The 114,043-nt window shown below is 40.3% G+C and overlaps 8 protein-coding genes across 19 annotated transcripts in view; 4 read left to right on the top strand and 4 right to left on the bottom strand.

Moving 5' to 3' along the window:
• Positions 1 to 16,364: 16,364 nt before the first annotated feature.
• Positions 16,365 to 29,270, bottom strand: knl1 (kinetochore scaffold 1). The gene is made up of 32 exons (XM_086167613.1): positions 29,124 to 29,270; positions 28,580 to 28,614; positions 28,382 to 28,418; positions 28,212 to 28,271; positions 27,941 to 28,023; positions 27,813 to 27,859; positions 27,713 to 27,734; positions 27,556 to 27,599; positions 27,429 to 27,478; positions 26,226 to 26,958; positions 26,065 to 26,083; positions 25,932 to 25,975; positions 25,795 to 25,838; positions 24,569 to 25,199; positions 24,187 to 24,239; positions 22,071 to 23,849; positions 21,839 to 21,968; positions 21,667 to 21,725; positions 21,475 to 21,573; positions 21,254 to 21,369; positions 21,066 to 21,156; positions 20,551 to 20,667; positions 20,359 to 20,446; positions 20,182 to 20,244; positions 20,071 to 20,110; positions 19,861 to 19,965; positions 19,648 to 19,745; positions 19,164 to 19,226; positions 18,915 to 19,024; positions 18,711 to 18,832; positions 18,222 to 18,347; positions 16,365 to 16,824 (listed from the first exon to the last, which is right to left on the bottom strand). Exons 2-32 carry the CDS (start codon positions 28,606 to 28,608, stop codon positions 16,728 to 16,730), a joined length of 5,199 nt encoding a protein of 1,732 aa, XP_086023739.1. The 5' UTR covers positions 28,609 to 28,614; positions 29,124 to 29,270; the 3' UTR covers positions 16,365 to 16,727.
• Positions 29,271 to 29,537: 267 nt separating this feature from the next.
• knstrn (kinetochore localized astrin (SPAG5) binding protein) lies at positions 29,538 to 32,112 on the top strand. 3 transcript variants are annotated; one of them, XM_086167340.1, is made up of 9 exons: positions 29,538 to 29,661; positions 29,760 to 29,815; positions 29,908 to 30,034; positions 30,402 to 30,431; positions 30,518 to 30,614; positions 31,306 to 31,420; positions 31,503 to 31,564; positions 31,755 to 31,829; positions 31,959 to 32,112. In XM_086167340.1, exons 2-9 carry the CDS (start codon positions 29,794 to 29,796, stop codon positions 32,085 to 32,087), a joined length of 657 nt encoding a protein of 218 aa, XP_086023466.1. In that variant the 5' UTR covers positions 29,538 to 29,661; positions 29,760 to 29,793; the 3' UTR covers positions 32,088 to 32,112. The 3 variants fall into 3 exon arrangements, with proteins under 3 accessions (XP_086023466.1, XP_086023467.1, XP_086023468.1); XM_086167341.1 differs by having other exon boundaries at positions 29,539 to 29,582; XM_086167342.1 differs by having other exon boundaries at positions 29,549 to 29,687; positions 29,764 to 29,815.
• A 703-nt stretch (positions 32,113 to 32,815) lies between these two features.
• On the top strand, positions 32,816 to 35,810 carry mtif3 (mitochondrial translational initiation factor 3). 2 transcript variants are annotated; one of them, XM_086166949.1, is made up of 4 exons: positions 32,816 to 32,887; positions 33,705 to 34,164; positions 35,051 to 35,202; positions 35,387 to 35,810. In XM_086166949.1, the coding sequence occupies exons 2-4, from the start codon at positions 33,708 to 33,710 to the stop codon at positions 35,618 to 35,620; spliced, it is 843 nt and encodes a 280-aa protein (XP_086023075.1). In that variant the 5' UTR covers positions 32,816 to 32,887; positions 33,705 to 33,707; the 3' UTR covers positions 35,621 to 35,810. The 2 variants fall into 2 exon arrangements, with proteins under 2 accessions (XP_086023075.1, XP_086023076.1); XM_086166950.1 differs by having other exon boundaries at positions 35,051 to 35,231; positions 35,387 to 35,522.
• A 5,617-nt stretch (positions 35,811 to 41,427) lies between these two features.
• heca (HECA ribonucleoprotein granule regulator) lies at positions 41,428 to 52,960 on the bottom strand. 2 transcript variants are annotated; one of them, XM_086167093.1, is made up of 5 exons: positions 52,723 to 52,960; positions 49,550 to 50,555; positions 45,439 to 45,605; positions 43,710 to 43,864; positions 41,428 to 41,968 (listed from the first exon to the last, which is right to left on the bottom strand). In XM_086167093.1, exons 1-5 carry the CDS (start codon positions 52,862 to 52,864, stop codon positions 41,804 to 41,806), a joined length of 1,635 nt encoding a protein of 544 aa, XP_086023219.1. In that variant the 5' UTR covers positions 52,865 to 52,960; the 3' UTR covers positions 41,428 to 41,803. The 2 variants fall into 2 exon arrangements, with proteins under 2 accessions (XP_086023219.1, XP_086023220.1); XM_086167094.1 differs by lacking the exon at positions 45,439 to 45,605.
• Positions 52,961 to 56,349: 3,389 nt separating this feature from the next.
• On the bottom strand, positions 56,350 to 59,984 carry abracl (ABRA C-terminal like). Its single transcript, XM_086167457.1, has 3 exons — positions 59,898 to 59,984; positions 59,110 to 59,175; positions 56,350 to 58,203 (listed from the first exon to the last, which is right to left on the bottom strand). Exons 2-3 carry the CDS (start codon positions 59,168 to 59,170, stop codon positions 58,025 to 58,027), a joined length of 240 nt encoding a protein of 79 aa, XP_086023583.1. The 5' UTR covers positions 59,171 to 59,175; positions 59,898 to 59,984; the 3' UTR covers positions 56,350 to 58,024.
• Positions 59,985 to 62,070: 2,086 nt separating this feature from the next.
• reps1 (RALBP1 associated Eps domain containing 1) lies at positions 62,071 to 75,190 on the top strand. 4 transcript variants are annotated; one of them, XM_086167334.1, is made up of 20 exons: positions 62,723 to 62,806; positions 64,533 to 64,567; positions 64,696 to 64,819; positions 66,809 to 67,038; positions 67,656 to 67,821; positions 68,178 to 68,308; positions 68,487 to 68,649; positions 68,741 to 68,804; positions 69,651 to 69,805; positions 70,406 to 70,527; positions 70,933 to 71,013; positions 72,107 to 72,194; positions 72,545 to 72,646; positions 72,924 to 72,984; positions 73,144 to 73,342; positions 73,430 to 73,624; positions 74,202 to 74,291; positions 74,482 to 74,636; positions 74,796 to 74,901; positions 74,980 to 75,190. In XM_086167334.1, the coding sequence occupies exons 2-20, from the start codon at positions 64,556 to 64,558 to the stop codon at positions 75,046 to 75,048; spliced, it is 2,313 nt and encodes a 770-aa protein (XP_086023460.1). In that variant the 5' UTR covers positions 62,723 to 62,806; positions 64,533 to 64,555; the 3' UTR covers positions 75,049 to 75,190. The 4 variants fall into 4 exon arrangements, with proteins under 4 accessions (XP_086023457.1, XP_086023459.1, XP_086023460.1 ...); XM_086167332.1 differs by lacking the exon at positions 62,723 to 62,806 and adding an exon at positions 63,374 to 63,506; XM_086167331.1 differs by lacking the exon at positions 64,533 to 64,567 and having other exon boundaries at positions 62,071 to 62,806.
• A 4,406-nt stretch (positions 75,191 to 79,596) lies between these two features.
• On the bottom strand, positions 79,597 to 88,863 carry clu (clusterin). Of its 2 annotated transcripts, XM_086167455.1 has the most exons (10): positions 88,730 to 88,863; positions 85,954 to 86,114; positions 85,657 to 85,805; positions 84,514 to 84,684; positions 84,251 to 84,421; positions 83,171 to 83,384; positions 82,627 to 82,767; positions 81,402 to 81,625; positions 80,590 to 80,774; positions 79,597 to 80,198 (listed from the first exon to the last, which is right to left on the bottom strand). In XM_086167455.1, exons 2-10 carry the CDS (start codon positions 86,066 to 86,068, stop codon positions 80,186 to 80,188), a joined length of 1,383 nt encoding a protein of 460 aa, XP_086023581.1. In that variant the 5' UTR covers positions 86,069 to 86,114; positions 88,730 to 88,863; the 3' UTR covers positions 79,597 to 80,185. The 2 variants fall into 2 exon arrangements, with proteins under 2 accessions (XP_086023581.1, XP_086023582.1); XM_086167456.1 differs by lacking the exon at positions 79,597 to 80,198 and having other exon boundaries at positions 80,586 to 80,774; positions 88,730 to 88,859.
• Positions 88,864 to 98,367: 9,504 nt separating this feature from the next.
• scara3 (scavenger receptor class A, member 3) overlaps positions 98,368 to 114,043 on the top strand; it is a 22,949-nt gene continuing 7,273 nt past the window's right edge. Inside the window, exons 1-5 of one of the 4 annotated variants that reach the window (XM_086167453.1) lie at positions 98,368 to 98,524; positions 98,738 to 98,810; positions 111,457 to 111,492; positions 112,374 to 112,418; positions 112,845 to 112,964. In XM_086167453.1, the coding sequence (XP_086023579.1) occupies positions 98,804 to 98,810; positions 111,457 to 111,492; positions 112,374 to 112,418; positions 112,845 to 112,964 (208 nt within the window). In that variant the 5' untranslated portion in view covers positions 98,368 to 98,524; positions 98,738 to 98,803. Of the gene's footprint in view, positions 98,811 to 111,456; positions 111,493 to 112,373; positions 112,419 to 112,844; positions 112,965 to 114,043 lie in introns of all 4 variants that reach the window. The other 3 variants (XM_086167452.1, XM_086167454.1, XM_086167450.1) reach the window with 3 other exon arrangements.

Raw genomic sequence — 114,043 nt, 5'->3', positions numbered from 1 at the left:
TAAAACTTGTGCCAAAATCAAATATGCGAATCAAACCTAAGAACAAAGATGAAGATGTTGAAGTTCTCTTTGAGAGTGACCAGGATTGATAGGATCAGGAATGAGTCCATCAGAGGGACGGCACGTTAGATGTTTTGGAGAAGGTCAGAGAAGCCAGACTGAGATGATTGGGTCATGTACAGAGGAGGAATAGTGAATATATTTGTTAACGGAAGCTGGAATTGGAGCTGCCAGGCAGAGGTTTCGAGGAAAACCAAGGAGAAGATTTATGGATGTAGTAAGAGAGGATATGAAGGTAGTTGGTGTGAGAGAGGAGGATACCGAGAATAGGGTTAGATGGAGAAGGTTGATTCACGGTGGTGACCCCTGAAGGGAAAGGCCAAAAGGAAAAGAAGAAGTCTGTAGATGAATCATTTTAATGATTGCTATCTACGGCTGGTATATAGACAAAATTTGCTTTATTTAATTCATTTACATTAGTTTATGTGTGTCCGTTTTATTTCCATGTTGTGCCTCTCAAACCTTTCTGATATATTATTTGCACAACCTGCACAAAAAAATTTAAATTTGAAAGGCTTTCTAGTTTGTATCCTGACTGCATTTCATCATCTCTGAACCTATATTATGATATTATTTTATATAATGTATACAAAAAATTACAATATAATGTGTAGAGTGGAAAAATTGCCAAGATGTGCAAATGAGGGAGAGAATGGTGGTATCTATATGTGGCCTCCTCTGTACGTGCACCCGTCTCTTAGTGGTAGATAACTAATGAATGAATAAATTAATAATGCGTAAAGCTTAAATTTAAATGTTGTTATGTTTGTACCTCTTCAACAAAGATAGCATAAATGAATAGATAAATAAATAAATAAATAAATAAATAAGAGTACTATGTTTATATAAATTGAGCTTTTGTACTTTGCATCCACTTTTACAAACCTTTTGCATATCATTTATCAAAGTAAATCAAGGATTAGAAAGTGATACAACATGGAAAAAAATCAGTGACTGCAGAAGTCTGAGACTGAATAAAAGATAAAAACATCATTATCTTGTTATTTGAGGAGATTTTATGTGGTCAGGTAATGATGAGGATAACTGTTGTTAATTCAATTAATCGTGGTATTTTTTGATCAGTGGTATTAGTCATTTTAGTAGTTGTTTTAGTGGTTGTATTGGTTGCGTCTGCAGTGTCATCTTATGCAGTTGTAACATGGTGCAGTGCAGTTGAAAAAGGCACATTTTTATGGCATTTTTTCGGTAAAATTTCATTTTAGGTGTCAAAAAATATTTTTCAAGAAATAGCTCAAGAATCTCTGGTATCTAATGACTCTATACATCATTACATAATAAAAGATCAACACTGCAGCAATAGTCAGGCATTTGCTTCTTTCTTTCTTTCTTTCTTTCTTTCTTTCTTTCTTTCTTTCTTTCTTATTTACTCAGGAAGTATTTTGCTGACCAGGATGGACTTGGTCTTTTTTCGTCTCTCACATCCCTCAGTTTTCCTGCTCAACTTAGCAAAACAGCTAAACCTGATACCACATCCTTTTAATCAAGCTCAACACTTTACCAAGTTTATTTTATAAAAAAAAAAAAAGTTTGTGATTGGGTATTTGGGACTGAAAAGTTATAATCCAACCTGAATGAAGAAAAATGTGTTTCATTCCACTTACTTGCACTTGGAAGTTTTGAATGGCATGACGTATGAGATGTGTGCACCCTAGACAAACACTATTAACTCCAGCAGCACCATTTGAAAAAAAGCAGCTAGATAGAAAGTTGTGTATGGCTGATTCATTGAGACACAATCAATATAGAACAGTTATCAACTTTATTCACAGGATATCCATAAGGATTGTGAAATGGATAACATTCCTTTTTCCAGGATGCCACGTGGACGGGACTTTCATGACATCTTCAACGCGGCACAACACGTGATTTCTGTCCATTATACAAAGTGTCAAAGAAACGTTGGGAAAATGGCAGCATCCTCACGGTGCTGAGTAATGAGTAAGAGACGGGTGTGGAAGTGTTTTCCCACTGACCCTGGATGATGTCACTTTCTCATATCAATAATAGCCTTATAATGGAAAAACATATGCAGAGCTCCAATCTTGATGGAGCTAACTTCCTTCAACAAATGAGCCCCAATCCGCTGCCCACCACACAAGGACAGGACGTAACACTTTTGCTAGCTGATTTACATCTAAATAAATACAGGCCAAGACGAAACAATGTGTGGGCCCAAAAAAGGAACTGGCGTCTCTCCTCTGGGCAAGTCCAATTTATATTGCCTGATCCGGCCAAGCTGCAGAACGTGATAAGATGAGAGAGACTGCCGAGTTAAAGCATTGTACTGGAGTCGCACTGCACGGCGACGCTCAGGGAAGTAAGCGTAAAAAAAAACAATGACAAAAATATGATAGGAATACTAAGATAAAAGTGCAAGGAAATAAAAAAAAGGGGAAAACCAACTAGAACACTCCTCCTTACAGTGCATTTTGCAAAGATGAGTAGTTTACTTATATTTAACAAATTTTGCCCGAAATGTCAATTGCCTTTGTCAACCCAGGTTTTACTAAACCAAAAGTCATGGAAATATGGCTTGTAGTTCAGTCTTTCTGAAAGACAAACAGACATACAAATACGTACATACAGACTGGCTAAAAGTGATCCAGGTTTGTAAAGGTTGACCTGTTGCAATGAAATTTTGGCACAAAACACCATTGGATTAATGGACCAACAAAATACATCTCTAAAGACCAAACATGATGCTCTATTTGCAGCTTAGAGAGGATTCTGATGCCATTTGACCAGAGCTTGAGTTGTTGCCATTTGTTTATTTGCACGACACCATGTGGTCAACGAAAAAAAACTCAGATTGACCTTTTGTGGCTTCTGTGTGACAAATCCGAGATCGGCCCCTGTCACCTTAGCAAAACAAAACTTTTTGCAAACATCTGCTGGAGACATCACAAAAACCATTTGTTTTAATTGACCGATCCAGTTTAGTTGTGACCTTGGGGATCAATCACTCAGTGATGCATAACAGTGAACTAATCTGTTAACCAGACAATAATGAGATAGAAACTAAGTATGTCTTTCTCCTCAAATGACAGTAAACATTATTTAGAAAGCCTAAGGAACAGGAGAACAAAGTTATTTTCCATTGTTGTCTTTTTTTTGTTCGTTTTATTTCCCCAAGCACCCTCCCCAAATGAAACTGGAAATACAAGACATGCAGGAAGTGACTGAAAAGTGACATCAGATAAATAAAACGTTTGCTTGAACATCAGACAGAGTCAATGGAACAATAATCAGAGTAAATTTGCTGTAAAGTGGATTTATATACAAAGGGCCACTGTTTTTCCTATTGAAGTGCAGCAGTTTATCTCACTCAGAAGTGGAAATCAATCTATATTTCTTTCAGACCAAAACAAATCTTTTTTCCGGTCGACTTTCATGCCTCAGCTATTCTCCTCCACCGGGCCTCACTGGAAAATCACCCACAAAAAAAAAAAAATAACCTCAAGAAATCTTATCAGTGTCTCAGCCGGGTCCTGGGGCACCCATACCATGTTAATCCTATCCCTCCAAGAACATGTGGGTGCTGGGTCCTCACAGTCATGAGCAATTACCTCGTGCAGGCGGATGATGCAGGCCAGACCTTTGTGGGCTTAAGATGATGCACAACCTGGAGCCTCCCAAAGTCACAAAGTCTTCATGACTGTCTCCTATTTTTGTCCTCTGTAACTCCCTTTTGCTTGTCGGGCTCATGTTGGGATGTGTATACTTGGGGATTTTTTTTTTTTTTTCATATTCATATAGAACTATACTGCTCAAAAAAATAAAGGGAACACTTGAACAACACAATGTAACTCCAAGTCAATCACACTTCTGGGAAATCATAGTGTCCACTCAGGAAGCAACACAGATTCATTTTGACTTGTTTTAAGGACATTACATCAAAGTTGGATCAGTCTGGAGTTTGTTTTTACACTTTAATTTTGAGTGTGATTCCTAATCCAGACCTCCATGGGTTGATACAATTGATTTCCATTGATCATTTTTGTGTGATTTTGTTGTCAGCACATTCAACTGTGTAAAGAGCAAAGTATTTCATAAGAATATTTCATTCATTTAGATCTAGGATGTGTTTTTTTAAGTGTTCCCTTAATTTTTTTGAGCAGTGTATATGAAAAATAAACACTTAAATAAACGCTTGTAGCAAAAATTACAGAAAATAATCGAACATGATCAACACTAGAAACAACATAAAAAAAGAGAGACTAGAAAAATCAAGAATAAAAAAAAAAAGAATAATGCTGACGTGTTAAATCATAAACAAACAAAAGTGACCAAAAAAATCGTGGCTGTAAAAAAACAGAAAAGGGAGAAGAGCACGTAACAAGTATTGATGTCTAAATATGATCGAATATTGACCAATAACTACTGAAAAGAAATAGAAGTAGACAGCGAAGGCCAAACAAGTCTCCGAGTACTGTTTACATTGAACAAAGCTGATTATTGATTTTAAATGACCTTTAATACTTCCACACCTCTCCTCAGGCTTTGCCGTAGCATCTGCAGCTTCAACAATGCCAGAGCAAAGACTTTTACTCTATAATAAAACACAGTGATTGACGTTCCACTTGTTTCCATGGATACTACAAATGTACAGTATGGTGGTACTGTTTTCCCACAAAATCCAGGAAACAGAATCCCAGCTATTCCTATATTTGGTTAATTACCAGGCCCTCGCTGTCCCTGTTTTTCAATAATATAATGTTGGATTTTTGGTCAGCTGTCTCAAGTTTGGCCCTCAACACTCATTTGTCATCTGGTCATAATGTTTAAATGCTCCAGATTTGGCATACTCAGCAGATTGTGACCCATGTTATAAGGTTTTTACACACACACACACACACATGTGCCTGTAAATGCACACAGAAAATTCATATTGCTCATTGCATGAACTACAACAAACCAAAGAAACCATTGGTTACCAAGAAACTTTGAGCTTGCCCTTGTCTTAGAGCAGCAGGCTATCCATAGCATAGTTTATCAGTCAAGGTCAAGCAGGGATTTGGACCAGGCCTCAGGGAATGCACTTAGCCAAGGTGGCTCCTGTACCTCTGTTAGCACGCTCAGGGTGTGGGTCAAGATGGCCGCTATCCGCCCGACCGCCAGTCTGGACGTTCAGCCGCCTCTCGCCATGTCTGGGAGATGCTCCAAGACTGTCCCACACAGGCTTACATTTCAAAATAGTGCCGCTTGTCAAAGGGGCAGGTGATAACACGGCACAGAAGCTGTAGGCTGCGTGGGGAGATGACGGAGACTCAGCGGTGGAGACGGTGGTGAGAAACAATAGCAGGAATGAGGTGGTGACAAGCAGGGGTGCGGTGAGAGACTTTAAGCCCCTTGAAAATCCAGAACCATTTATTTGTTGTTACATGTTGTCAGTTCATGGCCATTAGAATCACTTGACTGGATTTGAGATTGAAGACTTGTGAACTGAAATAGGGCGATATGAGAACTTGGCCTGCTTGTGATCTCTGGAAGGATTCGAGTCCGGATCTTTGCGTTATTTCTCGACCCTTTGGTCTGAAGTAAATCACAATCGGGTCGAAATGTATTGTCATATTCATGTTTAGAACCTCACGAGAATTATACACATGTTTTTTAAAAGGTCTGGGTATCAACAGATATCAGCTTTTCATTACTATTCGGATCCTCCAGAAATCAATTTGACTTAATTTTCATTTGACAACATTTGGCATGGGATGCAATGGAGCTCACATGCAAGAAGGTTCCTGGTTTTAATCTGACAGTTAGCCTCTGTGTTGAGACTCCATGAAATGAATAAATGAATAACATTTGATGTTTGAAATTCACTGGATATAATACTCACTTTGATTTTAATTTTTTCCTCCTTTTGTTAAATCAAATTTGGATTTATTTATATTTAAAATGTATGTATGCTGCTTTTCTGTTAGTATTTACAGACCATCCAGTGGTCCAATTTCACTGATGTTGTGCTGTGTGTATATTCAGTAGTAGATATCTGTTGAAATTTGATTTTCCCCTAAATGTTAGTTGTCTGGTCAAAAAAGGGCCTTTTTTTTCAATGGCACAAATCTAGCCATTTCTTGTAATGAATAATGTCAGGACTTACAAATAGATCCAATTGCATTATTCATACTTTGACTCCTCTGTGTGTTAGTCAACCGGACTGTCAATTTAATCAACAAATCTGATCCATGTTAAACTCATGTGTGTATAGGTAAAAAAAAAAAAAAACTCTTGTCCCCTGAAAGACTCGACCATCAGCTGTAATAGAAACCCTCCCCTTATATTTTTGGAAAAAGCTATTATTGTTCTGCTCCCTTGTTGCTTTCGCACCCCAGGATGTGCTCCCAGCGCAAGGTCAGAATTCCTGTTTTGTCATCATTATTCTGCCACAGAATAGGCACGTCACCCACAATGCTCTCTGTTCGCTGCGGTTCCTGGTACTTGTTTGTCTTCCATGGATACAAATAGACACGAAATGGCATTCAGCCGGAGCTAAGTGAAGCCATTGTGGCGGAGAATAGTTGGTGTCTATCGAACTCCGCTGGAAGTGACACTGAAGTCATTTGCTAAAGATAAACCTCGAACCAAAAAAAAAAAAAAAGAAAGATACGACTTTACTATTCTCAGATTTTGTCAAGGCCAATTGGTGGTGTTTACTGTAAATCCACTTGATCCATTTCCTCTTTGCCAAAACACAACATTAAAATGCCTTGCATCGACTAGAGGCGGTGTGACTCAGGGGGATTAGATCGGCCGTCCTTGAACCAGCCATTCCCAATTTGATTCCTGCACTCTTCCTTGCTTGTTGAAGTATTGTTGAGCAAAACACTGACTAACTGCTCCTCTGGCGCTCATGGTTCATCCATGATGGGTTAAATGTAGTGGTTGCATTTCATTAATTTTGTGTTGTATGTATAACTGAATGCGGTGACTTTTTAGCTATACAAATACATGAAATAATTATCGGAGGCAGACTGAACGACAACGTATACAAACGTTTATTATATCTGACTTTAAAATTTTCAATTCAGGTTATTTCCTACTCACTGACAGATTGAGTATTTATTATGTTGATTTAAGTGAAAGCCTTACAGATGTTTGGCCTTCTATGTTGTTGTTGATTCAGAATAAAATGAGTTTATTTTGTACCCGCCTGAGGAATTTTGGTAAAATTCAGCAGTAACCCGGTTGGTTTGCTCTCCTCAGTAGGAAATGTGTCGCTCTTCAGCTGCTGACGCTTGCCTGTGCTCACCAGCTGCCCGCTAACTTGGGTAGTCGGTTGTTTGGCTGCAGGGCAGTTAGCATATTATGAGTTTATTAGAACTTAAAAAAAAAACAGCTGTCCTACGACATCTGAGCTAGTGAGAGTGAACAGACCAGAAATAATGGGCAAGCATTAATTTTTTTTTAATCTTCACTTCACACAAAATCTGTTTGTTGAACCTCCGACTGCTAATAATATCAAGCGATCCTTGTTGTTTTTGCTATTTCTATGCATTTTTGTCAAAGTTATACATAAACAGCATATAAATATATTTATATGAAATATGCACTGTTTATGTATATATACAGGACTGTCTCAAAAAATTAGAATATTATGATAAAGTTCTATATCTTCTGCAATGCCATTACAAAAACAAAAATGTCATACATTCTGGATTCATTACAAATCAACTGAAATATTGCAAGCCTTTTATTATTTTAATATTGCTGATTATGGCTTACATCTTAAGAAAACTCAAAATATTAGAATATCATGAACAAGTTGTTTTTGTTTTTTTAATTGCATTACTGAAGAAAAATAACTTTATCACAAAATTCTAAATTTCTGAGACAGTCCTGTACATATAAACTGCACCTAAAGTGTGACTTTGGGTGCTGCCTCTACATTTTTTATCCCTAGGGCGGGGCTTTCTGTTGAAGGTGTATCACTAGTGGTTATATTAATGGATGTTTATGAAGAACCTTATGTCCAATTTAGCAACAAAAAAGGGGAGAAAGAACAAATATTTTAAATCTGGTGCGGTAAATAACATAAATACTTTCAAGTATATCAGTCATAAACTTAGTGCTATGTAAATATATTGATAATAGGTAGCTCGAAGTGGATTTCTGTTATAAAATTCTTAGCCATAGAGGACCAGATGAGTTCACGTTCAAGGATTTCTTCGTGATTGTGCCCTCTCAAGGTAAAATAGATGAAATAAAATAAACCTCTGGAGTGATAGTTTGACCATTGACCATTGAAGCTTGATCCTATGGGACAGCTGCCGCCTCCCCCCCACCCCCCCGCGGAGGGGGAGCCTATTTTAACAAGCCAGACCTATTGTCTTTTCTCAAGAATGACCACAGAATGTGGCGACTACCGGGGTCACGGAGTGAATAGGGGGTGAGGGGCGGGATGTGTTCCTGTCATTCGCATCTCTATGGGAGCACATGCCACCAGAACTAATTACCTGCCTGCAAGGACCAATTACGTTGCCCTATAATGTCCGTTAACAAGATAAGTCCAGCTCCGCGGGAGGCTTACAGTAACATTGGACGGTGGTGGAGGAGACAGCTGACGGATGGCGACCTGACAGCAACACATGCGGCCTCTGTTCCTGGATCACAAACACTAAAGTTTGTTTGGGAGGTGGGTGGTGGTGGTGGCGAGGCGGGGGTGGGGGGGTGACAGCACGCACTTCATTAAGAAAAACTTCTGCATCTTTTTTTTGGTCCCGTACTCGACGCTTGTGTCCAATCTATATCATCAATGTCAGGTGTTTTTTTTGTTTTTTTTTTTTGTGGTTCATTTGTAGTTCATTTCTGTGACAAAACATTTTATCTGCACGGTCTCATCACATTGGTTTTTTCTTTGGAATCAAATATATTTATCCAAATACAAGCTTATCATTGTGATATTATCGTTCACTGACCCCCCCCCCCCCCCTGTTCTTTTATTTTATGTCTCTGTTAGTGAGCGGGTGTCTGTGTTGTGCCAAAATTGTATCCAACAATGAGTGAAAATTGTGCGAGTAGCAGAAAAACAACGGTTCACTGCCCAAGGTCGAGGGCGACGGGCTCAGGAAGCTATAAATGTAAAACTGTTTTTTTTTTTTTGCCGTTTTTCCAGCCCCATGTGGGATTCACAGGAAAAATCCAGCTCCGGTGAAAAGAAAGAATGGTAACTTTACAGGCTTATCATTAGTAAAAATCAAGAAAGTGATTTCTTTTTAATGGAATCACGCACTTTTAAGTATTAACAGCTAATTTAAAAACACAATATAAAGGATTTCGACAACTGCCTGCGGTGGGACCAAGGATGACTTCTTATGCAAACAAAACATATGCGGGCAGAAATAACCCCATAATGGCCACCTGTTGTGGGTCTTTGAATGTACTGACAGAATTATGTGAATGTTACACTGTGAAAATGAATGCATTGTATTTGGACTGCAAGTGGAAAGAATATAGGCCTTTTCCTCTGGACCTGCTCTATGTTAAAGTGTGCTGCTTTTCTTTTTCTTTTCTTTTTTTATAACAGTAGGGGTGAAGTTCTCCATTCTGTGTACAAACATGGACTCTAAGTCAAAGGCATTTGGAATGCAGGTTCCAGTATTCGTAAACAATCCCTCTTAGAACTCTCGACTTCGCCTGAAAAACTTCCTCCGAGGAACATTTCAGGATGGCAGAACAAATGCTCTGATCACAGCGCGAAGGTGGGGTCGGGGTCGAAACCCCCCTTATGCATCTGGGTTATTCTTTTAAGGGATGTGATCGATAGATCCAGTATAAAGCAGGTAAAGCAACTGTAACCCCAATGATGACGGACTGGTATTTTCCAGCCACATTTTGTGAAATTACTGATTCAAATAAAAACACTGATTTTATTTTGGTAATAAATGGTGTTATTTGAAACAAGACTCTGCAGGCCTGTTGGGCAGCAGCCTCCTGTCAGCTGATGTGTGTATTTGCTTTGTGTTTATTCAGCGCTTGGTTGTTTGTGAAGTAAACAGGTTTGATATGTTGGGGGGGGGCCTTCAAAAGAAAAACCCAAGTAGAACCAACCAGGAGAGCAGACGCGGCAGGCGACTGAACGGCCATCTAATCCAGCACAAACTAATTTGTATCTTTCAGTTCATTCACTATGATTCAGTTGCCGGTTGTATACATCTCCTACCTCTTCAGTTTAAGACACTCAAGCCTCTGAGAGCACTCTAACCCTGCTCTTGACAGTTTTTCACCTCGGGAGGGCCAAGAATCTCCATGAATAACTTCCAACTTTGAACTATGACAAAAATTTCAAGAAATTTAGAGCAACTCTTTCTTTGTTTCAGGAATACGGCAGCGCTCCACAGTCTATTATTGTATTTCCATTTCACTGGAAATGATCTCCCGTCTCCGCTGAACAGTCACTGCAAATGAAGTGTTTGCTTTTAAATGTCTCATGTCTCTTGGCCAAATCTGGTGTAAATATTTAGCCACGGACTAAAAGCCATCTTTGGTAAATGAAACGCTGACAAACATAATCAACTGTAGTTCTGTACGTTTAAAAATAGTTTCTGTTTGTTTGTTGCACATATATATATATATATATATATATATATATATATATATATATATATATATATACACATATGTTTGTTGCACACACACACACATATGTATATATATATATATATATATATATATATATGTATACACACACATACAAACACACACTCATATACATATATATATATATATACTGCTCAAAAAAATAAAGGGAACACTTGAACAACACAATGTAACTCCAAGTCAATCACACTTCTGTGAAATCATAGTGTCCACTCAGGAAGCAACACAGATTCATTTTGACTTGTTTTAAGGACATTATATCAAAGTTGGATCAGCCTGGAGTTTGTTTTTACACTTTAATTTTGAGTGTGATTCCTAATCCAGACCTCCATGGGTTGATACAATTGATTTCCATTGATCATTTTTGTGTGATTTTGTTGTCAGCACATTCAACTGTGTAAAGAGCAAAGTATTTCATAAGAATATTTCATTCATTTAGATCTAGGATGTGTTTTTTAAGTGTTCCCTTTATTTTTTTGAGCAGTATATATATATATATATATACACACACACACACACACATATATACATATATATATATATATATACACACACAAACACACACTCGTATACATATATATACATATATACAGAATGTGTGTGTGTATAGATACGTGTATATATATACGTGTGTGTGTGTGAGATCAACCAACTGTCATTCTTCAATTAAACTGCTATGTTTGTGATTTTCAGAACTGCTTTTCAATTTTTTTTGATGTCGCCCCACCTTTCGTGAGTGTCCACCAGCATCAAACCATAAACTCACATCTTCTCGAGCAGCTCAAAAAGAACAGGGGCTACCGAGGCGTTTTGGGCCAGCAAGCTCAAAAATAACACAACAGCGCCTTGAGCTGTTTGTGAGTCTCCAGCCTTTATAACCACACATCGTACCCTGATATGAAACCGAGCTCCTCAGTTATGATTCATTGTGGATGAAACAACGCATTCATCCTCTGATTTTTTTTATTTTTTCTATCTGCCAAAACAGACATGGGCACTGTCCGGATGGTTTGTGTGAGCAGGACACTGACGAGGTTATAGCAATGAAATACAGCTTCAGGTGTGAGGATAAATACATTTGAACAGGTTGCCTCGGAGCCAAATGTGCTACGTAACAGAATTAGATCCTTAGGGGGTGGTTGGTGGGGGATTCGTTGAAATCATGATGAAAGTGTTGTTGAGAATGTGGAGCAGTGCGTGGTCGCTTTGACAACTGATCTGCAATTCTCATTTGAGTCCCTATTTTGTTTACTTGAGGTGGCAATATAAAACCTTCTTCTATTCCTTTCGGCTTTTCCCTTCAGGGGGAGCGAATCAACCTTCACCATTTAACTCTATTCTCTGTATCCTCCTCTCTCACTCCAACTACCTTCATATCTTCTCTCACTCCGTCCATAAATCTTCTCTTTGGTCTTCCTCCTGCCTGGCAGCTCCAATATCAGCATCCGTCAACCAATATATTCACTATCCCTCCTCTGTATATGAAGGAACCATCTCAGTCTGGCTTCTCTGACCTTCTCTTCCAAAACATCTAACATGTGCTGTTCCTCTGATAGACCCATTCCTGATCCTATCCATCCTTGTCACTCCCAAAGAGAAACACAACATCTTCATCTCTGCAACCTCTAACTGCCTCCTTTCTTTTTGTCGTTGTCAGTTTCTAGACCGTACAACGTCGTTAGTTTCACCACTGTCTTTTACACCTTTCCTTTCATTCTGGCTGATAGTCTTCTATTGCATAGTACCCCTGACAATTTTCTCCATACATTCCAACCTGCTTGGACCCATTTCTTCACCTCTTTTCCATACTCTCCGTTGCTCTGGACTGTCGGCCTAAGTACTTAAAATCCTCCAACTTTGATCTCTACTTCCTGTAGCCTTGACGTTCCACTTGGGTTCCTCTCATTCACATATAAATTCTGTCTTGCTGCAACTAACTTTCATTCCTCTTCTTTCCAGAGTATACCTCTGGCTCTCAAGATTTTCCTCCACTTGTTCTCTGTTCTCACCACAGATAGCAATGTTGTCTAGAAACATCATGGTTCATGGATATTCCTGTCTAACCTCATCTGTCACCCCGTGCACCACCACTGCAAACAAGAAGGGGCTCAGAGCTGATCCCTGATGAGGTCCTACCTCCATCTTGAACTTCTCTGTAACACCTACAGCACACCTCACCACAGCTAGCATACATGTCCTGCACCAGACTAACATACTTCTCTGCTAGTCCAGACTTCCTCATACAATACAGGGTATTATTGTATGCCTTTTCTTAGCATCTTCATCTCTGCAACCTCTAGCTCTGCCTCCTGTCTTTTCGTCATTGGAGCTGTTACTAGGCCATACAGTATCGCTGGTCTCATCACTGAAAGGAAAGGGGTACAAGACAGTGGGTTCTCTTTGGGAGTGACCAGGATGGATAGGATCAGGAATGAGCCTATCAGAGGAACAGCACATGTTAGATGTTTCGGAGAGAAGGTCATAGAAGCCAGACAGTTCGGTCAGGTACAGAGGAGGGATAGTGAATGTATTAGTAGACGTATGCTGGCACCTCGGGCAGGAGGTCTCGAGGAAGACCAAAGAGAAGATTTACGGATGTAGCGAGAGAGAATATGAAGGTAGTTGGTGTGAGAGAGGAGGATACAGAGAATAGGGTAAGATGGAGAAGGTTTATTCGCTGTGGCGACCCCTAAAGGGAAAAGCCGAAAGGAGAAGAAGATTGTATGCTTTATCTAAGTCTACAAAAGTGCAATAGGACTCCCTCTGACCTCAGGCCATACTGCTGTTCACAAATGCATAACTTCGGCTCTAAGTCCAGTTTCCACTACTCTTTCCCATAACTTCATTGTATGGCACATCAACTTCATCCCTCTATAGTTCACCTCTTCTATCCTTCTCTCCCTATCATTTTCCTCATTCATCAGCTCTTCAAAGTACTCTTTCCATCACTCTTCTAGCATCTGTCAATACATTTCCCTCTCTATCCTAAATCATACGGAACTGCTGTACATCCTTTCCATCTCCATCTCTGTTTTGCCAACCTGTATAAGTCATTCTTTCCCTCCTTCCTGTCACACCAAGCATATAAGTCACCGTACGCCCTTTGTTTGCCTTTGCCACCTCTATCTTTACCTTACGCTATCCTCTTGTACTCTTGCCTGTTCTCTTCAGTTCCCCTCAGTGTCACACTTCCTAAGCTAACGTAAGAAGTGTATGCTAACCGCTTTCTCTGTACATACTCCTGCGCTTTCTCATTCCACCACCAAGTCTCCTTATCTACTTTCCTTCCAGATGATACACCAAGTACTCTCCTACCTGTCTCCCTGATAACACTAGCTGTAGTTGTCCAATCATCTGGAAGCTCACCCTGACCACCCAGAGCCTTTCTCAACCCCTCCCTGAAAACCATACAACACTCCTCCCTTTTCAGCTTCCACCACTTTGTCCTCTGCTCTGCCTTTGTCCTCTTGATCTTCTTTTTCACCTGAGCCATCCTAAAAACCAGCATGCTATGTTTGGCTATACTCTCACCTACCACTACTTTGCAGTCACTGATGTCTTTCAGATTACCTTATCTATACGGGATGTAGTCTACCTGTGTGCTCCTACCACCGCTCTTATAAGTTACCCTATGTTCCTGTCTTTTCTGGAAATAACTGTTCACTACAGCCATTTCCATCCTTTTTGCAAAGTCTACCACCATCTGCCCCTCTGCATTCCTATCCTGGATACCAAATCACTTCTTCATCACTTCTATTGCATTCACCAACATGCCCATTAAAGTCCGCGAAATTACCACTCATCTCTATATTATGCATCACTCCAGAATCAGAATCATCATTCCAGAACCTCTTCTTCTCCTCGCCACTAACAACATTGAGCATCACACCTTCAATTTCCAATTTCAGACTCATAAGCCCGACTGGCATTCTTTTCACCTCCAGAACGTTCCTCACAAACTCCTCATTCAAGATAAGTCCTACTCCATTTCTCTTCCTGCCAGTACCATGACAATACAACTTCAGACCTGCTCCTGAGCTTCTAGCCTTACTACCTTTCCACCTGGTCTCCTGGACACACAGTATATCCACCTTCCTTCTTTGCATCATGTAAACCAACTCTCTAGCTTTTCCTGTCATCGTCCCAACATTCAAAGTCCCTTCTCTCAGTCAACCCAGGCCTCGACCAATCCGGTATAAGATTCTTCCGTTCAATTCAAGTTTGGTTTTACAGCAGATGCTGTTCCTGACGTAACCCTCTGCATTTATTTGGGCTTGTGACTGGCTCAGAAAGACACTGGCCTGTGCCCCACTCGAGGCTGACTCAGGGAGACTGGCCCATGACCCCCCCGAGGCCGCATATATTTCTGCATAAATACTGGTGGGAAAAAAAGGACAAAATATTATTGCATTTTGTCGGAAAACAAAGAATATCATATCCCTTTGTAGTAGATGATATGTTAAATTTAGCTTGATTTCATAATTAAAAGGAAATTTTATTTGAACTGTTTTATGAATTAAAGGAATAAGGAATTACTTTGTTCAATGTCATAATGAAGCAAAAACCTGGGAAATGTAATATTGTTTTTACAAACAATGGGGGAATTTTATAATAATGTAATGACATATATAAATATATATCATCATTGATGATTAATGTATATAGTTTGCTGATTATTTTAAATGAGATTTGGAATATCCATTTTAAAAGGAAATACTATGTTACTTATATATAGAATTCATTTCACACTCTATTTGCACATGCAAACACTCGAGAAACACCTTCATGGTCAGAAACAACTGTGGTGTCATGTGAGACAGACGCAGTTTTATATAATCTTCTTCAAGATGGCAACAAAAATGAATGTAGGGAATGCCAAAAAATTCTAAAATGGAAAATAAGCTTCACTGTTATTGAACCACTTGGAAGAAAGACGAAAGAGACAGAATCACATATGGAAAATCCAATCGGCGCCAAGGGGGGAAAAAAAAAAAACGACAAAAAAGAAAAAAAAAACCCTAATTCCTGTTTTATTATCTAATGAATTATTCGGCTTTACACATGGAAATAGCTGAGACTCCCTCAATGGATCGATTGAAATGACACTGAGTTGACCACCCGTTCCACCAGCAGTGGTCAGGAGATCCAAATCCTGCCCCAGCCACACTTAACCTCTGCCTGGAAGCCATGTGTGTTCTCGATCTGCTTTGACAGGAGCTGTTGTTCCTACGGGGGTGGGTGAGGGAGGGAGGACCTCATCTCCCCTGATGGCTCACTCGAGGGTGACGGTTTGGAAAGCCTACTCTGACCCTCTATGTTGCGGCTTCAGGAGTGGACAGTCATCCCTTACCACTCCCACCCGCTCAGAAAGCTGTCTCCAGCAGTTTGACCTCTTGGCTGACCTCTGGACACTGTCAGTGTCAGTCATGTGTCAACCGGTGGGCTGTGGACAACGGCCAGATCATGCTAATGTCCACCATTTCCATGTTAGTGCACCTAAATAATACAAACATCCCTTTTGTCTGGCAAGTCATTGCTGCTGAAGGAAAGAATCACCTTTATTCTGATAAAATATTTACATTTAGAGCCTCTGAGTGTCGCTGTCAATGTGGAAGGAGAAACCTATTGACAAATGAAACATTTGATCAAACCCACATCATTTTATTAAAAAAAAAAAATTGAGCTTTCTTTAGGAATGTTTTTTTTTTTTTTTATTTAAAATGCTTTTGATGAAATAATCTGATAATAGACCAGAATATAATGTATAATTCTCTGCTTACTTTAACTATTTGAGTCAAGCCATGAAAATAAAAATCCACCAATGAAATGAAAGCTAGAATTGAATATGACAGACGACTGTGTACAGGTTCTTTAATTTCCTTGTGTTCAGAATTAACATTACTTAATTTTATCAACAGCTCTTTCCTACACATTCACAAGCTAGCTACAATAAGAGGAAAGCAGGGAAGGTTGTCGGCAATGAATGTTATGTGCCCACAGCGCTATCCCGTGGTCAAATAAAGAACAGCAAAACTTTAGCTCTGGTCTCAGCAAAGTAGGTCATTGTGAATCTTCTTGACGATCTTTGTCAAGAGTCTCTTGGCCGGCCTGGATGACAAAACGATCTCCTCAATCTGTTGGCTCCTGTAGGCCAAAGACATGACAGGAAGTTTGTTAAAAGCACAAGTACTCTGAGCTTGATACTAATTTGATAAGAGTAAATCCATGCTTCTGCACGAAACATCTATGTACACGCTTGAAGGGAAGAATAAAGCAAGTGGGGATTAAACTGCTAACCTTCTAATTGAACAGAACTTCAGCCACCCAACAAAAATATGAATGTATGTAATATCATGTACATTTAAGATTTAATATTTTAAGAGAGAATACAGTGTCCCAAAAAGTGTGAGAAATAGGTTTCATAATTTATATTATTCAAGATTCAAGGCGTTTATTGCTTCAATGACGATCCAATTCCATATTATACCTACAGGTTATTTACACCTCGACCACAACCGCATAACTGTGGACTTGATTACTTGGAGGCAGCCTTATGCAGCCATTTAACTTAGTTAATTTTTTTTTCCAATTTAAAACTATGTACAGTTTTCAGTATTTTGTCAACCTCCAAACATCAGTTCCTGTGGTTAATTGAAAAATTGCTGGGCTAGAAACACCTACTTCTTCCTGATGATAAAAAGTGGCTTGAAGGTCTCATCACAGAAATTTAGATGGTTGCGATAAGGCACTGGTTGTTGTGGCGGAAGAGACAGAAATATGAAAATAACGCAGCCAGTGGAATGCGAGCCATATGACAGGCATAGCAAACTGTCATTGAGATTGCGGGATAGCAAGTAAAGTGTCTGTAAACGCTGGGAATTTCCCAGCAGACCCACTAGATTCTAGAGGATGCATAACGTAACCCCAGCCACTACAGTAGTTTCTATTCTATGCGCCTTATAATGCGGTGCACCCTATATATGAAAACAGTTTTAAAACAGGGCATTCATTGAAGGTACGCCTTATAATCCGATGCGCCTTATAGTGCAGAAAATACGGTAAACAAATGAAAATGACAACTTGGTGGAAACAAACATGGATGGCAAACAAACTGTATTTCAATGCATCATAAATGATAGGAGCCATGTTAAAATGCACTTTTCTCCAGTCGATTTCATGATTCTGTATGAATTCTCCAAAAACATGCTACGCGTACAACTTTGACTTGGTATATCTTAATATATGCATCATCATCTATATAACACACCGCTTCTCCTCAGCTGCTTCGTAGCTTTCTGAATACCATCCATACTGACCAGATCATTTAAACTAAAGGCGTGTGTTGTAACAAGTGATTTTGAGTCTCACTGACAAAATCTGCTGGACACACAGTGTTATAATGCGGTACTCTGAAATTTCAAATAAATTAATAATAATTTCTTTGAATGACTGTCCTGTATTTTTCTATCTTTTTATCAGAGGCAGTTGATGCTTGGCAAAAGTCTGTAATGCTGATGGTATCTGGGACTGTTCACACTCACCTGGTGTTCCCAATGATGTTTTTGAAGCTCTGCAGTTCAAGGACACAGTTGCGGTTGGCCATGCTGACTGACAAAATAATCTCAAACTTGGCAACTTTCTTGAGACTACTGAAGACAATATGTATTCTGAGAGGAAGAAGAAACAAATTTTGTCACAATAAGTGATTTATTGAAGGTTTGAAAGTTATTATAGTTTTCTTAGTATTAGTGTAAAGAGCACATTTTGCAATTTCCCTCTGATGCAAATGTAGAATATTCCAACAATTTTCAAAGGGCGTCATTGAATTTCCAAAAGATGGTTATTTTTTTGACGGAGAGCCCAACTGAACATTGTCAAGGCTAGTAGTGAAGCAGTTTCTACAGTACGTACGCCATTGTATCACATTGTTTGTGAGACTTTCTTTTAAAAAACAGCGAGTAAACTACTTATTGATATGGCAATACTGTTCAGTTAGCTATATTTGGGTTCAGCAATGGGGGAATTCTTACTGAGTGTCCAGACAGCTGATGTCCAAGATGTCCAGGCGTAGACCACCCCACATTTTCAGCAGGCGCACCTCCTCTCCTAGCAGGCGACAGCGGCTCACCACCAGGCTGATGTCATGGAGGAGCTGCGCACAAGGATTCAAAGCATGTAACCTCTTCACTGAGTGTAAATCAAATATACATAATGCGCTGTCCATCTATTCTGACCTTTGAAGTATGACTTCTTTTTGGGTATCTTTCAACCCAGGATGTTTCCGCATTGATGTACGAAGAAAGCAGTTTGTGAACAAGATGGGCGTGGCACTGCGAGTTTTTATCTGGATTAATGAACAAATACACAAAGACATGAACATGTGTGACTAGATTCAAATCAATGCGAGCAGACTGACATGTCGAGTGTGCATGGACAGATTTAGAAAAAAAGAGATAGTTGTTTCAGCACAAAATGTCTCTTACCGTCGAGTTGGAATTGAAAAGTGATGTCGGAGATTTTTTGGTCAGGCTTATTATCAGCGTTGTCTAAAAAAAAGAGAAAGAAAAAATAAAAAGGTGCGAATGACAAATCATGCTTTTTCCAAAATCACAAAATCAAAAACCAGAATTGTGGGGTAGGAGGATTAGACCAGAGGAATGAAGGGGAGTGACTGGACATTATTTACTTCAGTCATTCAAGTTGATGCATAATTCAGTTAGGAAAATATCATGTACTTTTACAGAAACTCCTTGGCCAAGTCAGTTTCATGTTACACATGAAAATTACGTATATTCTCAGACGAATGGAGCGCTAAAGACCCCAGTGTACAACAAACCCATAGTGCTACAGAAACCCAGATGGAAACATTTAGAGGAGGTCCTAGGCTCCCATCTGAGGGTTTCGTTTAGATAGGTTTACTTCCTTTTGGGTGCTCCATTGTTTAATGGGAAAAAAAATAAATCTTACCTGTGGTGTTTTCATGCACAAGCAGCAACAGAGTTTCATGCAGAAAAGTGAAAGCAGTGTAGTTGGCCTTCTTTTCAAGGAACTTCCACTCATTCACCCTGAGAGAAACAGAAAAAAACAACAAATTCACATTACTCCGCAAATGGTGACTAACCAAATCAATATTTGAGGAAGGTCAGAGAACAAGCAAAAAGAAAAAAATCAGAAACTGACATATTCAGTGTGTTGAGCTGCCTCACAAGGTTCTTCGTCTCAGTTTTCAACCCCTTGAGTTTACTGGAATTGTGCTTTCCTTGAATGTCGAGTTCACTTATTTGTCTGCACCAGAGAAAAGAACATTAAAAGATGCTCATTGTACATTAACAACTCATCAGTATTGCGGAGACTCTGCCACAGAAACATTTATCAACATTCACAACTGACCTGTTGTTTTCAGCCACGGTCTCAGTGACCACCATCAGGTCTGTTGAAGAACAGCACAGTGACTTAATCCATTGAGGGACGCAAAAATCACCCTGAGGTTTTCTTACCAACCTTCCTCCAATGATTTCAGGCTTGGTTTGTCATCCGACTCCCTGCATTCAAATGCTTCGAGTTCTAAGGAAGAGGAAAATGATAAGATATTTCAAAACTGCTACTTTGGTTTTATAATAGTCTTCTGTAGCTACATTTTCAGTCAACTTGTACCAAATGTTCATTTCCAGGAATTACCTGTCTCCAGCTTAGAAATACAGTCATCTAAGCCTCTTATCGCATCGTCAGCTTCTTCAATGGCTCCCCTCAACTTCTGCTGCTCCTCCTGAAATCACCAAAAAAATGACACTTGTTTTCCCAAATCACAATGAGTTAAGCTATCAAAAATTGCAAAAGAATTAAAACAACTATTTTGTTTGGCTTTCTTACCAAATTAGCCTGTAACAGGTTTATGTACAGGGCTTCCTTCATTTCATGAGACTGAGCTTTGCTCATCTTTCTGTAGACATGATTTCTCTCTTTCAATTTTGCACCCAAAGATTTGAGCTGTGGATGGAAAAACAAACTTGCTTTCAAATTTAATGCTTTGACCTATTTTTGTTACGTGACATTATTTAATTTCTCAAAACAAGATCAGTCTATCAGTCATAGAGCTGAAATATATCGATAACTGGAGAGTGACAACATTAAAGAGCATTGACTAAAGAGAGGAAATAATGCTGCACTGTTGTGGCATTGAAATAGTCAGTGAATCTCATTGAGCACAAACACCACTCACATTTATGCAGAGGGAAAACTGTTCCCACTACCACTGGAAAACATTCCCCCAACCCCCAGTTCAGAATGGAATTGATGAGCAAATTGATTTCTTTACAGCAATAACCATCATGTTAGGAAATACAAAAGTAAACAGTGAAAATAAAGAAGAAAGCTGACTGGGATACCTCTTTCTCTGATGATTTTTTTAGCTCTTCCCACAAAACTCGATTAAAGAGCTTCAGAGGTTTGTCTAGGTCCTGAATTTGGATCTTTAATCTGAGGAGAACGCAAAGCAAAATTGAATGAAGATCCTTTTGCAATATCACAGAATATGACAGTCTGCCTTAGTCCCAACTTCATCATGGATACATACCCCTCCACCTTCTGTGTGAGGTTCGCAACATCTGCTTCGTAGACCTGTATTCTTGGAAGAGTGATATGTCTATCTTTTAACGTATCCTCCGAAGAGCAGTCCGTGTCTGACAGAGGCTTAGAAAATAGAATAAAAACATCATATCAATATACTCTACTGATGAGCATTCGTCTTGTGGATAAACTTAAAATGCATAGTAGAAGTTACTAGAAGTAACTTACTTTGCCAGGGAGGACACTTTGGCGAGGATTATGGATGACAAAATCTATGTTGAAGACTTTAAAGAACTCCAGCACAGTGAGCCCACCATCTTCCAATCTCTGCAACCGAAATTAAACCCAACTAAAGAATTGATGTGGCCAATAGATTTAAAACACACGCACGCGCACACACACGAATAAAAACTGTGAAACCTTTTGTACGTCACTGATATGATCTTCAAGCTGGGACTCAAGAAAGCTTTGTTTATAAGCTGTGGGAAAAGAAGGGGAAAAAAGGAAAATGAAACCAAAACAGGCAGTCTCAAAGGGAAAAAAAACATTTTGTAGGAAGAGGTACGAAGAAGATATCTGAAACGGAACTCACAGGATTCCAATGTAGTTTCACATCTGCTGCTGACATAGTGAGCACTGCTGGAAGAATCCAGGGGAGTTGTCATCATGTTTGGTGTTATATTCATGGTACATTTAAGTTCCATGCCATCAGAAAGTATTTCCTGGTGGGGGTGAAGATGGGTTATAAGATAAGATAACATTTTATCAATATTGTAAATACTTAAATAAACAGTATTTTAATAATATGGACTAATCATACTAACCTTTTCAACAATGTCAGTGGTGGTCTCATGGGATGCCTTCATTCTCTTCACATCCCCCATATCTTGATCTTCTACAGAGGATCGTTTTCCTTGCAAAGCACTAAAAGAGTCCTCTTCACTCCCACTTTCTTCTGAGGATTTATCCAAATTGATTTCTAAACGAGGGCAGACATTTTCTGTGATTTTCTGGGGGTTCTTTGCATCAATGGTTTGGGAGAGATCTTCATAGCTACCGAGCTCTTCATCGTTGATATCACTGACATTGTGGTCCAAGTTGCACAGCTGGCCGGTAACATTGATGGGTGTCCCCACATCTTTTCCTGCTGAATTAACCCAACCAGAGCCTGACTCCTTGGGGAGACAAATTCTGCTTCTTTGTGGGAGTTTTGGTTTAAAGCGTCCAGTTGAGAGTGTCAACATGAGGTCTTGAGTCTTCGGTTTGAAAGGTGTGGTTGAATTTGAGGGTTGTGGTCCATCCTGAAGACACTCAGCTTGTGCTTCATCTTCAAGTTCAGGCTCCACCACTGGTGGAGATCTGGGTTTGTCGAGAGTTTGTCCTGTGTTTTTCTCTACATCCTGGTCTAAGTGGGCCAAAGGTACTGTATAACCATCCATGGCATTCGTATCAGGAGCTGCTTTGATCATGTGGCTCAAGCGCCTTACTTTTGACTGGAGATCGGCTAAACTTATTCGTCTGGACTTGCATGAAGAGGGTGAATCCTTATCATCCAAAGCACATGATGAATTTAACTTCTGGGACAAAGGACTAGTTACATTCCTTAGTTCAGGTTCTCTCTCAGCCTGAGTTTCATTTGACTCAAAAGAATTTGACATTTCAACGGCGTCAAGGTTGGATAGTGCCTGTACCTCATTGTTTTGGTGTGAGCTGTCTGTTTTCCTCACATGGTCAGGGCTGCGATGTGGGTTGTGAGGGGATGAAACACATTTTGTGACATCCATGGATGCTTCATTTGAAGAGAATTTCATATTTTTTTCTCCACCAGCAGGTAACAAATCCACATTTTGTTGTTGCTGTGGTTCAAAGTGAGTGGAAATGTTAACTGAATGGCTTTGTGCCACATCCATGGCTGCATCATCTGTTGTAAATCTCACGGTCTTCTCTCCACCATTAGGGAAATTAAAACTCTGACGATACTGTGGTTCAACATGAGTGTAAATAGTAACTGTAGGGCTTCGTGCCACATCCATGGATGCATCATTTGTAGAGAACCTCACTGTTTTCTCACCGCCAGTAGGTAAAAGTTCCTCCTTCTGGTTTGCCTGCAGTTTGAAATGAGCAGCAGCGTTTACAGTGTGGCTTTGTGTCACATCCATACATGCATCATCAGCAGAGAATCTCACAGTTTTATCTTCATAAGACAATACGCCCTCCGCATTTTGGTGTTCAGGTTGTATGAAATTAGTAAGGATGTTTTCTGTATGACCTCTGGTCACATCCATGGCTGCATCGTCTGCAGAGAACCTTACAATTTTCTTTTCATCGGTAGGTAAAAAATCCACATCTGTGTGTAGCTGTGGTTCAAAACAAGTGGAAATACTCGCTGTGTGACTTCTTTTCACATCCATGGCTGCATCATTTTGAGAGAACCTCACATTTTTCTCTCCTCCAGTCGTGAAAACATCCACATTCTTGTGTGCCTTAGGTTCAAAATGCGAAGCAATGTTTACAGTGCGGCTTTGTGTCACATCCATACATGCATCATCAGCAAGGAATCTCACAGTTTTGTCTCTGAGGTCATTGTCATGATGAAAGCTGACCTATGGTTGACCAAAGAAAGTTGATTAACTTAACAATTCAACCATTTTTGTGTAGGTATCCTGCTGAATAAAACTGTTCCTCTTCCACCTTAAACAGCTGGGGCACAACAACTTAGAGCAATTACAAAAATGCAGCTTTAATCTAAACAGACCATTTATAGGGCAAAATTAAGCAGGTAGAAGAGAAAAGTGAATATCTTATCTTGACTAGCATCTTGATGACAATTCAACAAAAATACATTGATTCCCAGAATTCAAAGCATCCAATCTTAATGGAGCTTGTTTCAGTAAACCAAACAAGGTATCGGTATTAACATACTAAAATGTATGAAATCACCTGATTTGCGTCCATTTTTTTCTTTAATGAATCCCTTGTTGGGATTTGCAGACCTAAAAAAGAGGGATGCAAAATAATCTTAAGTCTTTGTTAAATAAACGGAAAAAAAAATGTTTTGACTTAAATCCCACAATTTATAAATTAAAGAATACAAATCCGAAAATTATTCAGTCAGTCAACAGATTTTTACTCCACTGCCTTGTTAAGAGGGATAAAAGGATTTGATTCCTCCATATCGAAATAATGAATATAGAAGGGAATTTAACATTTCAAATGCTACAGAAAAAGCTATCTTGACGATGTTTTTGCCTTGTAACATTAACCTGAGAATCAGTTAAAACATTTCTGTTCATTTGATTAATAAAAAAGGTTTGAAGTTTACCTTTATCATTTGAAAATCCCAGTCTCACATTGGCTAGCTCATGTGATGCTGCCGTTTCTATCTTCAAATTTCCTCTTGCTGAATGCATTTCTCCAGATGGAAAAAGACTTTGTGCTGAATTATCTGTGCCTGTAAGCCTGATGCAGCCAGTATGAGCTACTGTCATATCCATATTGAAGTCATCCTGGGAAAAGACTGGATCTTGGTTCGATAGGGCCACAGTGACACCAGCTTTATTAGGCAATTGATTCATGTCGATTTCAGCCCCCTGTTTTTTAAGCTGGACCATGGAACTTTTTGCTGCAAGAGGGGGAGTTGGAACCACTCCTGGATTCACAGAGGGGCCAACTGGTTTTGACAGACTTGCAAGGAAGCTTTTGAAGCCTTGATCCAGACACTTTTCAGCTGAACTAGGACTTTCCAAAGCCTGACTACTTTGTTTCTGTTTTTTCAAAGATGAGGCGAAGAAATCCTGTCCGCCATCGCAAAAAAAGGCCACTTTCCGATCGCTGGCGGCCAGCGAAGCACTTGCAATATTTACAGTGTGACTCTGAGTCATGTCCAGGAATGCATCATCTGCTGCGAACCTCACTGTTCTCTCAGGGAGATCATCTTTAGTATCGAAGTTACTCTGATGACACAAACAATAAATAATTATGTAATCACAATAATGTGATGAAAATTGAATATTTTGAACAATGTGGCATAGAAAATGCTACTGTACTGGTATCAAATACAACATCGAATTTAAAGCTAACAAGACATCAGCTTTACTCAGTATGGAATTATCTTTATATAACTGGAATATTCTAGATGCTGGTTAGTTAGAAGCTCAAGTCAAAAAATGAAAGATGTCAGTTTGAGATACTTTCAAGACTCTCAAATCAAATGACTGCATTAGAGGTTGTGACACTGACTACACAAGCTACATTTGACCAAAATTCAACCTCTATCGGTGTTTGTTCTGACATTCAAACACCAGGAATGGGGATATAACAGTTAGCATATGAAATGTTGATCTTTATGTTTCCCACACACTCCATACAGTACATGCTGACATAGAGATACCAGTAAAAGACCTTCATTTCTGATTAAGCTCTACATAATATCACAATTTTTAAATTGAAATCACAAACTAGTATGACTTACGGAGGTATTACTTTCTATGCACTTAGACTAAGATAATGTTATTATGTTATTAAAGAAAGTATTGATTAAAAACTTGCCTCAAGAGACACATGTTGAGAAGGAACTTTCACAGATGTCTGATCTAAAATTGAAAATATGTAGAAAAATAACAAACATTAAATCGTAAATTAAATTGTTGCACATAAAAAAAAAAAAATCTAATTTGTCCACAAACCAGTAAACTGTAGACAACGTTCTCCACTGACCACCTTCTGGACCCTAATGAAAGCAAAAATGAATAAAATTTACATTGATTCAACTGAATTCTGCTTAATGGACGTACCAAGTGACAGTCTTTATTCACTTACCTATTTCTGGATGCTTTTGCTGTAAAAAGTTTAGACAATTATTAGACATCAGCAAAGCACAAAATGTAAACATGATAGCTACCGTAATATGTAATACAACATAATCATTCTTAATCATTTTTGGGGAGGTCTGATGTGGTGATAGATGAAGAGACCAGTACCTTTTGAGTCAGAAGATCCTAGCCTTGGTAGAGTCTTTAATGCCGTTTGCTGTGTTTTGTTAGATCGGGTGTACAATTCTTGTGATGGAAAAAGACACTGAAATGGATTGTCATTGTCATCAGTGAATTCCATGATCCGCCCTGTCTGGACTTCAGTCATATCCATGTTTACATCTTCATCCAGACACTGTCCATTTCCATAGGCTAATTCTCCAATATTCCTGGCTTTATTAAGTGATTTCTCCTTTGTAGAGGGCACAAACATAGGTGCCTTATTTTCTTTATCCACATTATGACTTGGTTTTTTCATTTGAGAGCCGCTTGTCTCCACTGTGGCTTCAGGAAAAGCTCCAGCAGTCGCTGTCAGTCTCAGAACAGTAGGATTGATGCCAGGCCCATTTTTTTCTTTAAGACTTGAAAGGAAGTTTGCAAATCCTGCATCAAAACCAGTTACGGATTGTGAAATGCCGCAATCCCGGTTTCTGCCTCTTGACAGCAATTCAGACCCACTTGTCATATTCACAGTTTGGTTAAGGGTCATATCCATGGATTCACCATCAGCAAAATATCTTGTATTATCTCCAATTGTATTTAAAATGTTTCCGGTCTGGTGTGGAAACCCTACATCATTAGCAATGTCTAAAGTGTGGCTGAAGGTCATATCCATGGATGCAGCATCCATGGGAAACATCACTGTTTTCTCCCCAAAGACATTCTCTGTGTCGAGGGTGACCTGATGAAAATAAGTAACAATTTCAATCATGGAAACAAATTAATAAATAAAACAGTTTTCTGGCCATTAAGTTGAAACAAGTTACTACTTTTTGCAGATTTTCAGCTAATTTACAGATCATTTCTTAGAGCTTTAGATAAAATTGCTCTATCTCATAGCCCCTACTATAATAATAGTAATTTAAAAAAATTATATACAAAGGGAAAAAAAAAAAAAACTTTTCAAGAAGTTTACCTTTGCTAGGAAGGTGGATAGCAAAATTAAAGACATCACAATACGTGAATAAGAATAAGAATAATGAACAATTAATGAATAAATGAACAATTTTGAATTCTATCCAAGATTACCTACAAGTATACACTGTCCCCCCTTACAGATATTATACAATAAAAACAATTATCACAAAGCAATCTAGCACACCAGTAAACCAAGGGGTGACTGCAAATAGAAGTGAGTGTATGTAAACTCACCTCATCTCCTTGTGATGATTGTAGAGGGGCATTCAGTAGGGTTTCCATTCCTATAATAGGTAACTTAGTTTAATGAACTGACACAACAACAAATAATATCAGCCAATTGAAAAAAATATATTCTAACCCTTTATTTGTTGAATCCCATCTTCACTGCCTTTCAACTGGACCCTGTTATAAGAAAACATTCAGTACTCGTTAAAATGAGTGAGGAGTTTCATGAATATAGAAGTCTAAAGATCATGACCAAAATGGAGGACTAGGCAGATATTCAATGACTTTACCTGTTTTGTGTGGTTACAGGTGCTGAGGAAAAAAAACAAGATAAGGATCAAAAAGTTGTTTAACACTCAAAATGAAGATATTCGTACATACATTACATACTTGTTAACTCTTGTAATGCACTTTGGACAGGAGTGTTTTTTGCATCCCTTCATAAAAAGAAAATAATCATTAGAATATATAATCAGTGTGCCACATAGAAAGTTACATGAGGGTTTTCACTTTCTCACTTTGAAAAAAGAAGGACATCATCAGCAGGGGCAAAACTAACTCTTCTTGAATTCTTCTTTTCCCCTGGTTTGACACATTCCACCTTGATGGGAAAAAACAACAAAAAAAAAAAACACACAAAAAAATAATCTTTACATTTGATTCCCATATTCTTCAGTGAGAATACACTACAGGTGGTGTAACAATATAATTAGGATGTTAAATCTTCACTAGTTTATGTAATAACGGTCAACTAAATCTCTAAAGTTATTATTAACAGATATTCATTACCATATTTTCCTGTTCTTCTGGCTCATAGAACCTGCTGGATTTACGTGGTGCTTTCAAAATCTAAAAGTGGCATAAAGGGGGAATCCATAAGATAATATTAATGCCACTGGTTTATCAACAAATAAGGGATGTGAGGATTTTGCCAAAAAACAAACTGGTATGTCACTGACCGAGGAAATACGCCGCTTCGACAGCCCACCACTTTCACTGTAACACAGAAAGATCAAATCACAGCACATTATTGTGAAGCTGAGCTTCACATATATAATCTCTATATAGTTTATATCCACACACACACACACACACACACACACACACACACACACACACACACACACACACACACACACACACACACGTTCACTTACTCATTCTTAGCTGGATCCAAAAGCTCCATTTTTGTCTGAAAAAACATAAGAACAGTTTATGTCAATACAACAGCTGATGTCATGTCACTACCAAGCAGTATGAATATTGGAGTAACAGAAAACAAAAAAATATTTTGAGCGAGCTATCAGTGCAAAGCATCGAGGGTTGGTGCTGACAGACTGATGATTAGCTTAGCTTTCATGTCATATTATCTTCATGAATATTTACTTACAGCGATCATTGTGCACTGCGAAAATCAATCCTACGATGAATGCAAGTCGAGTGTAATATGGCAATACAAATTTATGTAACGTAAAATATATCGGTGTGATTCACTTTTGCCAACACAAACGCCATAAAACAAGCATGTATTATGTATTACCATACATATCATCCCGACCATTTTACCTTTATGACATACATAACTTATTAGAAATGACTTCCAGTTCTTTTTCACTCTTTGTTGTTAGCGGTAGCTAGCCATTTGTAAAGCGAACGATTAAATAAAAAGGACTGAATTTAATGTGAATAAATAAAGCATACCTTCTTTTGGTTTAACCGTGACCCAGATATCTTGATAATTATGGTTGCTATAATCTAGTAGCTCTTGTCATGTCGCTCACGCTAAGCGGCTAAGACACAAAAACACTATAGTAGAGCTAAAGTCAATCGGCCTCAACGCTCACGTCTGAGTTTTGAATTTAACCGCCGTAGCGCATGCGCAATGTAATACTGTCTGACCCGGTTACCTTTTCCGACTTTATCATGTTTTCTACTTTGTTGTAATGCTACGGTAATTTAACATGAAAAATATTAGTCACAGAAAGAAAGTTATTTTGAAGTTAAAGTAACAAAGAGAGAAAAACACACCACCGACTTCGAGTTGCCATCATATATCGGAAATGACGTTTTAACGGGAACTGGCTGTGAGGGCGGGACGTTTTTTGAAAGCGTACGCGGCACTATATCGACTGTTGGCGATTCCGTACCCTGTCAGAAAGGGTAGGATTAGAGATAATTGTCAAGTTTAAATGTATCTATATCAACGGATTACATTTCAGTAATGTGAAGTATTGCCAGTGTGCGTAAAACAGCCTTCACAGGGAGGTTACTTTCTGTTTTTTTTTTGCAGATTTGCAAATAACCGAAGTCATTTATCATCTGTTTTTTTCTATACAGGGAGCTTTGCATTCGTTGGCATTTCAAGGAGAAAATGTCTTCAAAAATTCCCAGAGGTGAGTTCACCAGGCAACTTTTTCACGTATTTATGCCATCAAATGACTGCAGATTCCTCTTCTGAACCCCCCGTAACTACTGTCTTTTCCAGGCCTGCAGTTGCCTGCAGAGACGAAGAAAACCAGGCATAAGATGGAACTGAGAGACACAGCAGCTGTATCTGCGAATGCTGTTCACAAAGATGGAGCTCTTAAACAAAGTAGAGACAACATACAGCGGTAAGAAATTACACATCAACTTTACTACTTCTAAAAGGAGGTAGATGCCTTTGGCAGTGCTGGTCTGTAACTTCTTACAGGAGTAAATGGCACTAGGTTGGCTGTTGAAAATTAGATCTCAACGTGTACCTTAAGTAGATAAAGTTATCGGAAACTCACCAACTTTCATCTTACAGTTTTCTTTTAGCCTTTAGTGTCTCAATGCACAGGGATGAAGGTGCTGTAGGCATTGCCTCATAATATACACTTGGGTCTTAACATTGTTTCATCAGAAGCCAAGAAGGACATGTGTCAAATGTTGTCTTGACGAGTTAAATCTCTTGCCAATGCATACCACAGGAAATAATTCTCTTATTTTCTCCTCCAGAAATAATGTTGCTTCCAAAGTTCACAAAGGGTAAGTCTTCAAATTACTGCTTTTTTACAGATTGCACACAATGTCTAATCAAGTTCTTCAGTAGTGCCTTTTCTACCTGTCCATAGAGTCTCCAGGTATGACCTACAGGCAGAGCTCAAGGAGCAAAACCAGAATTTGATGGCTGCCAATGCAGAACTGCAGGAAAACCTCACAGAGAAACAGGTGCAAAGACTACTTATGATTAACTGGAAACTTAACTTCATGCTTGTATCTGGAGAACCTAATGATTCATAATTTTACTGCTACTTTTGTAAATATATTATTTTCAAAGCCATCGAAAAGTTTGACTTGTCAACATAACCTAAAGCTTATCAAGAAATCCCATTTTAAATAAACACAGCAATCAAGTGAAAAAACGTCAAGATTTTATAGTTTAAAAAAATCACAAAATAGTATTCTCTACAAAATGACCAAGAAATTATTAGCTTTTAAGTTATGTTTTTTCATGATCAGAACTGTGATTCTGTCAGATCAATGCTGAACCAGTAAAGTTTCATTTTCAGCAAATTTTCCTCAAGAAAGTTACTGAGGAAGTTATCAAAAAGGTTCAAAAGTATTTATGTAACTCTCTAGGGTGTACTGTATCAGCAATTTTGTAAACATGCCCTTCGTATATACTGTATCATGATATCAAACCCCTTTTTCTTACAGCAGTAGTGTTCCTGTTCTCTCTAATATCTTATTCACAAATACAATAAAAAAAAAAACCACCGAGGAACCATGACGCTCAGAAAGAACTGCAGTGGAAACACATGTGATATCAGTATATTGTATAGCAGTATTAGGTTTTAGATTTTTTTAAGACAGCAATTTGTTTACATCCAGTAAAAAAAAATTGTAACTTATTTTGCAGAAAAAAGTAGCTGAGCTGGAGCTACAATTCAGTGGTCTTGAAAAGGAGAATGCAGAGATCCAGAGAAACCTGAAGAACTTTCATTTAGTCCTTGCTGCTGCAAAAATAGACCCAGGTAAACATGTTCTCTAAACATCCTCTGCAGGCTGCTTGTTTTTATTTGATAGAAATAAATGCAGTGTCTCGTTGATGCTCAGTTTCAGGAGAACAACTTGGAGAATCTGCACAGCAGAATGAAGAGCATAGAAAAGAAGTATTGGTACATGTTTTTTTTTCTACCTCTCAATAATATACATTTACAATAACTTTAGTACAAACAAGGTGAACACATTTATAAAGAATTTTACACTCATTTGTTCCATGCCACAAGACTACAACTTTACATAAGTCACACATTCATTTCTTTCAAGTAATGACAATGACAAGTAACCCACTTATATTATTTTCAGAGCCTCTCTACAGACCTGATGAATGAACTGAAGACTTTCAGTGACGTTGCATCGCAGCAGCATTCTCGTCTGCAGGTGAGCCCCCCCTGCTCCTGACGTTCATCAGTACCTTTGTTTACCAGACTAACCTCAATTTTACTTGTTTGGGGCTACAGTATCTGTGTTCACTGAAACCTTTGGCTTCCTGTCTCAAACAATGTTCAGGAAATACAGAAAACAATGGAAGATCTCCGTGAAAGTCGGGAGCACATGATGCAGGAGAGAAATAACTTTGCACTGGAAGCTGCCGACATGGAAAAGGCTGTAGCAGCAGCAGAAGTACTCTTGTCCTAACAATGTACAAAACTCAGCATGTATATGATGCTTAATATGTGTTTTTCTTTTTTAATGTGAACTTAATAAATAATGAATAATAATGTTTTGTTGTGTTTATTTGTTTAGTAATTTCTCCACAATAGAAAGTGGAAACTCTTTTTTTTTTTTTTTTCCTCAATCCAGTATCACTTCCATCATGTTTATGCAAATGTTGAATCTCTGAGAATATTGATAAATAACTGATATACTTTATGATTAATGTTAAGCGGCTAGATTTGATCAACCTCTTATTGTTCTTCACAAACCGTGGGCCTCGGGCTGATTATTACAGCAGTCAACCTTCAGTATAAAGGACTGTCTCAGAAAATTAGAATATTGTGATAAAGTGCTTTATCTTCTGTAATGCAATTACAAAAACAAAAAACCCATGCACTCTGGATTTATTACAAATCAACTGAAATATTGCAAGCCTTTTATTAATTTAAGATTGCTGATTATGACTTACATCTTAAGAAAACTAAAAAATCCTATCTCAAAATATTAGAATATCATTACAAAGTAATTTCTGTTTTTTTAATTGCATTATATAAGAAAAAGAACTAGATCACAATATTCTAATTTTCTGAGACAGTCTTGTAATTTGTAATGCAATTCCACATCGCCAACCTGTATATTTTTGTCATTCCCTCCCCGTCCAGAAGAGGGCAGCATTATGATTTGTCACAACCATTCCAATGCAAATAAAACGAAGAAGTCCATAGCGGAAGTAAGCTAACAGTCGCCCTTCACACAGCATGGTAACTCGACTTTGATTTACAGTGAGTAAATTTAAATCCTGAGGAGTTTACGAGTGGAGAAATTTACATGTGTCTTAGTATTGTTGCCCCAAATTAGTTTGTGTTCTGGTGTAGACGGTATTACTACTTCAAGAACAGTTTGGTCAAACTGTCAACCAAACAACAAGCTAGCATTTGCGCCAGATTGTTGAAGTAACTTAATCCGTATGTTTGTATGTATGTATGTATATACTTGCATGCATGTATACATACATGCATGCACACATACAAGTAGTGTAGATTTGTGTTTTGGTTTAAAAAATTATGAGGTCCTTTTTGTCAATTTGCCTTTTAAAATGAACGGAATGAATTTTGTTGTATTCAGTGGTATTCTAACAGATATTTAAAAAATCGCAACTATAAAAAAAATGAAACATTATTTCACAATAACAAAAATACAATCAAATCAGTCAGGAATTAATGTAGAATCTGTCAGTAAAATAAAAAAAATCACATGAAAAAATGGCACATAATGGCCAATAAGCCAAATCACCTTAAAATTCATCCAGAAAATGGCATGCAATTTATAAGCAAAATGCTATTTTTTGGAAGATTTACATATATACACCTACAGTTATTAAAAATCTCCCTCTTCCTCCATCAACTGTAACTATTATTCTAAGTGAATTGACAGAGAAAAACGGACATTGTTTTCCACAGAGCCCGACCTGAGGACACTGAAGTTAAATGTTGCTCTCTTTTTTTGTATTTGTCAAGTATAATCGTAATGTGTATGTTGGTTTTCCAAGAATGACTTTTACCTGAAGTGCAACATCTGATCGCTCTGCTTTGTTTTCAGGACATGTCTGCCGCATGTGTGAGGGGGCTGTTTTACCATGCTGTGAGAACCACGTGCCGCAACAGTTCCTGCTCTAGGACACCTGCAGCCAGGTTCCCCTTGTTCAGCGAGGGATGGGACATCTCAGCCTCCTCTAGGAAATGGTCTCCGTTCTCCACAGCAATAGATGACACACAAGAAACTCCCGCACCAACAAAGAAAAAGCAGGACCCCCGTTCACGTGTCACGATCTCCAGTGTTGGTCGGAAGATCCCTCATCGGCAACTGCAGGTGATCAGCGAGGCAGGAGAGAACCTGGGTGTCATGCACCGTGCTGATGTGATCAGAATCATGGACGAGCGGGGTCTTAAACTGGTCGTGCTCAGTGAACACAAGGACCCTCCTGTCTATCGGATGATGAGCGGCAGACAGATCCACGAAGAACAGATGAAGATGTGGGAGAAACAGAAATCCAAAGCAGGTGCTTGGAGTCATCTCATTTAGTTTTATAGTTGTATATCATAAATGTGAACAGATAGATTCATGTTTGAAAACCAGCTTCAGCCATTTCATTCATTCATTATTTATACTTCTTATCCTGCACTTAGTGTCACAGGGGTGTGTGGAGGTTATCCAAGCTGTTATTTGGCAAGAGGCAGGGTTTTACCCAGGGCCAGTCTCCAGTAGATCACTGGGGCCGCATACTGAGACATACAGCCATTTACTCTGTCATTTACACGTCTAGGCAATTCAGGGCCTCCAGTGAACCTACTGCATGATTTCGGACTGTTGGAGGAAACTGGGGAATCTGGATAAAACTCACGCAGACACAGGAAGAACATGATAACCCCACACAGGTCCTCCCCCTTTGAAATCAAACCAGTGATCTTCACTTAACCTATTTCACAACAGTAAATTAAAGTTAGCTGCAGGCTGTAGACAGTGTCTTTTTCTATACCAGCCCCAAGCTATCAAAGTTACTAACTAGCCCTTCCTAGTAATTTCCCAATGATAGTAACCAAGTTTATAATTCTTTTTGGTTTTTGTGATTTCATATGACACAGTTCATAATAGCATTTTTTTTTTATCCTTGGTAAGTTCACTGCATGGCTTTGCCAATCATGGGAAGATGCCATTGGCAAACTGGCAATTACCGAAATGTAAAAGGTAGTTGTTTGTCTACGTTACATTTTATTATCAGAAAATCGGATGTATTTAAATAAATAAGGAACTTCTATATTCAGTGATCTATGGTCTGATGGGTGGTGTTCAAATGCTCACAGAGGGTAGCAGAACATCACATCCACACCTCTTCAACTAATGTGATCTGCCTTTTAGTAACCTGGTTGTCAATATTCTATCCACAGCTCCCGTACAGGTGAAAGAGCTCACCTTCTCATCGGGCATTGCTGCTCATGACCTCACAAACAAATTGAAACAAGTAGAGAACTGGTTAGAGAAGAAGCATCATGTCAGGATCACGCTGCGGTCCTCACGTAGGGAACCCACAGAAAACCTGGTGAGGGGATCCACCTTCACCTTTTTTTGGTACAGTTTTTCAGTCGACTGATTAATCTTGCTGATTTATCAGAGAGGTTGAAGCACCAGTTTCCCAGATTCTGCTCAATTCCGTAGTCCGTCTGAAGCACTCTCCGCAAAAATGTCCATTAATGCGCACAAACTTTTTTTCTCCCCTCCGTCAGGACACAAACTTGGAGCAGATGGTGCAACAAATGGAGGTAACGGTCGGATTTGTCTCAAAACCAAGAGTCATACGGGACGGTCAAGCTGCCATGTGCATCCTCCGGCCTCCTTCAGCCAAAGAGCTGTCGAAAAAAGAGAAAAGTCCAACCAGCCTGCCCGGTTTACAACCAACAGAGGACGGTACTCCCCCTGCTGGGAACACAGAGACAACCCAGGGAAATCTGCAGCCATGAGCTCAAACACAACAAACCGGAAAATGTCCTTCATGCTGTTGGACTCCATGTTTAAATGTAATCGACCAATGCTGTGTGTATTGAAAGAGGGTAACACAATATATTGATGGATTTCGATTATTGTCCAAGTGACATAGAAAATGAGATTATTAATTCTTTTAAGAATTAAAAAAAAAAGCTGAACAACTAAGGATGTATTGTTTCTGATTTGACAATTTGTCCATTAGCTGTTACACTGTGAGGGCGGGTGTCAAGTGAACCTACTGGACTGCAGTAGGAGTCCTACGCAGACATGGAGAGCATGCAAACTCTAAACAGAAAGGCTGTGTTGGAAAAGAACCAGGGGACCTTTTTGCTTTGAAATGGAAGTGCTAACCCATGTGCCCATTATCTTTTTATTCATACACTACTCACAAAAATGGGATGACATGGGTCCCTCTTCCTCTAGGCTCACCACCCCGAGGAAGAGCCAAGGGGGTCGGGTGCAGTGTGAGCTGTCCGGTGGCCGGAGCAGGGGACCTTGACACAACCCTCGCCTGCAGAAACTGGCTCGAGGGACGTGGAATGTCACCTTTCTGGAGGGGAAGGAGTCTGAGCTGGTGCATGACAGATTCCAACTAGATATAGTCAGACTCACCTCCGTTCACAGAGTGAGTCCTGGAACCAGACCTCTGGAGAGGGGCTGGACTCTTTTTTTTTTTTTTTTTTTTTGTGTGGGCAAATTGATTGGCTACTGACTCGGCGCCTGCACGTTGGGGTTCAACCCCGTGGACGAGAGGGTAGCCTCTCTCCGCCTTCAGTTGAGGGTTCTGACTGTTGCTTGCAGCTATGCACCCAACAGCAGTTCAGTTTACCCTCCCCTCTTGGGGTCCCTTGAGGGCTGCGAGACAGCGCTCCTACTGGGGGCTCCTTCGTTCTACTGGGAAACTTCAACGCTCTCGTGGGCAACAACAGTTTGACTTGGAAGGGTGTGATTGGAAGGAACGGACCCCAGATCTGTACCCGAGTAGTGTTTTGTCGTTGGACTTTTGTGGTCATTACGGATTGTCCATAACAAACACCATGTTCAGGTGTGCATATGTGCACTTGGTACCAACACATTTTAGGCCGCAGTTCTTTGATCGATCTTTGATCCTGCGTGCAATCCTGTGGGGGATGCTCTGGGAACATGTGGTACTGAACCCCATTATACGGGCTGTTCGGTCCCTGTACTACCAGTTTCAGAGCTTGGTCCCCATTGCCGGTTGTAAGTCGGACTCATTTCCAGTGAGAGTTGGACTCCACCAGGGCTGTCCTTTGTCACTGATTCTGTTCATAACTTATGGAAAGAATTTCTAGGCGCAGCCGGGGCTTCGAGTCTCTGCTTTTTGCAGATGATGTGGTTTTGTTGGCTTCATCAGTCCATGATCTTCAGCTCTCACTGGAGCAGTTTGCAGCCGAATGTGAAGTGGCTGGGATGAGGATCAGCACCTCCAAATCCGAGACCATGGTGTGGAGTTCAAGTGTCTCCGGGTCTTGTTCACAAGTGAGGGAAGAATGGAGCGGGAGATCGACAGGCGGATCGGTGCAGTATCTCTGCACAGACTCTGTACAGGTCTGTCATGGTGAAGAAGGAGCTGAGCCAGAAGACGAATCTCTCAATTTACCAGTTCATCTACATTCCTGCCTTCACCTATGGTCACGAGATGTGGGTATTGACCAAATGAACAAGATCACAGATACAACCGGCCGAAATGAGTTTTCCCCGCAGGGTGGCCGAACTCTCCCTCCGAGATGGGGTGAGAAGCTCCGCCATCTGAGAGTAGCCCGGAGTTGAGTCGCTGCTCCTCCGCATAGACAGGAGTCAGATGAGGTAGCTCAGGTATCTGGTTAGCATGACCCCTGGACACTTCCTGGGGGGAGTTATTCCATCTGGGAGGAGGTCTTGAGGGAGACGGAGGACATGCTGGAGAGGCGATGTCTCTAGGCTGGCCTGGGAACACCTTGGGATCCCCCCTGAAGAGCTGGACCATGTGGCTGGGGAGAGAGAAGTCTGGCCTCTCTGCTCTGGCTGCTGCCCCCGCGACCACACTTCGGATAAGCGGCAGAAGTTTGATAGAGGGATGGATAGATACTCACAAAAATTTGGGAATATTTGGCCTTCGTGTGAAATTTCAGGATGAACCTAAAATGCACTATAACCTTTAGAAGCGAAGCCTCTAAACTTTTGAATACACATGTCCAACTGTTCAGTGTTTTAGTACTTTTTCCTTGCTGTTTTCTATCACGGAGCTTGATGGCAAAATTAACGACAGATTTTTGATCGACCAATAAATTTCCTTGTTTAGTCAGAATTGGTATTTAAACAGTCCTCATCATGCACTTCACATTTTGACATCATGAGACCCAAACGACACCTGACATTTGACCATCAGTACCTCACCATTGCAAGGCTCCAAAAAATTTTTTCTATCTATAAGGCATTGAAGTTAACGTCCTTTGGCCACATCCCACACTGATGACTGCTTCATTGTGGACAATGGCCTGCGTAACCGGACAATAAATGCCACTCAACTCCAGGCACATTTAAGGGAGGTGAGAGGCACCGAAGTATCAGACCATTCAAACTGTTTACATCAGCATGGTCTGTGTGCCGGACCACATCGCCGAGCACAGGCGTCATTGCAAGGGACCATTTATCCTGGATGAGGCACCAATGGGCTTCGGTGCTGCTCTCTGATGAAAGTTGAATCAGCTGTGGCAGAAACTATGGCAACGATGTTGGAGAAGTCAAGGACAGCGCTATGCATCAGCTACTATTCTCAACAAAGGAGCCTTTGGCGGTAGTGGTGTTATAGTGTGGGCATGTGTGTCTAGTCCAGTGGTTCTTAACCTGGGTTCGATCGAACCCCAGGGGTTCGGTGGGTCAGTCTCAGGGGTTCGGCGGAGGTCAAGACACACATTGGTGATGACATCACTGGCCGCAGGTGATCACGCTACATAGCTTGGCCTATCCGTGGTGCAGGGATTTTGGCGCGCTCAGTTGTAGTAACTTGTGACTGTCGTGATGGTACGTCATGTGATTTCTTTCTTAATATTTTAATCCCTTGTCGGGCAAAAAAAGAAAGCGGTCGGAAGAATACGTACAATACGGATTCACATGTATGACGGAACGTGATTGGAATCGATGTCCTAACTGCATGATTTGGAATGACAAGATGAGCAATTCTAGTCCAGCACCGGCAAAACTAAGGGAAGGCTGCATGGAGATGGGAACTACAAGAACATAGCGCTTGCTGAATTCAAGGTGAAGGGAGCCAGATTCGATGAAAAGGCTACTCTGCCTGTTCTTTGTACCCATCAACGAAACGATCCTCGATCCATTAAAGAAGGGTTCGGTGAATGCGCATGTAAAACAGGTGGGGTTCAGTACCTCCAACAAGGTTAAGAACCACTGGTCTAGTCAATACAAAACCGCATAGTATCGTGAGTGACAAGGACGTATCTGTTGAGGACGGTCTTGAGGCGAGGTAGAGGTGGTGACCCCCAGGAACCAAAGCGGGCCCTCCACATCCTCTCGGTCCAAGGCCAGGGTCCAGATCTCCAAACCGATGGTGGATGAGCCCTATTGTAGTTACAGAGAGCGTTGAGAAACAGACAGAAAGTATGTCTGCTTTTCATCCAGCAGGATTCACTTTTATACAAAGGAGTAAACAATACAGGCATTGAGATGTGTAATATTGCACACAGAACTGGTGGCAAAACAGATAGAAATGGAATGTGAAACGCTAACTATCTTCAAGGCCGTTGCAGGACCTTGAGAGCGTCAATGGTACTGTGTCTCACAAGAGAAAAATAGAAAAGTACAGAAATGGGGAGTATGTCTCAGAGAGAGAGGTAGAAAAGTACAGGGAATCTCAGAAAATAGAATGGTAACAGAAAATTATCCGGCAATACTACCCGAATAGCATAATTATTGTAACATCATAATTTCAGTTCCCCTTCATAAACAACGCAGGTTTCATTTTATCTTCATGTATGACAATGCAATCCAGCTCATTGAAGTTCCATCATTTGGGAAAGGTTTCTGGAGACTGTGGGACCTAGAATGGTGTGACCTGCACTTTCTCCAGACCCGAATCTAATAGAAAACCTATGGGATCAGCTGAGTCACCGCGTAGCGCCTCATAATTCTGTATGAAGGAACCTCAATGACCTGACAGCCGCCCTTCATGCCTAAGCAGACCATCGGCTGATTTGTGAACAACACGATCATCGAACTGTGATTGATGCTCAAGGGCGCATCCCAGTTGTCGAGACCGTGACATTTTTTGATGTGGTATACCCAGCCAGGGGCGATTTGTTTTTAAGGGTGATCTGGGCGACGCATCACCAAAGTGCGAAAAGGAGGGAATTCTAGAAATGACATTTTACCGCCTTTACAGAAGTTCTGACCATCGTAGCTGCCTCTGAATGTAATGTCTAGTCAACAGTAACGCTCCATGGGGAACTGGCCTTTTCTGGGTGATTTTCAGTCAGGTTGAAATCACCCTGAGATCTCTCATACACACCTATTTTTAATCTTCATATTCAAGAGATATCTTAAGGTGAACTGACAATTTCTTCTTTAAATGAATGCTCAATCCACAATGGTCAATGTAAATAATTTTCCTCATGAACAATTTTAGATGTACCTTCCTTATAGCCTCTGTAACTAGAGTGAACCTTGTGTTTATCTTGCCGACTATTGGTTACAAGGGGTATTGCTATGTAATTTTGACAAACCAAAATTGTGCTACTTGTCAAGGCATCTGTTTATTTACCTCTTTAATGGGTCAACTTAGTCATCATCGCAAAAGCTGCCCCCCTTGATAATGTCATGAGCTGCCACGGCCCACCACTGTTGTTGGTTTTTGTTTCAATTAATTGCTTGGGATGAGGAACTCACCTCTACATGCTTCTATTTAAATGCTTTACTTTCATGATATAAAATCACTGTAGCATGAGCTTTTTACAATTTGCATACATTTGTTTCAAAAGCAATATAGCCCTCGCTTTTTGTGAGTAGTATATACATATATATATATATATATATACATATAGTGTGCAAAAAAATAAAGGGAACACTTAAAAAACACAATGTAACTCTAAGTGTTCCCTTTATTTTTATATACAAACTACTACAACATATATCCAAACTACATCCGAAATGCCACTACTTTTCAATATTTCTTCTCAAATGAAATAAATTTCTCTAAAATATTTTTACTGGCAGTTGATCCGTCAAATCAAAAGCATTCTCTACCAGGGCTGATAAAGTCAAGGAAACGTGCACAAGGCTGGCACAATGTGGGCTGAAAAATTGGAGGAGATAATAGGAAAATTATGAACGACCTCAATTTAGATTTAGATCGTTTAAAAACTGCACTCACAAGGTTTTCCCAAAAAGAGGAATAACATATCACAGAAACATCAGTGATATGGACAGGACCATGAATTTTGGTACAGATTAGCTCACCCTTTATCCTTTAACACTTTATATCAGAATCTTTGTAATAATAGGTTTCAAATATGACTAGCTGTAACTCCTTTATCATTTTAAATGTGGATTTATGTGTTAAATAAAATCGAATGTATCAATCAACTAAGCCTCATGTTCACTTCATTTAGGTGATGAAGTCAATAAACGTTGATGATTACGTTGATGAATAACTTTGTCGTTATTCAGTAGGTTAAAGGGTGTCAAAGTGATGTCACCGACTGTTTCCTACGGTGTGCGCTTCCTGAATGAAGAAATTAGGCGCACGTGAGAAAAAACATTAGAGCGATGCTGTTGCATGTCCTCTGCTTTATTCGAGACTCATCATGTTTTTGGTAAAAAAAAAAAAAAAAACAAGAAATTTGGTGTACAGATACATTCACTTGTCACAGATACGTGTTTTCTTGACAAACATGTCAGTTCCACACCGTTCTACTTTCAATATACCCTTCAATAACAGATACTGTCTCAGATTCTTTTTGTTTTGTTTTTTAACTAATCATATCTGAGCTATATATATATTTTGGAAAAACAAAAAAATTGGAGTGAGATCTTTAAAAGACGTAAAATCAACTTAAGACCCTCCCCCCCCCCCCAAAAAAAAAAACTTTCCTATATTGTATTAAAAGAAATGAAAGCCAACTAGCATGCATGAACAACATTTGTCAATAAGCCTCGAGTACTTTGTAGGAGGAGAAGGGTTTAACAAAGTGATAGTCCAGGTTGCCGCAGTGAGGGCACTGCTGGACGTTGCTGTACTCGGAGAAATACTGCATCCCGACCCGAACGTCCACCACCGGTTTCCCGCAGTGCTTACAGTTGAGCCGGGCCTGAGGACACACAAAAATGAGATGGATCCGGGTCAGGGTGGTGAGCAGAGGTCACGATTTGACAAATTAAAACAGGAAAGACCCTCACATGGTTTAACAAACACTACCGAGCTACCATATAGAACTTCTCTCACTCCTCCTCCTATTCTGTCTGCACTTATTTCCCTTCATCAGTGCATGATAGCAACCTCCTACCTTCTCCTGAGTCCGTAGGCTCTCTCATTTCGCAGGTTTCCAGGGGACATGGCTTGATCTACAGCAGGAATCTTGCCAGGTGTCCGACATTGTTAATTCTTTCATGAATATTAAAGCTCTCTGTCAACTATAACTACTGTTATTATTACTATATCAGTGTGAGATCATTTGTGCCTGTCCCTCCCAACCCTCACACCCTCCTCTGTCTTTAACTCTTTGCTTTTTATCCCTCTCTTTCGCTCGCATTCTTTCTACCCCAAGTCGAGACAGAAGGCCGCCCACATTGAGCTTGGCTCCGTCCAAGGTTTCTTCCCAGTAATAAGCAGTATTTCCTTGCCGCTGCGGCAAAGTGCTTGCTCATGGAAGAATGTTGGGTTTCTGTGAATTTTTTAGAGACCTGCTCTATGTGGAAAGTGTCATGTGACAACCGTGTTGTGATTTACCACTATATGAACAAAATCTGACTTGGCTCGACCAAAATTTGGTCAAAACCTGACTATTCCTCTGGGTTTCGGCTGTCGGGGACAGACAAAGCCTCCGACCCACGACTGCCTCTTCTGTCTGTGTGACAGAAAATTTCAGGTTAAACAGGGCTCTTTTAAGACATAATTTAACCAAGAAAAAGAAAACGAAAGAAGAAAAATCGCCCCTTTATTTGATTCGGTAATACTCCATGCCTCTGGCCTCGTGAAGGCTGTGGTTGTAAAATAATTTTGTGCTTTCTTGAATGTGAAATGTATTAAGACATCTGTGTACTTTGGTTTCACGGATAATTCATGGATGAAAATGAACGTGCCAAAGGGGAAAAGTCATTTTTTCTACCTCTCTCTGAGATACATGTTCTTATTGACAAAAGAAACATTGTTACTTATGATGCTTTCAATAAATATTTTTCCAAAAAGGGTCCAGGTTCACCAGTTCTTTATAAAACTGAATTTAAAAATAAACTAGCCCGGGTTACACTGTCTGTTGCACTATATTCCAATTGAATGCAAGCAATGATATAATTTAACATTTACACCCAATTTGTAATTTCCAGGCTACATGTGCAGCCAGTTCACCCTAACCCCCATGCCTTTCACCGATTAAAAATATGATCTTTTCTGATCTGATATCCCAGGGTCTTGTTGATCATGTCTTGATGTAAGGAGCTAAACAGGACATTTCTGCTATGAAACAAGCCTTAGATCAAATCTTTTCTGGTCAGGCTTACACATCAGGTCTTCTGGAGACCGAGAGGAGGCGTTCTAACCTCGGTTCGATTGTTTTTCGATGCCAAAGGAATTAAAAAAAGAAACGAAAATTTCACACTTGGGAGTTGGACGAATGTCGAGCTGGATGATTCTTAGCAAACTTCACGGAATCACACCGATGAAAGGCTCTCGGGCTAATCTTAGCCCTCGCCATGTTATCTTTTTTGAGTTCTTCCAATTGCATGTGATTGGTATGATGGCAGATGGTCCTTTCCTGCAGCTTATCAATTACAACATTTATAACATTTATAATACGGCTGTATCCGCCGGAATGTGTTTTCCAGCGTTTATACCTGGCAACACGGTGAAGCAGCCAGTATGTCGTAGGTATACATGGTGCCCAGCTGGTGCCAGCTCCCGTCCCAGCGCGACTTGCACTTGATGCACACGATCTTGTGCACGCCTTCTAGACAGTCCACACAGATGGCATAGAGGTGCATCAACCTCCCTGTCGAGACGGGGAGAAATGCGATCAGCAACCGAATGAGTCGTCCGACGTTCTTGGATAAGCGATTGACTCTCGATGACGTTTGTAGTTTATTGTCATGCTGTCGGTGTTTCTGAGTCCGTCACGGACCGGCGCGGCCCGGCCGACCGTGGCTGATTGCCTTGATGCTGCATTTCCTCACTGATTTTGTGATTTACGGAGGTAAATGAGGGAATACAAAGCAGCTCAGTGTCCGAATCGATGCTCAGATTAATGCAATCAGAGCAGCCCGCCGTAACCTCATCCTCCAGGACAGAACCATGGATGCTGTGTCCCTAATACACATTGCAGAATAACACTAAACACGGACACTAACTACCCACAAGTACCATGTCTCATTACACACACACTTTTTGAAATTACATCCTAATTAAAGCTTTCTATTTTTTTTTTTTATTCAACCAGGCACAAAGGGTAAAAAGATGAATTAATAACTGTCATGTTGATGCAGTTCAGGGATTATACATATCAAAGCTGGAGGGGCAACATATAAAAGAAGCTCCAGGCAGCCCCCACACTCATTTATAGTGACGCAGGACCATGCAGAAGCTTTCAAGTCTAGACAAAAAAAAAAAACCAAGAATGATGGATTAAACAATCATGGATTATCTAGTTATCCTATTCTCTCCTAAGCCCCCCCCAATTATTTTTTCTTGCTTGACTGTTTTGAAATAATGAGAAAACAACGGAGTAAACTGAGTCATCCATAAAAAAAAAAAAAAAAAAAAAAGGAATAACCTGTGAATAATCTGAAAATTAAAAATCAGCTATCAATTCATTAGTAAATATAAGTAAATGAGGGGGTAAATTATAATAAGAAGAGCCCATATCTTTCCTTATTTAAAAAAAAAATGAATTATTTACATATTAAGAATGTGAAGGTGCGATGCTGTCTGTGCTGTCAAACATTTCTGTCAAACAACCTCAATAAATTCGGTGACACACTGCACACTGGACTCTTTCAACAATGTTGAAAGAAAAGTGAAATTAAAATGCGGGAAAATCCTTCAAATGATCCACAGATGAAAAGGATGGGATCCGCTAATGAGGCTAGCACGTAATGAAGATCTATAATCAGATAATCATTTGTGCAGATGATTTCTCATCGCCAATTACTCTCTTTGATCATTTTTTTAAAATAGTGTTTTCATATTTTTTTAATATTTGAATATTGTTTTAACATTTCTTAAATATTAAAAAAATTACATTTAAAAAAATGTCAGTTCAGATCTGACCTGAAGAATGGAGGGGTGAAACGTCTACAAGTGAAAAAATTCAATTCCAGTTGTCAAGACAAGAAGATTTTAACAAGAATTCACCACGACCCGGATGACTGAGAACCTCCACAGATAATATGGAGTTTTCTTCATAAAAAGGATTTAACACCAACAAATGGACTTGATGAAAACTTTCAACTGTCGTTCTAGATTGTACTTATATTTCCATTTCATTCGATATCGGTGAGTCATTAACAACCCGAAAACAGGTATAGGAGGATCTCAGGTTTGCGTGACGAACGACAAACCGGGTCTGACCTTGCAGGTGACACGGAACGTCGTACTCGATCTCATCGTGGCGCGATGGGCTGAGAAACAGTGTCCCGTCCACCAGGGGAAACTGCTCGAACACCGGCAGCGTCCGGTGGCACAGCGCGCAGTTAACCACGTTCCTCTGGCTGGCGCTGAGGGCCGACAGGATGAACCTGCATCGGGACAGTGAACGCATGAAAGTGTGCCTTTCCCTCCCAAACCCTCACGCCCTCCCTCTTTCTTTTTCCCTTTCTGCCCCGAGTGGTCAAGGCGGAAGGCCGCCCTGCATTAAGCTGGGACCTGGTCAAGGATTCTGCCCGGTGCAATGCAGTCTTGCATGCTCCTGGAGGAATATTGTATTTCTGTGAATCATTTTAAAGACTGTGATCCAGAAAAGCTCTACATGCTGAGTGTCATGAGACAAATAAAATAAATATAAATAAAATATAAATAAAAATCCGATATAAATATAAATAAAATATAAATAAATATAAATATATATATAAAATATAAATATATAAATAAAATCCGACTTGATGTCATCGCCGCGGGTGTCTTCCACACACCCCTGTTTCTTTTCTCCTCAAAACTCTTATAACGCCATGGTGTATCATTTGTTCTCTACGTATTTGGCCGAGGAAAAAACAGATGCCCACAAAACAAAATACAATTTGTATTTTTATTTCTCCGGTTCTAGAAAATACAGGACTGTCTCTTAAAACTACAATATTGTGATAAAGTTCTTTATCTTCTGTAATGCAATTAAAAAAACAAAAATTGCTATTTCATGATATTCTAATATTTTGAGATAGGATTTATGAGTTTTCTGAAGATGTAAGCCATAATTAGCAATATTAAAATAATTAAAGGCTTGCAATATTTCAGTTGATTTATGATGAATCCAGCATGTATGACATTTTTTTTTTTGTAATTGCATTACAGAAGTTAAAGAACTTTATCACAATATTCAAATTTTCTGAGACAGTCCTGTAAATAAATGAATAAAAATTGCTTTCCGACTTTAAGATCGGATGGCAAATTCCGAAAAAAACGAGGAAATGAAAAACTGAGCCGGGGGCTAAACTCGATTTTGAATGTTGGTGTATTTCTTGTTTGTTTATTCTGCAATGTGACCCGGAACCGACAGGATTGGCCAGGCTTTCGGTGTTTGTCAGGATGAAGATGCATTCTCAAACCAAAACCCAGGGCCAACAGAATTGACAAATATTTTGCTCCTCAACAGCTTGCCTAACAATGACTCACTGTTAGTCTTACTTATCCAGTGGTTACTGAGTTTTGACACATACTTTCTCTTTGTTTCTCCTGACCCAAGGGATCAAAGAAACCCCATTGTTCCGTGAGTTGAAACTCATAACAAACTCAGGAGTGTCATGACTGATTTGCAAAAAAAGTAATAAAAAAAGAAAAAAACTTGAATTTGATGGAAAAAATTAATTTATTTTTAGCGCCACTGAAAAAGATCAAACTCTCAAAGATGTTATGTAGGACAGAAACATCTAGAACAACACAAAAGGAACGAATTATCATATATTATTTTTTAATTTCCCTTTTTTTGATGTGACCATAAGTAAATGTTGAAAAAAAAGTAAGAATAACCCCCCCCACCACTACGATTTTTTTTTTTTTTTTTTTTTTTTTTATTGAATGGACAACTTTTGAAATAGAAGATTCTTTTTTTTGTGAACGTGAAAGTCTTAATAAAATATCAAAGGCAAAGGACAACGGTTCTCAGGACCCATCACTGGGGGTTTAATATCAATATGCAAAAACTTCGAGTTCACGATTATTATGAAATCTGGAATTGTGTGACGACTGATACATATTTGGAACAGCCAAATTATCAATGTACACTGTATTTGTCTATGTACTTCGACATTAGATGTTTTAATCTCGAAAGCTATGATGTGCAATTTTAAAATCCAGACACAGACCACAGACTGACCCGAATCTTGTGTCATTCTAAATGACATTTTTGAGCTCTTTTACAAAAGTGTAAAGGACGGCTCATGTGCTCTTACTTCTTTTTTGAAAACAGGGGAAAAGTGTAAACTCATGTATCTTATCTCTCATTTCATGTATGCAAAAGTAATATAGCTACATACAGACAGATAGGATAGAAAGATAGGTAGATAAATGGATTGGTGGATAGATATCGATTTATGTACATACTTATATCTATGTATATATGCATGCATGCATGCATGATTGGATTTAGCAGAAAGTCTCCAAAAGCAAAAAGGTGTATCTATAATTCTTTGCATCTCAGTTGGAAAACAGTACGTTGAAATTACTCATATTTTCCACGGTTAAAACAGTTGGGAGCCTGGTGACTCATTGTCCAGTTGTAGATCTAAAAATGTCTGCGGGCATCACATGGGAGATGGGCACTTGCAAGCATACTCTCACTTTACAGTTTATTACTACAAATAGAATGAACTACTGCAGTACAATAATGCACTTCTCTCCTATTTATACTGTTAGCGATATAACGTTCAGTTATGATGGACTCTGTTCAGTGGGTATCTTGAGGCTACAGCTTGTACTGTGCTGTATGGCAATGAGTAGTGTGTGTTACTTGCAGGTTAAGAAAATATTTAAATTAATATATTAATATTTGTATGGAAAAAAAAAATATAAGCCTCTTTAAGTATGAGTTCAACCACATCACACGCTGCTGCCTTCAAAATAACATTTAAACTAAGCCAACGGTTCAACTAAACCAACACCTGTTAAACTTCCAAATAAGGCGCTTTAGGGTATAAACTGGTAATAAACTAGAAAAGGAGAACAGATAGAAAAAATAAAGTGCCAAAACCTTTTTGGGCTCAGGATGATATATTATCATGCTGATTTTGCCAAAATGCAGGGTGCAGGACGGAAACGCAGGAAGAAGCCTAATCTGCATGCAGAATGGAAAGAGCACAAATGCAAGTCATGTTATTCCTCTAAGAATGAAGACAGCTAACAGGGAACAACCCTGCGCAAGTTTGTTTCATGACCAAATGGGCAGCTATTTTTCAGTTATATCATACGGATAACAGCGGTTATACATTACATCGGCTATTAGTGTCCTGAAAGAGTGAACCTGTGTATAACAGAAACAGAAAGGAATAACAGGGCAAACTTGTTGACAATCGTGGTATACGGAGTTTGATAGTGTTGTGGTTCTGGTTTGATGACATGCAGAAACATGTCGATAAAGGAACTGTGCATGAATTAATTAACTTTAAATGTCACGTAATTAAGTTAATCTGTTGTTTGTAGCTGTTCCTGGTGTTACAGTGACTATTCTTTATTTGTGTGTCTAACAGGTTTATGTAATTTTCAACACTATTTGCATTTTAAACAACAGAAAGATGAATTACAGTGGTAAGGGGGGGGATGTTGGGTATGGGTAGGCTTAATCAGGTCGGCTTAAGCGGGAAAGATCAGCGCTGACATCTCACTCAACAGCAGCGGCTATGGTTTGTTGCCTGCCAGCGAAACACCTGTGAGGGATCTCGGCTTGACCGTCTTTTGCGCACGCCACGCCAGAAGAGCCGGAGAACCTGGTTGTTCCACTGAGCAAAACACCTGAGCAATGGAATGGAGGGTTGTCCCCTGGGTTGAGGAAGCTAGTCGTAGCCTGAGGGTGAATTACCCTTCCCAACCCCTAAATATCAAATATGCAACCCCTAAAAAAAAGAAACACAAAATTTTGATGTGATAACCACTGTTCCTTCTAAGCCACGTGTTTGCGCAAACGCGCACAGCTCCAGCGTTCTCTGCGCACAACGAAGCCAAACTGTAAATAAATTAAACACATTTATTTTATTTACAGTTTAGCTTGGATTTTATGTTGTGCGCAGCATAGATTTGCCGTGCGCGGACAACGCTGGAGCAGTGCACGATAGAGGGAACAGTGGTGACAACACGCCAGGTTGTGACTGGATATCATGACACATAACAACATAAAAAAAGGCCTCATTAGGTTATAATAATCATATTCTCCGTAATTCCCAACCTTTAAATAACAGGTTATCATATGGCTATTTTGAGGTGAAAATACCTGTTTTTGTAAAACCACCCCAGCCACAGAACTGCTCGACAGGCCTACCTGCGCAGTTCTTCTCCCTGGCCTGCCTGGGCGTCGTCCTCCATGCGAACGTGGTAGGTGTTGAGTTTATGGCGGGGGATGTGGGTGAGGAGCTCCGAGAGGTCCAGCCTCCTCAGGAACTGCACCGGTTGAGGATGGGTGCCGTCACCCACACCGCCTGAGGTGAGTCTGTGATGAAGGGGGAGGGTGAAGGACAGCGGCAGGGGAAGAACGGCTGCGGGGTCGAGGTGGGGGCCCCCGCCAGCGCCCCGGCCGAGGACTCCCCCGACTAAAAGTTGCTTCCTCTGCGTGTCCATATGGACCGCCGATTTGAGGAACTCTCCCAGCTGACGGGAGCCACGGAAACCCGGCCCCCCGCCTCCCGATCCGAGGATGGCCGTCGGCGAGAAGGAGAAACCGATGGGAGGGGACTGTCCTGGAGAGTCACACGGAGACTTTGGATGAGCGACCGACCCAAGAAAGGGTCCCGCGGTTGCCGCCCCTCTCTCTATAGAGTTCTGACGATCCACCGATTGTCTTCGAGGTAGCTCCTGACTGGAGGCCCTGTGAGGGAGTTTAGCTCCCCCTCCCATCAGCTTGCTTTTCCTGGGCTCCTCAAACAACCCGTCCCCAGACCCCGTGGCCCCCCCGCTGGCCCCGGTCCTCCCCATGCTCCTCTCAGATGGCTTCTTTTTCCGCTCGTCCTGCATCCGCTTCACCTGATACCAGTCGGTGTCTTTCTTCAGATGACCCTGACCGCATCGGCAGGAGCAGAACCTGAAGGCGAGGTCGTAACCTTTCTTGGTCCACATGTTCTGCCTGCACTGTTTCTCATTCCAGGACCGTGCACGGCCGATGCAATTGAACTGCACCAGGATGGAGCTCTCCCACTCATAGAAACATTGCAGATGCATCCAGTTACCATAGGGGCAGAGCTCATTGTTGCAGAGCACGCGTTGGTAATCGTCCTTCTCCAGGTCAATGGCCCGGCCCAGACTGCAGCCGAGAGGGGTGGCACACTGGACCTCTGTGTGATGGACGACAGAAGGGGAAGGAAAGATTGGCTTGTCTCATTAAAAACTCCACAACTGTTTCAGAAATAATATTAGTGTGTATATCTGATGACAGAGGCTGACTGGTTACTGGTGATCTCTGGAAAAAGTAAATCATATGTTAAGATTGTGGCAAAAAAAAAAAAAAGAGTGACCAATATCCTATGTGTGCTACCTGTTTCAACAAAATATCCAAATGAATGAGGTAGTGATAAACTTAAATGTTTAACAATCCATTACACAATGACAATAATAATAATAATAATGAATTTTACTTGAAGGTGAGTACACACCATGGAAAAGAATACACAATAGAAGTGACAAAGCAAATTGGCATCAATTGGAGCAGATCACTCCAATACTAGTGATAGTCTGGAACAACCAGTGATACTGGTTGACGATACTGGTTTTGCTTTGATTCCAGAAAAGGATGGTATCAGCTGAGTGGCAGGTTGTAATTTTATATTTAATTCAGATTGCTAGTAATGGGGGAAAATAGCTTTGAAAAAAAGCACAATATGTTAATGTGTCACCAGAAAAGTATCCAAAACCAAAGTGGTTCAATCTGCTAGGATTTAAAGGGCTGGCAAACCAGTAAAAAGCAGCCTCTCAATTAGAGATTCACACATAATAAAAATCAAATACACAACCTGGGACGCAAACGCAAAGGCTCTCTAAAGATTACAAAGGATTTCTTCTGGGGCCCTCGCCACCTCATTGACAGTGATTTACGAAATGAACTAGGCCATCCGAGCCTGCGAACCGCACTATTCACGTTCTGCCAACTGTCAAGTCTGGATGGGAATCAAGCAAATGTGGGCACGGTGTCGCTACAAGGAGTCAGCTCATGATATTTTACTGTGGATGCGTGCGCACGAGGCCTGGGGGTCCCCGAACTTCGATTCTGGGGGTAGCGTGGAGAAGGGGGCTCGAGCAGCCAAACAGTACCGGTTTAGTCCCGGCACTCATCCTAGCCTGACAAAGTGTTGTTGAGTAAGACATTGAACCCCTAACTGTGACCCTGGAGCTGCTCAGCAGCCACCGACTGCTCATGGTACGTCCACGGTGGGTTAAATGCACCGATCACTCAATTTCCTCTAGGATCAATGAGGTATTCGAAATGTAAATCTAAAAAAAAAAAAAAGAAAACAGTCATCCCTGGCCAGAGTAAAAAAGTAACAGAAAAATCATAATGTTTACCTTCATGCAAGAATCCAGTTGTGACAGATTTAGACAGTTAAGGATCTTAAAAACAACGTGTAACAGTGATTTGTTGCACAGACTTGTAAATGAAAAGTTCTTCCTGAACACGCCATAATCGTACAAAGGTGGTGGTGGAGGGAATTCTTTGACATTCTGTTCCCTTGTAAGTCAGACTGAAGTTGAACTTGGAGACACGGAGAGGCTGAAGTGCCAGAATTTACCCCGCCGGAAGGCCGCGGTCTCTGCGTAAACAAAGTCAATCAGACGCGGAAAAAGCGCACGGTCTTTATGAACTTATGAGGACCTCATTTCGCTTCATTTTCATTGGCCATTTTCTTTTCCTCCCGTGAGGTGCGAAGGGGGGGAACGCGCCGGATCTCCGTTTGTAAATCTGACACTTTACACACTACTCTCTCCGGATGCGTCACCGAGACCTCTCAGATCGCGATTTAAAGAAGCACACGGACAAGCAACACCTGCTCTTCCTTTCGGCTTACACCAAGCAGAGACTGCTTCAACAAGCACCAACTTTTACCCTCCACCACGATCTCCTGACACCGAGTGGCAGCAGTTCCACGGAATTGGGTGTAAAAGCAATCGCGTGTGTTGAGATGCGGGTGATCAGAAGCGCCCGTCGCTTTACTGCTTCTTAAAAATAGCGACGAATGGAATAAACGACCGGTTTCGTTACGGGCCTCCGCTCAATACCGAGCACCACCGCCTCTCCTTTGCAGATTATCCGCGAGGCATTAAAACCACCGGGATTCTGATTCGAAGTTTCGCACGGCGCACGGCTGCAGATGAACGCGGTGGGAAGTGGAGCAAGGGGGGGGAAACGGTTGCATCGTCGCAGTGCAAGTATGTCTTAGTCGCTGCGACAAACAAAAAGAAAAAAAAAAAAAAAAGAAGTTCTCCATCTGCGTCTGTTTCCTATCTTACCGCTCGAACGGTCGCTCCTGGGCGCAGCCGCCGCCGCGGCCGCGCCTCCCGTCGTGGCCGCGCAGGCTCCATTTTCCTGCTCGTCGCCGCTACTGTTGGTGCGCTTGCTTTTCTTGCCCTTGCTGTTCTTCTGGTTTGGCATTTTACGGGAATCTCGGGTGTCAGGCGTCGGGTACCCCTACAGCCGCACCCCCGTCACCCCCTCCTCCTCCCTCCCTCCCTCCCCTCCCCTCCCCTCCCCTCCGCCCACCCGAGCTCTAGGTGCCCGACGTGTCCGCGGGCTCCATTAGTGCGGCGTGGGGTCTTTGTGGAATCTTCGTGTTGTTGTTATTGGCCTCCTCGTGGAAGAAGGGCCCGACGCCGCGCTGTCAGCGGCCGCCCTCGGAGCTGCTATAACCTTTAAGAGGGAAGGCGTGTCCGTCTCTTGTTTTCGTTCCTGTTTTCTTCCACGCCCCACGCATGACATCACAACCCGATCCCCCCACCCCCACGCCACCCCGCCCGCATAGGCTGTATAAGGGTTTTGCTACTTTCAGGGTTCTGGTGGGAAACCTGGTGCTTTTCAGCTTCCGGCACACAGCTCGGTTTGACAGTTCTATGTATTTGTTTTTTTTTTTTTTTTTTTCGTATTTAATCAGAACAGTTTACCCGTGGGGATATAGGTACAACTACATACGTGTAATGCCCTACTTCAAAGTTTTTTTTTAAAAACAGATTTTTTTTTTGGAATGTATTTCTTGCGCCATGTTTAATTGTGAATATAGCATTTGCACATGTATAAAAACCCTCTAACTGCTTCCAAATAGTTGAAACGAGTGTGTGAAAAAACCTGTTACTTTGCAGTGATTTGGTCCTGAAAGCCAGTACATTATTATTATTATTATTATTATTATTATTATTATTATTATTATTATTATTATTATATTATTGACATTATTATTGTTGTTGTTGTTTTTGTTGTTATTATTATTATTGTTATATTATTGCCATTATTATTATCATTATTATTGCTAGTATTATTATTGTTGTTGTTGCTGTTTTCCCATTTTGATATTTGGTTTCACTGCTGTTTGGATCTTTTTCTCTGCCAGTAAAGACAGTATGTGAGAATAGTGACATACAACACAGTGTATACTGAAACTAAAGCAAAACTCAATTCAATCATTTTTTGTGTTACCACGATGAATACACTTTCCTTTTCATTGTACACATTGCAAAGTCATGTACAGCAAAACTTTTCTGTAATATTATTTATGTTTTTGTACTTTTGCACCGTGGGCCTTACAGAAACGCTATTTCAATCCCCTGTATGTGTGAAGCATATGGCAGAGTTGACTTTGACTAAATGGTTACAATGTGATTCAGTTTGCAATTTCAACTAGATTAATGAATGAATATAAACTTACCTGAGTAAAATGAAACGGGGGGATTGAAGTTTTTTTTAATCCCATGAAAATGAGAATAGATCATGTCATTTAAAAAGAAAGGAAAATTAAATACAGCATCACAACACTGGTCTGGGCCGCTTCACATTGTTTTGGTGGATGTTTTCCCACAGTACCTGAAGGCATCAGGGAATGCGGCGTTCAATGTAGGGAGGAAATCTTGCATCACATTTCAATGAGAGAGACCGTTTTTTATTTTTATTTGAAATATTCTAAATGCTCGGTGAGGAAGATGGTGCACTGCCGCAGACAGATTATAATTGGGCTTATGCTCTTGGGAAAATATAATTTTTCATGTTAAGTCAGTTTAAGAAATAAGAATGTGACGGTTACTTACACCTTTTTTGCTGTTGGGGTTAAATTTCCATAATCAAACCCCTTTTGGAAAACACAGGATCCCGAAATCATGTCATGTTTCAATAATTCAATTTTGACATAGTTTTTCCAAAAGATCAACGATTACAACTCGAATTTAAAGGAAAAAAGGAAATAAAAAAGGGACATTCCACAAAGTCCGACAACTGCATTATTAGGAGCAACCACCATGGGTATAGACAGAAAGGATGAAAAATACCTCCTAAACATATTGCTCACGGCAGCATTAAAAGCCATAATTATCAGGCTGTTAAAACCGGATCCCCCCACATATAATAAATGGATCCAAAAAGTATGGGGCATTTACCAGATGGAGCAAATTATATATTTATTAAGACTTCAGAAGCCTATCTTTACTAAACGATGGGTTCCTGCCACGTCTCTAATACGATAAGGTTTGACTCAAACAGTTTTTGACTGGCACTGGACATAAGCATCATATCCTTTAAGATTATGTGGAGTGGATTTTTTTGTTTGTTTTTTCTTTATAATTTTTCGCCCCCCCCCCTTTTTTTTTTTTTACTTACCCCAATATTTTTGTTATTTCACATCATGATTTCACATCATGACATGATGGTGTCATCTAATTATATGCGGTATATGCACCTGTCATTGATGTAGGGAAAAACTTAAAAAATGAGGTAAAAGAAAACAAACCCAAAGCATTATAAGTATCATTGTGTAAATTTAATTGTTTTATAAAGTTAATTTTTCTTTTTATCTTGCAGAAGTAGTTTCTGGCTATTTTCAGTTTTTCTGGCAAACCCTCCCGAATTAAACGAATATATTAAAAAATGTGAAATGATCATAAACTCAATTGAAAATCTTGATCTCTTGACAGTTTTCATAAAAAAAATCTCCTAAAACTGTTGGTTCCATGTTTTTTAGTCAACGTAAACAAAAAATAAAGCAGGCTCAGTGATCCCAATGAAAATGTTTTATTTCTCAGAGTGCAGGAATGTGTTCCTGACGATGAAGACCTCAACACCAAGCGCAGAGGTTTCATTTCTCCCAGGAGCTGACAATCACTGTCTCCTCCTGTTGGAGGCGGACGTGAACTATCCATTTGTTTACAGAAAAAAAAAAAAACAACTCAGACTGGAGAAAAATGACAGCCATGCAAGAAACACGTGTCTGCAGATCTTTAAAACATATCCACACTTCCTTTTTTTGGGCGGTGTGTGTCCTCCTGAGACACACAGTCTTGCTTACTCCATATCATGTGACTTTTCCAGGCTATGCTTTTATGCTTTCAGATTTGCAATGGTCTTAAGGTCATCAACGTTTTAGCTTCAGTTTCGTGCCATCTTGAAAACAGATCCGCTGTTCAATTCATTGGTACCATCCATTGGTCAGATATGTCAGTAAAGCATTATTAATGGCTAGATATTTGAAATAAGAAGAGAACAGTCATATTCTTACATAGAGCTGATGGATTCTCTTGTGGCACTGAGGTTGATCCTCTCACTGACATGATTTTACAACCTTATGGAAACTTTGAATTCAATTTTCAAAATTTCAAAATTTTCTATTGAGGTTTTGAGTTCACATTTTTTGATTCATGTTATGTTAATGCATATATTTTCTACCAGTCATGATGATGTGTTGTTTCTTTTGTATTACACATTTGTGTTCATGTATCTACAGTTATTGACGAATGTCTCATTTGCTTCACTGATTATGACCACTTGGGGTCTCCAAGATTATTGAGAATGCAAACAGTAAGATACCTGCAAAACTGGGCTTTGACAGACAGAAAGCAAAAGAAGAATAAAAAAGAACGCCAGGTTATCCCAACTCAACCATCTAATTTAAGCCGCAGAACATTTATTAAATTTGGATTGAAATGATTTGGTCCTGAGAGACATTACATATGACACCAATCACCCTGTTTACAATAGACAAACACAAAAAAATTGCACATGATATCCATTTGTCATTCTCTTTACAAATCTTTCTTCTGGGTTATTACACAGACAGGTTTTGGAGTAAATTTAGCAAAGACAGTTCAGGTCAGAGCTGATTGAAGAAAAGATAGCATAAAAACAAATAAAAACAAACAAAAAAAACGCTTGCACCGAGATGGCTGGAAAAATGTGCAACGTCCAGATATGATTACTTTTTGATTCTGAAAGGAATGTTAGTATAGTCCTATTACATCATCTATGTCATTACAGTACATAGGCTCTAAAAATGGTGAATAGTTAAAGGTCAGAGGTGGAAAAAAAGCATAATTAACTGCACATCACGCAGAGTTTCTTGTTGAAAACTTAGGCGAAGTTTTAATCCATTCATGAAGGCTGCAACTGACATATCAATAGATGCCAATAACACTTTAAAACAGAATTTGGCACATTTATACTAGGATCTCAACACATCAGTGTGGTTGTCGGGTAAACCCATGTTAAATTTATCATTAGCTGTTTAATGCTGCAGGCTAACATATTAGTTACGCTGTGTTCTCTACTGTTGCTCATGATGTTTGAAGAAAAAAAAAAAACTAAAAAAAAAAAGTTTGTCAACCAAGCACAAAGTTTTCAGGCTTAATTTCTGCAGTAAATGAATACAGAGCCTATATCCAGTCAAAATCCAAAGATATGTTTGTGAGGCCCAGATTAATGGTTGACATTGTTAAGTGAAATAACTGAAAGACTCGACGTCCTGGCCATAACAGAATTTCATTTGCACAGATCGAGGAAATGGGTCTGCATTCCTGACAAACACCGGCTGGTTACGGGACACATGCTTGCGCTGGTCAGTCGTGATGGTTCTTAACTTCTCTGTAATGATGTAATGACTTATCCAAAAATGATGTATGCAAAACTGCATATTGTATCATTACATAATGATTGGGGTGACCTGAAACAAAAAAGAGCTTGCAAACTGTCAGCAAACCAGTTTGTTGTTTGGAATGCTCAAAGTTAAAGTTTGAGCATTGCTGACACAAGTTGCACAGCTATCTGGAACTCCTCCACCCCTTGCCTTAAGGTTTTCTTTTATTTATTTTTAACAGAGAAGTTAACTGACACTTGTCCTTGATGTTACATCTCCTCAAGAAGTCAGGATCATTGAGACAGACTTGCACGGCAAAGTTCACCATAAACTGATCTTGTCATCGTTTGCAGACGCAACCTGGTCTTAAGAGGCATTTGATTGCGTAACTCCATACTGTGCTTTTAATGAAATTGAAAGCCTATTGAATCTATGAAACTAAACTGAATTTTGGTCTTTTTTTTTGTGTATGTATGGTCTTAAAAAATCGTATCAAAAGAGTTTTGACAGCACCTGAGAGAGTGTGGACATGTCTTAGTCAGAAATTAGGAGAAGTGGCCGTGGTCCTTGAAAATGCTCCCACATGCTGCATTTGGTTTTGCATGGCACAGTGAAATTGAATGAAGGTGAGGGTGGCGACAGCAGCTGGGACCTTGGCATCCGATAGGATACAGCCAGACCTACAGTCGGTCCGAGCAGCTGCCTCGCTCTCAGAGTAGGACGATATCCACGTTGTCGTGGACTCCCTGCAGCAGCAACTCGCCCTGAAAATGAATCACATTCCTCTTTTTGGCGGCCCTCAGGGTACCCACCAGGGCCTCAAAGATATTGGCGCAGCGGTCGTCATCAAACAGCACCTTGAACTTTACGCTCATTTTACCGTCAGCATCTGCCAAGTAAAGAGCGAGCATGCAGTGAGGGAGGCAGGAACAAACAAATAAGTAACTTTCAAAATAAAATGCACAAACTCAAATTGTTGTTATGGAAATCTTAACATCTACTAATACCTCCTGAAATGTTTAAACAGGTTTTGCCCGAAAATATATATATGAAGGTATAAAAAAATCCTAGGTGTTGCGGAGACACAACACAAACAGAACATTTAAGTGTCTCCAGGGCCTTTGTTAGAATAGAATATTCCTTTAAATCATCCCACAGTAGTAAAATTTTAATTTAGAGGTGCATTGTTGCAATCCAGCTTTGATTTATAGGGAGGAAATCCCACACTGATGCAACCTTTTGAGCAATATTAACATACAATTTTCTCTCCTGGATGCTCATTTTGTTTAATTTGTTGATAGGATAGCAGTATTTTTAAAAGGCAATTTATCACTAATGTCCAATCCAAACCAATGAATTTGCTTATACTCTTTTTGGTGTTTGGTGTCAAGCTTTTTTGTTTTGATGTCTTGCTATTTTGAAGACCATTCTCAATGAGTTTGAGGATGAAGTTTTCAAGGTGACTTACTGCCAATTTAGTTGTTGCATTTTCACAATCGTTAAAATGTAGAGGAGTGAGGGGTTCATTTTTTAATCCGCTTTGATGCCTGACTTCGGTCTGGAGAAAGGCTGGACACATACACTATATATCTGCGGCAGGGAAGCGTTGACTAAGATATTTGCAAGCTTGCGAGTGGCAGCGTTTCGAATATTTAAGGCGTGACCTTGAAATACTGATCAACATCACATGCTCTCAAGTTTATGCTTCGGTTGAACCGAAGGAATGAGCTGGCCTCCATACAGCCGATGGATCAATGGTACAATTCTCCAAGACAGAATTAGGGCCTGCACTCACTTTTGCTGCCAAGTCGTTCGATCTCCTCCACCAGCAAATCTATTTCGTGATCAACGTTCATAGTTGCTAGGGATAGTAAAAAAAAAAAACACACAACACAATTAACATTCCCTCAACCTCACCACCATTGATATATCTGACTTTTTCATATGCTGATATGGGTCCTTGAACATATGGGGGAAATTTAAGCACCTCTCCATCACAGAAAGGGGATGCAGAACTGATGTCAGAACTAACTGGTGTAGTGTATAATGCAGTTTGAATATTCTTTCGAGTTCTAAATGGTATTCAGCACTCAACTAGTTAGTGTTGCGGAGTAGGCAGGTGTTAAATTAAAAAAAATCCAAGCGTTGACAAGGCACCTTTGTCCCTCAGGTGAATTATTGCGACAGGATCGACCGACACACGTCAAAGTGACGAGATACGGAAACAAGCCGCGGCACGACGGGGCTCTGACTGCCCTCTCAATGCGGAAGCGGGTTGGTTAGCACTACCTGCTAGCCTATAACGCTTATAGCGATATTGCTTATATGAAATTATCCGTTAATATTGATAAGGTCATTCGCTCGTAGGGTTTCAAATTTCGAAATTAGGCCGCGTTTACTACGACTTTCCAGAAGAAAAGCATACATACGGCGGACAACGGGAGGCTCGCCCGGCAAAACTCGAAAGACTGGGTATGCTCGGGTTCCTCTCGGACGAACTAAACGGAAGCAACTTACGCCGGGTTTATAGTTAAATACATATCTAGTTCAAATATTTTATTTTTCAATTCATGATATTCTTACCGTTTGCCCCAAATTCTTGCCAGAAGCCGACGTGAAGGAAAGCTCTGTGATATCCGGCACCGGTAGCGATGAGTGCTACGTTCAATGTCAGCTCAGATATTACCGCTACACTGATGTAGACGTAGTTCTCCCATGTTGCAATGGCTTGTAAATAAGTGGTATATAGAAGGGAATAGACAATTGATTATTTATTTAACTTTCTCAAGTATTTTCTCTCAAATCATTATTGATTGTTTAGCAGTTAACTCAAATTTCCAGATTTTTTTGAAGGCATCACTAAGCTCATCTGACTTTATTATTCAATTCGACGCTTTCACGTCACTACCATATATGGGATTCTGGCGGTGGAAGATGTCTCATGTCTCTTGTCAGGATCTCCGAACAAATACTCCCTTCTACTGCTCTTACAATGAGCAAAACACATGCATTAAGCTACAGCCCGAAGGATTTCTGTACCGGAACAACATTAGTGTCATATAGAATGCACTCAACCTATTTTATACAGTTCCCCGCATCGCTGTGATTGTAGATATACCATAGTAGAAGACTACAGGCCCACTTTTTATTATTAACAATTTTCATCAAAGCTCAACAATATTATCAACAATAACAACAGTCATCAATATCGTATTTCATCTGCCCTCATTGCTTTCCTGCTGACCTCTTATTTTCCTGTCATTTCCCTTCGCCCTCTCTTCCTCCATCAGCCAATGCAACTTCATGATTTTCCTACTGTCATTTCAACAGTCTTCCCTGAACTGTTTGCTTACAAAAATAAATGCAGTCATCATCATAATATTTGAAAGATGTGTTTCAAAAATGTCCTTTTAATCATGTGGATATTATATGTTTGATTAAAAAAATATGGGAGCACTGCATTTGTTTGGTTAAAATTATGGTGACATTGCTGTTACGAGTCAGAAGATATTGCATCGTTGAAAAGCAAGAAAAAACTTTTAGGGACTTAGAATCACCTATTATCATGACGCCAAGACAAATTTGCATAAGACTAACCTGTAAAATATCAACCAAAACTTATTTTGGTCTAGTTTGTCAATATATGGATCTAAATAATTGAAATTTAACAATATGATTGATATTATTTGACTGGCTTTGCCATTCTCTGGTATTAAAACACATTCAGGGGGAAATATTATGTAGTCATATGAAAATAAAACTGAGTCAGCAAATCCTGTAAGATGTGAGATCGAGATTCACAGCCACTAAGAATATGTGAAATGCCCAAAATGCTGTATATTGTCTGAGATAAGTCCCCCGCCCCCTTCTACCAGTCGCCTGAGCATCTTTTATTTTGAAATCAATTATCCGGGTCCCGACAGACCAACTAAGCTCCCATCGACTCGGACTGAACACTAGTGACATCACGAGACGTGAAATCCTCCCAAATTACCCGCGATGAGACCGGATATTAATGGAGCTTCAATTCAAAACAAAAGCAGGACTTTTAAACCACATTTTTTTTAAAAAAAAGAAACAATAACAAAGATAAAAAAAATAATGAAAAATCAAATTTTGGCATGAGGCAAAGTACCTCTGTGAAAGTCTTTACTACACCATTTTTAAATTAATTCACTTTAGGCCTGCACGATAAGTTCGGCCAGTTCAAAAAAACTATAATCGTAAAGGATGTCTTGGGAGACCGTGTTACTGCATGTGTACTTTTGTTACCAAATTTTTGAGACAAGTAGACTTTGATGTCATCATTTATCCTCCCCTGGTCTTACTTTTATTTTAATCACAGACCAGATGTTCAGTTGTAAATCCACACCTGTAAACTGTCTTCCACAATCTGTAACGGTGCACATTCTGTATGTGTGCATTCTTATTAATCATTCCCGACACATATAAAATTGTTCATCGGTTTAAACGTCTTATCGCTTTAATATTTGTATTGTTCATGCTGTTATTTCCTACTTGTTGGTACTGCTGAATTTCACATTTGGCCTTTACCTCAGGTAGTTAATTGTAATGCTTCTTTTTCCACAGTTGCGACTTACTTATCGCGTCAAAATGGGAGGTTAATAATGGTCTGTTGATTGATACTTAGACAAATTCAACAGTTGATACACATGAGACAGCAAAACTGTGAAGTGGTTGTTGGTTGTTTTACGTTGAAGGGTCGACCGGATGTCTTATGTCCACTGAGGGGCTTGACAGCGCTTGTGGGAATGGCGGCTATGATCACCAAAGGAAGGAACTCAAAGACCCTGAAACTTTACTTCTAACGGCCCCGTATCGGAATTTATCTCGGGCGAAACGCAGAAAGGCATTCCCATAGCGGATTAAATTGAGGAGATCTATGAAATCTTTGAGATATACGTGGTCGATTTGTTAAGTTAGCGAATCACTCGTGCCGGTGACTTTGATTCAAGGTAGCTGTTAGCACGCTGTACTATTAACGTTAGCCAGCTGTTGGCTTCTATGCTTGGCTGGCCCAACAAGTTAACTCAGTGTTTAATTGTATTGTCATTCTTCACTTATCTCGAAACCGCGACAAGCAGTCTCTGCCAGCAGATACTATTTGGTACTTTTACTGCGCGCTGAGTTGAGCGACACCCGTTCGACACAGCGACTCGTGAACATTATTGCTGCTAACCTTAACGTTAGCTCTAACGTTAGCTAAGTTGGGATTCTGAAGTATCGCCCATTTTCGGAGCCTGCCCCAGCCTCCGACTCAGGGCTACAACAACCAACTCACTAGTCTGGTTTTAACGCACGACTAGCCGCCACGTACAATGGAAAGTCTAACGTTGAGTGATGTCGAGCAGAAATATTACTCGGATTTGTTTGTTTACTGCGACACGGACAACACCAAAAAAGTGGCTTCATATGGAAGAGTTCTTGACCTTTTCCGGGCGGCCCAGCTACCCAGTGAAGTTGTCCTGCAGGTAAGCTAGCGATACTGTTTCCCACTTTGAAAGTTTTGCCCGTATTTTAAGGCCGGTCACCGCAACTGGATGTGTTTCGGCTTATTTTGCAAACTTGCCGGGCTGCTAGAGCTCACCTGTCAGCCACTGAAGCCACGGTTAGCATGAGTGGTTAGCAATGCTGCGCACAGACACACCTTCTTCTGGCTAATGTTAGCTTGTCTAGCCAAAGCCAGTAAGTCACTTGTTTTCTCTAAAGAAAATCTCTCTGTGACATTCCGCGCAGCATATATTATTAGCTGATATTTTGGCACCATTATTTATTGATGTTGAGCAGCACCGACTAGAGACAAGGTAGTAAATTATGTCCCCATGAATCCCTTGCTTACTGCCCTCTGCTTCCCTTCCCTCTTGATAGCATCAACAGCTGCCGTCTCCAAAGGTAACATGCTTCAAAAGCAGGTCTTGTCATCCCCTCTGCAGAGAGCCTGCTTTATTTTCTTTACATAAATTTAATATATAAAACATGTGATCTGGTGAGATCCAAAGCTGTGTGTTTCTCACTCAGCCTTCCCTCAAGTTAATTGTTTCTTTTCAAACAATAACCACTGAGACACGATGCCATCCACCCCTCCATGGGTTTGTCTTTTTGCAGTCTGCTTCTACCAACAGCCCATTTCTTGTGATTTCTGGGTTCCCAGCAGGTCAGCGTTTGCTGTTTGTGAGTCAGCATCCTTTTCAAGGTCAATCATGGGAGCCGTGTGCATGAATAATGACGGGGTTGTACTTTCACAACGTGCACTGAACAGCGTGTCTGACAGTGACAGGCACAAAGCTGATGTGTTGCTACCAGTGCAGTAAAGTGACTGGTGCTTTGTGTCCCCACATGCTCAGATTAAATCCTTTGTCAGCAACATGGGGATCAGTCAGCTCTATCATGCTGTGACTCTTAAGACTGAAGGATTCACCCTTATGTTGTAAAGTCTTGATTATGAACAGGTTTCGTCTAGATATATTATTGTTTATGGATGAACCAGATGTATAGGTGCACTGTCTTGTCTTTTATCATGCGTCTGAAAGATTTTTTTGTTTTTAATTTTCTGTTGCACTGCCCCATTAGCCCAAAGCTTATTTGGCAAAATGGGACATAGAGCAAAATATCTGTTAGTCAGGTTTAGCACTGGCAATAAGGACCTAGGAATGCCCGTTAGTATAATCTTCTTTGTCTCCACAAATTCACAGCTGCAGTGCAATATACAGACATTTAAGACTAAGAAAACATGAGCTGTGATGCTGAAAAAGAGATTGCTCACCAAATATATTGTGATCAGATCAGGAAGTTTCTCTGTGTTGCTGCCAGACCTGTTGCTGACCGTAAGCTTAACTTGCCCGCATTCAACAGAAAAAACTTTTTAGATTTTCTACTTAGCACTGGAAATGTAAGAGCATGCCTTCCTACTTTTAGTCCTCCAGTAAAGAGGAGATTCACAGGTAACATGACAGATCTTGTTCTTCGAAGGCTCACTTCAGTTTTAGAAACTAAACATACTTCAGATGAAGCTTGCAGCTTGAATGTTGCATCATACTACAGAAAGTATAAAGGAAACAAACTTACACAGGCATTTTTTAAATTTCTTTAGGACTTGTTGCACTATCGCAGTGTGTCTTGATATACAGTGTGACTAACTAATGTGGTAACTGTTGTGTCATCATGTGCATTGTATTATCTGGTTCCTGCCAAGCTCAGATAAATCATCGAAGAACTGTTACATGCACAAATTGGTACGTAGCAAAACATCTAGGTCTGGGTTTATCATTATCTCCATGTTTATTATCCATCAAACTGAATTATGAGTACTATATTAGTGGACTATAATGCTGCAACCCCTTTGTCCCTGTCCTGCGTTCAGATCACAGAGCTGTGTGGAGCCACCCGGTTAGGCCACTTTGGGCGAAGCCAGTTCTACATTGCTCTGAAGCTCATCGCCATTGCCCAGTCTGGTCTGCCCCTGAGAGTAGAGAGCCTCAACTCGGGTGAGTTGGCAGTGGATCTCCGTTTCACCTTCCCTTTCTCACAATCCAACTTCAGAACCTTTTCATGGTCCAACAAAAAGACAAGCTAGATAGAAGTGTCTGCTCGGTGCCGGTTATGCCAAGAGATTTGAGTGTATCCAAGATGATCGTTGAGTTGTAAAAATTCAAGCCCTTAGGGCTTTGTTGTCATGGAGTGACCTGCCACACTGCTGGAATATGCTTTTTACCACAAGTTAATGCCTCACACTCACAAAGGTATTGATGAATTTGTGTGGGGAAAAAAACGCAGTACTATTTTTGATCCCTTTAGTGTTACATTTTGAGCTTCGAAAATCAGTGTAACAGAAATTATGAATTGTAGGTGTGTGTCTGTCACATGTCTTAAGCAATATCCAATACTTTTTATCATCATGGAAATGAGCAGATTGAAGAAGTTGCATTTTTCATCTGACAGAATACCTGATTGATACTTTACAAAGTTAAATACCAAATTGAAAGGATCTTCACAGTTTTTGGCAGTGTTTACTGGCACGCCGGACTGATCGTGTTCAACTACAGCACCGCAAATCCACTGCGTCAGCTTAATACCGGTGTTGTGGTAACAAATGTCAACCCCACTGACCGGCCCACTTGTTATTATTAAATAATCAAGTTTCAGGGTCAAAACAGAGGCAGTAACTTAATGATAAATAAACCTCCCAGGTTGTTTGTTACAAATCATAATGGGAGCACGGTGGCATAAACATCACTGTAATGAAGACATGAGGGTCTAAATGAAAGGCTCCTTCCTCAGCAGTAGCATAGGTGATAGGTAGACAGATGAGAAAACTGGTTTATTATCCCTTAGCCCTGACTAACAGGACTGCCATAATAAAGTTTTTCCACCAAAAGCCTCCACGGAGTGCTGGTTGCGGGATGAAATGTGATGGAGGCAGTCTGTTGTAATTCTCCATCCAGGATAAACCCCACGTGAGCCTCTGCTCCCTGTTGATAGAGGTTGCAGCTCTGCTGCTGCCTGACTCAACTGTCAAGAGCCACTTCAACTGGCTTTCTGTTTAACATTGCTAAATACAGCCTTAGCCCTGGAGGGTCTGACTGCAAGGCTGTGTTTTTTTCTTTGTTTGCCTTTGGTGGGATGAGTGTGATAAAAAAGGAGATGGAGTAAGAGATAGATGCTTTCCATTTAATGCACAGCCTTGTTTGACTGGAAATATTGCAACATGAGGTTTTCTGAAACTTCTTTATTATTTGTCAGAAAATTAAGGAAGCCTAGCAATGACTTCCTTGTTGCACAACCTGCATGAGGCACAATGATGGGATTAGATGCAAAGTTCTGAAGCTCTTTCAAGTTTCTCTTCGCGTTGATCGGCGGTTCGGTGCAGCTACTTGAGTTAGGTTTGTTACATGTGACCCTGTCGCCCAAACAAAACCAGTCAAAACTCTACTGCCTGCCGGAAATCTTTACGTTACTTTCAGCCCTGCAAAGATGTGGAATAGAATGCATTTCACTCAGAAATCATGCCTGGCGAGACAGCATTCAAGCTGGCTGGTGATGAGAAAAACAACTATGCAACCTCTAATACTGTTCTGATGCATGAATTAGGTGACAGGTCCTTGAATAAATTGTTCACAATTGCTGGATTGATTTATTTCAAAATTCATTTATCTGTAGATGATGTATATGTTATGTAAGAATCCAAATGTGCTGTATAAGAGGTGAGCATAAGAGGCTGAACCATAGTACCTTGAAAGAGCCCACTCGAAGTTCATGCCTCTCCTCTGAGCATTCTGCATATAAGGAGTGAATTACTGAAGTAAAAGCATATGAGGGAGGGTAAAGGAGAACTTGCTTCAAGAAGTTCCAGTGTGTGTGTGTCATTTTTGACCTTTGAGCAAATTTCATACCCAAAAAGTATACATGAAAGCAGCTGTTATGAGAGGTAAAGCTTTCTGCCTTCCAATGCCATCGACGGATTCCTGTCTCGACAGTCAAGGACCTGCCGCTGCCACGGTTCGTGGTGGGGAAGAACGAGGCTGAGGCAAGGCACGCGGCGCTCTACCAGGATGCAGACAGCCAGGGATTGTACCCAGCCTCGGCCACCTCGGTCATACCCAGGCCGCCTGGCAGGGGGCACCAGAACAAGAAAGGGCCCACCACGGCCACAACCCACCCTGTCCACGAGGTCATTCAGCCCTTGACCACCACCATAGAATCACAGGTATGTTTTTTAGTTGTCTTTTTGAATACTGAGGAGATGCTTTTCATCACAACATATTTACACAATTAAAAAAAAAAAAAGTATTATTAGGGAATCCACAAAACTGGTCGGAAACTTCTGTGGGAGATTAACATTTCATAGTATTTATTGGGGAATGCTCTGCTCATGATGCAAGCTTAAGCCTTATACTTATTCTTAGGAGCAATATCTCCCTTGAGGATCAGTAAAGTATTCTGATTTTGATACTCGTCCTGAGGAGAAGATAAGTTACAGTGTTTAAGATCACATAGATCTGCAGCAATAAACCTGAAGGTACCTTATCTCATTTAGCGGATAATAATTCAAAACATCCATCCATCGTCCATTGACCGGTGGATTGGCTGATTAGCGACTTTTTCTCAGCTTGGATACTCGTTCAAAATGATTTTTACATTTTTTTATTAATTATCCATGACATAAAACCGAGAGCCGTACTGGCTGCCATCCCATTCCTCCCTGTGTCAAATTTCAGTTTCAAAGCTTTCCAAACTATTTATTACTGTTTAAATTTCTAGTTGCAACATTTTTTCTTATTCTTTATTTACCATAATTGCCGTCTGCTTTGAATAATTTTTCAGCAGCCGGAACCGACGTCCCCGGTGGTCTCCCCTCACCAGTCACCCCCTACCTCCCCTCATTCCTGGAGGAAGCACAAGCGGCAGCACAGTGGAGGAAATGCAGACAGACAGCCAGTGGTGGCGGCAAGCGGCGCTGTCTGGACACAGTTCAGAGAACCCCAGACAGGTAACGTCTTCCAACCTGCTGCAGAAACAATGGTCACCTAACATCAGGCCTCTTTAATCTTAATCAAAACTATTGAAGAAGAAATGAAACCAGCTCATTTTTTAAGGAAGTGTTTTGCAATCTTGAAAAAAATGTTAATGTGCATTGCATTGTAAATACAGGCGATTTCATTCTCTAATTCATTGACAAATTCACTTAGATACAACAGACTTGCTCACAAAGTCTGAATGCAGCATCCCAGCAATGTCGGGAAGATCAAATGTTGGATTGTGAGCATTTCAAATAAAACTCACAATCTTATAATGTTATGCTTCTTTTTGATGCTGAATGTTACCTGACACCCCATCGGCCTTCAGCTCCAGTTTCCGGCGAGGGAATGTGGCCGTCTCACTCCCCCCCGCTTCCAAGTCAGGAGAGCTGGGTCAGCTTCACAGCAGACACACCGCCATCCAGCACGGTCTCGGCTGTGCATCCCTCCTCAGTCCAGGTAGGACGGCGTTCTACAAGCAAAACCATTTGCTCCGCTGCAGCTGTGCAAAATGTACATGTTTCATAAACAAAGCCTCTGAAACAAGCTATGGTTTTTCCAGGCTACATCTAGAATAATTTTATTTATTTCAGTGGTCTAACTTTTATAAATACTTACCTGGATTTGTCCTCTGTAGGAAAGCACGACGATACGAACAGTGACCTCAGCAACAACAACCAATGAGATCCAGCGACAGTCCAGTGGCTACGATGACCCGTGGAAGATCACGGACGAGCAGAGACAGTATTATATCAACCAGTTCAAAACCATCCAGCCAGACCTAACTGGCTTCATACCGGGTAAAGATAGAAAATAAGACACAAGAGGGAGGGGATTCCTTCAAAAACAAGAAGCAAAGTCTTGAATCCTTGAATCTGTTTCGGTGTGCAGGTTCAGCAGCAAAGGAGTTCTTCACCAAATCAAAGCTACCCATTTTAGAGCTGTCGCATATTTGGTGAGTCCAATGATCACACCCCCATCTGTGTTTGAGTGTTCAGTTTCATCGAAGCGCCACCATCTCAAACGGTCCTGCTTAATCATTGTTTGCGTGAGATGTTATTCAGCATCTCTGCTTATGTTACATTATGAACCACTTAGGTAATAGAGCTCAAGCTATGAATATAAGGGAGATGACTTCATCAGCCATCTTTATGTTATCACGTGTGTTTTCCAAGATGAAAATCTGACGGATCGGTTGTTTATATATGAGATCTGCTTAGTTTTCATGTATCGACTCCCATCAGGCCCCCTTTGTAGACACAGATACACTTTCCTCTAGAACTGCGTCCAAAGAAACTGAGCCTTGTTTTGACTTTGAGGCCGAATGACGTGCTGCTGAAGTTGGAGCCCGTCGTACCGTCTCCACATGTTACGGCGCACAGACAGAGGCTTACAACCCAGAGGCTGCAGCAGCCAAATGTGTTGGATGTTATGATTGCCTCAGGGACATTTCAGTCCATATCTGTTTTGTTTTTCAATTGTTAGCAATTTGTGACCCTTAGTTTGAAGGCAAAAACGTTTTTGCTTGTTAGCAAACCGTAACTTGTTTATCTCAACTTTTATCATCAGCTCACAAATAAAACCTTTCAGAAGTAACCAACATATTTGCCTTTTATTGTGAAAGTACATGCCATACTTCCTGAAACAAATGTACCTTTAGATGATTAAATTTTACTTTTCTGATTGTTTTTGATCTTTTATATGATAAGAATCGTAATAATTTTTTTTGGCAATACTCGCCAATGTCAGTGCCGCGTGTCATTGCTGACCACAGACTCACTGTCCTGTGCACATTCCTCAGGGAGCTTTCAGATTTCGACAAAGATGGGGCACTCACTCTGGACGAATTCTGCGCCGCCTTTCACCTGGTGGTAGCAAGGAAGAACGGCTATGACCTCCCGGAGAAGCTGCCTGAGAGCTTGATGCCAAAGCTTATTGACCTGGATGACTCAGCAGGTAACACAGGTTCACTGACTCTTTGCTTCTTGATGTCAGGTCTCATAAAACCTGTATGGTGACAAGCGTGCCAGACCTGTGCATTAGTACTGATAATAAAAATAATAATAATAACAGCAACATCAATGATTTTTTTTTTATATCAAGCCAGTTATTCAGGTTTTGTTTTGTATCACAGATGTTACAGTGGTGCAATATTTACAGTTTTCTTTGAAATATTCTGGCTTTGCTCCCTGGCTGAGGATTTAAACAGCAGAAGCTTTTTACTGTGTCTCACATTGTCCTTTTTCAGAATGCTAATTTTCTGATATTTGCTGATTCTGTGATAGATCAACTTGGCCAATGGTCAGCTTGGCCAACGGGCCAATTGTCCTCTATGTTTTAGATTCTAGCCTCACTCATCCCTTAAAATCAAGCCATTCTGGTAGTCTCTTGTCACGCGCAGTATATTTTAAGGAGATACTGCAGATTTTTGGACAACGGACAGTGGATATTGACTTAAATGTATCTAATTTACCTCCCAAAAATCAAGCCCTGATTGGAATTAGTTCCTCCCATCATTTTGCCTTTGTTTACTTACATCTTTTCTTTAATATGCAGAAGTCCCTGAACCAGCAGCCGATGTTGGCTTCTCTGCCTCCCCGGTCGAAGTCACCCCCAACAAGTCTCCCTCCATGCCCTCCCTCAACCAGGCCTGGCCAGAGATGAACCAGAGCAACGAGGTTCCAGCACACACACACATGCACACACAAACAGTTGCTCCGATAATCCCACACATATCGCAATCCCCGTGTGTGTGCTTCTGCTGCATTTTCACCTGATGATTTAATTTTCTTTGAGCTATTAAGTTTTTTTTTCATCCATCACGATTTGATTGCCCACCTTCCACCCTCTTCCATTACCAAACATAATCACAATGATTCAGCACCTCCTCTCTGCTGCTCTGTATGATAGTCAGTGACAGTTGTGGGAGAGGGAGTCTTCTGCACTCACCAGTGATGGCAGTTGTGGCTCTGACTGTTGTTGTAATTGTCTGATGTCACTGCACCAGCTGACTGACGTGTTCCTTTTTTTGTTTTCTTTTTCTTTTTTTTCTCACTCTGTCTGTCTCTGTCTGTCTCCTGCAGCAGTGGGAGACCTTTAGCGAGCGTTCCTCCAGCTCACAAACTCTGACCCAATTTGACTCTAACATTGCACCAGCTGACCCTGTAAGTCAATCACTTAGTATGCATGGTTTCACCATTAATGGACAGACATTAACACACTCCTCTCTCTATCTCTCCTACTCTCTTTCTCTCTCTGTCTCATTCACCTACACCACTCTGCATGATCTTCAAAAATGCAATGCGCTGTATCTGCAGTGTGAGCTGTTATTTGGCAGGCTGAGCTTTTATTGGACATCACCTTGTTTTTGACCGCGGCATCCACCATTCACAAGTGTATTTGCAAATGAAAGATCTTCCCCCCTCCTCTCCATTGGTCGGCAACCTTTTAATCAGCGGCTTTTAAAATATGGTGGGGCATTTCAGTTCATCTTTTGAAATCTTCTCTTTTTAGTAGCTTGTTGCACCTATTTTGCCATTTTCCAGGTGGCCAATCTGAACCAGGCCTCTTTGGTTATCAGGTGGAAACTCGCCCAGCACCAATGGCTGCTTCATTGAATAACAAAAAAAAATACATACACACCCATGGACGTATTGAAACACTCATGGATGCACATGAAGTTTACTAAGTAGTTTCAATCAGATATGTTACAGTTAATAGAGCGGGAGACTAAGTCTGATTTAAATGATTGTTAATAAATGAATATTTCTACTGTTCCTCTGCTCCTTTACCCAGGCTCGGATAGAAAACCCTGTGAATAATTGAAGGCTCACTGAGAGTGGTCAAACGTGCGTGGCCTCTCTAACCTCTTTATTTGTAGAGCAGTCAAAAAGACACAGCTGGTCAGCCGACCCCGCCTGTCATTTATTTCTTTCCTTTCCGCCACGGAGCCTTGTTACCATTTCCAATCACAGTCTCATTATAGGCAGATGTGCCACAGCACTGACCCTGGTTTTACCCACATGCGTGCAACCATGACAGTAAACACACAACTTTTTTATCACTCACAAGGACGCCATCCAGTCACTCTAAAACACTGAGCCATGTTAGTTCAAGACCTTCACTGGATGCACGAGGACCTGTGAGACAATGCGGTCATCACAGTAAAGTGTTGTTTACCAATAATCATATAGCCTTACTTAGATTTTGTGTCTGTGTCTGTCTGTGTGTCTGTCTTCGTGTGTGTGTTTTCTGTAGGACACGGCCATTGTCCACCCGGTTCCCATCCGGATGACGCCCAGTAAGATTCACATGCAGGAGATGGAGCTCAAACGTACCGGCAGTGGTGAGATCTGATTGTCCGTTGCAAAGTTTAGATATCAAACTTATCAAACCTTGTCAGTATAAAATATTATGCTTCATTACAGCCCAGATTACAAAATTATTTCAAAAAAGGCATAAGGATCCCATTGTTTTTGATTCAGTCAAACCTTAAGTGTCTTTCTTAATAACATAATATAATTGTCAGCTTGCTAGATGCTTTATTAATCATTTATAATCTACCTCTGAAATGCAATTTTTTTTGGTTTGGTAATATTTTCCTCTGTTGGAACTCAGCATTGACACCCAGCTGTCAGTGGGTTGTGTTTCATCTCCTGAGTACACTGACCTCGCTGCTAACTGTCAACTCCTCAGACCACAACCACCCCACGAGTCCGCTGCTGGCCAAGCCCCCTGAACTGACCGAAGAAGCCAAACTACAAGCTTCCATGAAGTTTGTACCTGCCAACACTGTAGGTGAGGACAATGAGGTTGCAGGGGCCAGTTTTTATTCCTGTAAAACACTCAGACCAAGTTTAAAGTAATTAAATACATTTGGATCAACCCTCTGTTTATAATAAAACCTTTTTGGAGACGTTTTAGATACAACATTGACTAAAGAACCTTTTCTAGTTTAAGTCCTACCCAGTTATGTTTTGATATTTATTGTGGCTCTGCCCACTTTGCTTTCCAGGTGTTATTTTTAGTTCAGTACTTTTCTTTTTATTTCATTTGTTTTTATTTCTTTGTAAAGGTGACGGTTATAGCAGCTCCGACTCCTTCACTTCCGACCAGGAACCAATGACGAGACAAAGGTCAGTGACTTTTGGCTTGATTTCCATTTAATTTTTCTGTTGTTTCGCTCTCTTATTTTTTCCAAACAAGTAGGGTGATAACAGTGGTTTAAGGAGCGTGTTGCATTTCACATTTGAAAGGCTGCATGAAAAATAAAGGTTGACTGGCTGGTTTTGCAGGTCGCAGTCAGGTACATCCCCAGAAGCTCTGAAAGTAGTCGCCCCGCCTCCCCCTCCACCGCGCCCCCACCCCTCGCATTCCCGCTCCTCTTCGTTGGACATGAACCGTACCTTCGCCGCTGCATCCACCACAGGACAAGCACAGCCCTCCACCATAGCTTACCCACCTGCCGTGCCTCCACGACCATTGCCCACGCAGGTGAGCCGCGACACCATATCTGAGCTGTCCTCGAGAGCCTTGCCTTCCTGTCAGTTACTCCCTGACAATCCCCCCCCATCCTCCCAGTCGTCAGCTCCACACACAGGACAGCGCGTGGAAGCTGATGGTGTACCAGGGGGAGGGTCCGTGCTCAGCACCACCTCGCCGCAGCAGATTCCCCAGCAGCCCAACTTCGCAGACTTCAGCCACTTTCAGGCCTTTGCAGCGTCCGAGCAGCCGTCCAGCCTGCCCGAGGTGGACAAGCACAGCGATCCTGGACAGGTTGGGCGGCCGCATGCAGTCTCTTGTGTTTGTGGATGGTCAGAGTCGGGAGATACTTAACCCCTAACCCCTGAAAACATTCACGAGTGCGCTTTTCGTCTTCACATCTAGATACGCAACCCAAATAAATCAACCGGATGTCTCCACCAGAGGTCACTGAAATAAATGAAACCAAATTTGGAGTTCTCAGCCTATAGGAAAAGGCGGTTGGGGATCAGTGATAAAAAAGATGATAAATTAAATACAGTAACTTGAAATGAACCATAGCTGTCTCTTGTCCAGCAACCAACTGACTTTAGATCGATATGTTTGGCTATTTATTTTTGTGCTATCATTACGGTTGCAATTTTGTTGCAACATTTTATGTAAATATATATATATATATATATATATAGTGTCAATGTTAGGTTAGAGGATGATCAATGTTCAGATGTTGTAAAATTATTAGTCACACTTGTCAGCAACTGCCAAATGAGCAGTTGAGCTCTTTGTTGAGCTGAATTGTTAAGGCTGAATGTCACATGTGATCCTTCGTTCTTTCCATGTGTGTGTGTATTTGTGTGCGTCACATCCGTAGGTGGACAAGTCATCAGAAGGTGCCGGCCCTTTGAGAACAGTTAAGAGCGACAGCCAGGCAGATGACAGAACTTCAAACACCATCAATGCTGTACGTGTACTTTCAGTTTAAAAAGGATTTGTATAGTGTGGCTGAAGCAAGGTGTTACAATATAATATTTGTGACCTCATTTGTTAAACCCTGCATGAGCTGAAGATGGATTGAATTTATGTTTCATGTTTTCGTTTTGAGACAGAAATCGTAATAGATAATCAGGATCCCCATCTGTTTTCACTTTCAGATCAAGGGCTCGTCTGGCCCACTCGCCCCCCCTCCCAAACCCGTGCGTCGGCGGTTGAAGTCCGAAGACGAGCTGCGACCGGAGGACGAGCAGCACGGCCCGCAGAAGTCAAACATCATTGCCGCCGTCCTGGCCACCCAACCCTCCATCCCCAGGCAGGAAACCTGTGATTTTCAACACGAGGTTGATAGTTTGATTGTCTTGCTAACACTTGAGTGACAGCTATGTGTGTGTGTGTGTGTGTGTGTGTGTGTGTGTGTGTGTGTGTGTGTGTGTGTGTGTGTGTGTGTGCGTGCGTGTGCTCATGCATGCAGGTCAGTAGGTAAGGACAAAAAGGCAATACAAGCATCAATCAGAAGAAACAAGGAGACGAACACGGTGTTGGCACGGCTTAACAGTGAACTCCAGCAACAGCTTAAGGTAAAGGCGTATCTCACACACACTCACACATGCACACACACACTCAATCACATTTTCTGTTTGACTTGTGATTTCCAGGACCTGCTTGAAGAGAGGATATCTTTGGAAGTCCAGCTGGAGCAGCTCAGACCTTTTTCTCATCTGTAACCACCGTGAGGTTGATGACTTTGCTGTAGTTTTGTCAAAATCCAGGCCGGGCCCTTGGTGTGACCCCCCGCCCCACTTATCATCCCAGCTTTCCACAGACTCCATCCCCCTGCAATGAACGCCGCCCACACACACACACACACACACACACACACACACATATCCCCACCAAGGACTGAGAGCCTAGTCTTACTTGCGGTGAAAGGCCGAGGAGCGAATAGTGTCAGAGGCTTTACGGACTGGCACTTTTGTTTTCTTTTTTTGAAGGCGAGGCGGATGCTGACGCGCCGCTACACCTCCGGGTTGAGTGTCTGACCATTTGACTGAACAAATGAAGAAGAAACGCAGTATGTGTTTGTGTGGGTGGGTGTGCATGCACAAGTGTGACTATTACTGTGTATTTCTGTTTAATGACCTCCTGGTGGCTCACACGTTATTACCATTTCTCTCTTGGGAGACAAACATGATACCATACTAAACTCCAGCTCAAAACAACAATGGCCAATTCACGCAATTTTATAACCAAACTCCAGTTTTTCACTCAAAGCCTTAAAATCCAAAAAATAAACCAATGTATTTTTGAAAAGGATTTATTGCTATAAATAAAGAACTGAAATTTCCTGAAAATGTGAGAATAATTGCAAAGTAACCTGGAAACAGCAGAAATTAGAAAAAATCAGAGAGGTGAATGAGAAAGTGTTTTTAATCTGGTAGAAAAATCCTCCTGTAAATAGTTACTCATGAAAACAAAAACAAAACCCAATCAGTCAGCTCCACAAGAGAAATGATGCGCCATCGCTGCTTTGATGGAGCTTGGTGTGGATAGTCTTGGCTATGAGTGACAGAGATAAACCTACTGGAGATGGCGAGCGAGTGAGTGAGTGAGTCTGATCAGACTACCAGCGCCTCTTCTTTGTCTTGTCAGTTCACGGGTGTGATGTGACTAAACAGTTTAAATTGGCACCAAATGACTTGTCACTCTTCCCTCTCACCTCTGTTGGGTCGTGTTTAAAGGAAAGTTTATCAATGCAAGCCCCCCCCCACCTCTCCCCTCGCATCAGGATCCCTCTTCATTTCTTCGAGACATATCTGTGAATCCACGGTGATTTCTCTCCTCGCGGCGGAGAAGCAAACCATTTTACTTGAAGGTTGTTTTTTCTTTCTTTTTTTTTTTTAAAAAAAAAGCTGTTTGCCTGCAAAAAGGGCATTGTTGGAAAAGCTGTGCAGCTTTACGGCTGCGCAGATCCAAAGCGGTGGACAAACTCAATGTGTGCATTTTTTTTTTTTTTTCAGTCGGTCAGCGCTATGCAAGACAAGGCGATACAAGTCCACAGACTATTTCCACTTAGCTGTTCGTATTAGAATGGTAGCAACTATGTTGCTTTCATGCGGTCTCTGTATCTTATATCTTCCAGAACACCATCAACTACATGTTCCACCGTCATTTAGCCTTTTTCGTTTTTGTTGGTACTGATTGATGAGCTGCGGCCCCCGAGGGGGGGGGGGGGTATAACTCGGAATCAGTGTTTTATCAGGACAGTTTTCACCTGATGTCACTGCGAAACAAAGCTTAACAAGACTAAAGACAGATCAGTCACCAGAACGGGAGACCTGGACGAGCCGGCTCTGCACTTTGAACCCCCCTTCCCCTGTTTCTTTTGTTGTTCCATCCTTTGACCTGCATGTTTTCGAGCTCTAAATAAAAATGAAACCACTTATTTTATTTCACCACATCGCCTTGTAATTGTAAGGAGCTAGCTGCAAGGTGCCCTAGCCCCCCCCCCCAACCTCGTGTGTCGGTGAAGGATCATCTTATGAAGCCTTACTCCCCCCCACCCCCCTCCCCCCAGCGGCGTCCAGGTTCCTACGGTGGCTGACTGACCTCTCTTCCTTGTTGCATCAAGGCTTGCCTTCTTTTTTTCTGCTGTTGAGGAATGATGACGATGATGAATCTGTGTGTGAATGTGTGTGCGTGTGTGTGCGTGTGTGTGTGTGTGTGTGTGCGTGCTTGTGTTACGTTTCCAGACCTGGAACTAATATCATTTAAAACCCTATTAAACACCTTCATGCAGGGGGTTCGATTTATGTTTGCTAGCAAAACAGCCCCCTCCCCACCCCCCGAACGTCAATCCCCGGCAGAGGCAATCAGTTTCAAGTATTTGATGGGATTTTGAATGCTATTTGCTCCCAGATCTATGTTGTATATTGTATATGATAAACACTTTTTGGACTCCTATGTAAATTTGCATTAATGGCTGACTAACAGCGAAAATAATATTCTATTTAAATCCTTCTCTCTTGGCTGTGGGATCCTAGATGTTTAACTGCATGGATGTACTGTATCTCTGCAGAGTCGACTAGCAGCTGTGTGATTTTTACACAAAAAAAGAATAAATAAAATAAAAACAGCACAATATTTTAAAGGTGACTTTCTCTGCCACTTTCTTTTGCAAAGATTCAGCTCTTCCACTTAATAGCGACAGTTGGAAACTCAAAGCAGGATAAGCCACCTGACTCAAGTTGTATGAGCAAGTGGTTTAAGTCAAGTCATTTTATTTCGCTTGAAATAACATCATTGTCCCGTGACATTTTACATATAGAGCAGGTTGGGACCACGTGCTTCATAATGATTTTCAGAAATCAATATTCCCCCGTGAGCAAACACTTGGTGACAGCTGCGAGGACTGACTGCCTTTTACCGGGAAGAAACCTTGGACTGATCTGAACTCTGTGTGGGTGGATCTGTTTCAACTGGTTGGGGCAGGAAGAAACAGTGAGCGAGTTAGATGGAGGGCATAGGTGTGATCAGAGACAGAGCGGGCCATGCGAGATGGGAGGGAAGGGCCAATAATGATCTTTTGTTAATAAAAGTAGTGCTTACAGTCTTATGATAATTGTTAATTCAGCAGGTATAATCAGCAAAGGCACATGTGTCAAACTCAAGGCCTGCGGGCCAAATGTGGCCCGCCACGTCAGTTAATGTAGCCCGCGAGAGAGTCTTAAAAGGTTCGATTGTCTTAAAATAGAGAAATCAAATGCGGGCATTGACCATAAACTATATTTCTCACAATTCATGCCAATCATGTTACCCGCGAAGCGACGGCATCCCGCCTTTAGATTGCTGTGTATCCTCATGCTCTAAATGATACCTTAATGTCTAAAAAGAGAGAAAAGTTGATGCACGTGGAAGGCTGTTTCAAGAAAGATAGCATTTCAATGAGATTTGAATTAGATGAATAATAAGTGAGTTGTTTTCACATTAAAGAGTAGGAGTTATATTTTAGTTACATTTATACTGTTACCGTTACATGTGGCCCTTTGAGAGCAACCGTCATGCTGATGTGGCCCTCGGTGAAAATGAGTTTGACCTGTCAGATGCTCATCACAAAGAGATTCCTTTTTCTCAAAGAGATTGCATTTTCTTCTTTCTTTAAATGATATTTGAGCAATGTCCCAGAGTTCAGTTTCGTTCATTCAATTTAAATGCTATTTTTTGTAAATGAAAGCATGGAAACATGGGGTATTAACAAAGAAATGTTGAAAACAAAGAGCTGGCCAAGGTAAACCCTCAATCCATCTCCGGATGTAGATGGCAAAATGATAGGAAGATTTTACTCTTCCTTACCATTTCTAAACACACAAACACACACATACACATACATTCGGGTTTTGAGGTCATGTCAGATCTTATTTATATTGCGCCAAATCACAACACAGTATGGGTTGTTGTAAGTGTAACTTGTGTCTTATTTTGCCTTTATGTTTGTGTGGAGAATATCTGTAAAGGTTCAACAAAATCTCCCAAAACTTCAAATTCACAATCACAATAAGATTCTAAGTTTTATTTGTATAAATAATGTAAAATGAAAAGTCGCATGACCAACAACATCATTGTTGCAGATTGTGGCAGATCTGCAACAACATCATTGTTGCAGATCTGACATTCTTGGCATTTTATCATACCATTATCAGAGGCTTCTAGCAAGTAAATCTAACATATATTGTCCCCTGAATAGATTAAAAATGCCAAAAATGCCGAAAAAAAATTAAAGCCAGGTCAGTGTGCTGGACCTCAAACTAAATTAAACAATTTAGAAATGTTTGAAATGATAAGATTAGATTGTGACCCAAATGTGTGAGCCATCACCACCTCCTAATAAATAAAAATAAAAAAAACAACTTTGAGAACAAGTGCCCGCCATTACTTTGCAATTACAAAAGTAACAACCAAAAAATAACTTGGACATGCCACATTTGACCATTTGGCTGTTAAGAAAACTCAACATGATATATTTATTTATCTATTTGTCATAATTGGCATTTTGGGGTGTTGCAGTGGCAGTACTTCTACCTCACAGCAACAAGGTCCCTGCTTCGATGCAGATGGGTTGGGTCTTTCTGTCTTTTTGTCAAAAAAATGCTGCAAGCTCATTGGGGAACCTAAATTGCTTGATAGTGGATTAATGAGTTAAAAATTAGCAGATGTATGTTTTGTGTAGCACTTCCTGATGAGGTCATCTTTTGAGATAGGAATTACAGACAAAGACAAAGAGTTTGAGCAGACTTTATTGCCTCTAAATGCCTTCAGTGTTTTGACTGTTACACACAGGAACTAAAAGCGATCCTCTCACGACCAACTGTGCTTCACAGAAAACTCCAAGCCTCTTGAATTAGTGATTTTTACAGCGAACTAATATACCACTCCCACCAACTCATACGACGTCAACCCAGAGATCCTCAGAGCTGTAGACCAGGCCACTCAAGTAGCAGAAACGGCCTCAATTCACTTTTTAATTTCCTGTATATAAATCAGGACTCTCCTTCAATACTAGGTTTGTCCCAGTTTAATCTGCCTGCAGGTTTTTTTTTTAAACCGAACTCTACCATTTGGTTTAATTCTATGGCCCGTTATTGTAAATCCCAGCTTACACATAAAGTCTGAGTCGGCTGATTATCTATGTTGCAGTTCCTCCAACAGCAGGACAAAGAGCTCTAAACTATATCAAAAGCAGAGGTTTGACTGTGTTTTCTGCAAAAGCGGGGCGTCAGAATGTTACAGCGGGATCCATGGGTTGGTTTCAGGTGTGTTGAATCTGCAAAGTGAGCAGAAAACGCAGCTCGGGTTTTGAATCCAACTTCATTTGGCGACACTGGAGAAAAAAAAAAAGACGGAGGTCAAACTCAAGTGAAAGCAAATTAGTTTATTTTTTCTGCATGAACAAGTGTTTGATTTTGATGTGAAGATTAAATATGAATTATTAATTGTAATCTGATCAGAGTCAGAAAAAATGGTTCGCAATGAATACTGGGACCCTCACATCCCTGAGTGCAGGATAAGCGTTATAGATAGTGGATGAATACTAGTTTCTGTTGGATGATATCTCTGGGTACTTTATGGCTTTGAGATCGTCCGAAAATATGTGAATAGATTAAGTATAAGACATCCAGAAGAGGTGAGTGAAACTAATGCACTGCAAGTTTATACATTTGGTTACGCTTGGATGATATCATTACAGGCTTATTACAATTATGGACACTTACACACTGGTCTCCTTGTAGCGCTCCAGAGCCTTCTGCGCGACCACCTCGGAGAACTTGGGGTCGGTCCACGGAATATCACCCGGCACAGTGAAATTCATGGCTGGGGTGTCGAACAGCTTCACGCTCACGTTGGTGTCGGATGGCTTCGCTTGCCCGGTCAGCTTGTCGGAATCATTGCAGTGTACCTGCAGGACCCAGACCGAAACCTTTCATTTTATTTGCAAAGATGCGTATCTCATTACGTCTCCTGCAGCGAGCCAATTTTACTTCTCACTGAAAAACCTCGAGGGGAAAAAAATCCTGATTAATTTCAAGTTTGCTTTTCCCAAAAATGAGAGTTGTCTTTAATTGACACCTTTAAAAAAAAAATGATCACGATCTTCCTAAGCATAACAATGGGCTGCTGTATTAACCCTTGTGTTGTCTTGTGGGTCAAAAGTGACCCACTACCATGTTAAGCTGTAGAAAAAACACCTCAACCTATTTTTTTTCCAACTTGAAATTTCATGACTTTTCCTAAAGAGACCCCATAATTAGAAAAAGTGATACTTCTTTTTTGTTTATGTTTCCATGTGGGCTGTACACCACTAGGGTACAAAAATTGTCTTATTGGTCATTTTTGAGCCGTAGGACAAGGGGAGTAAACACAATGTTAAGATCGCACGAGGGTTAAAAACAAAACTTTACTCTAGTGATGTTTGTGTTTGAATGACGAAATCTCATCCCTTGGGACGGCTTCATCTCATAACTTAACCAATCTCAGATTAGCTGTTTTTTAACAGTTCAAGGATTGAGAGCGGGACGTTACGAACCCCCTGAATCTGGAAGATGTCACTCGAGTCGGTGCTGTTGGCCAGAGACGAAACCCAGCCAAACTGGCGGTTGAACAGGTCCAGGAGGGAAGAGGTGTTGAACATCTGCTCCTCAAAGTTCTTCAGCAGGGTGTTGTACTGCTGGGTGAAGCGCTCGGTCATGGCCAGCGCCTCCTCCAGTTCTTCCTTCAGGTGACCCTGCAGGGGTTTCCTCCCCGAGCAATCTGCAGCAAAACATTCATGTCAACTCCTCGAACAGAAAAAAAAAAGCCTGCAGGTGTGTATTTTCATAAATATGTTAACTGCTTCACTCTTTACCCGCTCAATCAGTTTAGCTTTCGTGTTTGTTACTCTGACAAATGGGTGATGTATCGCAGCAGTTTTAAAGAAATAAGTTTTAAACTGCATTTTCCATCCCTTTCCTCTTTTCGACTCGAAACTCATGTGTTATAAATACAAAAGAGGGAGGAGAGGGTGGTGGAACACAACTGGACCTCAGGATACACACTTAGGCTTGAAAATAAAAGATCTAATAAAATGTTACATAATAAAGGGTAATTGGGTTTTAGCCTGATGCAGTTTGTGTTTGCAAAAATTCCAGTCTTGCTAAGATTGAGTGACAGTTTCTAAGTGTGCGTGTGTTTGTTTGTGAGATGGTTATTCAAATCAAAAATAATCCATAATAGTGTGAATAAAGACAACTTTTTGATTGTTGTCTGGTTTTAATATGGATATTTAACTGTTGTTTTCTTAACTTTTACAAAATATTCCCCTCAGTAAATTTTCAAAATCATGTGCCATGTGTAAACCACCAAGAATTGATTCCAAAATCTGAGACATTGGGTTAAAAAAATTGGAAAGATCAAAAGTGAATAAAATTATTCTCCTCTTTCATTGTTTCTTTTAACGGATAAAAATCCAGAGGATAAAAATAATTACATAGAAGGTTTCGATATATCACTTTGTGTGTATGTGTGTGTGTGTGTTTGGACAACAGCTGTTCGTAACAACCCATTTTCAACAGGGTGTTGCAATATTGATTGATATTTCTTTTACTTTTATGAATGAAGGGTGGACATCCCAACTTCCTGCTTCTATATACTATCACTAACTTATCCGGATCACATAATATGTATACCATCAAACTTGTCATCACATCATCACTGGTGTGGTTACTGTGTCATTATCTCTTAGAATAACAACTTTCACTGCTGCGTCTTCTCACCGATATCCTGGATCTCCTTGCACTTCTGACACTCATCGCGGAACTTGAGGCATCCTATTGAGTTGCGGCGGATTTCTCTGCAGGTCATCCTGCCGTTTCCGAAAGGCTTGGTGATGACCACGTCCTCGTTTACGTTTCCGTCTGCGACCAGATGCCGTTATTTGTCTTTCCGCTACTCCGAGTCACATACATTTTAAGTACAAATACTTACATTTTAAATTCACATTGGAACAGTTCATGTACATTTATTGAGTCTAACTGCAGGTTGACTAACTTTAAGACCATTTTGTGTTAATATTACACTCCTGTAATAGTGAATGAACCTGTGAGGATTCCAGATGAGGTGTGGACAACCAAAAAAAAATATGAAACTGGTGAGATGCATTTCTCTTAGTGACGGCCAGTGCTGCATTCAATGACAAACAACGCAACCTTTTGAAACTGTTCTCCTTAAAAAAAGCGATTTTGAACTATACAAGGTCACCCGTATTCTTTTTTTAAAAGATGCTTTACATTTTAAAAACACAGTGATTGAAAAGTATACCTTCACTGGAAGACATGTCAGTATCAATGTCCATCATGGAGTCCATGGAGCCGAGGAAGTTCTTCCTCATGTTCACCAAGGGGGAGAAGAGATCCTGGAAGCCATGGAAAGGATCGTGGAAGATGGAGGGGATGCTTCGGTACAAGCGAGGGTGGGAGCTGAAGAAGCTGGGCATAAAGAAATTCGGGCGACTTTCGTGCACATGGTGTGCCACCTGAGAGAAAAACAGATGATAAGATAGGGGAAATTATTTTGTCACAGCAAAATAAATATGAATATAAATATAATTAGAGAGAGACGAAGAGAGAGGAGAGATAATGAAGAGAAGAGGAGAAACAGATGTAGTTCTGCTGAAGTTTGGACTGAACACTAACGTTAAAATAAGTAACACCATCACTAATGTTGGGTATATTTTACCGAATACAATATTCAGGATAAAATACACTTTTCATCAATTTATAGATGGGCCGATGGGAGGAGGGAAACAAATGTACAATTAATAATATCAGTGAGCAGCCTGAAGCTACCCAAGGACCCATAGAGCGCAATGTCAACACAATGAAAATCACATGACAAGAATTGTGTGGGTGAAAGTCACCTGACAATAGTGTTCTAGGGTTAAGAAGTAACATAACCATTCTTGAAACAACAATCAAATAAAAAAATAAATAAAATTAGAAATACAATAATGTGATGGAAGCATCTCGCATAATATCTTTCACATGTCATGAAAATCTGGAGATGACCACTTCACATGTAAACATCGAGATGCTGCGCTTGCTACTGAGAATACTTATATTGTAAAAAAAAAAATTTCAACTTTTAATTTCATTTTCTTGTCTTGGGAAACCATTCAATCTCTCATTCGGACACCAGCGCGATTCAGGATCCCCAATGAACCTACTGCCTGTATTGGCAGGGAAGACACATGCAAACTCCCTGTTGGATTCAAATCAGGGACACTTGCTATGAGGCAGAAATGCTGACCACTGCACCAGTAACTAATGCCACATCAAGGTGTAGGAACTATGATCCCTGTGTTTTAGATGGAGTTGTGGGTTTCAGTGTTGTCCGCAGTACCTTCATACTGTCCGAAAATATGTTGTCAACACCGTCAGCCATCACCGAGTATTTTTCCTCCAGGTTCTTCAGCTCTTTGTCCTGCCGCTGCCCCTCCTGCTCCAGGACGTCCATTTTCTCCCCATTGATCCAGATGGAGAAGGGAGAAGTTCGGTTCAGCACGTCTTCTAACTGCAGAGAGTCGGAAAGGAATAGAAATCACCCGTTTCAGCCAAAATCTCAACATTTCTCTTTGTCTCCGGTGTCTTGAATTTAAGACTCACCTGACGCCCAACCAGTCCGGACCCGCTGCTGCAGGTTCTGGAGTAAAACTTGACACAGGTGCTCCTCAAGCAGGGCTTACACTCCTCCCACAGAGCCTTCATAGTCTCGTTGCACACCTCCTCCTGCTGCTCCAGCTCCATCTCCTTCTCTTGAGCCACTCGCATCGCCTCCTGTGGTGACACGCATGCGGAGAGTCAAGGGTGGACTTGTTTTTTCACTTTGTACACTTAGGACTAAAAATTATTATTATTCCTTTATTATCTCACCACTCACCTCTGTCAAACTCACTACATACAGCCTAATTTGATGTCGGGGCGGACCAGTAAAATTATTGCCTAAAAGCGACACTAAGTCCAAATTTTTCCTTCGTTTTAGTGTAAAGAAGGTTAACAGGTAAATTGTAAAAATCGCTATATGTAATGAACTGTTCCTCTAAAAAATACATGATGAATTAATATTGAAAATGAATATTAAAAAAGAATTGATGAAATGACACCCTAGAAATATTGTTGAGTTAAAAGACAAATTCACGTCACTGTGGGAAAATTTGCCACTAGAATTTATTAGAAAATTAACTGGTAGCATGTATAAGAAGAGGTATAATGTTTTCAAGGCTATTGGTGGTTATTCTGGTTATTAAATCTTATTCTGGTTACTAAAATGGCTATTATGGTTATCGAATTAAAATCTTTTTTATTTTGCCCTTTTTTTTTTGCTATTGCTTTTGTGTTGTTTATAGAAATAAGAAAAGAAAATATTGTTTAAACAATGCCACTAGATGTTTTTTCATTAAAAAAAAATCATTTTGTTTTCAAATTTTGAAGCAAAGTTACTTTCTAATTTTTTCTTTGCCCTCCGTTTTTTTTGAAACCCACTGTATAAAACCGCCACTAACACAAAGATATGATTTCAGGCAGGGGGCCACAAAATATTGTCTCGAGGGCCGCAAGTCTGAGACCCCGATCTAGTACACACACAGGGCCACATTTATCACTATAAGAATTGAACCAGGTATAAGCACAAAAAAATTATGTCAAGTAACCTTAAACAATGTAATAATGAAATCCTGGCTCGTGGCTCTGTATAAAAATATACATATATATATATATATATATATATATATATATATATCAGGATTCTACCTCCTTCAGCTGCTTGGTTTTCTCCAGCACACCCAAAAACTTCTTGTGGTCGTCCGAAGACTTCTGCATCACGCTCTTCATCTCCTTCACGCCGTTAATGGCGTTCTCAATCTGTTCGTCCAGATACTTCTCTCCCTGAAGAGACATCTCTGTCGAGACGAGGAGGTGCAGACGGTGATTGGCATGAATATCGGTCATATGCGCAATAGCTCTTTGATTTGTTAATAACCAAGTAAGTTTCTTTTATCAAGTATGTGTGGGCGAATATGAAAAAAGGATGTGTAAATAAAGGCTTACGGCTCAGATCTTCTTTGGACGGAGGAACAATGCAGTTGACTGAGGCCAGAAAAAGAGCCAGCACAGCCAAAGGCTTTGACCCCTTCTTCTTCATCATCATCATCATCATTAACATCCTCTCTGACTCTTAAAGGGCCAGCAGGCAATGATGAGAAAAAAAACTGGGAAAAAAAAAAAAAAAAAGACTCCCGTGATGTTGCTGTAATACCTGGATGCATGCTAAGGTCATTGGTAAGATTTCACCCTCACATGGCAAAATACCCCAAATAACCGGGCTGATCAATGCATGTGAATAATTCATTGATCTGATACTTTCTTTTGTTCTCCGGTTGCACTTGGTGGCGTGACATCAACACCGGACTGACCTTAGATCAATGTTTTTGTGCGACTTTGACCATCTGTGCCTTTTGGAAAACACAAAGATAACAGCGGGTTCCTTCTCTGTTTACCCAGTACCCTGACTTGTGCTTGGTCAGCTGCCCGTTCCTTCAACAATGTCTGGTTTAACCGTCGCTTCGCACACAAACACGAGACAGATACAGAGGTCTCTCCGGTATCTTTGCTCCAACTTCTGCAAGGGGTTGGAGTTTTATTCAATGTCAAAGGCGAAGCGGCAATGACAAGGCCCTGCTGAGAGAAGGACAGCTTAACCGCTAAAGAAAAAAAATCTGGACACCGAAACGCTCCACCTGACATCATTCTGGGATGGATTTCCTGAGATTTTGGATGCAACCCATAGTCACTCACCCCTTGCGAAACGCTGTTTGTTTGTTTTTTGCACGTTTATTGTATTGTTCAAGGTCCACACTGCATTTTTTGAGATGAGTATTCAAGAAAATAAATTCATTTTAGACAAGCTCGGAAAAGAAATCTTGCTCGTGTGTTTTTGCACGCCCACCGTCTCTTGTTCCTATGGAAACACTTTGTACTCGGATTTTCTGAATATTTGACGATCTCTGCAAACTGATTTTCTCACACGTCGACAATTTTTCTCAACTATGTTGATCTAATTTTGTTTGTTTTTTTTTAAAACATGCATCATTTCACCTTCAACTCCATTCCATAAACCACTTATGTCCATGTAAGTTGCCACCGAGAGGAAAAATTAATATGTCACAAACCCGGGGGGACCGAACGCCCACCTGACATGGCCCACTTTCTCTTCTTTATAGAATCCGGTTACTCCACGAATTTAACACTTTCTGCATGGAAAGTCACCCCCGCTGCAGAAAGACATTAGGCTCCCTATTTAAGGCCAGAAAAAACAAATTCTCGCTTAATTAGTGGGCGCTGGTTACTGAAAGCCGGTAAACAAAAGGGTGGCTGCTTCCACTGAGGCGTTTATGATGAGAAGCCAAAAATCTAGGATGAGTCAGGGACAAGAGAGGGGAGGGAACTGCACGAGAGGCCCGAGTCAACCTGAGAGAGTTAAACAGACAGACAGTTGGACAAATAAAAAGGGGAAAAGGAAATTATTTACCCCGCAGAGGCTGAGCGACATTGTTTGCTTGGCTGCTATGGGGATCCTGGTTACACAACAGAGAAAATGCAGACTGCCATGTCCAGATGTTCCCTGCCTTCCTTAAAGTTCGTGCGGCGTCATGAAGTGAAATTAAAAACACCATCTTCAGAAGAGCATTTCTGTCTCGACGCCAACTTAGTTTTATATTACACTCTGTCTGTCCTCCTCACTTCTACACTGTTTTCTTCTTTTTCATCATTTCATGGTATTTCACTGGCATCCCTGTCATATATACAGGACTGTCTCAGAAAATTACAATATTGTGATGAAGTTCTTTATCTCTGTGATGCAATTAAAAAAAAATTACTTTTTCATAATATTCTAATATTTTGAGATAGGATTTTGGAGTTTTCTTAAGATGTAAGCCACAATCAGCAATATTGAAATAATAAAAGGCTTGCAATATTTCAGTTGATTTGTAATGAATCCAGAATGCATCACATTTTTGTTTTTGTAACTGCATTACAGAAGATAAAGAACTTTATCACAATATTCTAATTTTCTGAGACAATCCTGTATAAGTGTATATAAACATACATTTATACATGCATATGTATATGTGTGTGTGTATGTATTGCATCCACTATGTTGGAGTAATAAATCACTTCAAGTACTCAGATCCGTATGTATCAACAACTCCTACATTTTTGAATCAACCAGAATCTGGAATTATCTAATCCAATGGGACGCTTGGGATATTTTTTGGATGATAATGGATTCAGTGGTCATTCAGGTTTGCTGAAATTAAGTCAATTTAATTCAACAAGGTTTTTAATATCAATTATAATATACAACCGGAAGCACACAGAAAAAGCACGATAACATGGTAACCCTTTTCTAATAATCTTGTTACAAGAGACGCGTTTTTCTCATTCTCTTGCTGTGCGCACAGCAAATGTGTGCGGGATTTATAGCGATGACATCACACATCTCTAATCCAGTTGTTTTTGATGCGGGATCGAGGTCACACCCGTGAATAAGCAAAACACACAGCAGCCACAGTAATCCCTTCTGCACGAGAAACATAAAAAAAAAAAAAAACTCAAATAAAACCCACACGACAATAAATAAAACACTCTGCAATTGTTTTAAATGCACATTTTAAAATATATCTTCCAAACGCAAATATAAATGACAATTTCAGTTTTTTTTCTATTAAACCTGGTGCTAGAAATAAAAGTGAACTTTATTTTCGTTCAGTTTTTCCTTTATTTACTTACATTTCCTATCTCAAATTAAGCCCCAGTGACTCACCTCGGTGCCTTCGGGTCCCGGAGCGTCTGAAGCCGTCCGTCTCTCTCTCTCCCCCGGTTTGCTGCTGGTATTTATACCTGCGGATCTCTGGGACTCTGCCTGCACATGATTCAGCAGCCAGGCACCCATCCTGCACCCGTCAAGCTGCTGCTCTTGCTTTCCTAGAGATGCACTTTCATAATAAAATAACAGCCAGGGATTTCCGTAGTGGAGTTTTGAGGGCGATGGATGCGCTTTTGTGTTAAATGCTGGTGACAGTGAGATCTTAAAGGAAGAAAATTGTTGATTACGCATGGGAAAAAGGAGAGATTTCACATAACATCAAGTTTAAATCTTCTTATTTGTTCATTTCTCTGCATGGCCAAAAATAAAACAATCGGTTTATGATATCTTATTAGTCCTGTCAGCAGTGCCATCGCAGAAATGAACGTGGTTATTTTCCATAACAATAGTTTTATTTTGAAATTCCATTGATTTTTTTTTTTTTTTTCCTTGTTGTTGGTTTAACACACACCAGCTTGACGCTAAAAAGCCTGAGGAGTTTTCCAGAAGTTTTGTAATTTACTGGCAGCTGCTGCAGGAGTTGGCGAGTGGAAAGATAAACATCTAATCCAAAATTCATCCTGATGATGACTCAACATATATGGAATATTTATGAAATAAAATATTAGGTTTGGGTACATGGTTATTACCAAACAGGAATAGAGTTTTAAAATGAATTTGTTTAATAGAGCAAAACAAATTACTATGGGGGACCATGTGTGTGCACGCATTTGTGTACTTTCTGAATTTCCTCAAGGAATCGCAAGGATTTATCAATAATTTGTTACTATATATCTGCTGGCAACATTTAAATCCAAAACCATGCAATGATGTAGAATAATCACATACTATAGTGTCATAGCTCTATGATTAATATACATTTTTCATACAGTTGAAGCCCATTTAAAGCAATCTAAAATCTGCCTTTGTTGAATTATTGTATTTAACATCATTACTGTAATTTAATCCATTCCTGTTATGCTTATCATGCTGTTACAAGTCAAAAACTCTGATTCTTGTACGTAAATGACATTTACGTACAAGAATTCTTTTGACATTTAATAAATGTCAAAAGAATTGGGTTTTTTAAAGACAGGAAAAAACAGACTCTTTTGTTTTGGAAAATTATTCATAAAGAACATTATCCTAAGACGAAAACAATTTAAACACCACAGACTGCCCGAAAAATTTCTGTAGTTATCCAGAGGGTCCAGGGAATTAAAAAAAAAGTAAAATATTATGCCCACGCCCATTGGCCCACACCCACACACACACACACACACAAGGTGGATTTTATTTTACCCGTAAACATTTTAACTGAACACATATTCCTATTACTCATTGTGGCTTTTTATGTCTAATCTTTTTTTTCATCTCATCTTTGTACTGGGAACACTTGAGCCTCAGACAATCTAAATGGAATATTCCATGAACGTTATGGGAAGCTTTCAAAACAGAGGAACCCCAGAGACCCTTAAAAGGGCCACTCCACAGAAGTTGTCAGGCCGTGCACCTGCAGACTATATAGTAGGGGGAGCAAAACATGTCCACGGTCCAGAAAAAGCTGCATGATCACTGGAGACCGTGGATTGTCCAGATGGATGTGTAAATGTGTAAACCAAATGGTTGTATGCTATATTATGTGTGAATGAGAGGGTGAATGGCTGTATATCTCTATATGTGGCCCGGTGATCGATCGGGAACCAGTCCAGGGTGGACCCTGCCTCTCGCATACTGACAGCTGGGATGGGCTCCAGCAGCCCTGTGACCCGAAACATAGGATAAATGGCACTGATAATGAATGAAATTAATGAATTATGTGTCATGATGGTGTATGATAAATATATGCATGTATGTACATATGAATATATCTAGCCAGCTAGCAAGCTAGTTACCTTTCTATCTAGCTATCTTGCATTATATATTATTATTGTTATTGTTATTATTGCTATTGTTGTTGTTGTTGTTGCTGTTTCTTCTTTGGTTTTTCGCTTGAGGGATTGCCGCTGCAAATCAACATCCTTCATCCAATCCTATTCTTTGTATCCTCTTCTTTACACCAACTAACTTAATGTCCTATTTCACTAAATCTTCTCTTTGGTCGTCCTCTAGGCCTCCTGCCCGGTGGATCGAATCTTAACATCTTTCTACCAGTATATTCACTATCCCTCCTCTGTACCAAAGCATCTCTGTCTCTCTGATCTTAAACATTTAACATGTGATGTCCCTCTGATGAACGTATTCCTAATCTTATCCATTCCTGTCATTCCCAAAGAGAACCTCAACATCGTCTCTGCTACCTCCAGCTCTGCTTCCTGTCTTTTCCTCAATATCTCTGCCTCACAATCGTAAAGCATCTGTGGTCTCACCGCTGTCTTGTACAACTTTCCTTCCATTCTGGCTCATTTAGCACACATCACCCCTGACGCTTTTCTCCACACTCTCCATTGCTCTGAATTGATGTACTCATAAAATCCTCCAGCTTCTTTATCTTCTCTCCCTGTATATCCTCATCGTTCCACACGGGTTCCCCCTCATTCACACAAATTTATGCTGTCTTGCTGCAACTATCCTGATCGAATCCAAGATGGCAGCATGTCCGGTGTCTCTGCTCAGTGTTTGCTCAGTGTTTGTCTGTTTTAAATAGTTTGTTGTTTTTTTTTTATTAGTTTTTATTGTTTTTTTTTAGTATCTTGATTTACCATAGCTTGGATTTCCTTTGGAAGTCTACACCAAAGTCTGTGGAATTGGGCAAATTTGTGTCTTGAGAGGCTATCACCCTGCAGCCTGAGGCCTACCTGCTTCATCTGCCTGGATCCTGCCAGCCTCAGCAAGTGTTGGTAGGCTAATCAGTAGCTTCTGATTTTGAAGATATATGCATTTGCTATAAGCTTATTGTGCTTGTTGAAATGTACTGGACATTTGGGATACATATTTTAGCAGCAGCTGTTCCACTGCTGTGAGATATCCTAATCAAATACCAATTCACTTGACTTGGGCTGCAAACTTGTTGTTCAATGTGCTGTGGGAGGTATATTTACGTTTACGTTTTCTTGCCTTAAATAATCTTACTTTCTCACTTAAGGAAAGACATCACTTGTCCTTAACACACGAAGATTCCGTGCAAAAAATCTAATGTCAAACAAAGGTTGTTAATTATTCTACTCTTACTTCTGTCTGGAAATGTACAACCAAACCCTGTATTCAGACTCCTGCTGATTTCAAATCAATGACTGGTCTCAAATGTGTCCATCTTAATGTTTGCAGCTTATTACCCAAGATAGACATGGTCAGAATGTGGGTTAAGTCAACAGATGCTGATATTGTGATCATCTCTGAAACGTGGCTTTCTAATTCGACTCCAAATGAGAGCGTTGACGTTCCTGGGCATAATATCTTTCGTACTGACAGGCCCAAGAAAGGTGGAGGTGTAGCAATTTATGTGAAATCAAGATTTGTTGTTGTAGTTCTTCTATCTGAATCCATCTGAAAGCAATTGGAGTTTTTAGCTTTTGCGAAATCCCTCTGTTTAACGGTTGTTGGTTGCTATAGGCCTCCCTCTGCCAAAAAGGACGCTTTGTCAACATTAATACATCTTTTATCTAGACTTAAGCATAATGAACTCTTGCTGTCCGGGGACTTATATTGGGACTGGTTAACCTCAGTTTCGGATGAGTTTAAGTGCTTCTGTGACTCAAATAATCTAGGTCAATCGGTCAATCTACCTACTCGGCCAAATATTGGAAGTCCTGATAAATCCACTTTACTAGATTTCATCCTTACAAATGTTCCTCATAAATTCTCAGCTCTGGGAGTTTTCTGCATTGATATGAGTGATCACTGCGCTGTTGCTGCTTGCCGGGACACTAAAATCCCGAAAAGTTATCCCCTTGTTATCCACAAGAGAAACTTAAAACAATTCAGTGAACAAGCATTTCACCATGATTTGTCCCTAGTTAACTGGAAACAGATGGAGCTGCTCCCGGATGTCGAGCTTGCTTGGACTTTCTTTAAGGAAACTTTTATGAAAATTGTGAACAAGCGTGCTCCAATCAGGAAATTTAGAGTGAAAGGACGTGAAAATCCCTGGTTTTCTCCAGAGTTGTCAGACATGATCCATCGGCGCAATTTGGCATGGGCCAAAGCTAGGAAAAGTGATGCTGCAGCCGAGTGGCCTGTTTTTAGGCAACTAAGAAATAAATGCACTTCTCTTATCAAAAAGGCCAAATCGGAATATTACTTATCCGTCACAACTGACAATCTAAATAATCCATACAAATTTTGGAAGGCGATAAAGTCTATATCAGTAATTAAGTCTGCACAGACCCTTCCAAAATTTGTTCTTAAGGACTCGGTCCCGGTCCATGCAAAAGCGGAAATGTTAAATTGCTTTAACAAACATTTTATCTTGTGCGGATCTTTGTTTGAACAAAAAGGTGCAGCTTCTGTAAACTCCTGCACAGATCCTCAATTGTTTTGTGGGGATCCCTTCAATTTTATTCCTTTTACTGTGCAGCAAGTGCATAAAGCACTCAAAACTTTAGAAAAGTTTAAAAAACTTTTTTAAACCCTCTGGTCCAGATATGATAGAATTTTATTTTCTGAAAATAGCAGCAGGTTTTGTAGCACAGCCCCTTACAGTCCTCTTCAATCTCTCGACCCAAAGTGGTGAAATCCCTGCCATTTGGAAATCGTCTTTTTTTGTACTCCTTTACTAAAGGGAGGTGACCCAGCGGTTTTAACTAATTACAGACCAATATCAAATTTGTGTGTCTTATCGAAAATGATTGAATCCCTTGTCTGTGATCAGCAAAGTTTTTCTATCTTCCAATGAACTTTTTTCAAATTTGCAATCAGGTTTCAGGAAAAAACATAGTACCATCACAGCAGCCACAAAGGTGGTCAATGACATACATATTGCTCTTGATAAGAAGCAATATTGTGCCTCGCTTTTTATTGATTTGTCAAAAGCTTTTGATACTGTAGACCATGTTGTTTTAATGCATCGGCTCAACAGTTTTGGATTTTCTAACTGTACTTTCTTGGTTTAGAAATTACTTGAGTGACAGGACTCAGTGCGTTAAATGTGATGGTCTGGTTTCTGACTCTTTGAGTGTCCAAAAGGGGGTGCCACAGGGTTCAATATCAGGACCCCTCTTGTTCATTTTGTACATTAATGAACGAGGAAAAAAATCTGTCAGATGCCAATGTTCATCTTTATGCTGATGACACAATCATCTACTGCTTTGGATCCACCCCTGTGAAAGCAATTGAATCTGTGCAGAAAACTTTTGATGCGATTCAGCTCGCACTAGTGCAGCTAAAACTGATTCTAAATGCTGACAAACCGAAATGCTGCATCACCGAAAATTAATACCAAATTATTTGAAAAGCCAAAACTCAGCCAAAATATCAGCCCTCGGAATTTGTAATATCTTACTTATCATTCATCAAGAACTCCATAACTAATATGCGACTGCTTTGTAAAAGATTGATACGGTCATGTTTAACACAACAGAAACTGAAAGTATATATTTTTTTCCAGTCTGGCTTTTAAGTTTCGGTTTATTCACATTTGATATTGATGATTCAAGTTTGACATTAAATATTTACAGACTTTGTCAGGGTTGGGTTATTGTCATCTAGCTCCCAGAGTCTCTGAAAGCAGGAAGAAAAAAAAAACAACACACACACACACACACACACACACACACACACACACACACAGATTTAAGTATCATGTCCAGATGATGAGAAAAACAGTCTTTATCATCAGAGGCCTGAAGGCTCCTATCCAGACATACTTTCAAAGTTCACCGCTCAAAGCCCAATTTAGTTATAATATCATGGGATACACATATGTGAATTTAAAAAATAAAACAAAAAAAATCTTGTCTCTGAAAATGCTTTTATAAGATTGTCAATCCTAAGGGTGCAATGGCTCAGTGTAACACTAGGTGGCAGAAACTCCATTTATAAAATCAATACCCTCGTTACTGCTTCACTGTCATGCCTGGTCAACAATACATATATTTCAATTTTTTTATAAAACGATGTAAATTAACTTTTTGCCAGTATTCATTTATGCAGTCATAAATCAGGAATAGTTAGTTACATCTGTAATCATGACTTGAAATACACCTGTGTTTTATTTTTAAAATATGCATGAAAAAAAGGAAGCTTGCAATTTCTTTCCTCAACATACTAAAATTGGATTACAGGAATCCAATAATCATATGGAATCCAATTTAGAACTGTGCTGAATTCGAAGGTGTGGCTGTAAATAACCTAAATTAATTTTTCAAATAATGTCGGGGTTTGATCCTGTGGCCGTGGCGTCGACCCTGTCAGACGAAAATACTGCCTCCATTAAATCCAAGTTAGATTTAGTTTGGTTTACAGTTCATTTGCTATCAGTGAAGTTTCCCGCTACTCACTCTGTAAATAGTGTTGTGTAAATCCAACAAGCCATGACAACCCAAATGAAACCATAGCAGGGTGCTGCTGTGAGGCAGCTTTGCAGATTTAAATGCATTAAAAAAAAAAAGCAAAAAAAGGACCATTTTTCTAAAAGCTTGAAAGGAAGTCTTGCACCCGTCAAGTGTCAGGGTGTGACCCTGGGTAGATAGACATTGCAAACCAAATGCCTATGTACCATTTGTACAGATTTTGTTTAAAAAAAAAAAAAAGATGGATTAAGTCAAAGTGACCATGTTTGCTTCACGGTGTCCTCCAGATGGTGCTTAATCAAACCAAGATGTATGTTTGCCGCAAAAAACGACTCTCTGATGAGAGTCCAGAGAAAGACACCCCAAGAATGTCTTCTGTCTCTTTGACCTCCATCCTTATTTATTGCCTCCCTGCGAGCACTCAGTCATGTAGAATAGATTTATAGTTCATAATCAGCAAAAATAATACATTTACACTGGACTTAACTAACCTCAAACACTGTCAAAATGTCCATCATCAACTAAGGTTCACCAAAAATCTTGAAGCTACCTGAAGCATCAGGTAGAATAGAAGGATTTTTGATGCCAAATAAAAGCAAATGTCATTACATCACTGAGGGGTGACATGCAATAGTATACAGTATTTTCTGCCACTTTTTCTTCTTATCAAAAATTTATTATTTCAGTGAATCGTTATATCAGAAATAAATAGATCATATTTGTGATTTCCTAGACGCTCCGAGCCTGAAAGGACAAGATGTTTTCACATCCGTCGTTTTTGGGTCACCTGGACACACACACGCAACTATACTTTTCTGTTGATTTCAGATTGATGTTTTTTTTTAAATCGCGGATTTGTATTTCAACACCCCGGAGGCCACTCCTCCTGCAGTGAGATGTTTGTCAGATGTTTAAACTGCATTGCAGACAGTGTGACTGAGCCAATCATCCTTTGCGTGACTCAGCCCAAACTGGTCTTTTGTTCTGCCAAGTGTGTGTGTGTGTGTATGTAGGAATCCAGATGGTTTCGAGTACGTAGTACTTTGGCGTCTGGCGTGTGTGTGTGTATAAGCTCACAGATACCTGGAACTCAGTTAATGTTTAAAAAGCCACATCATCAAAAACAAAGTCCTCAAAGTTTTTGTTTTAAGGTCTGATTTAGTCTCTAGAAAATAAAAGCAATATGACGTCTAAAAAAATATGAAGCGTTTGTGTGCGTGTGTGTTTGTATGTATGTGTGTATAAAATCTGGTGCCAACCATTGTTCAGCTGGCCAAAGAATGAACAAACATTGTAGCCCTTCAGCTAATTCTCACAAATTTCAACTAAAAACAGGCCGAGGAACTAAAATGTATAATCTGTTCTACTGGCTTTAGGCTTAAACATAATTCTCCCTAGGCTTAATTGCTCCTGTTGACACACTCCATGTGCACTTCAAACATTTTCGACGATTCTGGTATCAGTTTGGAAGGTTGATGTTCTTCTCTCAGGCCGGTGTCCCCCGAACAAAGCCCTGTGGCAGGCTCTCACTAATTCCAATGACATAATGAACCCCCAGGATCTTTCATTATCAGTCTTCCTCAGAGTGGTTTTTTGGCCTGAAAACATTCCAGTGATGCACTGCAAAACAGTCTGGCCTAATCGCTGCAATGCATGTCCTTCGAGGTGTTTGGAGGTGTTTCCAAGCACTTTGTCTTTTTTTTCTCTGAATAGGTTGATGAAATAAGCAGTTTTGTTTTTTTTTACCTTGTTTAAAATTTAAAATATTTTACCGAGAGACACCCCAGATTTTTGACGATGGTTAAGGTCCATCTGATGATACTCATTCAAGATTTTCTTGTTTTGATTTGCAGACTTCAACAGATTACTGGAAAAACAGCGTAATCAACCCTGCGAGGAGTTATCATATGTCTTTGTTTACCATTTCATTGCTTAGAATCAGCTCCCCCCATACTATCATATTTATTAAATTTAATGTACGGTAAATGTAAAGTGCAACCCAGTTCATATAACACCTGCTTATGTATTAACCGGAGGGAAAAATGTGCCGTTCACACCTGAAATGTCAAGCCCAGACTTGTTCGAGCAAGTTTCCAAAAAATAAAACTTATATTCATATAGCAATTTTCTCATTTGAAGGGGCCCTGTATTTGTTTATTTAACTGCTGTTATGCTTACTTTATATGATTTAACCTCCTGTTTGGCTTGAAAACAATTTTAACGTTACTAGATTGTACTCACATTTTGAAACATACATCTACACTTATATTGATTTAACTAGATGATCACAATCATAATGACTGTCATTTAGAGCTTCTTGGATGAAAAAAAAAAAAAGTTTAAAGTTTTACAAGTTTTTGTTTCTTTCTTTGATTGAAAGAAATGACTGAACTTATTTTTATCAAAAGAAATCACCTTGACACTTTACACTACACACTTGACACTACTATGTGACAAAATAATTGACCAGGCATTTAAAATGATAATTCTGATTATTATAGTTATATCTGGTCAATAGAGAAAAATAATTCAGTGTTTGAACATTTGTAAATATATGAAATAAATAACAAAACAGTCAATATTATGCCAAATAAAACATGAGTCAAAATAGAATAAAATGAAATGAAAATATCCTTTTTGATTTGATTTTTTTTTTGCATAAACAACCCAGATGTCTGAGTCCTTGGAGGATGTAAAATAAGACGGCCAAATGTGGATGTGCCTTGTCAGTTGGAGATGTGTTTGTTAGCGGGAGAAACACACCTGTTCTTGAACCCTGGTCGTTGGAATAGCAAGCTGAGACTTCAGACTTCTGCCAGATAACTTTTCGACATGTGTGTGTGCATGTGTGTGTGTCTACAGGTGTGTATTCACAGGACCTATTTTCTTGTCTCGCTCTTCAAGGCTGCAGGATATTCAAGGTGCTTGCTCCGCCATATTCAAACATTTGTTAGTAATTAGTCCCAGCCACAAAACGGACTCTCGAAAAAAAACTCATGGTCCCTCCCTCTCAACCCCTACTTTTCCCCTTTTTTTTTTCTCCTCCTGTCCCGTCCCATTCCCTCCCTCATTTTCCAGTTCCTTTGTTCCCCTCCATCTCTAACTGCCTTTCATACCATTCTTCCTCTTTCCCTTCATCCCTTCCTACTCCCTTTCTCCCACCCCTCCTCCTCCTCTAAAGTTGCACATGTTTTCTATGTGAGGAGGTTTAGTTTCTTCAGGCTGCGGATAGGAGTGGGACTATGACAGAGAGCTGCAGGGAAACAAGAATATAGGTCTCGGAATAAGTAGACCTTTTGAGTTTGTGAGTTATTTTATTTTTATATTTTTGCCCATAAAGCTCCATTTAATGCATTCATGAACTATGGCTTTGTACATGCTTTGCTTGCTGCACGGCCATTTTCAAAAGCTGTGGAAGTGAGATATTTTTTTGGGGCTATTTTCTGGGCAGCTGGAAAATGACTGTTGACACTTCGCATTGCTAAACCGCTACATCTCTGCTCGGACACCGGTTTAGAGAAAGGGGTTGACGGAGAAAGCGGCATCACCAAACTGGCAACAACAGATCCTCCAGTGAGCAATCATGAAAGGTAACTCAAGCTTCCAAAAATGTCTTGAAAAAAAAAATGGGCCCAGATTTGCAGATGTGATGAAAAATGATGTGTGCAGAGCAGTTCCTGTCATGGTGGCACACGTTCATGCACCTGCGCGGGGGCACACGCTCCAACATATGCTTCTCATCTTGGTTCCACCTCGAAACCTGGGAGCGCAACTCCTGAGAAAGTGCTACTTTGTTGCTCTTGGACGGGAAATTTTGATCTGTCAGCTTGAAATTTCTCTTTAAATGTATGCTTGGGCATACTAACAGCCTTTTTTTAATAAAACATAAAAATGTTCTCCATCCCGGCCAATTTGCAGCAGATTGAGCAAATATCCTCTTGAAAAGGGGGTGGAGGGATAACAGAAAGCATAACATTTGTGTGTAAGATTTCTCCAAAAACGGAATGAGAGGAGAGTACACACTTCCCTGGGTGTGTATAGCCGAAGAGGTTTGAGTGATAGCCTGAGCGATGAGAGGATACAGCAGGAAGGAAGGAAGGAAGGAAGGAAGGACGGAGGGGAAGTGAGAGTGAACAGGAGAATAAGGGGCGTTGATAGCGACGCTCTGAATTTCTAATGATATGAACTGAAATCTGCATTCTGAGACACAAAACCTGCAGGCTGCATGTTTTTGTTTTGCATTCCTCTGTGCTGTGAGATGAAGGACTGATCAGCAAAGTGATCCCCGTCCCTTGAGCTCCGGTAGTGGCGCTTCTTCGTGCGTCTCAGTCCCAGCTGGATGAGGCACTGATAGATTGCAGGTGCTCTGGTGAATCAGGGTGGCAGTCGCTATGGACAGTTGAGTAATTCTTCACCAAAGTCTACACAAACAAACCGTAACTTCAGTTCCAGGCCCCAAAACAAATCGATGAGATTGCGGGAAAGCGTTGTAAAGCTCTACATGGGGGTTAACTGTGTCTTAATCCTGAACAAAGTGGTTCCAGAACTGGAGTCCCGTAATTGCTGCGTGCAACTCTTGTGACCCTTGACTGGCATTTGGTCAATTTAAATCCAAAATGTGGGCTCATGTGACAAGCATGAGTCCAAATTTGGTAGATCTATCCTATCCTATCCTATCCTATCCTATCCTATCCTATTCTATCTATCTATCTATCTATCTATCTATCTATCTATCTATCTATCTATCTATCTATCTATCTATCTATCTATCTATCTATCTATCTATCTATCTATCTATCTATCTATCTATCTATCTATCTATCTATCTATCTATCTATCTATCTATCTATCTATCTATCTATCTATCTATCTATCTATCTATCTATCTATCTATCTATCTATCTATCTATCTATCTATCTAGTTAAATAATGGCGTGTAGCCTCAGCTCATTCTGGTTAAACAATCACTTTTTTTTTCTGGTGAGTGCATTTTCTTTCTTTTTTTTTTTCCCCCCATTTCAGAGATTTATTTCTATTTTAATTCCAGCAATTCATTTTGAAAATTCTGACACGGACGCATTGGCGTTTTGATTACTGAGTCATTATTTCATGTCGAGCAGCACACGTTGGGGGGAGGTCCTGCGAGACAACAAAATAGTTCTCCTTACATAAATCAGTTAAAAAGCCCTTCTGTGCATATTTATGTCTTTGTGTGTACACAGTTATTACCGTTTTGATCCATGGAATACCAGCAGGGCATGAAACATAGCTCCATTGCGACTCTCGGTGAACCCTTTTCATCTGCTTTTTTGTAGTTAAAAGAGAGAAGAAAAAAAAATTGTGCAAAAACACTTTGCACCACGGTTGTGCTGATGTCATTAAATCCATCTTACAAAACCTTAGTAGCAAAAAAATCAGTAGCAAAAAGTCTTTAATGCCCAGCCAGTGGTTTGGCTGTTTGAATCCATACGCAAATAAAAATATAATCGTCCCAAATGGACGCAGAGAGAGGGAGAATTTTCATTTTCGTACGGATTTACTTGGAGCAGTAAAGAATTTTACCTGTTTTATTTGTCAAATAATGTAAAAGACATGCTGTCTTTTTGCAGAGAGGGGTAAGAAATATCCCATCAGACCTACAGGAACATGTGTCTTTGCTCTCAGAAATTCCAGGGAAAGGAAAAAAGTGTCTTGAGCCACGGGGGAGCAAATTAAATCCAAGAACATATACAGTGCGTTTCTTCGCCAAACTGTATAGTTAATGCGGTTCCTAGTCCAGCCCAACCCAAGCAGAGCAAAACATGCTGCCTCATACATTCCTAACAAGGCTGGGGAAGAAGGGGCTCGGAGGGGGCGAGCGAAGAGGAATGGAAAGTGGGGGCGGGTGGGCGAGGGACAGGTGTCTGGTTGGCAAGGCGGGAGGAAAGAGTGAGGAGAGGACGGTGGTTGTGGTCGTGGTAGTCATTTCCAGTAAAAGAAAGGTGGAGAACAAAGAGCATAATATTCGACTTTAGGAGGTGATTGCATCTGGTTTCACTGCTACAGAACAGGAAACACTAATATTACGACCTTGCAGTTCAAAGCGATGTGCAAATAAATGGGTATTGAATGCAGATATTCTAGATTAGAAATATGAGTTTTGTCAGGGCTCTTTGGTTTTCTGCAGTCGAAAAATGTTTTTTGAAATGTCCTCACTGTGGGACCATTAAGGGAATATTCTATTCTATTCAAAAAAGGTTAAGAATGAACCCATTTTAGCAAACAGTGACAGTGCTGCTCCCTCCCTCCTTCACCCCTCGCAGAACCCTTAGGTGTGTTTTTGTTCATGTTTTAGAGTAAACATTATGATATTAAATCCAAATTGGCGGCCATCCTGTGTTTACCAAAGCGTCCTCAGGAATGTATGATTCTGTGTTGGGTTGTAGAAATAATCCCTCCCCACCCCCCCCACCCCCCCACACACACACAATCACACACACACTATGTAAGGTCACTAGCCAGCCATCCATCCATTGTCTGCCACCTATAACAGCTGTCATCGGGCGAGCGACGGTTTCCACCCTGGACTGGTCGCTGGACAATCGCAGGGTCACATATATAGTTGTGGTGCATAATCCCACTCATTCGGGGCAATTTTCCCAATTTTTTCCAATTAAACTTCTGCATGTTTCTGGACTGTGGGAGGAAACCTCATACACATTCAAACTCCAAAAACATCGAACCAGGGTCCTTCATGCTTTGAGGCTGAAGCTCTAACTACTGTGCCGCCGTGCTGACCCTTAATGTAACTTGCACTGACTAGATTTGTAGGGATGAAGCCTGAAATAAAAGTGGGATTATCAGAGATGGATGCCGGGCCAATCAATCCTGTCAATACCGTCAGTTATTTTTTCTTATTTGCCGTAATGAGCGAGGAGTATCCACCTCATCCTATTAATATCATCCTGGGTTTGGTCTAGCACGACTGAAATAGTACTTGTTTTGTCAGTCATTTACTCATTGAAAGTTGTAAAAATATTTTAACTTTGATTCATTTATCGTTATATTAATTTATAGTGGATATGGGATTTAGTGAAAAAAAGAAATCAAATTTTGGTCAAAGGAACTTGTTTGTGTGGGAAAACTATTACTAGCGCAGCAATCATTACATGAAAGATATTTACCAGCCAAAGTTAACACTAGCAAACAGCTGGTGTGTGTGTGGTTCCGGGCTGATGCATTTTCCGGTGTGTACTCCCAACTCTGATGTTATCAGCCTTTTATCCATATATTTAAACTTCTTTTTTGAGAGCTTTTGTGGATGACCATGTGAGAAAGTGAGAAACCCAAAGGTAATGGGGTTTTAAATAAAGCATTAGAGGATATTGTACACGCCCTTTGGCCTCACACCCCTTTAAACCTAACCAGGCTCATTGTCTGAAGTTGTTTATTCCCATGAAAACATGATGCGTTTACGGGACCGCGACTCTGAAATCTCCTGTTTCGCTGGCAAACCACAGTCAAAGACCCTCCTCTTGTAAAAGGCACGGTCATAACTTTGGAGTTGGCAGCAAGACATTCCAGGTGTTTATAGTTTTGTCAAGAGACCACACATTCCAGTCAGAGCGCACCTCAACAACTTGGATGTCATGAGAGGTTTAGGAAAAGCGGGCTTTAGTGCCTGTGGTCAAAACCTCCCCTGACCCGGGGCAGAGCCCATCTCATGACTCCTTGACTCATTTAAAGATGTGAAAAATCCCATAGTGCTTTTCCACGTCGACAAACGAAAACAAAGTTAAAGAAAAACAAAAACCCACGTTTTGCATGTTTGATGAAATCTCAGAGTGATGTGGTTAGGTTCGAGGACAGCAAGGACATGTTATTCACCAAGGACAATATTATGGGTGTTTCTGGCCAAGGCAATGTCAAGATGGAGCAGATGGAATAGTATTGGGAAGGGGATAATCCGAGCCATCTTGAATGGAAGAGCCACAGAGCAGCTGCAAACATTGATGGGGCGCTTATGGTTAGTAAATCCAAGCCCGCCCTGCTTTCTAGAATCGTGAAAAAGAGGGGTTTGGGTGGGAGTGAATGGCCTCATGTGAGTGAAGAGCAACATCCTGAGTATGGATTAGTATGGATTTTTAAAAATATTATCATCTCGCTTCCCTTTTCTTGCCCACGTCCCAATTCTACAAACCCTTATTCACGAGTGCAGCGAATGCGTTCTTGCTAGTTGGTAACAAAGAAGAATGATTGTTTGGAAAAAGCTGTCTAAGGTAACATGTAACACATGTGTTTGCTGTTTTGACTTTGCTGCCAGTTCAGATATTTTCATAGGTGCAACAGTTGACCACAATACAGATTTACAACAACAGAATGGCTGGTTGAGAATATTATGGGAAAGCTCAACAAACCTGATGCCAAAGTGGATAATTGTTGACTGGAAAGGGTTGTACGAGATAAATTTGGACTGTCAGATTTCCTGTTTCAAAACTGGTCTTTCATTAGCCTCAGGAGATTTGCTGATTTGTGATCTTTAACTTGGAAAGACTGATGTGTTTGTCGAGTGATGGGAAGTAACACTTCATGATGTGTAGTCATTTTGCAATGCTTATTTTGCAACATTTACAACAAGAATAATAGGTTAATAATCAAAAAAGGGACCTCTACAGGTATATACAACTGAACTACAAACTACAACTTAAATTTGAAGGATGATATATGGACAATAACAGTCATTACCCACTGAATAACTAACTAACTATCTAAGTAACTTACTTACTAACTTCTCTTTCTCCTTTCAGCTTTTCCCTTCATGGGTCACCACAGCGAATCAACCTTCTCCATCTAACCCTATTCTCTGTATCCTCCTCTCTCACACCAACTACCTTCATATCCTCTCTCACTAGGTCCATAAATCTTCTCTTTGGTCTTCCTCGAGACCTCCTGCCTGGCAGCTCCAATTCCAACGTCCGTCTACCAATATATTCACGATCTCTCCTCTGTACATGACCCAACCATCTCAGTCTGTGCTGTTCCTCTGATGGACTCATTCCTGATCCTATCCATCCTGGTCACTCCCAAAAAAAACGTAGCATCTTTATTTCTGCGACCTCGAGCTCTGCCTCCAGTCTTTTTGTCATTGTAACTGTTTCTAGGCCATACAGCATCGCTGGTCTCACCACTGTCTTGTACACCTTTCCTTTCTTTCTGGCCGATAGTCTTCTATTACATAGTACCCCTGACACTTTTCTCCACCCATTCCAACCTACTTGAACCCGTCTCTTCACCTCTTTTCCACATTCTTCACTGCTCTGGATTCTGGATCCCAAGTACCAAAAACTCCTCCAACTTCTTGATCTTCACTCCCTGTAGCCTCACCATTCCAACTCTTTACCTTTTCCTGTCGTAGTCCCGATATTCAAAGTCTCTACTCTCAGTCCCAGACTCTTGCCTTTCCTCTTCTCTCTGCTTCCGAACACGCCTTCCTCCACTCTTTCTTTGACCTACAGTAGCCCAGTTTCAATTGGTTCCCTGTAGGTCATCGGTACCAATGGCAGTCGTTGCTAACCCGGGTTGACCTATCTGGTATGAGATTATCAGGTTTGGTTCACATGTTTGGTTTTGGCAAAAGTTTTACGGCGGATATTCTTCCACGCCTCTGGGGCTTGGGACCGGCTCAGGGAGACACTGGCCTGACCTGCCATGAGGCTGCATTAACTTACTTACTAACTGCACTGTTGTAATGAGACGGCTTTGCTGCAAAGTTAATGATAATGCAATTAGCATAGTCATCAGTCATATACTAGTAATAGTATATGAGTGAATAGTAATGATGCATTTACTTAACTCAAATATGAACAATTCTGTCATTGGTTTTTGTTTAAATGGCTGATTATCAGTACAGATTTGTGCAGATGAATGTTATTTGTACATTTTTATTAGAGACATTAGCAGACTCTGAATTACATGTTATTTATTTACTGTCTACTACCCAGCACAGACACAATGTGGATTCCAGTGGTTATTGTCTTCACTCTTTTTTTAAACTTTTGTTAACCTCTGAAATTTCAGATCATCTGTAGTTTTGACTTGCATAAACCCTGATATCTCCCCAAAGGTTTTTAATACCATTGAGTTACTGGGAGAAGACATTAGACGCATTGCATCAATGACAAGTTTGGAGGATTAAAAACACTTCCTCTCCAAAATAACATCCAACAACAATTTCTCATTTATTTTTACAGCCTTTATGAATATTAAAGTAATTATTGTATCATTTCAGCTGTTACAATTTAACTGTCAGCGCAATTGTTATAAGTAATCATTTGTGCCTGGCCCTCCCAACCCTCATACCTTCCCTCTGTCTCTATCAAATCTTCACTTTTGACTTCTCTGTCCTCACTTGGCTTCTCTTTTTCTCCTCAAATTGCTCGAGACAGAAGGCTGCCCACATGCATTGAGATTTGTTGTGTACAAGTAAAAGGCAGTGACTTTTGCCGCTGTCGCCAAGTGGTTGCTCATCTTGGAATGTTTGGTTTCTGTAAATCTATTGTGAAGTGTGTGGTCCAGACCTGATCTACATATAAAGTGTTACAAGAAAACTTGTGATTTGGCGCTTTATAAATAAAATCTGACTTGACTAGACATTATGTAGCATTATCATCAATGCAATATCATCGGATTTAAATCAGAATTGTTCTGTACATGCCAGGGGTGGGGACAGGATTGGTTGATTGATTTGTACTGTGTGAGGTTGCAGTTGAAGCGGCTGTAATTTTACTCAAACAGCAGAAAAGTTTGTGGAAAAATAACATGGCAGATGCAATTATTTATCATAGTTACATCCTGACATATTTTATTTATACACTCAGTGATGCTCGAGAATCCTAGCTTATGTCATTATTATTCACCAAACCATCCATCCATCTTCCTTTGCTTATCTTAAATTGGGTTATGGGGGCAGCAGTGGGACCAGAGAGGCCCAGACTTCCCTCTCCCCAACCACATGGTCCAGCTCTTCTAGGGGGATCCCAAGGCGTTTCCAGGCCAGCCTAGAGACAAAGTCTCTCCAGCGTGTCCCGGGTCTTCCCTGTGGCCTCCTCCAAGATGGACGTAGATGATTGCAGGAATGTAGATTGACTGGTAAATTGAGAGCTTCACCTTCTGGCTCGGCTACTTCTTCACCGCGACAGACCAATACAGAGTCCGCATCGCTGCAGACACTGCATCGATCCACCAGTCGATCTCCGGCTCCGTCCTTCCGTCACTCGTGAACAAGACTCCAAGATACTTGAACTTCTCCACTTGGGGCAGAACCTCTTCCTCGACCCCGAGAGAGCACTCTACCCGTTTCTGGTTGAGTGCCACGGTCTCGGATTTGGAGGTGCTGATCCTGATGCCCGCCGCTTCACATTCGGCTTTGAACCGCTCCACTGAAAACATGGACTAATGACGCCAACAGAATCACATCATCTGCAAAAAGCAGAGACTGGATCTTACAGCCTCTAAACCGGATCCCCTCGACGCCCTGGCTGTACCTAGAAATTTCGTCCATGAAAGTTATGAACAGAATCTGTGACAAAGGGCACCCCTGGCGGAGTCCAACTATCACCGGAAACAAATTCAACTTACAACCAGCAACGTGGACCAAGCTCCGACACCAGGCAGACAGGGACCAAACAACTAGACCTATTAAATGTATTGGTAGATATATATGGCATTAACTTTGTTAATATCATACACTCCCTTAATCTTGGTTTTGCAAATTTGATTCCTTCACCTCATCCACAAGATAGTATATTCTTATTTTTGGCCTGAGGCCCTTGACCTCAAACTTCCAAACTTCCAAAAGTTTTCGAACCCACAAGACCATTTGTTAAATAGGCTCCTTCACAACATTTGTGTTGCGGTTCGCCTCGTTCTTTGTATTTTTATTAAATTAATCAGTGCAGCTGTGTCCCGGCTCTGCAATGCTGCAACAAGTGTGTCTCAGCATAGGGTTTTTGTAAAGGTTAAGCTTAATTGCATTTTGTCAAACACAAGACTCCGTTGTAAACACAGATGTTTACTTCTTGCTGAAAGTAGGTATTAGCATTTTCCATCCAGTTTTCCAACCGGTATGACACTCTGTCTGGACAAACAACAGACAACTTGTGGTTTTTCCTGTTTGGCAAAGCACTTACCTGCAAACGTTTGGAAATTATCTGAATCCAAAATAAGAAGTGAATCGGAGATCTGTGTTTTCTTTAATTATTCACTGACTTTTCTGTTTATTATTTTTTTGTATTCACTGAAGAAACCCTTCAGTTTTTGTAAAGGCCTTCTCTTATCATGGGTGTCATGTGGAGAGGCTGAATGTATAATTTCAGCTTTACAGAGTTACACTCTCTACTGTCAATTTACTATTTGGCATTTGCATCAAGAGAAAACATGCAGGACCATTTGTATGAAGATGACATAGAATGATCCCATTTCTCAAAATAGAACGGAAAATATCCAAATGTGACAAGCTCAGCTAGGCAAAAGGAACGTTTTTGGTTGTCTGAAACCAAAAATCAGTTGTTGATGGTGTCAATTTTAAGATCTACAAGGTGGGAATGCTGAATATTCCCATCAATAACAGTAAAAAACAACCACACAATCTGTATTTTTAAGATTGTTTTAAACTGACTGCAATATGCGGGTTTACAAAAAAGGACATATAGTAGCTTGAGGGAGACACACACATAGTGTCTTCAGTGAACCAATTTTTGCATCTTTGACAACCTCAAAATTGAGTTAGACATCATTTTCGCGTTCTATTTTCTGTAATATCAATAATTCCAAGAGAGCTGGCGAACTTGTATTGTAGTTACCATACTGTGGAATATACTGCGTGTTCATGATTATAAGTAACGTGTTAATTTGTCAAGGAATCATGACTATTAATGTAAGTGGGGTTCCGGAGCGTGTGATTTGTGCTGCAAAGGGGCGTCAGCTCGGTTCTGCTGTATGTGTGTTGGACAGGTCGACTTCCTCAATGACTAGACGGACCAGGAGGTTTTTTTCTTTACTTTTTTCCACAGAGCGTGGAAAACAACAGGAGGGAAAGACTTGGGGAGAAAGAGACAGAGGGGACGTGAACCGGGAACGGGATGATTTTGGCCGACGGTGTGTCGGATTAAAGAGCGAATGGATATTTGAGGACCGATACGGCTGTTGATACGTTGGACTTGAGCTCCCAATAATGTGCTTACTCCTGAACTTCGCAGTGCGAGTCCAAAAAAATGACAAGAAATTAGTTTTTCCCCCTGAAAGTTTGTCTGTATCTGGATGGGAAAGTATGCATAACTGGATCTGGAGTCAGACCAATATGAGATAGTAATGGTCCGGTGAAAACCAGTCTGGTAATTAAATCTGGCATTCTTCTAACCCAACAGAGATATGCTGACATGTGTGGCCTATTTCTCTCTTTAATTTTTTTTTTAAATTTTTTTTTTAGCTATAACCTTTTCAACATGTTGCCCAGTCCATGCCCCTTTCTTTTTTGTGTGTTGATCACTGATGTTAAAAAAAACAAATCAATCTGTAAAGCACCCTATTAAGAAGAAATTCACTTTTATAGTCGCTTTCAATATGAGTTATGAACATTCCCAGGAAATAAAGGTGTGGCAGACTATTAACTAATGGATCCAAACCATGATTTTCCATCTTCCTATAATACGTTTCTTCTCTCTGTGACCCCAGGGTCTCTGAATCCTTAAGTTCAGTGCAGCGTTGTGCTTTTTTCTCTCTCCCTTTCCATCATTATGTAAGCTTCAGTGTGCTCACTCCCCTCCCCCCCTGCAGGACGCCCACCCTGCAACCCCTAACCACACCTGACCTCAGCTGTTCCACTGGTGTCTCAAGTAAACATTCACATCATTGTGGCATTTCGGAGACTCGTTACTTGATTCTGTAAACATTTAGGTTTCATGCAATTTGAGCGAAACGTATTGAAATTTTTGTAGAAATCATTTTACTCACGGATATCCCGTCATCTTGTGCAGAATTTCTCTATTGAACTACTATTGAATTCAAAATATTCCAAATTTCTTAATGAGAAGAATAATCTTCCCGTCTCTCAAAGCATGTATAAATCGTTTGCAAATGCTGAAAGTTTCTCCTCCAAGATATTTTTCTTTTATTCGCTCCTCACCGGAGGCCAGACTTCCCTCATTTGAGCTTAACTGTTGTAAGTTGTGTGGCTAGCCGCAAAGATTGATCCACAGTTGACATTTTGGTTTCATAACTTTTCCAACATTTTACTTTGGCTCTGGAACAGGGTTCAAGCAGAGAATTGAAAGTGAATATTATGTAAACTCAGGCTTACACTTTTTTTTAATTTTTATTTTTCTTCATCCCCGTGAAGATGGGAGATGGGAATGAAGACTGAAAGAAGTAACTCCAACACAGTGACTTGCAAGGTGGATCTGAATTGGTAGTTTTGTATGAAGGAATATAGATTTTGTGCAAATAGATTCATAAAACCTGCAGAGATTTGCTGCGTCCATGTTTCCTCTCTAAACTCCAGCTGGTTTATTTCCAAATCAACAAAGTTATTTTCTTTTCAACCCAATTAGTCAGCCAGACTGACGGATGAAACAGGAAGTGATATCCCTTTCTAAAAAGCCTGCGCATGAACATGCAGTTTATTCGAGCTCAATTTTTTAAAGGCAACTAATCGGCTTAAGATAAAAAGCATCAACAGCAATAGCTTTGCTGAAGGAGTACGGTCACAGTAAATGCTGTATTTGAATGACTTTTAGTCAGCTGGAACGTCTGTTCGGGATGGCGATATCTGGGTGGTCTGCAGCCGCTGCGACCACCCTGCAACACAATTATCTCAGTTCTGAAAACATGAGAAATGGAGGTACAGAATAATTGAACTAATATAATTTACATTTTATTGTTTCGTCAATGTTGCCTCTTACAGGACTGTCTCAGAAAATTAGAATATTGTGATAAAGTTCTTTATCTTCTGTGATGCAATTAAAAAAACAAAAATGACTTTTTCATGATATTCTAATATTTTGAGATAGGATTTTTGAGTTTTCTCAAGATGTAAGCTATGATCAGCAATATTAAAATAATAAAAGGCTTGCAGTATTTCAGTTGATTTGTAATGAATCCAGAATGTATGACATTTTTGTTTTTGTAACTGTATTACAGAAGATAAAGAACTTTATCACAATATTCAAATTTTCCGAGACAGTCCTGTACACCTTTTTAAACTACCCTTAAAAATAAACTGCAGGTGGTTTGTTGCAAAATGACGAGAAAGGGCTTGCAGGCGAGCACGGCAAAGACCACTATGGAGCAACAGTGAGGACTTTCCGCACATGCAATGTGCACAAGTGGAATTAAGGAGGTTTAAGTAAAAACAATCTTGAAATAAGGATATTGGGAAAAGGAGGTTGTAAAACTCCCTCGTATGGCTTTTTTATGTTTGAAAGTCTGACCGAAATTTTGGTGAATGCAGCTGCTTTTCATTTTAACTGATGCATATTCCAGTCAACAAGGAAAGTTTAGAATCCTTTGAGAGCTACCTTTACGGATTAATACAAAGATTTATGACATATATTCCTTTGAGTTTCACATTTTCCACATGTTCCTTAATTAGAAATATTACCTCAAAGTCAAACATGTTAACGATATGCCAGAACAATATTTTAGCCGCGTCAACACTGGGCAAATGGTAACCGTCTCTCCTCAGCTAGTCAGCAACCTGCCAAACCCCTTTCCTGAGTATAAGAGTGTTTTCCCAACGATAAAAAAAATCAGTTCTCTGCTGCTCTGTGACATTTCCAGACATCGACAGCCACACCCATGCTTCCTCCGCAGTGTGAGGCTGGGTACCAGTTAGGGTGGTGAGTACAGTTAATGATATGGTGTGTCTTTGCTGTTAATAAATCACATATTTAAACTGGCCTTGCGTGGTTCACCTGACCCTCTGGTTTAATTCTTGCTATTCACACGTCATACCTCATTCATAGTGTGCAATCACTAGATAAAATACTAACACAAAACCAGCAACTTCCCTTATGTCTTATCGTTATTCCTTAGCAGGCTCACTGAATAAGAGAGAGGTAACATGTGGGTGCCTTTGACTCAGCCAGCTTTGTGATTTATGGCAGCATTTGTAAATGTTGTTAATGGCAGCAGCAGAATTGATTTCATTCATTTTTTTTTTTTCTTTTTTCACATCTGCTTTGTGTCTTTCCCCTCTCCCAGACAACTATGGCGGATATGAGAACCAGCTCTTTAAAGGTAATGACACTTTTTCTGTCTGTCATTTGCAAGGGAGAAACGCCGTGCGGTTGATGTATGGCGATCCCTTCCGTGTACGCGAGCATGCAAAACAAGCACGAATGCACACATTGTCTTTTAAAACTCAGCAGATATCTACACAATTACATTTATCAAAGTCAGACACCTAGAAAACACAACGGATCCATTTCTACAAGGACAAAAACTCTCGGAGTAAAAGATGTGCAACCCACACTTACCTCACCCCCCCCTCACCCCCCGCGAAATAAAAGCACATCTTAAATTGTTAAATTTAATCAGAACCACTTTATTCAAATGTCTCATTCAAGTTCTGTCATAATAAACGGTTTTAGACTCATCAGATCCTGAAAAAACATGAAATTGTGCCCCTCAGCACATCTGGGTAGCCGTGATTGACTCAGCTGAAACTACAAGTTGCAGGACCAAACCTCACCGAGTGTTTGGCTGCAGAATGTGAAAAACCTGTCAATTGGCTAAAAGCGCTGAGTCGCTAACAAAATAGATCCATTTGTGCCAGCATTTGTTTTTTTCTCCCAATGTTGGTAACATAAGGGACTATACAAATATATTTTTTCAGTTTGGTCTGAGGCTTCGAATAGAATTATATTGCAACGGTATTTGCGGTTAATAGCTTTGCGTTCCTTCTGAAGTATTTCAGTACATCCTAAAACACACGACCAGATATTTGTAGTGCAAAGTAAGTGAGGTTGGTTTAGTCAGTGTTTTCTAAGGCATTTGCATCGTTTTCAATTTAACTAATGCAAATCAAATAGCACTTAATCCCACCCTGGAATGGTCCAGTATTTGGAACATTGTGTTCTCAGTCTTGTTTGCATTTTCTCCTCTGTCTTGCTTTACAGAAGAGGATTTCACTGGCGAGGAGGAGGAAATGCCTTCATTCAGAGGTGAAGGTCTCATGCACACGTGTCTAACGACAACAAACATGTATACACACGGCTTGTAGATAGCTGTCCCTTTTTCATTTGTAGATGTGTGTGTCTATTGCGCACATTTGTTTCGTATATGACCTATGATATATGTACTCGATATGATACAAAAGCAATGGTACAAATTCTGACCAAAACAAAGTATCCAGTCCCACACTTTAATTTTCATTTTTGTTAGGCCACAATCATGGAAAATGTTCGTATAATTCAAACTGACAGCAAAGAACACACAATATTATTCAAATAGCTGAATCTTTTGAATACATAATCAATTGATTACAAGCAAAAATACTGCTTTTTGCTTTGTTGTTTTTACATGAATTTAGTTTAATTTTTACATGAATTTAGTTTAACTTTTTTTTTTTTGGTTTGTTTGTTCCTTAGGTCGTAGCAGAGGTGGCTGCGTGAGGTGCCAGCAGAGCCACTCGCTTCAGCTGGCCGTCAAGGTTCTCCATGGAATCGTTGCATTCTTGATCATCACGGTTGCAGTGCTGGCATCACTCGGTGAGTTCCGTTTCCGCTGGTTTTACCAAGTGATTATTATGTGTTATGTGTTGTGGTGTTTGCTAATACATTACGTAGGTGGAAGTATAGGACTGTCACAGGAGAATGTCGATCAAACAAAAATAGTGTTGTTTATTCACCATGTTTTTCCTGACAAATTGTCCGTGCCTGCAGCGGTCTGAAAACTGTAAATCTTATATTTATTTTTACTGTAACACACACACACACACACACACACACACACACTGAGTCCAATTTTCTTCCTTGTTTGAATACAGCAAATCAGTTTTTATTTAGCAGCTGCTATAAGAAACATATAGAAACCATGGAGTGTTTATAGGACCAACACCTTCACTACACATTCTTTCCAATTATCAGCAGGGGATAACCATTGAGGTGGTAGAAAAAGAAAACATATATATGAGCCAGAGAAAATGACTCCATTCAAATCATTTATTGCACCATTAGGAATGTTCCTACACAGTTTATGGTCCTTTCAGCTGCAAACAGTTCAGATAACTGCAAACCGCGGAGGTTGTGCATTTCACTACATAAATAAACGTGGCTTATAAAACTTTCACCGTAAACACTCTTCTTTTAACTTATCCATGCCTGCATTCCAGAGATAAATGTCTTTGTACAAGAAAATCTGATCCAACTGATGGACAGATCATGTCAATAATATTAACTAATCAATTCGAATTTGTCATTACTATGTGCACGGAGGGGGGCGGCGCTACTCAATTTCAACACAAACAAGGCCCCACAGCGGTTCACTGACATGTGTTTGGACATTGCACGAAAATTGCAACCTTCCAACCTCCACCTCTACATTTCACATATGGAGGAACTGCACTTGGGTGGCAACCGTTATGAAATTCCCTGGCATGGACAGAGTTAATCGCTGGAGGTGGAACTGAAAATTACATTGCGGTTGCTGCCATCGCTGTCAACATGTCTCTTGAATGCAGGTGCTAAATGTCTTATGGTCTTAAAGCTTAAATTATAGTCCGTACCTAAATTCCCATCTATAGATGTCAAATGTTTGCTGACACATGCAACCCTCGCGCCCACACCCA

Source organism: Fistularia commersonii, chromosome 20 (genome assembly GCF_037954325.1).
Source record: "Fistularia commersonii isolate RoL2024-O1a breed Wild chromosome 20, RoL_Fcom_v1.0, whole genome shotgun sequence".
Lineage (NCBI taxonomy): Eukaryota > Metazoa > Chordata > Actinopteri > Syngnathiformes > Fistulariidae > Fistularia > Fistularia commersonii.
Note: the sequence above shows the minus strand (reverse complement) of the source record. Positions and strands in the feature narration are given on the sequence as shown.

What these genes read in the sequence shown, in the direction of transcription:
- reps1 (XM_086167331.1), top strand. Translation starts at nt 62,654, where the DNA reads ATGGAAAGTCTAACGTTGAGTGATGTCGAGCAGAAATATTACTCGGAT. An exon ending in TGTACCTGCCAACACTGTAG is followed by an intron (nt 72,647 to 72,923) that starts GTGAGGACAATG and finishes TTCTTTGTAAAG; the next exon opens with GTGACGGTTATAGCAGCTCC. An exon ending in CACGACCATTGCCCACGCAG is followed by an intron (nt 73,343 to 73,429) that starts GTGAGCCGCGAC and finishes CCATCCTCCCAG; the next exon opens with TCGTCAGCTCCACACACAGG.
- heca (XM_086167093.1), bottom strand. Translation starts at nt 52,864, where the DNA reads ATGCCAAACCAGAAGAACAGCAAGGGCAAGAAAAGCAAGCGCACCAAC. An exon ending in CAGGGAGAAGAACTGCGCAG is followed by an intron (nt 45,606 to 49,549) that starts GTAGGCCTGTCG and finishes GTCCCGATGCAG; the next exon opens with GTTCATCCTGTCGGCCCTCA. An exon ending in CTGCTTCACCGTGTTGCCAG is followed by an intron (nt 41,969 to 43,709) that starts GTATAAACGCTG and finishes GTGTGTCCTCAG; the next exon opens with GCCCGGCTCAACTGTAAGCA.
- knl1 (XM_086167613.1), bottom strand. Translation starts at nt 28,608, where the DNA reads ATGGAGCTTTTGGATCCAGCTAAGAATGA. An exon ending in GATGTCCTTCTTTTTTCAAA is followed by an intron (nt 27,860 to 27,940) that starts GTGAGAAAGTGA and finishes CTTTTTATGAAG; the next exon opens with GGATGCAAAAAACACTCCTG. An exon ending in AAAGTGTCCTCCCTGGCAAA is followed by an intron (nt 21,370 to 21,474) that starts GTAAGTTACTTC and finishes CTATTTTCTAAG; the next exon opens with CCTCTGTCAGACACGGACTG.
- clu (XM_086167455.1), bottom strand. Translation starts at nt 86,068, where the DNA reads ATGTTAATGATGATGATGATGATGAAGAAGAAGGGGTCAAAGCCTTTG. An exon ending in CCGGACTGGTTGGGCGTCAG is followed by an intron (nt 84,422 to 84,513) that starts GTGAGTCTTAAA and finishes GACTCTCTGCAG; the next exon opens with TTAGAAGACGTGCTGAACCG. An exon ending in TGACATGTCTTCCAGTGAAG is followed by an intron (nt 82,768 to 83,170) that starts GTATACTTTTCA and finishes ATCTGGTCGCAG; the next exon opens with ACGGAAACGTAAACGAGGAC.
- abracl (XM_086167457.1), bottom strand. Translation starts at nt 59,170, where the DNA reads ATGAACGTTGATCACGAAATAGATTTGCTGGTGGAGGAGATCGAACGA. An exon ending in CGAACGACTTGGCAGCAAAA is followed by an intron (nt 58,204 to 59,109) that starts GTGAGTGCAGGC and finishes TTTACTTGGCAG; the next exon opens with ATGCTGACGGTAAAATGAGC.
- mtif3 (XM_086166949.1), top strand. Translation starts at nt 33,708, where the DNA reads ATGTCTGCCGCATGTGTGAGGGGGCTGTTTTACCATGCTGTGAGAACC. An exon ending in GAAACAGAAATCCAAAGCAG is followed by an intron (nt 34,165 to 35,050) that starts GTGCTTGGAGTC and finishes TTCTATCCACAG; the next exon opens with CTCCCGTACAGGTGAAAGAG. An exon ending in GGGAACCCACAGAAAACCTG is followed by an intron (nt 35,203 to 35,386) that starts GTGAGGGGATCC and finishes CCCCTCCGTCAG; the next exon opens with GACACAAACTTGGAGCAGAT.
- knstrn (XM_086167340.1), top strand. Translation starts at nt 29,794, where the DNA reads ATGTCTTCAAAAATTCCCAGAG. An exon ending in AGTAGAGACAACATACAGCG is followed by an intron (nt 30,035 to 30,401) that starts GTAAGAAATTAC and finishes TTTCTCCTCCAG; the next exon opens with AAATAATGTTGCTTCCAAAG. An exon ending in GCTTCCAAAGTTCACAAAGG is followed by an intron (nt 30,432 to 30,517) that starts GTAAGTCTTCAA and finishes ACCTGTCCATAG; the next exon opens with AGTCTCCAGGTATGACCTAC.